Source organism: Muscardinus avellanarius, assembly GCF_963383645.1.
Source record: "Muscardinus avellanarius genome assembly, chromosome: 1".
NCBI classification, from domain to species: domain Eukaryota; kingdom Metazoa; phylum Chordata; class Mammalia; order Rodentia; family Gliridae; genus Muscardinus; species Muscardinus avellanarius.
This window is the reverse complement of record NC_137786.1, coordinates 58,359,763-58,482,215: the sequence shown is the minus strand read 5'-3', so window position 1 is coordinate 58,482,215 and position 122,453 is coordinate 58,359,763. Positions and strand designations below refer to the sequence as shown.

The 122,453-nt window shown below is 41.9% G+C and overlaps 2 protein-coding genes across 3 annotated transcripts; both read right to left on the bottom strand.

The window, feature by feature from the left end:
• Positions 1–20,570: 20,570 nt before the first annotated feature.
• Positions 20,571–47,471, bottom strand: GTF2H2 (general transcription factor IIH subunit 2; the record flags this gene model as incomplete). Its single annotated transcript, XM_080700584.1, has 15 exons — positions 20,571–20,690; positions 23,827–23,866; positions 28,821–28,923; positions 29,579–29,682; positions 33,433–33,496; positions 36,773–36,880; positions 37,386–37,473; positions 37,601–37,691; positions 39,589–39,694; positions 42,183–42,237; positions 44,280–44,330; positions 45,504–45,590; positions 45,800–45,836; positions 46,124–46,201; positions 47,416–47,471. 15 exons carry the CDS (start codon positions 47,469–47,471, stop codon positions 20,571–20,573), a joined length of 1,188 nt encoding a protein of 395 aa, XP_080556710.1.
• A 6,832-nt stretch (positions 47,472–54,303) lies between these two features.
• Positions 54,304–95,761, bottom strand: OCLN (occludin; the record flags this gene model as incomplete). 2 transcript variants are annotated; one of them, XM_080714423.1, is made up of 8 exons in its annotated part: positions 54,304–54,405; positions 56,498–56,539; positions 59,946–60,117; positions 62,900–63,115; positions 67,795–67,943; positions 85,505–85,666; positions 92,163–92,832; positions 95,712–95,761. In XM_080714423.1, the coding sequence occupies 8 exons, from the start codon at positions 95,759–95,761 to the stop codon at positions 54,304–54,306; spliced, it is 1,563 nt and encodes a 520-aa protein (XP_080570549.1). The 2 variants fall into 2 exon arrangements, with proteins under 2 accessions (XP_080570549.1, XP_080570550.1); XM_080714424.1 differs by lacking the exon at positions 85,505–85,666.
• Between the last annotated feature and the right edge of the window lie 26,692 nt (positions 95,762–122,453).

Here is a 122,453-nt window from a genome sequence, read left to right as displayed (position 1 = left end):
ACAAACCCACTGAGCAAGTCTGGCATTCCTGAAAGGAGACCCTTCAAAGGACTTGCAAATGCCCTATGCAAATTCTCCTTGGAATCCCAAAAGTCACCCTAACCAAAAACGGACTTGCAAGCGGTCAGGCATTGGCCAGTCAGATGGCAAAAGGGGGACTTTCCCGCTTGGGACCCCCTCCCCTTTTGGGGAGCTGTTCTCTCTCTCACAGGTCCTGTTGGGCCTGAGAGAAGGCAGAGTGCATCTGAGGGCACGCGGCTCCAGTGACTCGAGTAGTGACCTGAAGGCCTCTGCTGGGCATCATGGCTGGCCAGGCCCCTAGGGGTGACCTGTACCTCTTTTTTGGCAGATCGCGTGAACTCTGGGAGAAAGTAGTTTGCAACTGATGGGCACTTGGCTCGGGCGACACTTGGGTAGTGACCCTGAAGGCAGCTACTGGACATTCTTCGCTCTCCGTAAATGAGAGAGAAAAAAAACATAGGTAGACTCTGATTCCGCGAGTTTAGATAAAGTTACCTCCAGTTCTTGGAAGTGTAGGATTAACTAATTCTGTGCTTATATTGAAAAATTGCTCTGGTATTCATTTCCAATAAAAATATAAAAGGCAGTCAGAGTCTGGGTGCCATGTAGATACTTAGGCAAAAAGAAACACAGCTTGAGCTATTCCAGAAATCCTCCTCCCCTCTGCCCTTTGTCTTGATTATTAACCTATAGTAAGAATGTAGAGGCAATTGAAGCCTTTAGCCCTACAAAATAAATAAATAAATAAATAAATTAATTAATTAAAAGCCATAAGATCACTGTGACTTTGCCTGATACAGCAAAGGCCTTAGGCCTTGCTCTGAGAGATTACACATAGCTACACTGGCTGTAATTTGTGCTTCTGTCTATCTGTTATTCTTTAGGACCCAGCCTTGGTATGGGAAATGTACACTCCCTGTGTTGTTTCAAAGCACCCATAGTTGATGAGCAACCAATACAGTCCAGTAAAAACAAGGTAGATCATTAACCTCTGCATTTAGTAAGTACACTGCCTGGAAACAAGAAAGCACTACCTGCCTAGGAAATAAGTTACTAACTAGCCTGTTGTCTTGGTAACGTGGATAACAACATACCAAGCTGGGCCTGGTGGCAAACACTTGTAATCCCAGTACTTGGGAAGCTGAGACAGGAGGACCACGCAGGTTCAAAGCCAGCCTCAGCTACTTATTGAGGTGCTCAGCAACTAAATATTGCCCTGCTTGGTGCCTTTAGTGTGTGTGTTTTTAAAAATTTTGTTTTGTTTTTAGTACTGAGATGGAACCCAGGGGCATTGTACTTCAGAGCTACACCTCCAGCCTTTTTATTTTATTTTATTTTTCAGTACTGGGGATGGAGCCCAGGGGCATTCTACCTCCGAGCTGCACCCCAGCCTTAATTTTTTTTTTTTAATTTTTTTATGGTACTGGGGGGTAGAACCTGAAAGAATGAAAATAGAGTTAGGGAGTTTAGGAGGGAGGTAAAAAAACCAACTGGGTTATCAGAGACCGCTGCTTTATTTGGACCCAATCGGGCACCCTCCAAGGAGTCAGCCGGCCGTGGAGGAAGGGACCAATGGGCTATGCGTCTGGAGAGTTGCGCATGGTCCTGATCGGCCGGCTGAGTCATGTGGCAGATTGGAGGCATGGGCACCGATGTTTTTAGGCATGGTGATTCTCGCAACCTCTGGAGTCTGTCTTACGATGTTTGGAGTCTTGAGGCACCTGAAGTCTCCCAATATCTTCACTTCTGGCTTCCAGAGTTCTGCCTCCTGTCCCTGCCATGGTCACTTGGGGGAAGGAGGGACCTGACTTATCAGAAACCAGGGGCTTCCTACCTCTGGGCTGCACCCCCAGCTCTACTTTATAATTTATTTGGAAACAGAGTCTCGCTAAGTTGCTGAGAGCCTCACTAAGTAGCTGAGGCTGGCTTTGAACCTGTGAGATCCTCCTGTCACCGTCTCCCAAGCGCTGGGATTACAAGCATGCGCCACCACGCCTGCCCCTTATTATTTTGAAACCTGATCTCACAGAGTTGCAAAAGGCCTCACTAAGCAGCTGAAACTGTCCGTGAACCAAAATCCTCCGGTCTCAGCCTCCTGAATGCTGAGATTACAAATATGCCCCACCACACCCAGCTTTAAGTTTTATACTTTTATTGTACAATGCAATTATACATCATAATGAGATTCAGAGTGATACAAACATACGTGCACATATCCCCTGCCTTCATCCTTCTGCATATATGCTAGATTGGTATTGAAATCTTGTCTGTCATGGTGGAACTGTAATGGTGCTCCACGTTGGCATCAAAACTGTTATGGTGCCAGGTTTGGTAGCACACGCTTATAATCCCAGCATTAGGGAGGCTGACACTGGAGGATCACGGTTCACGGACAGCCTCAGCTACTAAGTGAGGCCCTCTGCAACTCAGTGAGACTCGGTTTCAAAATAAAGAATTTTTAAAAAGAGGGGGGGGGACGGGGGGTGTATCTCGGAGGTCAAATGCCCCTGGGTTCCATACCCAGACCCGCAAAAAAAAAAAAAAACAAAAACCCAAAAAACTGTCATGGTGGTGGAACTTTTCTGGGGACCCTGTTAGGTTCCCGAAACTGTTACAGTGAAATGTAGCCACGGGTTCTTGTTCTAAGCTACGTGTTGAAAACAATAGCCCAAACTCTGTAAACTTAAAGAATTTTATTATTACAAAGATAATAAATAAAATAAAATAAATATATATAAAATAAATAAATAAAATAAAAAATTTTATTATTATAAAGAAAGATAAGATAGAGTTAATAAAGCCCTCTACCAGAGGTAGTATGGGGGGGGTGGCTTGAAAAAAAATCACCGGAGGTTTCTGCACCCAGAACATTTTATATCCAGTCTTCTGACCAGACTAGATCCGCCCTTTTTCTGGGCAGGTCTTTTGATATGGGGATTCCTTTCTGTAGACCTGCCCTGTCTCTGGCACAGACCCTAAGTCATTCGTTACACCCCAAAATGTGTTAGTTGATTATCGGAGTCTGAGATCTCTTGTAGGCTCATGGCATCCCCTCATCCTCGAAGAAGTTCATTTATCTTTAAAATGTAAAAGCCCCTGGGCTTCCTCATGAGCCCTCCCCCCACACCCTTGGGGAAGTCTGCTTCTCTTAGAAATGTAGTATGCCCTGGGCTTCCTCTATTCTCTTGCTAATACCCCTTGGTGCCTGGAACCCTGCAGCCCTTTCCCTGAAGCTTCTAGCTTTCTAATACCGAAGTTATTTTCACATATATTTTGAAACCATTTCCCAATATTGGCACATTAATACATTTTAAAGCCCTTTTCCAATACTGGCACATTGATACATTTTGAAGCCCTTTTCCAATACTGGCATATTGATACATTTTGAAGCCCTTTTCCAATACTGGCACATTGATACATTTTGAAGCCCTTTTCCAATACTGGCACATTGATACATTTTGAAGCTCTTTCCCAATACTGGTACAGTATGGATGTAACCTTATTTACACTGTTACCTTCCTCAACCCTCATTATCACCCTCCTCAATCCCTTCCACTATGTTACTGTTTTCTCTCCTCATGCATACATATCTCATTGTAGTCTTAATGGTTTATTAGACCTTTTGAAACATTGACAATGGAGCTAGGAAGTCACAAAGGAGGTAAAATACCAGCCAGGTTATCAAAAGCTGCTGCTTTATTTGGACCTGGTACTGTTGGGGAGTCAGAAGGCCGTGGGTGAAGGGACCAATGAACCACGTGTTTGGAGAGTCGTGCGTAGTCCCAATCAGCTGGTGGAGCGGAAGCACCAATGATTTATAGGCATGCCGATTCTCTTGTGACATCTGTCGTCTCGCAACCTCTGGAGTCTGTCTCACAATGTTTGGAGTCTTGTGACACCTGGAGTCCATGATATCTCCACTTCTGGCTTCCAGAGTCTGCTTCCTGTCCCTGCTGAGAGGTCACATGACGGGAGGGGAAGGGGAACCCAAACTATCATCCTGGCCTTTTGGTGATAATGGGCAGAGACTGAGTCCAAACTACTTCCTGGTGTCAGGGGATATCATAGGGGGCCCCTTGACTGGGAGAGGTCGGGTCCTTTGGAAGTGAGCAGGTGGGAGTATGGCTGCAGAAGGAGTCGAAGGTTACCCTGGACAGCTTGGTAATGTGTGTTCAAATAGACTTTAACAGAGGAGGAGCAATTAAAAGAAAAGGCAAATTGTGAGAGCGGGTCCTGGGAAAGGCAGGAGCCCATCAACTATTGGCCCTTGCCCAGAAGGGAAGGAGTCCAGCAGTTACTGGCCCTTGGAGTCCTTCCAGATATGAGGTAGATTGTAGATGTTCTAGTTGAAGTGACATGAGGAGGACTTGATCCCTTGGCTTAAGGGCTTTGACTGACTGGTGTGGAGCTGCTTTTCCAGTCCCAGGTTGGGGAAGATATCAGTCAGCATGTTCCCTAAGGAGGTGCCTGAGAAAAGGCAAGTAAGGGAAATAGGAAGCCAAAGGAGGTAGGTCCAAAGGGAGAGTGTGATTAAGTAAAAAAGGGCGACTGTACAGCAGTTCAAAGGGGCTCATGAAGGCGGGGCTTCGAGGGGTGGTCCTTACACAGGCCAGAGCTAGTGGTAGGAGTTCAGGCCACAATGCCCACAGCTCCAGAGAGAGTTTTGTTAGATGGATTTTAAGGATCCCATTCATTTTTTCTACCTTTCCTGATGACTGCGGTAGATATGGGATGTGGAGCTTCCAAGAAATGCCAAGGGCTTGTGCCACCTGTTGAGTAACCTTAGAAATGAAAGCTGGTCCATTATCAGACTGTAAGGAATTGGGGAGTCCAAACCAAGGGATGATGTCCAAGCATAGCACATTGGCCACCGTGCTAGCTGTCTCGTCCTTTGAGGGGAAAGCCTCTACCCAACCTGTTAGGGTGTCTACCATGGTAAGAAGATATTTTAGTTTTTATGAGACAGCATATGGGTGCAGTCAACCTGCAGTCCTGTCCTGGCAAGTGTCCTCTCATTTGGTGGGTAGAAAAGGAGGGGTGAAGGCCTCCTTGGGGAGAAACAGAAGCGCAAGTAGAACAGGAATCACTGACTTTACTAATCAGCTGCTGTAGCAGAGGAGAATAAAACAAGGGGCTTCAGAAATGCTTAAACGCTGTAGGTCCCACATGTAGGGAATTATGTATTAGGCTAATGACTATCTCTGGCCTAAGCCTCAGGCGGAGTAATTTTGTCCTGTAAAAGAGGGCCTGTAGGCCCGGCGTGGTGGTACACGCTTGTAATCCCCGTGCTTGGGAGGCTGAGACAGGAGGATCGCGCAAGTTTGAAGTCAGCCTCTGCTGGCTTAAGAGACCCTGTTTCCAAATAAAATATAAAATAGGTCTGAGAGTGTAGCCCAGAGGTAGAAGGCCCCTGGGTTCCATCCTCAGTACCACCAAAAAAAAAAAAAAAAAGAGGGCCTGTAGTGTTGCAGACTGGCTCAATCGGAATGGCCGTGAGTCCACTCGAGATCGATTTATCTCAGAAAGATGGGCAAAGGATTCGGGTGCAGTTCTGCAGCCACTTATCTGCAGCGATTCTCTCCCTTTTATGAAATAAATTCCTTTTAAGTTCCTATTCACAGCGCTAAAGGTGAAAGAATCTGACGTGGACAAAAGCTTCTTGAGCAATTGACACTTTATTACAAGAACCCAGAAAATTTATATCCTTTACCAGTGAGATTGATAGTAAAAAAAAAGAAAGGAGTGTAATCACCATAAATCAATAGTGAAGGACATGTAATCAAAGTAAAAAACAAGCTAGTCCGGGAATCCAGCCCCATGCCCTTGAGCCCCCTGCTCTTGCAGACAGGCAGCTCCAAAGGGCAAATTCCAGAAGACACAGGCACGCCCAGGGCTTGGAGAAAACGGCCTCTCATAGAATCTTCTTTAACTTCTCGGAACTCTCCATTCCTAGGACATAGTCCATATGGCAGGCATGGGGAGATATGGCGATCCAGGGGGATGTGATGGAGGTCTTCCAGGTTTCATCTGCATTACCTTCTAAATTCTGAAAGCTTAAGCAAGCTCACAACACAGTTTAGCAAGTAAACACCAAAAAATAACATGAAGTTTTTAGATTTAGTTGTCAGATGTACTTCTCTAGCTGCTGAACACTTTTCCTCAAACTATAGGCTTATTAGAAGCCTATCACTGACCCTCTGCAACTTCCTTTTATTTTCTGATTACCCTGATTCTCTCTTTCCCATATGGGACAATCTTAGGATAAGCTCTTCTTCATACAAAAATCCTTTCTTATTCTCACCATATTTCCTTTCTTTCACACTTACACATTTATTATATCTGTCCTTTGTTCTGACATATTCGTTTCTTAGCCACGTGGCGCCACCTTGTTTCGGGAAGCACACATACTGGGTGTAAAGGTCAAGAATCTTCCTAGCCTTCAGCTCTATTGTATTGGGCAGTATTAGCTGCTCACAAAGTTTATTTTCTCTGTATCTAGGCAGGATCACAAGGAGAGGGGGTAAACAGAGTTACCAGCTGCCTCCCCTTTAGGGCTAATGGTTTCAGCTAACTCAATGCTTTTACTGTAAGTTAATGATTAGAATGAAGGTCAGAGATAGAGGGGAAATCTGCGTTTGTAATTGCTGTTACTGGAATGTTTTCCATAGCATCTGAATTCTGACTAGATTTTATTACCATTTGAACAAAGCCGAGGATGTTTAGAGGCTTAGACAAATTACCAGAAAGTTTATTTTCCACGGACTCAGTTTCTCTCACAGTCCTGATCTTACATCACCGGAACAATTCATGTGGAAAGTTAAAAGAATCATTACCAAAATAATAATAGTTATGAAAGAATATCTAAGAGTGGGGGAGTACTTTGGCCAGAGACAACGCTCTCTCTAGGGGCTTTGCTCATGTTGAGAATCAGCCAATTAGCTGCGTGGGAGACCATCACACAGATGCCGAGAAGAAGCAAGTGGTCTCGGCACTGTAGTATGTGGACAAGAGGGCTTGTTGTCAATCCCCTTTACCAAAATCGGAAAAGGAAAACTAGGACCTGAAAAGGATTGAAGGACTCAGTAGGCAACCAAAAAGGAGATTGGCTTACCTGCTACCTTGAGAGTTACCCTGGGCTGACAAGGATGCTTGAGGTTGAGGAGTCCAGGAGCCATCAGTGTTCAGCCAGTCTGAGGAGGGCTAGCAGCGGGGCCTGGTCTGGAAGGGTGGTTCCCCTGTGTTGAGGCACCTGGGGCTCACCGCTTTTCCAAGGACAATCATTTTTCAAGTGTCCCTCCTGGCCACACACCAGGCATGGTCTGGTTGGTGGATGTGGCTGAGGGCAGCTACGGGCCCAGTGACTACTGAGTCCACATTTACAACAGGCTCCTGGAGGTAGTTGTCATTGCTGTCCTCCACCCCTAGGTGTTGCTTGTTGTCCCAAGGGCTGAGCCTCCTCTGCTGGCTGCAGGGCAGCTACCAGGGCTCGGGCGTGCAAATCTGCCTTCTGGCAAAGTTGGAGTGTAGGCTCCACCTCCACCTGTTCCCCTCTGAAATTAAAAACTTTAAATTCCATGTTCACCAAATCTCAGATAGGAGTTTGAGGACCATCCTCAGCCTTTCTTAATTTTTTCTGAATATCAGGGGCTGACTGCCCAATAAAATGAGTTGCTAGTACCACAGATCCTGCCTCAGTAGATGGATCTAAGGGGGTATAGAGGGAAAAAGCCTCCTGGGTTGGTTCTTTAAGGGAGGATGGTGGAGGGAAAGGAGTAGGTTAGAGTGGGAGGCTTCCCTGAAATAGGATGGTGGCTGGGGTGGTGAGGAGAGATCCTGTGGATCAGGGTCCTCAGAAAGTGGTGACAGTAACCCAGCTGGGTCAGACTCCGGCACCCACGTGTCACCACAAAATGGCCACTGTGCCTGTGACTCAGCAAAATTGCAGGCTGGCGCGGGTGACCATGAGTTATCCTGTAACACAGAAAGACCACCAGGTGGCATCTGTATGCTGCCACATGACGGCCAAGATGGAGACTGCGATTGGTGGGAATCCCCAGCCAGCATGACTTGGGCAGTAGAGCGGTGGGAGGGGGAGTTGGGAACGCACACACAAAAAAGCTTGAACATAAAGGACTTCTGACCATTTACTAGACTGCTTACAAAAGTTGTTGAGATTGGTCAAGATCTTAAAATCTAAATTGTCACTCTCAGGCCACCGCAACCCATTAACCATTCTGGGCATAACTCTCCTGCCAAACCTAGTAGTGGGATTTTGGAGGTTTGGCTCCCCATAATTGGTCCACAGGCAAGAATGAACAACAGAATACAGGCTTCCCCGATAATCCTGCTAAACGTCCGGGAACGGGGGTTCTCAAACCGATGACCCAGTCGTCATTGGAGTCTCGGATGAGTGGTCCCAATGTGCCAGAAGACAAGGATCCCCAAGATTTGGTTCTGGGTCCCTGCGGACTGGTATTGAACCCAAGTCTGGAAGCAGAAAGCTGGAACCCACTGACCAAGGGAAGAGGGAGCTTACCTAGTGCCAAAGTGTGGAACGGAGCAGTGCCAACCCTGGGAGGGGATTGGGCGGCGACAAGAACACTGAGTCAGAATGGCGGTGACGGGCATGTGGCTACCGGTTGTGCAGCGGGGCCTGAACGGCTGTGGGGTGCATGTGGCAGCCAGTGGGCCGGGCCATGGGACCCAAATGGCTGGGGCGCTGGCACCGGTGGCAGCCAGGTAGGCAGAGATTTCAGCAGCGCCTGCTGGAGCCTGCACACTGTAGCAGCAGTGGTGGGCAGAGGTGTGCCTGCAAGCCGAGCTCTGGCACAGGACCTCGTGGGCAAGCGGCTGGCGGTTGGAGAGTCTGGTGGTCAAAAAGAGAAAAAGAGGAAAAAAAATACAAAAAATTCCTCCCGGGTTTTGTGCACCAAATGAAATGTTAAAAATGGAGCTAGGGAGTTGTGAAGGAGGTAAAATACTAGCCAGGTTATCAAAAGCTGCTGCTTTATTCAGACCCAGCACCTTTGGGAAGTCGGCAGGCCATGGGGGAAGGGACCAATGAACCACGCATTTGGAGAGCTGCGCGTAGTCCCAATTGGCTGGCTGAGTCAAGCGGGAGATGCACTGATGTTTTATAGGCATGCCGATTCTCTGATTCTCTTGTGACATCTGTAGTCTTGTGACCTCTGGAGTCTATCTCATGATGTTTGGAGTCTTGTGGCACCTGGAGTCTCATGATATCTCATGATATCTCTGCCTATCCCCACTGAGGGGTCACGTGGGGTAAGTGGAGGGGGGAACCCAACCTATCATCACCTTTCTGTGTATGTGTGTGTGGTACTGGCCTGGAACTCAGAGGCTTTCTACCTCCTGGCTAACCCCAGCCATATTTTCTTTTTATTTGGAAACAGGGTCTTACTAAGTTGCTGAAAGCCTTGATAAATTGCTGAAGCTGGCTTTGAATCTGCCATCCACTTCTCAACTCCCTCGTACTAGGATTACAAGTATGTACTACCACACCTGGCTTTATTAGACCTTTATAAATATTTTTAGTTATCAAACCATTTGCTCACTTTAAAATTAGGTTAATTACCTTTTTTTTAAATTATTCTTTTTTTTTTTTTTGTGGTACTGGGGGTAGAACCCAGGGGCTTTTCTACCTCCGGGCTATATTCCCAGACCTATTTTATACTTTATTTGGAAACAGTGTCTCACTAAGTTGCTGAGAGCCTCACTAAGTAACTGAGGCTGGCTTCGAACCTGTGCGATCCTCCTGTCTCAGCCTCCCAAGTGCTGGGATTACAAGTGTGTGCCACCACGCCCGACTCAATTACCTTTTTATTATAGAGTTGCAGGCATTAAAAAACACTGCATATGCCTCACTGGCTTAAGATACCCTGTTTCCAAATAAAAAAATATAAATATAGGTCTGGGAGTGTAGCCCGGAGGTAGAAGGGTTTCCAGGAATTCAGAACCACCAAAAAAACCAACCAAACAAAAAAACTACAAAAATAAACAAAAACCACATTGCATATGTGTGTGTGTGTTGCTAGGAACTGAACTTGGGGCCTCAAGCATGCAAGTGCTCTATTGCTGAGCTACATCCTCAACATCTTTTTGTTGTGGTGGTGGTATTGGAGATTGAACCCAGGGGATGAATACATCTCCAGGCCTATTTTGTTTTTTATTTGGAAGCAGTCTTGGGAAGTTGCTGAGGCTGGCTTTGAACCTGAAATCCTTCTGTTTTAGCCTCCCAAGTACTGGGATTACAGGGGTGTGCCACCATGCCTCGCTCCAGCACTTTTTTCTTTTGTGGTTCTAGAGATGGAACCTAGGGGCATTCTACCTCCGAACTACACTCCCAGCCCTAATTTTTATATTATCATCAAAATTATTTATTTTTTGTGGTACTGGGGATGGAACCCAGGGGCATTCTACCTTTGAGCTACACCCCCAGCCCTATTTTTTATATTTATTTATTTTTGCGGGTCTGGGGATGGAACCCAGGGGCATTTGACCTCTGAGCTGCATCCCCTGCCCTATTTTTTATTCTTTATTTTGAAACAGGGTCTCACTGAGTTGCAAAGTGCCTAAGTAGCTGAGGCTATCTGTGAACTGCAATCCTCCAGTCTCAGCCTCCTGAATGCTGGGATTACAAGTGTCTGCCACCACGCCTGGCTTTTTCTTTATTTTTTTTGAAACAGGGTCTGAATTGCAAAAGGCCTCACTAAGCAGCTAAGGCTGTCCACGAACTGGTATCCTCCTGTCTCAGCCTCCTAAATGCTGGGATTACAAGCCTGCGCTACCACATTGGCCCATCACTTTTTTTTTTTTGAGATAGTGTCTCATTAAATTGTCCAGGCTAACCTCAAACTTGCAACCCTCCTGCCTTAGCTTCCTAATGAACTGGGATCATAGGCAATGATCACCAGGAATAACTTGAATTATAAGAATTCTTTATTTTGTAATAATGGTCCATGGCTAGGTATTTACATTGCAAATATGTTGTTGGTCAATGACTTTTCATTTTCTCAATGTGTCTTAACAAGAATAAAAGTTTTATATTTTGGAAGTCCATTTTTAATATTTCTTTCCTTTCCAAATTACATCTCCAGCTCCCCCACTTTCTTTTTCTTTTTAGTTTTTTTTAAACTGGGTCTTACTAGGTTGCTGAGAGTCTATGTTGTTAAGGCTGTCTTTGAACCTACTGTAGGGAAACAGGGTCTTGCTAGGTTGATGAGTCTCACTAACTGAGATTGTTCTCAAACTTCAGATCTTCTAGTGTCAGTCTCCCAAGTATTAGGATTAGAGGCATGTGCCACCACACCCAGCTGCATACAGATTTATATAGGAATATTCACAGCAATGTTTTCAAAACAACCAAAAAATCTAGAAATAGTCCCAATGTCCATTAGGGGTACAAAGTACCCCTAAACAAATGGATTAACAAAGTATCCATACAACAGAATAGGGCAATACAAAATAATTATTGATATATACAACAATATTTTTTCCAAATATAATAACTTTGAGGTAGAATGCCCCTGCGTTCATTTCCCAGCACCTCCCAAAAAGGAAAAAAATCTGTTTTTTAGCTTCTACTTAAAATATTAATGGTACAAGTAGTCCTACAATGCCAGAGGAAAAAACAAGCTGAGGCTGAATAATGGTTATCTTGTTTTAAAAACTTTTATTTTTTAGAGTAGGTAACAAATGTATATAAACACATAAAACTCAAAAAGTACAAAAGGATATAACATGGAAACTCTACCTCCCTGTATCCCTATTCCCTGCTTCTCGGGGGCTGCCTTCTTTCCAAAGGGAACCTGCCCCTCACAAGTGCCTGGCCCTTCACACATTGTCTGGCCCTTCACACGTTGAGCTGCATCCAAACCCAGCCTGCGGCTCCTCCCTCCCATTCCAGTCATGCCTGGCATCGTGGCAACCAGCACTTCCGCAGGATTCCTTTATACGTCTGCTTCTTCTTAGACTGGCAGGTCCACAGATCCCAGAGGTTAGGGCTATGTCCTCTTCAGTGTCCTCACCCCTAATGCCTAGGATCTTGTCAGACTTAACAGATGATGTGTACTGTTTATTGAGTGAATCAATAAATATGAAGAGACTATATTGTTTTCAGGGGCTTGGCCTAAGGTGTAACTCAAATAGTAACTTACTCCGGTGAAATCAAGAATTTAAATCCCATCAGGATTACAGCAGGGTCCCCAGTATATCTTATCTTTCTCCAGAATTAGACGATATAGAAATAATGATCCTCTGACCTTACAGAACTGGACCCAAAAAGTTTACTAATGCCCTCATTACAGGTTTTGAGATTCTAATAACTCCCTTCCCAAGGGCTGGCTGTACTGCTATATTCTCACCATTCAAGAAATAATTTTATGTTATGAATTTACTCTTAGAGAGGGGAGGGGAAAGAGAGGGAAAGAGAGGGAGAGGGAGGGAGGGAGGAAGGGAGGGAGGGGGAGAAGGGGGGGAGAAAGAGAGCGATCATGTGTGTGCGTGGGCTGGACACACATTACCCATAAAGTATTGAGTAATCTTAGAAAACCCTGACAGATCTTTTCTACTTTTGTTCTAAGAAGCGGAAGTCCTACTGATTGGTTTTGACAAATGATAATATTTCTTAAAATTAACAAAAATTACCAGCTTTTTTTGTGTGTGATACTGGGGATTGAACCCAGGGGCTTTCTACCTCCAGGCTATACTCCCAGACCTATTTTATATTTTATTTTTGAAAGGGGTTCTTACCCAGAGCACCACACCTGCAAGGCAGGTGCTTTGCCACTGAACTACATCCCGGACCCCTATTTTATTTGGAAACAGGTCTCACCAAATTGCTGAGAGCCTCACTAAGTAGGTGAGGCTGACTTCGAACCTGTGAGATCCTCCTGTCTCTGCCTCCCAAGTACTGGGATTACAAGTATGCGCCAACATACCTGACGAAAAACCCAGCTTTATTGAGAGATAATTCATATAACTTACAAAACCAAAAAGGATTATAAGATAATAGTATGAACTAGGAGATGTAAAGAATAAATGCTAATAGGTATAAGGTTCCCATTTTCGGGATAAATACGTGAACTGTAAGGTTCAGAATGTGTCCTCATTATTATTATTATTATTATTATTATTAATTATTATTATTATTTTCGGTACTGGGGATAGAATCCAGGGGCATTCTACCTCTGAGTGACACCTGCAGCCCTAATTTTTATTCTTTATTTTTGAAACAGGGTCTGATTGATTTGCAGCCTCCTTTTTTTTTGTGTGTGTGGGTCTGGGGATGGAACCTGGGGGCATTTGAGCTACACCCTCTGCCCTCTTTTTTATTTTTATTTTTATTTTTATATTTTTGGTGGTACTGGGGGTAGAACCCAGGGGAGTTCTACCTCTGGGTCACACTCCCAGACCTATTTTCTATTTTATTTGGAAACAGGGTCTCGCTAAGTGGCTGACAGCCTCACTAAGTAGCTGAGGCTGGCTTCGAACCTATGCGATCCTCCTGTCTCAGCCTCCCAAGCGCGGGGATTACAAGCATGCGCCACCACGCCCGGCATCTTTTTTTTTTAATTCTCTTTATTTTGAAACAGGGTCTCACTAAGTTGCGGAGGGCCTCACTTAAGTAGCTAAGGCTGCCAGCCTCCTGAATGCTGGGATTACAAGTTTGTGCCACCACGCCTGGCTTCTTTCATTCTTTTTTCTTTCTTTTTTGTGGTAATAGGGGTGGAACCCAGGGGCTTTCTACCTCTGGGCTATACTCCCAGACCTATTTTATACTTTATTTGGAAACAGGGTCTCACTAAGTTGCTGGGAGCCTCACTCAGTAGCTGAGGCTGGTTTTGAACCTGTGTGATCCTCCTGTCCCAGCCTCCCAAGTGCAGGGATTACAAGCCTGCGCCACAACGCCTGGTATCTTTCATTCATGATAAGAGTAATTTGAAGGTTTTTTCTTGGTCAACCTACTTAAAGATTTATAAGTTTTCTTGAAACAATTTTTAATTTAATTTTTATTTTTGTATTTTTCCCAGTGTTTTTTTCTGCTCATACAATTATATACTCTTAGTGAGGCATGATGGCTCAGGCTTGCAATCCTAACACATAGGAGACTGAGACAGGAGAATCATAGGTTCGAGGACAGCCTCAGCAATTTAGGGAGGCTCTTAGCAACTTAGTGAGACCCCGTTTCAAAACAAAAAATATAAACATATATTTTCTTTCTCATTTTTCCTCTCTTTTAAAATAGGTAGCACATGCTATATACTGAATATTACTATAGGCTAAAGGATGTACTTCAGGTAAAAAAAAAAAATCCCAATATAGGCCTGAGATGCAGGAAATGAAGAGCCAATAAAGTGGTAAATATATGATTAAATAATAATAATAAACTGGCTCACTAAGACAAATAATAGGGCTGGGGATATTGCTCAGTGGTAGACTGTGTTTGTGCCAAGGAAATTTGAGACAAATAAAACAAAACAAAAAATGCATCCTATAAAACAAATGAAATTAACTATACAACTATACAATAGTAATACTATTTGAGAAAAAGGCTAAATAAGCTAAGGTACTTTCAGTCTTATACTGTCTGTAGGGAGGGTGAAGGCCACATCAACTTGAGAATAAATGCCACACACAGACTTCTAATGCCTCCCTGAGGTCCCTGGTTGCCTCTTTCCTTTTTATTTTTTGGTAGTAGGGATTGAGCCCAGAGGCATTCTACTGCCAAGCTACACCCGCCAGCCCTTTTTATTTTTATTTTTATTTTGAAGTGGGGTCTGACAAAGTTGCTGAGGCTGGCCTCAAACTTGCGATCGTGTCTCAGCCTTGATTGTGCACCATAGTACCTGGCTGCCTCTCTCTTTTCAAAGGTGTTGATGACCTCCTACTCTACACTGATGACTTTGGGCAAACTGAAGTCACCAAGCCTATCTGACTTGAGTGGCCCACAACTTCCCAGACCTGGTGCAATGACACTGCACGAAGCAAGAGGTCTGGTGGCCTGAGTATGACACAGCATTAGGGAGAACTGCAACCATGGTCACTGGGAGACCCAAGGTGTTAGGAGCAGAAGTTACCTCTTTTTTCTTTTCACGGTCTGCTCAGAGAAGATTCTCCTTACAAACCTCCTGGAGAAGGCCCACGTGCTAAGTGACGTTCTCGCTGGGAGACGCCTGTCTCTGACTCTTATCACGGAGCCGGCCATGGCGTCATGTCTTGCCTTGCTTTGCTTTTCCTTCTTTTCCTCATCCTCACCTCCCAGATAAAGCAGAAATACTTTCTTTCATCTTTGCCTTAGGCTTTACTTTCAGGAGGACTCAAATTAAGACATTCTGGGCAATTTCTAGGGAAACCACTGAAAGAATAAAAACAGTACACAATTTCCTAACTAGTAAGAAAAACCAGAGAAAGGGGAAATATGATCCAAAAGAAGGGAAGAAAGGAAAGAAAAGATGGAACAGTTGAAACCAATAGTACAAATATGTTAGATCTGACCCTAAATATATCAGTGGTTATATATATTTAATTATAAAAATTCTAAGCACATATATCTAAATATAAATATATTTAGGCATATTTACATTTGTTAAATATGATTTTTACATTTATATAACTTTTATATTTATTTACTTATTTCTATTATTTATTTATTTATTGTACTGGAAATTGAATTTAAGGGCATTTTACCTTTGAGCTACACCCCATCCTTATTTTATTTTGAAACAAGGTCTCACTTAAGTTGCTGTGGGCCTTGCTAAGTTGCTAAGGCTGGCTTGCCTCAGTTTTCCATATACTGAATTAACAGGTATGCACCACCACATCCAGCTAAATTCAGATTTATTAAATATAATTTAATTTACACATCTCATATAAATGGGCTAAAAGCTTTAATTAGAAGACAAAGATTAGCTAGCTAGGTGGTACACACCTACAATCATAGTGCTTGGGAGGCTGAGAGAGGAGGATGGCACGTTCAAGAACATCCTCAGCAAAGTAGTAAGACTCTCAGCAACCTAGCAAAACCATTTCAAAAACAGAAAAGAAAAAAAAGATTGGGTATAGCTTGGAGGTAGAATGTCCCTGAGTTCAATACTCACTACCACAAAAGAAGAAGAAAAAAAAAGATAAAGGTTGTCAGACTGACTAAAAAAGAATACAAGATAAAAATGTACACATTTGAAAGTATTTTTTTTTTTTTTTTTTTGTGGTACTGGGGTTCCTGGAAGCCCTTCTACCTCCGGGCTACACTCCCAGACCTATTTTTTATACTTTTTTATTTGGAAACAGGGTCTCATAAGCCAGCGCGCACGGCTGGCTTCGAACCTGCGCGATCCTCCTGTCTCTGCCTCCCAAGCGCGGGGATTACAAGCGTGCGCCACCACGCCCGGCCTGAAAGTATTTTAAATAATACATTGTAAAGTTCCAAAAAAATGAAATTAAAAGACTGAAACAAGTGCTCTACCACTGAGCTACACCCCCATTCCAAATTTCTGCAATCTTAAGCCAGTATTTTGTGTGTGTGTATGGTCCTGGGGATGGAACCCAGGAACCTCTACCTCTGGGCTATGCCCCCAACCTATCTTACATTTTATTTTGAAACAGGGCTGAGGCTGGCTTTGAACCTGTGCGATCCTCCTGTTTCAGCCTCCCAAGTACTGAGATTACAGGCATGCGCTACCATGCTCAGCATATTTTTTTTTTTTTTTGAAGGGGTGCTGGGGATTGAGCCCAGGGGCATTCTACCTCTGAGCTACATTCCCAGCCCTATTTTTTATTCTTTACTTTGAAGGAGGGTCTCACTAAATCGCGAAAGGCCTTACTAAGTAGCTGAGGCTGGCCATGAACCTGTGATCCTCCTGTCTCAGACTCCCAAGTACTGGGATTACAAGAATGCACCACCATGCCTGGCTAGTATTTTTTATTATTGTAAAAAAGGAAATTTCTTCTTAAGAGTAACTAAAATCTTAATCTTATCAAGCATACAATGAAACCCAAAACTGGGGAAAGTGTCAAAGCTATCAAACAGAAGTTGTATATACACAGGAGATCTACGATCTCTTGTAGTAAGGGAGTCTCTAATAGAGTTCTAGTAATTTTTCAAGAGGTGAGTATTCAAAGTCTTCCTTCTAAGCCAGGTAGAAATAGATAGAATGCTAAGATGTGTTAAAGCCTTCTCCTGTAAGTCACTGATACCTCTGCTGACTGAACAAAAAGAAGAGAGGTACCAGGTTACCTATAGCTGAAGTTGGTTTCCACTGAGAGCTGAAGTTGGAAGATCTACTGGGTCTAGACTCAAGGAATATGAATCCTGAGAGATACACCTTTTATTTTGGTTACATTATGTGTGTGTGTGTGTGTGTGTGTGTGTGTGTGTGTACACATGCGTGCACACATGTGTATGTACTGAATGCTTATTTCTGGGCTGTAGTCAAGATTTATTGAATAGATTCTCCAGAATAGAATTACCTTGTCTTCACTGTATGTGTGTGGTATTGGGGGTGGAACCCAAGGGCTTTTCTACCTCCGGGCTATACTTTATTTGGAAACAGGGTCTCACTAAATTGCTGAGAGCCTCACTAAGTAGCTGAGGCTGGCTTCGAACCTGTGGGATCCTCTTGTCTCAGCCTCCCAAGCGCGGGGATTACAAGCGTGCGCCACCACACCTGGCTTGAAAATGTTCTTCACTAAGAATTCTTCATAATGAAACTCAAAACTAGAGTGACTGAGTTTCTAGACATAAAATATACATACCTTAGCTATGGAAGCCTTGTTCACTCTCAACAAGGTATACCTGGAAAAGAGCTCTGCTAACAGTGATATTTGTAATGAACCTAATACATAGACTATCATACATTCTCACCTAAGTTTCTGTGGGAAAGGTGAAGAAGGCAAAATAAATAGTCCCTGGGTATGAAACTCAGTGAGACTAACCACAGCAAACACCACCACTTTGGCTTCATTAGCTTGAACTATACAGTCAACCAAATAACCAAAATGTTGGAATTAGACATGCTCCATTAAGTTAAAAAAAAAAAATTTTTTTTTTTTTTTTTTGCAGTACTGGGGATGGAAGCCAGGGGCAGTGTACCTCGGATCTATACCCCCAGCCTATTTTTTATTTTTATTTATTTATTTATTTATTTATTTATTTATTTATTTATTTATTTTTGTGGTACTGGGGTTCCTGGAAACTCTTCTACCTCTGGGCTACACTCCCAGACCTATTTTATATTTTTTACTTGAAAACAGGGTCTCTTAAGCCAGCACGGCTGATTTGAACCAGCGCGATCTTCCTGTCTCTGCCTCCCAAGCACGGGGATTACAAGCGTGCGCCACCATGCCCGGCTTATTCTTTATTTTGAAACAGGGTCTCATTGAGTTGCAGAGGGCCTCACTAAGTAGCTGAGGCTGGCCCTGACCCAAGCTTCTCCTGTCTCAGTCTCCCAAATGCTGGGATTACAAGCATGTGCCACCACGCCCTCGGCTTAAGTAAAATATTTTAAAGCCATCGATTTAACATAGAAGAATGAAAAGACAAACATGACTTTCTTACTTTATTTGTGTGTGTGTGTGTGTGTGTGTGTGTGTGTGTGTGTGTTTCTGAGGATTGAACCCAGGGGAATTCTACCTCCAAGCTCACCCCCCAGCCCCTTTTTTCATTCTTTATTTTGAAACGGGGTCTTACTAAGTTTGGGAGTGCCTAACTAAATAGCTGAAGCTGGCCTCAAACTCAGATCATTCTGTCTCAGCCTCCCAAGTACTGGGTATACAAGCATTGCCACCACACCCAGCTCTCTTACTGTATTTGAATCCCTTCACAGTTAAGCTTACGAGCATTTTTTTTTTTTTTTTTTTTTTTTGGTGGTACTGGGGATGGAACCCAGGGGCCTTCTACCTCCAGGCTACACTCCCAGACCTATTTTATATTTTTTATTTTTTATTTGGAAACAGGGTCTCTTAAGCCAGCTAAGGCTGGCTTCGAACCTGCAGGATCCTCCTGTCTCAGCCTCCCAAGTGCGGGGATTACAAGTGTGCGCCACCTTTTATCATGTAATTTTTAAAGGTTAAGAATGTCAACTACTGGTGGCACATGCTTGTAATCCCAGCATTTGGGAGGCAGCATAGTTTGCGGACAGCCTCAGCTACTTAGCAAGACCCTTCGCAAATCAGTGAGACCCTGTTTCAAAAAATAAAAATAGGACTGTGGGGTGTAGCTTAGAGGTGCAATGCCTCTGGATTCTATCCCCAGTACCAAAAAAAAAAAAAAAAAAAAAAAAAGAATGTCAACTACATTCCTAAATGACTCCCGACTGCTAAGCTGTATCATTACAACTAACAAGGACCCTGGATGCTCTCATGCGCCCAGGTGGTTGGTTTAATATTCTTTTGAGTAAACTCGTGTCAGCAGGGCGAGTGTAGCTCAGAGTTAGAATGTCCCTGGGTTCAATCCCCAGCATCAAAAACAATTAAAGAAAAACTGGTGCCAACTTGTTGCAATGGTAGCCTTATGAGTTCTAATGTTTAACCTAAAAAGAGATCTGTTGGTCATGGCCACAATAACTTCAAATGTATTAATTAATTTTATAATTATATTCCAAATATTTAGTTAGGACTAAAATCTCTCTGGTGGAGATAGCAATATATAATTTCATATATATTAACTTCATACTATTTTTTTTTGTGTGTGGTACTGGGGATGAAACCCAGGGGCATTCTACCTCTATGCTACACCTCCAGTTCTATTTTTTTATTCTTTATTTTGAAACAGGGTCTCATTGAGTTGCAAAGGGTCTCACTAAGTAGCTGAGGCTAGTCACAAACTGTGATTCTCCAGTCAGCCTCCAAAATGCTGGGATTACAAGCATGTGCCACCATACCTGGCTTAATTTCATTCTACTGACTAATTTTTATCTCACACTTAATTTCAATTGATACTTAATTTCTTCTCATACTAAATTAACTCAATCACAAAGATTCTGGATTTACTTCAATTATAAAATGGGATTATCACATCCATTTAGTCATTACAAGTATTTTACACATAATAATGCATAATGATTTTGAAAACATGACTCAATAAAAACAACTGAATAAAAAACAATTGAATTTTAAAAATTTCTGTGACAGGACAAAAACAAGTTTAATAAAATATATTTTCTTAGCAAAAAGTTTCTTACAGCACATTTTCCTCTCAAACTTCATATTTTATTTATTATTATTATTTTTTTTTTGTGGTACTGCAGGTGGAACCCAGGGGCTTTTCTACCTCTGGGCTATACTCCCAGACCTATTTTATATTTTATTGGAAACAGGGTCTCACTAAGTTGCGGAGAGCCTCACTCGGTAGCTGAGGCTGGCTTTGAACCTGCGCAATCCTCCTGTCTCAGCCTCCCAAGTGCGGGCATTACAAGCGTGCGCCACCACGCCTGGCCTATCAAACTTCATATTTTAATTGGAGCATCTTCTAAAGACCACTTTATTTAGTTTAAATTTCTTTTTAATATGCACACTGTGTACTACATGCTGGATCAAATACCTGGAGGAGTTGGAACCTTATGAATACAGCCAGGACAACAATGGAGAGAGTCATGAACAAAAACATCACAGTCCACACAGAAAACATTTTGGCACACGGTGCAAACGTAGACCTGCAGCAAAAAGAACAAACACGAATAAGCAAAAGTAGTTTCCAGAAGTTAAGCAGACCACAGCTAGACGGCATTCAGATTGCTCTGCTCTTTCATATCCCTAGCACTCTCCCCATCTCACCTACCTACCTGCTTTACGACCTCCAGTAAACTACACATGCTCAAATCTAAGGCAATTTAGCCCCACTCTCCCAATTATTTATTTATTTATTTATTTATTTATTTATTTATTTATTTTAGATTTTTGTGGTAATGAGAATTAGAACCCAGGGGCCTCTGGGCTAAACTCCCACCCTTATTTTACTTTTTTTCCCTGGGGGCACTGAGGATTGAACTCAAGGGCATACTACCTCCAAGTTACACTCCCAGGCTGTTTTTGTTTTTTATTTTGAAACAGGGTCTTACTAAGTAGCTGAGGCTGGCCACAAACTGTAATTCTCCTGTCTCAGTCTCCCAAATACTGGGATTACAAGTATGTGCCACCATGCTCAGCTCTATTTTACCTTTTATTTTGAAACAGGGTCTAAATTGAGGAGAGCCTCACTAAATTGCTAAGGCTGGCTGTAAATATGTGATCTTCCTCTCTCATCCCCTCAAGTACTGGGAATACAATTTTGTCATCATGCCTGGCTGACTTTGAGCCCTTAAAGTCTGTTCTATTACAGGACACTCTCTGTTACTCCCCCCACCCCTTTGGTGATAGTGGTGGTACTGGGGATTGAACCCAGGGGCATTCTATTTCTGAGCTACATGTATTCATTCATTCATTCATTTTTGCAGATCTGAGGATGGAACCCAGGGGCATTCTACCTCTGAGCTACACTCTACCCTGTTTTATATTCTTTATTCTTTATTTTTTGAAACTTAGTGAGACCCTGTTTCAAAATAAAGAATAAAAAATAGGGCTAGGGGTGTAGCTTGGAGGTAGAATGCCCCTGGGTTCAATCCCCAGCACCACACGCACAAAAAAAAAAAAATAGATTTCTCTAAGTTGCTGAAGCTGGTCTCAAACTTGCAATCTTCCTGTCTCAGCCTCACAACTACTAGGATTATAGACATGTGGCACCATGCCCAGCTGACATAACTTGTATTATTTGTATCCATATAAGTTTATATATTCAAATTGGCTGTCTTCAAAAAAGATTTTTGTTTAAACGTTCTTTTTTTTTTCCTTTGTGGTATTGGGGATTGAACCCAGGGGCATTGGCATTCTACTCCTAAGCTACACCCCCAGCCCTATTTTTATTTTATTTATTTACTTTTTTTTTTTTTTTTTTGGGCGGGTCTGGGGATGGAACCCAGGGGCATTTGACCTCCAAGCTACCTCCCCTACCCATTTTGAAACCGGATCTCACTGAGTTGCAGGGGGCCTCGCTAAGTAGCTGAGGCTGTCCGCGAACCACTATCCTAAGTCTCAGCCTCCCGAATGCTGGGATTATAAGCCTGTGCCACCACAACCGGCTATTTACTTTTTTTTTTTTTTTTTTTTTGTGGTATTGGGGATGGAACCCAGGGGCATTCTACCTCCAAGCTACAGCCCCAGCCCTATTTTATATTCTTTATTTTGAAATGGTCTCACTGACTTGCAAGGGCATCACGAAGTAGCTGAGGCTTTCCACGAACTGTGATCCTTCTGTCTCAGTTTCCCAAATGCTGGTATTACAAGTGTGCGCCACCACACCCGGCTGATCTACTTTTCTATTTTGAAACAGGATCTCACTAAATTGCTGAGGTTGGCTTAGAACCTGGGATCATCCTGTCTAAGCCTCCTAAGTACTGGGATTACAGGCATGTGTCACTACACCACGCTTTTTGCTGCTTTTTTTTTTTTTTTTTCGGTGGTACTGGGGATGGAACCGTTCTAACCTTCCGGCTATACTCCCAGACCTATTTTTTATATTTTGTTTGGAAACAGGGTCTCTTAAGCCAGCAAGGCTGGCTTCAAACCTGTGCGATTCTTCTGTCTCCGCCTCCCAAGCACGGGTTTTACAAGGTTTTACAAGTGTGTACCACCACGCCCGGCCTTTTTGCTGTTGGTTTTTTTTTTTTTTTTTTTTTTTTTGGTGGTACTAGGGTTCCTGGAAACCCTTCTACCTCCGGGCTACACTCCCAGACCTATTTTTATACTTTTTTATTTGGAAACAGGGTCTTTTAAGACAGCACACGCAGCTGGCTTCGAATCTGTGCAATCCTCCTGTCTCCGCCTGCCAAGCACGGGGATTACAAGCGTGCGCCACCACACCCGGCCTTGTTGCTGTTTTTTTATTTATTTTTATTTTTTTGGTGGTACTGGGGTTCCTGAAAGCCCTTCTACCTCCAGGCTACACTCCCAGACCTATTTTTACATTTTTATTTGGAAACAGGGTCTCCTAAGCCAGCGCGTGCGGCTGGCTTCGAAGCTGCGCGATCCTCCTGTCTCTGCCTCCCAAGCGCGGGGATTATAAGCGTGCGCCACCACACCCAGCTTGTTGCTGTTTTTTAAGAGGGGGTCTGGCTATCTAACACGGTGGACTCAATCTCCTAGGCTCCAGTGATTCTCTTGTCTCAGCCTCCTCAGTATCCACGAGAACAGACCTATATCACCATACTCAGTTGTCTTCAAACTTTAAAAAATTTTTCTCAGCAGGATATGGTGACACATACATGTAATCCTAAATCTTGTTGGGAGGCTGAGACAAGAGGATTGTAGATTCAGATCAGCCTCTGCAACTTAGCAAACCCTGTTTCAAAATAAAAAGGAACAATGATGTAGGTAGGAGGTAGGATGCTCCTAGGTTCAATTTCAAGTACCAAATAAACAAATTAAAATTCAAAAATAAATATTTCCTCATTGGCATAATGTTTCTTCTGTAGCCACCCTAAATAACTTTAAATGGGTTACAACATAACTTAAAGTATATGAAGGAACACTCAAAATACTTCCAAAGTAAATGCAGTTTACTTTGAAAACTGAAGACAAAGTACTAAAATAAAGCAAAATTAGAATTCAGAATAACAAAACTATTTGTTTTACCACTATTATATTTATAGCAACCTGACATAAACTTGTATTCAACAACCCACTGAAAACTTACTATAGTGACATTTTCTCAATGTTTCTTATATTACTTAAAATTTAGAAAGCCCATGAACTTACATGTTGGTCCTTCAATTCCCCCTGGCATCCATAACAAAATCTGAAAAAAAGTTTAAGAATAATTTTTTTCTTTGAATTAATTCATTAAAGCAATTCAGAAAAATCTCAATAATATTTTAATAAATAATTATCTTTAAGCATGACTTTTAGGAGAATGAGTTACGAATATCAACAGTTTATTTTAAATCCCATTGTATGTCCCAAGGCTATCAGAAAGCCCCACATTTAGTATTTATTTTCACAAAGATTAAATTTATACACATGCTTTCTGAACTACGAGTCTGTGAGGGAATTAAACCTCACAGAAAATGATTTAAGTTACTAATTCTCAATTCTCTCAAACATGTTAGCATGCTAGATAGTGATACAATTCTAGAGAAGTTAATTTCTTACATATAATGAATGCACAATGGCTTCATTTTCAAGGAGTGGTTTATAGAGTTAAAGTTCTCAGAAGTGGAGCTGGGAGTGTAGCTCAGTGGTAGAGTGCAAGATTAGCTGGTAAAGCACAAGGTTACCAGCTTAGCATGTGTGAGGCCTGGGGTCAATTTATTTTCTGGCATCCCCCCTCCAAAAAAGTGTCAGAGCTTATTACAAAACACAGCAGTCTCATATCTACTTATCCCCTGCTTCATTTCCAACTCCCTAGAAACACTTTTAAAACTTTTAACTGATAGTTACTTAAAAATGCTAACTCTTGCTTTTTTTCCCCTTTTTTGCACAGGGATTGAACCCAGGAGCATTCTACCTCTGAGCTACACCCCCAGCCCGTTTTTGCTTTGTTTTGTTTGTTTGTTTTGGTGGTACTGGGGTTCCTGGAAACCCTTCTACCTCCGGGCTACACTCCCAGACCTATTTTATATTTTATTTGGAAACAGGGTCTCTTAAGCCAGTGAGGCTGGCTTCGAACCTGAGCGATCCTTCTGTCTCCGTCTCTCAATCACGGGGATTACAAGTGTGCGCCACTCTGCCCCCAGCCTGTTTTGTTTTTTATTTTGAAGCAGAGTATTTTCACTAAGTTTCTGATACTGGCCTCAACTCTGCAATCCTTCTGTCTCAGCCTCTCCAGTACTGGGATTAAAGGCATGTACCACCATGCCTAGTTTAACTCTTGGCTCATTATAGGTACTAGCCATGAACTTTCAAAAATGGAAGATAAGAATTTATTTTTCTTTCACTCTCTCTTTTTTTTTTTTTTGGTGGTACTGGGGTTCCTGGAAGCCCTTCTTCCTCCGGGCTACACTCCCAGACCTATTTTATATTTTTGAAACAGGGTCTCTTACGCCAGAGCGGCTGGCTTCGAACCTGCGCAATCCTCCTGTCTCCGCCTCCCAAGCGCGGGGATTACAAGCCTGCGCCACCACGCCCGGCCTTCTTTCACTCTCTGTCTCTGTCTGTCTGTCTCTCTCTCTCTCTTTTTTTTTTTTTTCTTTGCGGTACTCCGGATGGAACCCAGGGGCATTCTACCTCTGAGCTACACTCCTAGCCCTATATTTTAGTCTTTATTTGAAAACAGGGTCTCACTGAGTTGGAAAGGGCCTCACTAAGTAGCTGAGGCTGTCCATGAACCGTGATTCTCCTATCTCAGCCTCCCAAATGCTGGGATTAAGCCAGGTGTGGTGGTACATGCTTGTAATCCCAGCGCTTAGGAGGCTGAGACAGGAGGATCCCACAGGTTCGAAGCCAGCCTCAGCAACTTAGTGAGACCTTGTTTCCAAATAAAGTATAAAATAGGTCTGGGACTATAGCCCGATGTAGAAAAAACCCCTGGGTTCCACTCTCAGTAACACACACACACACACACACACACACACACACACACACACACAGAGAAATTAAAGGCATGTACCACCACACCCAGACACAGATTCTTTTAACCCTCTTGAACTAACACTGCATACATGTATAATTCATGTCATTTCTTAATCTTTTTACATAATTAAATTATTTTGGATACAACAATATTAAGTGTTTAGTTTTTTATGCTATAGAATAAACATTTTTGGCTGTGAAATGTAATACATTGTTTCCTCACTTTAAAACTTTTTCCTAGCATTAACTGTGCCCCTATTTCCAAGCTTACTTTCCTACATAATACTAATTCAGCACCAAACCCTGAATGGTCTATATATCCTTTTAAAATAGTCAGCTCTCAGCTGGGCGTGGTGGCTCACGCTTGTAATTCCCAGCATTCAGGAGGCTGAGATAGGAGGACTGCAGTTTGAGGAGAGTCTCTGCTACTTAGTGAGGTCCTTTGCAACTCAGTGAGACCCTGTTTCAAACATAAAGAATAAAAAGTAGGGTTAGGGGTGTAGCTCAGAGGTAGAATGCCCCTAGGTTCCATCCCTAGTAACACACACACACACACACACACACACACACACACACACACACACACACGACAGCTCTCAACAAGTCATTATTTTTACCCCCTCAGTGACCTCTCTCACGGATTATCTGATTTTCTCAAACAGGACTGACTCTTCTCCATACTTGACACATGAGGGGCTTTCTATATCTCTTCTTACCATCATCCTAGGGCTTCCTTCAGATCTTTTCCTCAGTTCGTTGGAAACATTTATCTTTTCCAGTGCTTTCCCAGAAATTCTCTAAGACCCTACCAAAAAATGCCTTTATTCTGTCCACACATAACTGACAGCTTGTCTGGGTATATGATGAGAAGCTGAACCAATTCAATTTCAGGCATGTGACCTAATTTTTCTTTTCTGAAAATATATATAGTTAGTATTTTGTTACTTTAAAATTTCACAATTAGGTATTTTAGTGTGGGTCTGTTTTCTTTCAATATATAAGGCACCTAACAGTTCCTTTCAATCTAGATTATTATTTTTCAATACTAGCAAATTTCATTGAGCTACTTTTTTTTGCGGTATTGGAACCCAGGGGCATTCTACCTGAGCTACACGCCCTGCCTATTTTTTATTCTTTATTTTGAAACAGGGTCTCACTGATTCCAGGCGTAGTGGCGCACACTTGTAATCCCTACGCTTGGGAGGCGGAGACAGGAGGATCGTGCTGGTTCGAAGCCAGCCTTGCTGGCTTAAGAGACCCTGTTTCCAAAAGGTTAAAAAATAGGTCTGGGAGTGTAGCCCGTGGGAGTGTATCCCGGAGGTGGAAGGGCTTCCAGGAACCCCAGTACCACCACAAAAAAAAAGAAACAGGGTCTCACTGAGTTGCAAAGGACCTAAGTAGCTGAGGCTGGCCTCAAACCTGTGATCCTCCTGTCTCAGTCTCCCAAGTACTGGATTACAAGCATGGGTTACCATGCCTGTCTGAACTACTTCTTTATATTTTTTAATCTACATTTTATCTTGTTTTCATTCTCACCTTATTCTGATAATGGCCTTCGGAATTAATCCATCAGTTTTCTTATCTTAATTTTCCTATATTATATACACACACACATATAGATACATATATATATATAATTTACTTTGTGGATTTTTTCTTCAACTCTATTGTCTAATCTGTCTACTGGGTTTTTTTTCATTACTTAATCTCAATCATAAATAAACAAATGTAAGCTAAAACAATTAGACATTTTTTACATGTCAATTGGGCCAATATATAAAACTTTCATGATATAATCTTCCTGTCTCGGCCTCCCAAATACTAAGATTACAAAGATGTGCACCACCCCACCCAGCTACTCCAAGCTGTCTTGAGATTTCATAGGAATAGCACTAATGAAATACTAGTAAGTTTGAGGCTAATTATGTTTGACAGCCTCTTGTTTTCAGTGGTATGCTAGAGTTCAAGGGTCAAATGTTATATAGTCTGGAATTTTGAGACGTGGTTGTTAAACTGTTGGTAGCTAGAAATTGTCCATGGTGGGGGCATTTTACTAAAGAAATCAGCAAATAATACCAATTAGGGCTTTTCCTTTTTCTTTCCTTTTTTTTTTTTTTTTTGCGGTACTGGGTATTGAACCCAGAGGCATTCTACCTCCAAGTTATACTCTCAGCCTGATTTTATTTCTTATTTGGAAACATGATCTCATTAAATTGTCAGGCTGGCTTTGAGCCTGCAATCCTCCTGTCTCAGCCTCCCAAGTACTGGGATTACAAGCATGTGCCACCATGCTGGCTTCAAGGGCCTTTTCTTTTTGGAGAGGTGATTTACCAGTACATCATCACTCTTACTACAAACAGGTCAGGTTAGGGAAATGAATAAATTTCTGGAGATTTAGATCAGTTAATGATCAGTCATTTAGTCATAACCAAAGCATTCTACATATCATTTTCTATGTTAGTTTTTTTTTTTTTTTTGTGTGTGGTACTGGTAAATCAGTACCTCTGAGCTACATCCAGCCCTATTTTATTCTTTTTTATTTTGAAATAGCGTCTCACAAGGTGTAGAGGGCCTCAATAAGTTGCTGAGGCTGGCCACCAACCTCTGCTCCTCCTGTTTCAGCCTCCCAAGTCATTTTCTATATTAGAAGTAATCTAGCCAAGGCATGGTGGCACATGCCCATAATCCTAGCACTTGGGAAGCTGAGATGGGAAGATCATAGCTTCTCAACCAGTCTCAATGATTTAGCAAGGCCCTCTGCAACTCAGAGAAACTCTGTTTCCAAATAAAAATAATGAAATAAGGCTGAGAGTGTAACTCAAAGGTAGAATACCCCTGGGTTCAACTCCTAGTAACACACACACACACACACACACACACACACACACACACACACCTCTCTTTAATTTGGGTAAGATTACTTCCGTGTGTGTGTGTGTGTGTGTGTGTGTGTGTGTGTGTGCGCGCGCGCGCAAGAGTCTTGATGTAAGCCTGACTTGTTGAGGTTTGCTTTGAAACTAAGATCCTACTGTTGGCCTCCCAAGTACTGGGATTATAAGTGTGCGCCACCACACCTGGCTATCTAACTCAAATTAATATGACTTTTTGAAAGAAGTAACAATCTATTCAGACATTAGTTTACTTACCACTGAAACAGATAAAGATTAATCAAATTTATATACCTTTCTCCTTTATATTCTTCTAAGGAAATTTCTTGAAAAGCATCCAAAGGAAATAAATGATGATAAGACCGTGCCAAATGGGGAGCAGACACCAATGTAAGACCTAACACATACAGAAAAGACAAAGATACACTTAGCAACTTACACTCATGAAGACAATGGCTGAAAAGCCAAATGATGTACATTAGGCTAAATGTTCTCAAGTGTTTTTATTGTTGTTTTTGTGGTGCTAGGGATGGAACTCGGGACCTCATGCACACTAGGCAGCATTCTACCAATGAGCTACATCCCCAGCCCTAAGGTGTTTTTAGGATTCCAAGTATTCATTTCTCTGTTCACCTATGGCCATAAACGGAGATTCTATAATAGTCTGAGTTTTATCACTAAGTATGTGACCTTTCTTGACTCCTTTCCTTACTTATAAATGAAATATAATTTTATCATTTTATTACTTTTTCATTCTACTTGTATATATTTATTTTGTTAAGGTAAGAGCCAGATAAATGATACTGAATCTAGTACTATACCTCTAAAGAATATACCTTTTTTTTTTTCAGAAGGAGAATCATGAAACTCTCCTATAATGTGGTTTATTCTTGGAAGTGGAATATTGCACTCAATGATAAAAGTAATTTATTTCTCTTTACACACATTAAAGCCATAACTATAGGCAGAAGCCAAGCTTTACATTTAAGAGCAATATAGATAGTAAAATTATTTAAAATTAATTTACTAACAAGGAATAATTGGTTTCTTACCACATATTTTACATTCAACAGGAAGCTCACAGTACTTTGCCCGACACTGTGGACAGAAGTAGCCTCCTAAGGTTAGCCCTGGCTCAGCGTTGCTATCCAAATGCCTGTGAGGGAGAAAAGTTGAAAATGTAACACATATATAAAGCTGGAAAAGCTAGCACTAAAGAAAATATATATATTTACCTCTACATTTACCTCAAATTGTGTGTTCTATTTTATAGACTACTTAAAAGTTTAAGCTGAGCTTGGTGGTGCATGTTTGTAATCCCAGTACTTGGGAGGCTGAGACAGGAGTATTTCAGGTTCAAGGACAGTGTCAGTAAGCAGTGAGACTACCTAGTGAGACCTTCTTTCAAAATAAAAATAAAATAGGGCTGGGAGAGTAGATCAGAGGCATAATGCCTCTGGGTTCAATCTCCAGTGCCATTAAAAACAAAATATAACAAAAAAAGCTTTTTTTTTTTTTTGCAGGTTTGGGGATGGAACCCAGGGGCATTCTACCTCCGAGCTACAACCCCTGCCCTATTTTTTAATTCTTTATTTTGAAACAGCATCTCACTAAGTTGCAAAGGGCATTACTAAGTAGCTGAGGCTGTCTTCGAACTGCGATCCTGCGGTCTCAGCCTCCTGAATGCTGGGATTACAAGCGTACGCCACCACGCCCAGCTTAAAAGTTTATTTGAAAATATGTATACCTTTTCTTTTTCCTGTCATTCTGGTGACTGAACCCAGGGGCATTCTACCTTTGAGCTATACTCCCAGCCCAATTTTATTTATTTGGAAACAGGGTCTTGCTAAGTTGTGGCAACGTCATTAAGTGCCAATCCTGGCTTCAAACAGGCAATCCTCCTGCTTGAAGGAGGATTCAGCCTCCCAACTACTGGGATTACAAGCATGGGCCTATCATATAATATAATGCCTGGCTGAAAATATTTATATCTTATAGTTCACTTTTTTGGGGCCTATTTTAACTCTGAAGTTTCTCTTACTACCTTTGAATTCACTTTTATCTTTTGCAGTGACTAATCTTTATTAATCCTCTTTTACCTCCCTTCCTTCCTCTTTCTTTGCTTCCATTCCACCTCAATCCTGCGATACTTCGGGGACCGTGGATGCTTCTGGGAGTGTGCTGCTGTGCTTGGCATTCAATGTATTTTCATCTTAGACATTATAATCTTCATCACTTGAGGTTTGATTTGGGTCTTTTATATCGTCCATTTCTCTTTCTTGAGTCCTTCTCTACTCTCCTGAATGTACAGAGTGTATTTGCAATTGCTCTATTAATACTTTCGTGTACTCATTCTATCAATGTACTTTTTCTGGCTGTGTTACCATTCTATAATTTGCCTCCTTGTTATTATGGGTTATATTTTCCTTTGCTTGTCTCATCATTTCCGATTGGCTGTCAAACATTGTGAATTTTACTTTGCTTTGAGTGCTAGATTATTTTTATATTCCCTTAAATATTTGGGGCCTTGTTGCAGACTATAATTAGGTAGCTTGGAAGTAGTTTGATCTGTTTGAAACTTATTCTTAAGCATTGTTTTGCTAGTCCAGAACACCTATCAACCTAGGGTTAATATGGTTCAATTACTGTGGACTCTTATGGCTGTCATGGTAAGAGGTCTTTCCACAGACTGGTGAGAACTTCAACTCCCTGTCTGACCTCTGAGGTTTTCTGGTTCCTGCTTTCCAGTAATTCTTTCCATGGCTTCCAGTAGTTTCCTCTCACAGACTAACTCTACTCAGTTGAAGACTCATGAGCAAGTCTCTGTAGATCTCTGGAGAGTTTTCTGTGCAGCTCTTTGCTCTCTAGTCTTCTGCCCTGCAGAATTACAGCCATCTCGGCCTCCCAAACGCAGAACGTTGTTTCTTCAACTTGACCAGACCTCCAGGCTCTGCACTGTGGCCTGGAAATTTGGTCCAGGCCATAAGCTGAGCAGGCTTTTGGCCCACCTCATGTGTTTCCCTTCTTTCAGTGATCCTTATCTGTACTGCCCCTGGACCAATGTCTGGAAACCATTGTTTTGTATATTTTGTCTGGTTTTTTTCAGCAGGGCAGTAAATCTAGCCACTGTTATACCTTTATGGCTGAAGGCAAAAGTTTTGTTTGAGATTATGAAAAAATCACTTATCTTAAATTTAATTTTGTTTCATGATTATGTAAATATAAATATGAAACTCTCAGGTTAAAACAAGGTATACTCAAAAAGTCTAGGTTCTGTCATTTTGCCGTTCTCCACATACCTACTGAGGAGGTAGAAAGGAAGTAGGCAGATAGGGAAGAGGCCTCGGTAGAAAAACTTAATTTCCTGAGGGGTGACGAATACTAATTAACTTCCAAGGCTCCTAAAAGAGACCATATCTTCCAAGGTTCAGAGATAAGAATGACCAAAGCTTCACAAAACCATCTGTTTACTAATCAACAAACCAGGGGACATCACTGGAGCAAGTCTGACACCCCTACTGAAAGGAGACCCTCAAAGGACATGCAAATACCCTATGCAGATTTTAAGAACTGCCTTCCAGACTCCAACCAACAGAAGACATGCAGAAATATATAAACCACTAGACCAGTCACCAAGACGGTTACCCACTCTAGGAACCCCTCCCCGTTGGGGAGCTTTTCTATCTCTCGCAGGTCGCGTTAGCTTTGAGAGAAGGTGGGGTGCAATTGAAGGCACTTGGCCCGGGCAACACTCGGGTAGTGACCTGAAGGCCTCTGCTGGACATCAAGGCTGACCAGAGCCCTTAGGGGTAACCTGCACTTCTTTTCTGCAGATCATGTGGACTTTGGGAGAAAGCAGCTTGCAACTGAAGGCACTTGGCCCAGGCTACACTCGGGTAGTGACCTGAAGGCAGTGGCTGAACACCAGAGCCCCGATAGCCCTTAGGGGTGTTTGGCCACTTTTTCCTATTCCCTGTTGCTTCCTGCAGTCTGCGGGTGTCATTCTTCGCTCACCGCAGACAAGAATCCGGTAAGGAAACGCTGAGTTTCTTCTCAAGAAACTCCCTTTCATCTTAAGGAAATGCTGTGTTTCTTCTCAACAAAACCCATTTCACTACCAAGGTAGACTTCTTTTACTTTTTACTTTCTACTTCTATTACTACAGCATTTACTACTGACATAAGCTCGTGTGTACACCTACTCCCGTCTCTGCTTCTTTTTAGATGACCTGCACCATACTTCTTAATGTTTCCCTTAGTAATACATCATGAAGATCAATCCACAGAGGTACATAGAGAATCATGCCATTTTGAGTATGTAGCAGGCAATCTTTTATAAATAGCCATTATACTAGCTGGGCATGGTGGTGCACACTTGAAATCCCAGCACTTGGGAAACTGAGACAGGAGGATCACAGACTTGCAGCCAGCCTCAGCTACTTGGTGATACTGTCTACAACTTAGTGAGACCTTGTTTCAAAATTAAAGAAAAAAAAATAGGGCTAGGGGTATAGCTTTGAGGTAGAATGCCCCTGGGTTCCACCCCTAGTACTGAAAAAAAAAAAAAAAGAAAGAAAAAAAAAAAGCCATTACACTTTAAACCATCTTTTCTTTTCTTTTTTTTTTTTTTGGTGGTACTAGGGGTGGAACCCAGAGGCTTTCTACCTCCGGGCTATACTCACAGACCTATTTTATATTTTATTTGGAAACAGGGTCTCGCTAAGTTGCTGAGAGCCTCACTAAGTAGCCGAGGCTGGCTTCGAACCTGTGCAATCTTCCTGTCTCAGCCTCCCAAACACGGGGATTACAAGTGTGTGCCACCACGCACGGCCTTAAACCATCTTTTCAACTTATAACTTAGAGGAAGGAACTTAAAATATTATCATTGACAATTGGGCTTTACTTACGCCATGCTGAAAGAGGGTTTTGCATCTTGATCAGACAAGGAAGCAATAGTGTGCTGAGGAAAACCTTCACCAAAAAAAAAAGTATTAATTTCTTCTAAGCAGAGAACAGAATTCTAGGTTTAGAAACTATTTTTTTACTTCTTGTGGTACTGGGGAATTAAACAAGGACCCAGGGCTATAACTCCAGTCCTGTTTTATTTTTCAGTTCGAAATGTGGTATTACAAAGTTTCCAAACATCTTGCTGAGTTGATGAAGCTGGCCTTTATCTTGTGATCCTCCTGTCTCAGCCTCCCAAATACTGGGATTACAGGAATCTGCACTAGGATTAGGAACTAAAAATATTCCTATCAGAAAGCCAACAAAGTTGTACAAAAGTTCTATTTTCTGTTTCTTAGATATATACACTTATTATAATATAAAGACTAGAAAAAGTAGAAGATATAGGGGAAAATCTCTCTCTCCATAAAACCTCATATTCTAAAGTTCACTTCTATATATTCTAATTTAATAATATTTAACACTGCTTTTAAAAAGAAAATAAATTCATAATTTTTATATAGCCTTTGATACAACTGAAACTAACACAGGCTGTATTCACTTTACCTAGCCACATGCTTCTATGTTTAAAATTTTGGAGTCGAGCCAGGAGTGGTGGTTCTCCCAAGCCAGTACTTGGGAGGTTGAGACAGCAGAATCGCAGGTTCAAGGATAGCCTCAGCAAATAATGAGACTCTCATCAATCTTGCAAGACCCTGTTTCATAATAAAAATAAAATAGGGCTCAGATGTGTAGTTCAGAGGTAGAATATCTCTGAGTTCAAACTTCAGTTAAAAAAAAAAAGGGCATCGCCGGGCGTGGTGGCACACGCTTGTAATCCCCGCGCTTGGGAGGCAGAGACAGGAGGATCGCGCAGGTTCGAAGCCAGCCGCGCGCGCTGGCTGAGGAGACCCTGTTTCCAAATATAAAATGTAAAAAGAGGTCTGGGAGTGTAGCCCAGAGGTAGAAGGGCTTCCAGGAACCCCCGTACCACCACACACAAAAAAAAAGGGCATCTACAAATTTTTCATATAGTTTGCTTTATATATAATTCCAAATTCTGAAAACATGTTCAGGAAAAGCAGAAACCTCAGCAACTTAATGAGACCCTGTTTCAAAATAAAAAATAAAAAGGGTTGAAGTGTATCTCAGTGGTAGTACACCCCTGGGTTCAATCCTCAGTCCACCAAAACAAAAGGGAGAGAGATTTCATTACATAAAACTTAAGTATATGTCAAAACAAATAAATAGGCTAGGGTGTAGCTCAGTGGGAGAGTGCCATGCTTAGTAAGTACAAGGATGTGGGTTGCAACTCTACCAAAAATAAACAAGGGTAGCATGTGGTGCATGTCATTAGTCTCAGGTACTTGGAAGGCTAATGTGGATACCTTGAGTTTACAAATTTGAGGCCAGCCTAGGCAACAGAGTGATACTCTATCTCTTAAAAAAAACCAAAAGGCTGGGGTGTGATGGTGCACAAGTACTTGTAACCCCAGTACTTGGAAGGCTCAAACAGGAGGATCACAGGTTTTCTGTCAGCCTCAGCAACCTCATGAGGCCCTCTGCAACTTAGTGAGACCGTTTCAAAATAAAAAATAAAATAGGCCTAGGGGTGTAGCTCAGAGGCTGAGTGACCCTTTAATCAATCCTGTTTTATACACACACACACACACACACGGACAGACAGGGAGAAGGTCAACAGCCAACAGGAAAAATATGTGTCAAATGACTCAGAAAGGTCTGGTGATTCCTAAAGGACTCTTAACAAATTGGTTTGAATAATAAATTTTAAGTTCAGATAATAACTTTAAAATAGGGTAAGGAAAGATATTAGCAAACCCAAAAAGATTAGCTAACATATTTCCTAAATATACTAAATGTTTACATTAGCATTATTCTAAATGTTTCATCTGTTCTAACTCATTTGTTGCAACACACAGTGACACAGATACTAATATTATGGACAAAAGAGAAAAAAAGAGTAATATAAATGGCCCAAAATCATGTAGAAACATTTCATCTCTCTTTTTTTTTTGTGTGTGTGTGTGTTACTGGGGATGGAACCCAGGGGTATTCTACCTTGGAACTAAACCCCTAGTTCTATTTTTTATTCTTTATTTTGAAACAGAGTCTCACTAAATTGCAGAGGACCTCACTAAGTAGCTGAGGCTGGCCATGAACCTGCGATCCTCCTGTCCCAGCCATTCACGGCCAGTCACAGCTACTTAGTGAGGCCCTCCACAAATTAGTGAGACCTAATACAGGATACAGCCCTTGGGTTCAATCTCCATTTCTGCCAAAAAAAAAAAAAAAAGTCATTTTATATTTAAAGAGTTGCAACTTTTTTCAATATAAATGTAATCGATGACTATCCTTATACCTTTTTCTCAATATAAATGTTCTAAATGGAGCTGGGTGTGGTAGCGAATGCTTGTAATCTTAGCATTTGGGAGGCTGAGACAGAAGGATTGCAGTTGGAAGTAGAATGCCTCTGGGTTAAATCCCCAGTACCAAAAAACAAAACAAAACAAAACAAACAGACAAAAAAAAACACCAAACAAAACAAAAAAGCCCAAAACCAATTACTTTTGCTCCCTTAAAAAAAAATGGTTTTGAGCAATTTGGTGTACATCCCTGTAAGCTTTTTTTTTTTTTTTTTTTTTGGTAGTACTGGGGGTAGAACCCAGGGGCTTTCTAGCTCCAAGCTATACTCCCAGACCTATTTTATATTTTATTTGGAAACAGGGTCTTACTAAGTTGCTGAGAGCCTCCCAAGTACTGGTATTACAAGCATGCGCCATCATGCCCAGACACAGTTGGTTTTAATTCTTTCTGCTTCTCTGTATTTTCCAAAACTTCTAAACAAGCACATTCTCTTTTAATTTTTTCTTGGGGGGCATGGTGGCGCCTGTTTGTAATCCCAGCATTCAAGAGGCTGAGACAGGAGGATCGTGGTTTGCGGACAGCCTGAGCTTCTATAGTGAGGCCCTCTACAACTTAGTGAGACCCTGTTTCAAAAAAAAAAAAAAAAAAAAATTACATAAAATAGCCAGGTGTGGTGGAGCATGCTTATAATCCCAGTACTTGGGAAGCTGAGACAGGAGGATCGCATAGGTTCGAAGCCAGCCTCAGCAGCTTAGTGAGGCTCTCAGTAACTTAGTGAGACTGTTTCCAGATAAATATAAAACAGGTCTAGTACTGTAGCTCGAAGGTAGAAAGCCCCTGGGTTCCATCCCCAATACTACACACACACACACACACACACACACACACACACACACACTACATAAAATAAACACATACCCATACGAATAAGTGAGCATTCAGAATTGGAGCTGGCAGGCGGAGGACTAACGTGATGTGTCAGCAATTCTTTGTAATGGCTTTCATCTAAAATAACATGGTATGAGCCTAACAAGATGAAAAGAAAAGAAAAAAAATACCAGCTGTGTAGACATAATGAATTATAATTTCTATATAATTCTGTAAAAATTTTTATCATCCGAAAATATAAGTTTTCAAAATACCACTTTTGGCTAAATTTTCATTTTTTAAAAGCTGTATTTAAATACCTCTAAATCAATTTCTCTATGAATAACAGTAATTATATTTTAATAAAAGCCAATTCATGGAATCTTTACAAAGTATTACATATAATGAAATTTGTAGCTTTTCAAGAGTTATAATACTTCCTCTAAACATTGACATAGCTATGTCAATGAAAATTCATTGTTTCTTGAAATGATTTCTTATAGACTTAATGATATATTTAAGATAACCATGCACATTTTAGAGTATGGGATAGGAAATTATTTAAGTTTAGTGGTGTAAAACAGATTAAAACATCCTAATTCAATTCACAAGTTATTTCTTACACAGTAATTATAAAGAATTATTGAAGATAGTAGATACATACCACCAGTTTCACGAGCAAGTACAGTGCAAACCCGAACTTCTGCAGACAATCCAATAACAGACACTCTAATTTTAGCTGCCTTTAGGGTCTTCATAAAATCCAAGAAAATGAAATATTTTAAGGGAAGAAGAAAAATATTTGAGAATTAATGTATTTGAAAAATAACGGTCTGAAAACGAGTGATGATAACTTCAGTTCTGACATATTAGTTTTACCTTGATTAGATCATAAATATTAGATGGATCACAAGTTGTAAGGCTGCTAAAGATGACGAGGACTTCTCTACTTGTATGTCCAGGCATGTGTCTAAAGAAAGATAAAATATACTTCAATTAGGTGCAACAAATAACATTAGCAAAAATATGTCCAGAAACAACAATATACATGATTTACACATTTAGGCTATAAAATACTTCATTTGTTTCAATGCTGCAAAGGAATGAATTCTGAGTATATTTCAAACACTTTAATGTGAATTTTCTCCCCCCATCCCCACACCAGTGTTGGGATGGAACCCAGAGCCTCTTGCAAGACAGGAAAGTGCTCCTCTATTACTAAACTACATTCTAAGCCCCAAAATAAATTTTTATTTATTTATTTATTTGCATGGCACTGGTGATGGAATCCAGGGGGATTGTATCTTAGAGCTACACCTCTAGCCCTATTTTTTAGTCTTTTTATTTTTATTTATTTATTTTTGTTTTTGTTTTTATTTTTGCTGGTCTGGGGATGAAACCCAGGGACATTAGACCTCCAAGTTACCCCTCTGCCCTATTTTTTATTCTTTATTTTGAAACAGGGTCGCAGGTTCACAGCCAGCCTCAGTTACTTAGTGAAGCCTTCCACAACTTAGTGAGATCCTGTTTCAAAATAAAGAATAAAACCTGGGTGTGGTGGCACACGCTTGTAATCCCAGTGCTTGGGAGGCTGAGACAAGAGGATTGTGCAGGTTCAAAGCCAGCCTCAGCTACTTAGTGAGGCTCTCAGCAACTTAGTGAGACCCTGTTTCCAAATAAAATATAAAATAAGTCTGGGAGGATAGCCCGGAGGTAGAAAGCTCCTGGGTTCCACCCCCAGTACCACCCCCCCCAAAAAAAAAAAAAAAAAAAGACACTATCATAAGGCTCAATTTTAGGTGCATATTTGTGGCTTAAAAATAGTAACACACATCTTTCTTAAAGATCATAATCTCCTGATAATTCAGACTAATACTAATCAGAAATGTAAAAATCTTGTGTGTCACTTAATTAAATGATGAGTTATGGGATTTTAAGATATGGTGAGATACCTGGTTGTGGCACATGCTTGTAATCCCAGTACTTAGAAGGCTGAGACAAAAGGACCACAGGTTTGAGGGCAGTCTTAGCAAGTAGTGAGACTCATCAACCTAGCAAAATCTTGTTTCCAAATTAAAAAAAAAAAAAATAGTGCTGGGGTGTAGCTCAGAAGTAGAATGCCCCCAGGTTCATTCTCCAGTGCCTCCCCCCACAAAGATGTAGTGATCTGTTTTCTCCTATACTAAGTAGGAACTTCTATACTTTTTGGAGCAAGCTTATCAGTTAGCGATAGGTTTCTTGCTTGTATTCTCATTGTGAGGTTCTCCACTCCCACTTTAATAGATACTACTAACTTGCTTACCATTGTCATTTGTGTTATGGCCTTCTCCTTAAAACTAGAAATATATCTATTATATGATATAAAGTCTAAAGACAGGGCAGACTATTCAGAGATCAAATACATGAGCTTTAACTAGACTGAATATTTTCTTTGGGGGTCTTGGCTAAATTCCACATAGCCAGGACTTCCTAAAAGAGTGCTATTAATTTATAGACATATTACAAAGAGTTAATAAATGTCAGCAAAGATACAACCAACTCACAATTACAGCATACAAAATTTTACATAACAGTCCATCTTCAACAAAAGATTTATTTTTCACGAACATATTTCTTTTGTACTACTGATAATGTGACAAGTTTATTATCCTAAAACGTACAAGGATGTAATTCACCCATGAAAATATAAGATGAAAATTACTAATCAACACCAAAATAAATATCACACATGACATTATATATTTTTCATACTTAACAATTTTACTATAATGAGCCTTATGAAGACTCATGTTAAATTATTATCATTTCAACTTAACTCACTAAAATTATTTTAAATCAATTACAAATACAAAATACAAAATACTGACTTTAGAGTTTGCATAGCCATGCTTAAGGAATTATAAAGAGATGGTTCTCCATGACAGGTCATATCTGCAGCTTTCTTCAAAGATGTTATGTGTTTTCTTGGGTTTCCTAAAATAAAAATGCAGTAATTTATTTTTTAAATTTTTAAAATATTTTTGCAGTACTGGGGATGGAACCCAGGGACATTCAACATCCGAGCTATACCCCCAGCCCTATTTTTTTATCCTTTATTTTAAAACAGGGTCTTACTAAGTTGTGGAAGGTCTCACTAAGTAGCTGAGGCTGTCCACGAACCACGATCCTCCTGTCTCTGCCTCCCAAATGCTGGGATTACAATTGTACCACCACACCTGGCTCCTAGCTATGTTAGGCAAGTAGAAAAGTTGATTCATTAACAATAGCTGAGGTAGTACATGCATATAATCCCAGTACTTGGGAGACTGAGACAGGATCAAGATCAGCCTTAGCAATTAAGTGAGACCTTGTTTCAAAAAAAAAAAAAAAAAAAAATAGGGGATCGGGTGTAGCTCAGAGGTAGAATGCCCCTGGGTTCCATCCCCAGAACCACAAAATAAATAAATAAATGAATGTTTAACATTTTTTCCCCTTTATGACAACGAGGACTGAAATGAGGAACATTTAACTCTGAGCCACACCCCCATCCTTTTTATTTTGAAACAGGGTCTCACTAAGTTGCAAAGGCTGGCCTCAAATCGGCAATTCTCTTCTCTTAGCTACCCAAGTACTGGGATTATAGGCATGTGCCACTTTGCTCAGCTCGATATTTAACTCTTTTTTTGTGGTACTGAGGATGTAACCCAAGTTTATAGTTAGTCTCAGCTACTTAGTGAGACCCTGTTTCAAAGTAAAGAATAAAAAGTAGGGTTGGAGTATAGCTTGAAGGTATTATGCCTGTGGTTTATTATTATTATTTGGTTGAAGATGAAGTGAATTTTAGGAATTTTGAAACAGGGTCTTGCTAAGGCTGACCTCAAACCTGTGATTCTCCTGCCTCAGCCTCCCAAGTATTGGTATTATAGGTGTACACCACCATCTTCATGGGGTATCTTAATATTTTCAGTATAAAAATGCATACATCAGCCAGGTGTGCTGGCACATGCTTGTATCCCAGTACTTGGGAGGATGAGACAGGAACATTGCTACTTAGTAAGATCAGATCATGTTTCAAAATAAAAAATAAAAAGCCGGGCATGGTGGAGCACACTTGTAATCCCAGCATTTGGGAGGCTGAGACAGAAGGATCATGGTTCATGGACAACTTCAGCTACTTAGTGAGGTCCTCAGTAAGACCCTGTTTCAAAATAAAAAATAAAAATAGGGTTGGGGGTGTAGCTCGGAGGTAGAATGCTCCTGGGTTTCATCCTCAGTACCATACACACACACACACACACACAAAGAAGAATAAAAAATAGGGTTGGGGATGACAGCCTCAGCTACTACTTAGTGAGGCTCTTTGCAATTCAGTGAGACCCTGTTTCAAAATAAAGAATAAACAAAAAGGTTGGGGGTGTATTTTGAAGGTACAATGCCCCTGGGTTCAATCTCCAGTAGCGCCAAAAAAAAAAAAAAAAAAAAAAAACCAAGGTTGAATAGCATGGAGGTAGAATGCCCCTAGTACTACTTTTTCTTTTTTGCAATCTGGAGATGGAACCCAGGGGCATTCAACCACCAAGCTACACCCTCTGCCCTGTTTTATTTTTTATTCTTTTTTTTTTTTTTTAGTGATACTAGGGTTCCTGGAAACCCTTCTACTTCTGGGCTACACTCCCAGACCTATTTTATATTTTTATTTGGAAACAGGGTCTCTTAAGCTAGCAAGGGTGGCTTCGAACCTGCGCGATCCTCCTGTCTCCGCCTCCCAAGTGCAGGGATTACAAGCATGAGCCACACGCCTGGCTTTTATTCTTTATTTTGAAACAGGGTCTCACTAAGTTGCTGAGGCCCTACTGAGCAGCAGAGGATGGCAGTGAACTGAGATCCTCTGGTCTCAGCCTCCCGAATGCTGGGATTACAAGCATGTGGCACCATGCCCAGCTGTCCCCTAGTACTACTTTCATACTGGGTTCAATTTCTAGTACACACACACACACGAAGCAAAACCACATTTTTTTTAAATGGGTCTGGGGATGGAACCCAGGAGCATTCTATCTCCAAGCTACACCCTCTGCCCTATTTTTTATTCTTTATTTTGAAACAAGGTCTCACTAAGTTGCAGAGGGCCTCACTAAGTAGCTGAGGCTCTCTGCAAATGGCCATCTTCTAGTCTCATCCTCCCAAATGCTGGGATTACAAGCATGTGGCGCCATGCTCAGCTGTCCCCTAGTACTACTTTTGTACTGGGTTCAATCCCTAGTACAACACACACACTCACAAACTCTCTCTCTCCCTCCCCCCACCCCTCTCTCTCTTTCTCTCTCTCCATCTGAGATCCCAAGTGTTTAATGGATGGGACATTATGTTGTTTTACCTAAAAAGCAAAGCTTCGTGTTACTTATTAGTAGTCATATGGACAGAATTACAGGTTGAGTAATTAAAGCAAAGTCCTTGAGTCCTATGAAGGTAATTTTATGCATACCTGAGAGTTCAGTCAGTTTTTCAGCTCTTTTGCTCTTAGTTACAATTAATCCAATCTCAAAATAAAAACAAACATGATTATTAATTTCATATAACAAATCATTTCCTCTTATTAAGAATTTATATAAATAAAATGAATGAATACCTACAAAAGAAATAAGCAGCCCTGGTGCTTTTTTTTTTTTTTGGTAGTACTAAGCATGAATCCAGGGACAGAATCTCTGCCTCTGAGCTATACCGCCAGCTCTATTTATTATCCTTTTTTCTTTCTTTCTTTCTTTTTTTTTTTTTTTTTTTTTGCGGTACTGGGGATTGAACCCAGGGGAATTCTACTTCCAAGCAATACTTGCAGCCCTATTTTTAACTCTTTATTTTGAAACAGGGCCTACATAGCTGAGGCTGGGTGTGAACTCGCAATTCTCCTGTTTCAGCCTTCCAAGTACTGGGAGTAGAAGTGTGTGCCAGCTGGGCGTGGTGGCGCACACTTGTAATCCCCGCGCTTGGGAAGTGGAGACAGGAGGATCACGCAGGTTCGAATCCAGCCGTGCTGGCTTAAGATACCCTGTTTCCAAAAATAAAATAGGTCTGGGATGCAGCACGGAGGTAGAAGGGCTTCCAGGAACCCCCGTACCACCAAAAAATGAAAGTGTGTGCCACCACGCAGGATTATTATTTATTTTTGTGGTACTGAGAATGAAACCCAAGGGCATTCCACCTCCGAGCCACACCCTTAGCCCTATTTTTTATTCTTTATTTTAAAACAGGGTCTCATTGAGTCGCAAAGAGGCCCACTCTAAGTAGCTGAGGCGGTCTGCAAACTGTGATCCTCAGGTTTCAGCCTCCTGAATGCTGGTATTACAAGCGTGTGCCACCACACCCAGCTCTATCTATCTATCTATCTATCTATCTATCTATCTATCTATCTATCATCTATCTTAGGTGGTACTAGGGTTCCTGGAAGCCCTTCTACCTCAGGGCTACACTCCCAGACCTATTTTACACTTTTTATTTAGAAACAGGGTCTCTTAAGCCAGGGAGGCTGGCTTTGAACCTGTGCAATCCTCTTGTCTCCGCCTCCCAAGCGTGGGGATTACAAGGGTGTGCCACCCCCACCACGCCCGGGTATTTATTTATTTTTTGCAGTACAGGGAAAGGAACCCAGGTGCATTGTGCCTCTGAACTACATCCCCAGTCCCATTTTTTTTAAAGTCTTTCTATTGTTTGAAACGGGGTCTCACTGAGTTGTGACAGGCCTTGCTAAGTTACTGAGGCTGGCTGCAAACCTGTAAACATCCTGTCTCAGCCTCACAAATACTAGGATTACATGCCATGGCTTGTATATACCACCATGCCTGGCTTCTCATGGTTGGTTGGTTGGTTGGTTGGTTGATTTATTTATTTATAGCGGTACTGGGAATGTAACCCAGGGGCATTCTACCTCCGAACCATACCCAGCCCTATTTTTTATTCTTTATTTTGAAACAGAGTCTCACCGAGTTGCAAAGGGCCTCACTAAATAGCTGAGGTTGTCTGCAAACCGTGATCCTCCTGTCTCAGCCTCACAAATGCTAGGATTACAGGCATGCGCCACCATGCTAACCAACCTTCCTTCCTTCCTTCCTTCCTTCCTTCCTTCCTTCCTTCCTTCCTTCCTTCCTTCCTGTTTGTTTTTGTGGAACTGGGCATTGAACCCAGAGGCATTCTACTTCCAAGGTACTACCCCAGCCCTATTTTATTTTTATTTTGAAATAGGGTTTTGCTAGGTTGATGAGTATCTTACTACTTGTTGAGGCTGTCTTTGAAACTGTGTGATTCTCCGGTCTCAGCCTCCCAAGTACTGTGATTACAGGTGTACATCACCACACCTGGTTTCTTATGGCCCTTTTTTTTGTTGGTACTTTAAATAATACATTTAGCTTTGAGTTCATTGTACAATGTTGAAACTTTTTATTATTTTGCTTTCCACTGATAAGTGTACCAGAAATGTGTATATAATCTGGAACAATATATTAATTCATAGAATATGTTCTATTTTTAAAAGCTGTATTTGGCTACACAACAGGAATCTAATTATAAATTCTATCACTTATCTACATACCTGACTGATAGGATTTTGATCAAAATATTCTTCTATGAAGTATTCCAACAACTGTTTAAAGAAAACACAAAGGAAATACTATATAAAGGCAAATAATAACCAGTGAAAAGAAGTCCCACTAGTGTTTTGTAACACCTACATATCAAGCATCACATCTCATATTTTTATTTATTTTTCTTTTTTGTGGTGCTTGGGATGAAACTCAGGGTCTTGCACATGCTAGGCAAGCACTCTACCAATATGCTACAGCCCAGCCCACATCTCATGATTTTAAAACTTGTAGATTTTCAGCAAATGTTCAGTTGTAAAAATATTAACTGATAAAACAGCAATGAGATGGGTTTTAAAAAGACAAATCCATGTCAGTTGTGGTGATGAGCACCTGTAGTCCAAGCTATTGGGAAGGCTATCTCTTGAAAAGGAAGGAGGATCTCTGGAGGCCAGGCATTTGAGATCCCATCTCAAAAAAAAAAAAAAAAAAAAAGGATCCATTTGGATGTGTCAAAAACAATGGGGGAAAGATCCATCAAAGACAGAGACAGAGATGGGGGACAATCAAAATTAAAGATGGGATTTTATAAATGTTTGTAAACTGAGAAGCCAGACATAACTGACAAAGCAGAATAATGACTTGAGGTAGGAGGGTAGAAATTAAAAAACACAAATAATTAGCTGTTTTGCTTCACTTCTACTTAGTTGTTTGTTTTTGTTTTTGTTTTTGTTTTGCGGGTCTGGGATGGAACCCAGAGGCATTTGACCTCTGAGCTACACCCCCTGCCCAATTTTTTTTATTTTTATTTTTTAAATAGGGTCTCACTGAGTTGTGGAGGGCCTCGCTAAGTAACTGAGGCTGTCCACGAACTGCGATCCTCTGGTCTCAGCCTCCCAAATGTTGGAATTACGAGCGTGCGCCGCCATACCCGGCTAGTTACTTTTATAGTAACAACAACAAAAATATAGTCTTTTTTTGGGGGGTACTAGGGATTGAACCCAGGGACATTCTACATTTCAGTTATACCCCCATCCCTTTCTATTTTTATTTTGAAACAGTCTCACTAAGTTGCTGAAGCTGGCCTTAAGCCTACAATCCTTTTGCCTCAGCCTCCTAAGCACTGGAATTACAGATGTGTACAACCATGTCCAGCTCTATCACATTCTTAAATTCTTTTAATAATTTAGTGTCCTTCTCTACATTTAATAGAAATTTAAATGACTTTACTACACCTTTAAAGTACACGTCAGTCTATTAGGCTTTAAATCTTGGTCTTCCATTGTTCTTGATCCATCTACTACCACATAAAGGTGGCGCATCTATCGAAAAACAGGAAGGGGGGAGATAATCTTTCAGTATATTTTGATTAACAAGTACAAATGGATTTTAATATTCACATATTCTGTGCACACATTTTTAGCATATTCTTTAAAAATATTTGTTATTTCGCTATTATCTATTCTATCAAGACAGAATGTTCTCCAATCCAAACTAGTTCTGTACAAGTAAAAAAAAATTTGTAACGTACCATTCCAAGTCGCACTTGCCCATGGTGCTCAAATACTCTGTTAAAAGTATACAAACATTTTAATAGAATACCACATACTATACAAAAACTCAATAAAATTTTCCAAATAATTTGCCTTTTTCAGTGAAAATAAATTGTTAACTTTTGGAATACACATAATTATTGGCATTGTAAATAGTTCCTGCAAACCATTTCCCTAGACAACTAAGTTAATTTCCCTGAATTGCAGATGAAATGAAGTACTAGTGAAGGTCACAGACAAACAGAAAGGCTTAAAGGAATGCACTTTTCCTTTTGTAACACACTTAGGCAGAGTTTATTTACCTTTTTCTCTTAGCCTTGAAGAGAATGTCTTCTATTGTAGCTTTAAGTGAGCCAGATTCATCTTCCTTAAGAATTTCCCTGTAAGCAATAATTGTTTGTTTGAAAAGATATGCTAAAAATATTAACTCAAGCAAAAGGAAAGCAAATATGCAAAAATCCACACATTCATGTTCATAATAGCATTATTCATAGTTGCCAAAAATTACGAACAACCTAAATGTTCACTGATTGGTAAGGATTTTAAAAAAGGGTAGGTAAACCTTGTAATCCCAGCATTTGGGAGGCTGAAACAGGATTGTGGTTCACTGACAGCCTCAGCTACTTAGTGAGGCCCTCCGTAACTTAGTAATACCCTGTTTCAAAATAAAGAATAAAAAATAGGGCAGGGTGTGTAGCTCTGAGGTTAAATGCTCCTGGGTTACATCTCCAGACTCACAAAAAAAAAAAAAAAAAAAAAAAAAAAAAGCCAGGCGTGGTGGCGCATGCTTGTAATCCCTGCACTTGGGAGGTGGAGACAGGAGGATTGTGCAACTCTCTGGCTTAAGGGACCCTGTTTCCAAATAAATATAAAATAGGTCTGGGAGTATAGCCCTGAGGTAGAAGGGTTCCATCCCCAGTACCACCAAATAAATAAATGAATAAATAAATAAATAAATAGCTGGGCGTGGTGGCGCACGCTTGTAAACCCAGCATTTGGGAGGCTGAGACCGGAGGATCATGGTTCACAGACAGCCTCAGCTACTTAGTGAGGCTCTCCGCAACTTAGTGAGACCCTGTTTCAAAATAAAGAATAAAATAGCCGCGTGTAGTGGCGCACGCTTGTAATCCCAGCATTTGGGAGGCTGAGATTGGAGGATCGCGGTTCGCAGACAGCCTCAGCTACTTAGTGAGGCCTTTTGCAACTCTGTGAGACCCTGTTTCAAAATAAAGAATAAAAACAATAGGGCTGGAGGTGTCCCTCACTCTGAGATAGAATGCCCCTGGGTTCCATCCCCAGTACTGAAAAAAAAAAAAAAAAAAAGAGTAAGTAGGCATGCCTATAATCCTAGTCCTTGGGAGGCTGAGACAGGAGAATCCCAGGTTCATGGATGGCCCAGCAAGTAGTGATACTCTCAACTTAGCGAGACTTTGTTTCAAAAAAAGAAAAAAAAAGTAAAAACAAACTAAAGCTGGGGGTGTAGCTCAGAGGTAGAATGCCCCTGGGTTCAATCACCAGTACCACAGGAAAAAAAAAAAGAAAAGAAAAGAAAAACAATGTTTAAAAGAAGAAAAGGCAATGATGCCCTACTTACCATGTTCTCTCATAGCCTCCTTCCCATCGCTTAGTTCTTTCAGGTTCTTCATCCATATTTTTAAATATGTATATTATTCAGCACTCTGTAAAAGCCATCAAATCACAAATTTTCTAAAGATGTCTGTTACAAAATACTCCACTTATTTGAAAGTTAAAGAGAAACATAAAAAGTGAAAAATCAGCTGGGCATGGTGGCACGCTTGTAATCCCAGCATTCTGATAGGCTGAGACTAGAGGATCACGGTTCACGGACAGCCTCAGTTACTTAGTGAGGCCCTCTGCAACTTGGTGAGACGCTGTTTCAAAATAAAGAATAAAAAATAGGGCAGGGAGCCGGGCATCGTGGCCCACGCTTGTAATCCCAGCATTTGGGAGGCTGAGACAGGAGGATCTCGGTTTGTGGACAGCCTCAGCTACTTAGTGAGGCCCTCTGGAACTTAGTGAGACCCTGTTTCAAAATAAAGAATAAAAAAAAAAGTGGGCAGGGGGTGTAGCTCGGAGGTTAAATGCCCCTGGGTTCCATTCCCAGACCTGCAAAAACAAAAACAAAACAAAAACAAAACTGAAAAGCTCAAATAATCTTCTTAAAACGCGCTTGTAATCCCCGCGCTTGCGAGGCGGAGACAGGAGGATCTCGCAGGTTCGAAGCCAGCCATGCTGGTTTAAGAGACCCTGTTTCCAAATTTTAAAAAAAGTATAAAAATAGGTCTGTAGTGTAGCCCGGAGGTAGAAGGGCTTCCAGAAACCCCAGTACCCCCCCACACACACACAAAGAAAGAAAGAAAGAAAGAAAGAAAGAAAGAAAAAAAGAAAAAGAAAAAATGTAGCTTCTTCCATCCATCACATTGATATTTAAATTGCATTTATTTGGGGGTTACTATTATTCATTCTTTGAAGTCTAGAAACAAAGTGAGAACCAATGAGTTAGAAACTGGAGGCTGGGACATTTTTGACTCATTGTATAGAAGGTCATGAAAATTAGAACTGCCTGCAATGCGAAATCACAGATCAAGAAGCATTAAGCTCCGCAAAACTGAGATGTTCAAAGAGAAGTTTGATATTTAAAATTCATTATGTTGATAGAGAAGGAATTTATGCATGTTGGGGGAAAAATCTACTTTGGAAGTACATGGCCTGTGAATTCCCAATATTCCATGGTCTTAAAAATATCGTTGATCCATTCCCTGGAATCCGACCCCAGAAAAGCCATATTCCCCAAAGTAGCAAATACTTGTGGTTTCTGTAACATGAACTTGCTATGCTATCTGCAAACAATGGAAGGCTAGCTGCACCAGTCATCGCGTCTGCAGCTTCTCACACATTTCCCTGCCTTGCACGGGGACCAGACAGGCCAGGGAGATCTCTGTCCTTGTTTGGCAGATGTGGAACCCAATGCCGAGGGGCTGCGACTTTCTCGAGGAACACAGAGGTGCAGGTGGGTCCCAAACTCGAACCCAGAGCCACAAAGCCCGAGCTGGCGCTCCCCGTGGGCCGGGCGCGTCCCCTAGACCGCGGCCGCCGCCCTCCGCGGCTCCCTGGAGGAAGCGGCCGTCCTCCCGTCGCACGCTCCCTCCAGCCCTCCGACCCCGCGGCCGGCCGGGACCCAGCCGCGGCCCCCGCGCGAGGCCCCTCCCAGCCGCGGCCCGGGACGGCGCTGCGCTCCACCCGCCGACTCACCGCTCCCGCCGCGACCTGCCCCGCCGGAAGCGCCGCTGGGCTCCGGGAGCGCCGCCCCGGCTCTTCCGCAGCGCGCTGCAGCCGCGCAGAAACGTTCCGGCTGCTGCGGGCCACCGCGCCAGAGCGGGGCGCTGCGGAGCCGGCTCCCGCCGTCCGTCGGTCTTCGCAGGGAAGGGGGAGAGCGGTCGCCGATCAGAGTCCAGAGGCTCAGCAGCCGTCGTTCTGGACTCTGATTTTGTTGATTTCCCAAAGGTTGAGTGAAGGCCCCAGACCAGGGCGGCAAGGCCAGGACCTTGCTGTGCAACAGGCTCTGGCACGCCTGTGCTGCGCCCGCCGCCACTCTTCATTTATTACAGCGCCTACGTTGGGTCCCCTACAGTTCTAAGCTCTGAGGAAATTGCACTGAAAAGTAGCAAAAGTTTTTGCCCTCATGGAGTGTCCCTCCAATTAGGGAGACAGCTATATATATATAATACGAATCACAGGTTCAAGGCAAGCCTCAGGAATTTAGGGTTTTTTTCAAAATAAAAGAATAAAACAGGGCTGTGGAGCTCAGAGGTAGAATGCCCCTGGGTTCCATCTCCAGTACCCCCCCCCCACACACACACACACTGGAAAAAGACAAGACAAAGAAAGAAAAGAAAAAAGAAAGCTGAGCATGGTAGAACACACCCTTCTAATCTCAGTGCCTGGGGGGCTGAGGCAGGAGGATCACAGGTTCGCGGCCAGCTTCAGCAACTTGTGAGGCCCTCTGCAGCTTAGTGAGACCCTGTTTCAAAATAAAGAATAAAATAGAGCTGGGGATATAGCTCGGAAGTAGAATGCCCCTGGGTTCCATACACACACACACACACACACACACACACACACACACACACACACACTGGAAAGGACAAGACAAAAAATGGGGGGAAAAAAGGGAAAGATAAACCTATCAGCCAGGTATAGTAGCACACAGTGGCACTTGCTAGTAATCCTAGAGACTTGGGAAGCTGAGGCAGGAGTATTGCAAATTCGAGGCCAGCCTGGGAAATTTATTGAGGACAAGCCTCAACAGAAATTTAAAAGGCTGGGGAAAGCCAGGCATAATGGCACAAGGCTATAATCCCAGTACTTAGGAAGCCGAGACAGGTGGATTGTAGGTTCAAAGCCAGCCTCAGCAACTTAACAAGGCTAACAGCAACTGAGACCCTGTGGCTGGAGATATAACTCAGAGGTAGAATGCCCCTGAGTTGAACCTCCAACACCACACACACACACACACACACACACACACACACACACACACACACATGACTTTAAAGATTTTAACTAAGCAGTAGCTTAGTTTTTAAAAAGGCATAGTTCTGCCGGGTGTGGTGGTGCACGCTTGTAATCCCTGCGCTTGGGAGGCAGAGACAGGAGGATCGCGCAGGGTATGCTGGTTTAGGAGACCCTGTTTCAAAATAAAAATGTAAAAATAGGTCTGGGAGTGTAGCCCGAAGGTAGAAGGGCTTCCAGGAACCCCAGTACCACCAAAAAAAAAAAAAAAAAAAAAAAAAAAGAATAAAAAATAGGGCTGGGGGTATTGCTCAAAGGTAGAATGCCCCTGGATTCCATCCCCAGTACTGAAAAAAAAAAAAAAAAAAAAAAAAAGAATAAAAAGCCAGGTTGGAGGTATAGCTCGGAGGTAGAATGCTCCTGGGTTCAATCCTCAGCAACACACACACACACGAAAGAAAAAGAAAAAGAAAAAGAGGTAGATGGGTGTGTAGCTCAGAGGTATAGTGCCCCTGGGTTTAATCCTCAGTACCCGTGCCCCCCCTCCCGGAAAAAAAATAACCTAGCCATATTTTTTAAAAAAGCAAAAATCAATTTGTAATTCAGTGTGGTAGCGCACACTTGTAATCCAAGCATTTGGGAGGCTGAGACGGGAGGATCCGGGTTCACAGATAGCCTTAGCTACTCAGTGAGGCCCTTTGCAACTCAGTGAGACCCTGTTTCAAAATAAAGAATGAAAATAGGGCTGGGGTGTAGCTCGGAGGTAGAATGCCCTGGGTTCTATGTGGCTGGACACAATTCAGAGTTAGGAAACTCAAAAACAACTCAGCCAGTGGACTCTTAACTGAAATACAAACATATGCAACTTGTCTATTCCAATAGCTTTAAATGGAAACTAATTTCCAAAAAAAAAAATTCTTTTACTATATTTTATTGTATTTATTTACTTATTTATTGCTACTGTTTTCCCCATTTATGTAGGAGATAGTTTGGTGTAGTGTAATAGAATCATGAATGACCAGGAGATCAACTATGGATCTGATTCACCCAGCTAAGCCTTTGAAAATGCCCAGAGTGGAGAGGCCATCCTGAGGCTGAAGCAGGGAGACGCCCTGGGGAGGGGCTGCTGTGGCCCCAGCTAAACCCAGAGCTCCCGGACCCACCACTAGCACTCTTCTGTCCCAACCCTTCTTCACCCAAGTACACCCATTTGAGTCTTTACAGATACTTCAGATATTTCAAGTGAAACACTTTATATTAGCTGGATGTGGAGGCACACACTTGTAATCCCAGCATTTGGGAGCCTAAGACAGGAGGATCGCGGTTAGAGGACAGCCTCGGCTACTGAGTGAGGCCCTTTGCAACTCAGTGAGACCCTGTTTCAAAATAAAGACTAAAAAATAGGGCTGTGGGTGTACCGCGAAGGTAGAATGCCCATGGATTTCATCCCTACTACTACATAAAAAACAAACAACAACAACACAAAAACAAAAAAAAAAGCCCCACTTTGTTAAAAGTATTTCAAATACATTGGAAAGTAAAACTGGATACTTTATTAATGTCAGACAGAACAATCCCACAATTATCCAATCAATTAATTAACAGAGTCAACCTACATAGAACCTAACAGTCCAACAGACCAAGATTTCAGTCTTTAGTTTTGCCACTTGCTCATGCGAATATGAACCAATTCATTTAATAAATCATTAGTTTCCTAATCTGTTCTTAGGAAAATAAGAACTGATTACCTGTCAAGAGACTGCTGTGAGGACTAAATGAGATTTTTTGTGTGTAAGTCTATAGTATTAGCCACAAATACTAGGCTAGTATTTACTATAAATACTGGACTTTATTTTAAAAAATACAAAGCACATATGACAAAACATTATCACCTCTGTTACTTCAGGGTGGTGGGTACATGGATGTTTATACCTTTTTCTTTCTTTCTTTTTTTTGTGGGTCTGGGGATGGAACCCAGGGGCATTTGACCTCCGAGCTACACCCTCTGCCCTATTTTTTTATTCTTTATTTTGAAACAAGGTCTCACTAAGTTGTGGAGGGCCTCACTAAGTAGCTGAGGCTGTCTGTGAACCGTGATCCTCTGGTCTCAGCCTCCTGAAAGCTGGGATTACAAGTGTGCACCACCACGCCACCACGCCCGGCTTTATACCTTTCTATACGTATTTAAATTTTTCAAAACGAAACGGAAGGCACTGAGCCTATTGTTTTCTTTTCATCTAAATCTCTTATTTTTCCAGATTAGGAAACGAAGTGGCTTCCTCAAAGCCACAACCAGCTAGTTAATGCCAAGACCAACAGAAGCACCCTGATCCAGCTTCTGAAGTGAGTCTTTAGTGGTAAGGACCATACTGAACAATTATTTTCTTATTTTACAGTCCAATTTTATGGCACAACTTTGCTCTTTCATCACTGGCATTCAGTGGAATAGTGCTTTATAAGAACACTAGCAAACTTGCCTTCATAAATTAAGCACAATAACGTCCAAGAAAAAGAGCTAAATAATTAATTAGTAAAAATTAGTGAAGGTGCTCAGGAGTCCTTTCCATTTATATGAATCCAAAAGCAATGGAAATACCTTTTATATTAAGAAGTTCTTCAATAGGAAGAAATGAATCAGTGATAAATAGAAGCCATTATTTAAAAGTTTATATCTGGAAAATAACTCTAAACTGTATATAGAAAAATGTTATATTTTAATGTCTCAATTTCATATAAAAGACTAAAGATTATTCTTCAAAAGATTTTCAGAAAAATACTCTAAGCTGGGATGGATGAACACAATCAACGGCTATTAGCACTATATTCATCAGCTAATTTAGCTTTGTTAGAATTTGAAGTTTTTCAGGAAGTGATGAGATTTAAGGCACCATGTGAAGTCATTTGATGTTTTATGGGGCGAAATTCAGTTTGCAGACGTTTAGTCTTCTAGCAAAAGGACTGAGAATTTACCAAACAGCACAGCACCCAAAATAGCTTAAAACAACAACAGAGACAACTGAGTGTAGTTTTCTACAGCTTAATATTAACAGTACTAATGACACAGAACAGGTATATTACAGATAGAGAATATCGGGGTTTAATACCATATGAAATATGTATAGAACTTGAACATTCCTGGAAGGTAAAATTCAAGTCATACTTCAATTATAAACGTAGTGAGATATTCTGCTAAAAGATCAAGCTGATTACCCCAAAAAAGCATGTAAACCATAAAAGATAAAAAGTATTTAAAAATATATATAAAATTCTAACCACTAGGTTTAAACTTCCATTTTTTAAAAGTAAATATTTACAATCTTTAAATTTCACACATTTGTTAAGTTTACATGAGCTTAATTATCAGGATGACATAAAACAACAAAAACCTCTTTTATCATTTATATAACAGAAAAAAATCAATAGGGAGGCTGGTAAAATATAGTATACACAGTAGCTAAAATATGAAAAGCTGGGACTTTATTAATTATTGGAGTCATACAACAGACTTAACCCAAACTGCATGCTAGGAAAGAAGCAGTTTCATTTCAGAAACATCACTGCAGGGATGGTTTCCTTATCTGAAAAAATTAAAATGATTATAAATAACAACCATTTCAAGGGTCGCTGTGAAGTTTAAATAATGTCTGGGATGTGAAAGTTCACAGCACAGTTCACACCCAGACCTTCCTTTAAGACTTATATCTCATTCTTAATACAAGAACCAATGTTTAAACTATAAAATCATTTACTGGAGTGTTGGGTCCAGTCGATTATCAATGCTTCAATACTGATGATATGAAACTGACGATATTAAAGCTACCAAAACTTTGTAATGGTCACAAGGATTTGGATTCCCAGGTTAGAGTCCAAAGTCATTTGCTTTCTGAGAACCTTACAGAGACATCAGGCAGATACTCCTTAATTTCCCCAGCATCAGAGCAACTGCCTTCTATGTTTTCCGTCTGTCATAGTCTCCAACCATCTTCTTGATGTGAGACAACTTGCTCTTCAACTCCTTACAGTAATTTCTCTTATGTTTATAATCTGCAGACTAAAAGAAGGAAAAATAAATCACACACATTCCACACAATAAAGGGAGGTCTGCCAAGAAGGCAGAGGTAACAAAACGGGCGCATTGGTCATCTGGAACTGCCAAGTGTTGACTATAGTTAAGTGTCTGGCAGTATCACGAACCACAGGTAAAACTAATCTTCTTTACTCAGTCCTACCTCCTAACCTCGATTTTTACAAAGGATACATACATTTCTAAAAATCTGTTAAATAATCAAGAAAACTTAATGGCCTTTTTGCTAGCACATCATCTACAATCAGAGAAACAAGAAACTGGTGGTATGGTTCAATTAAGGAAAGGGAAAAGGAATTGGGGACAAGAGACAAAAGTTTTACTACACACCTTTTTATTTTTTTATTTTATTTTATTTTTTTGGTGGTACTGAGGATGGGACCCAGAGGCTTTCTACCTCTGGGCTATACTCCCAGACCTATTTTTTATATTTTATTTGGAAACAGGGTCTCACTAAGTTGCTGAGAGCCTCACTAAGTAGCTGAGGCTGGCTTCGAACCTTTCTGATCCTCCTGTCTCAGCCTCCCAAGCGCGGGGATTACAAGCGTGCGCCACCACGCCCGGCTACTATACACCTTTTTAAAGTATGTTCAAAATCATGATGCCCTGTAAATTACAAAAACTTTGACATAAAATCTTTTAAAAACAGAAGATGTTTTAATAGTGGCTGATAATGCCTAGAGTTAGCAAGGAGGCCGGGCAACAACACTGCTCAGTGGGAATTTAAACTGACACAGCCACCTTGGAAAGCTCACCAGGATCCACTAAGGCTGGTTGCAAATGTGCACGTCCAGCGACCCCCTCCAAGTATGTGCCTATCGACTGTGTGTACGTTTACGAAAATGTTTAATGCAGCATTATTCGTAAGAGCCAAAATTGAGAACGCAAACTTTCATTAGCAACAGAATTGATTAATAAAGTGTGTGTGTGTGTGTGTGTGTGTGTGTGTGTGTGTTTGTGTCCGTTTTGCTTGTTTTTCTTTTTGCCAGGCTGGGGAACAGAAACCAGGACCCTACACATGCTATGCGGGCGCGCACTCCACCACCACCCGTTACACTCCCAGCCCAAGTTGTGCTGTAATCATAAAACATAATACTATATAGCAGTAAAATAAATGAATAACAACTACATGCCAAAACAAGAAACAACACAAATATAATACCGAGGGGGGAAAATCCACACACAAAATATATACTGTAGATTCCCTTTTTTTTTTTTTTTTTTTTGCAAGTCTGGGGATGGAACCCAGGGGCATTTGACCTCCAAGCTACACCCCCTGCCTTATTTTTTATTCTTTATTTTGAAACAGGATCTCACTGAGTTGCAAAGGGCCTCACTAAGTAGCTGAGGCTGGCCGTGAACCGTGATCCTCTGGTCTCAGCCTCACGAATGCTGGGATTACAAGCGTGCACCACCAGGCCCGGCTGTAGATTCCATTTATATGAACAACAGAGCACCACTGATCTGTGATGTTAGGGGAAGAGTTTAAAAATAGGAAAGGAATAAAGGTGGAGATAAGGGCTGCCAGGGGCATGAGGAAATGTTTTTTTGGGGTTTTTTTTTGCAGGTCTGGGGATGGAACCCAAGGGCCTTTGACCTTCGATCTACACCCTTTGCCCTATTTTTAATTATTTATTTTGAAACAGGGTCTCACTAAGTTGTGGAGAGTCACACTAAGTAGCTGAAGCTGTCCGTGAACTGCAATCCTCCGGTCTCAGACTCCCAAATGGTGGGATTACAAACGTGCGCCACCACGCCCTGCTGGAAATGTATTTCTTGATCTGGATGCTAGGTACACAGGTGTGTGGTAACTGTAAAAATTTACCAAGCTGTACACTTTGAGTACTTTTCTATATGTACATCAGCTTAAAAAAATGTACAGAATCAATATAGGCTGTAGCAGTAAACAACTAAAACAAAAGCCCTAACCCTCAGTGTTTGTATCAGAATTAACCAGTGCATGTGTGTAAGGGATCAAGAGTCATCCTAAAGGTTAAATGAAAAGCACAGAAAAGAAAAGGGTTTTTTAAAAAACAACCTTACAACTTAGGATACTTACTGCCTTAACTTGCTTCAGTCGATTGTACTCATCAGCAGCAGCCTATTAACAAGAAACACAAAAGATAACGGATCAATGTTACTTACGGTGAGAAAAGTCTATGGCAATACCCTAGAGAATCCATAAAGCAATAGGTAAGCCAAGCTATAAAAGCAGCAAGTACTTAGAAACTGAAAGGCAGATCATCTCGACTGAAAGACTGCAAAGAATATGTAATAAAACGAATATGAAGTGTTGGGTGTGGTGGCACACACCTCTAATCCCAGTACTTTGGAGGCTGAGACAGGAGGATCATAGGTTCATGGCCAACCTCAGCAATTTAGTGAGGCCCTCCGCAACTTAATGAGATCCTTTTTCAAAATCAAATAATAAAATAGGGTTGGGGTATAACTCAAAGGTAGAATGCCCCTGGGTTAATACTCAGGAATACACACACACACACACCCATGAAGATTTAATAAACATATGAAGTGATGAAAACATGGAGGTTTTTTGGGTGGGGGGATTAAACCCAAGGTTTTTCAACTTTCTAGTTCCAACCCACCACTTTTTATTTTTATTTGAAACACGGTCTCCCTAAGTTGCTGAGGATATCACTAAATTGCTAGGTTGGCCCAGAACCTGTGATCGTCCTCTCTCAGTGTGCCAAGTACTGAGATTACAGGCAGTGTTTCACCATGCCTGGCTTAGGGGAAAAAAAATCATTACTAATAATAGTTAGGACACAATGCAGTTAATTTTTCAGGCACTAATGAAATATGGGTCAAATGAGCCCTCTAAGCTGGGCATGGTGGTGCACACTTGTAATCCTAGCACTTGGGAGGCCAAGACAGAAAGATTGAAGGCTCATGGCCAGACTCAGCATTACTAAGGTGGAAGAGATACACTTGAAAGTCTATCCCCAAATGGGATACTTGAAAGTCTATCCCTCTTTGGAGGTGTGGGGGAGGGCTGAGGATTGAACTCAGCAGCGTTCTACCTCTGAGTTATACCTCCAGCCCTATCTTATTTTATTGTTTTTTTATTTGAAAACATGGTCTCATTAAGTTGTGGAGGGCCCAAGATGCTGAGGCTGGCTGTGAAGCTGCAATCCTTCTATTTCAGCCTCCCAAGTACTGGGATTACAACCATATGCCACTATGTCCAGTTTGTATTTCTGTTTTTTTTTTTTTTTGTGTGTGTGTGTGGGTCTGGGGATGGAACCCAGGGGCATTTGACCTCCGAGCGACACCCCCTGCCCTATTTTTTCTTTATTTTGAAACCGGGTCTCACTGACTTGGAGAGGGCCTCACTAAGTAGCTGAGGCTGTCCGCGAACCGCGATCCTCCAGGTCTCAGCCTCCCGAATGCTGGGATTACAAGCGTGCACCACCACGCCCGGCTCAGTTTGTATTTGTTTTGAAATGGGGCCTCACTAGTTGCTGAAAGTCTCACTAAATAAATTGCTGAGATGTTCTCAAACCCAAGGTTCTCCTTTCTAACCCTCCCAAGTACCAAGATTACAGGTGTGTGCCACCATAAACAGCTCCCAACAGATTAATAACCTTAATTATTATACATTCATGAAACTGAAAATTGTGCAGCTATTTTATTTATTATTGATGGTACTGAGGTTCCTGGAAACCTTCTACCTCCAGGCTACACTCTCAGACCTATTTTATATTTTTATTTGGAATCAGGGTCTCTTAAGCCAGTGAGGCTGGCTTCGAACCTGCGAGATCCTCCTGTCTCCACCTCCCAAGCTCAGGGATTACACGCCCAGCTGCAGCTATTTTTTTATTTGCAGAAAATTTTAAAGTAGATCATTATTAATGCTATGAAACAGTAACCACAAACTATGGCTGAGTAAAAGAGCAGGAAATATGCCAGAAGTGGTGGCACACACTTGTAATCCCTGCGCTTGGGAGGCGAAGCACAGGTTCGAAGCCAGCCTTGCTGGCTTAAGAGACCGTGTTTCCAAATAAAAATATTAAAAAATAGGTCTGGGAGTGTAGCCTGGAGATAGAAGGGTTCCATCCCCAGTACCACACACACAAAAAAATAATAATAATAATAATAATAATAATTTTGATTTAAAATAACGCTGGAACAAACCAGGCATGATGGTACACACCTGTAATTCTAATACTTGGGAGGCTGAGACAGGAGGATTGCAGGTTCATGACCAATCTCAGCAACTTAGTGAGGCTCTCAGTCACTTAAAGATACCCTGTTTCCAAATAAAAATTAAAAAGGGCTGCATAGAGGTAAAAGCCTCTGGGTTCAATCCCTAGTATCACACTGTGTGTGCTCACACGCGCACACTAACACACACACACAAATAGTAGTGGTAGTAACAATAATATTGGATATATTTAATATATTTATTTCCTTTTCTCTGTCACTTTTTTTTTTCTTTTCTTGATTATAGGGATTACAGGTGTGTGCCACAGCTCCTGGTTCTAATGTTATTTTGAGACAGGGTCTAAGTTATCCAGTCTGGACTCAAAGTTTTAATCCTCCTGCCTCATCTTCCCAGGTAGGTAGGATTGTAGCCATGTGCTACCATACCTAGCTCTGTACTTAAATTTTTACAGAAATAATGAATTGTGTTTAAAAGTAGAAAAAAAGAGCTAGGCGAGGTAGTGTACACTTGTAATCCCAGCATTTAGGAGGCTGGCACAGGAGGATCATGGTTTGTGGACAGCCTTGGCTACTACTTAGTGAGGCCATTTGCAACTCAGTGAGACCCTATTTCCAAATAAAGAAAGAAGAAAAAAAAAGGAGTGGGGGTGTAGCTTGGAGGTAGAATGCCCCTGGGTTTCATTCCCAGTACCACAAAAAAAAAAAAAAAAAGAAAAAGTAGAAAATAAGCTGGGTGTGGTGGCCCACACTTGCAATCCCAGTACTTGGGAGGCCAGCTACAACTTAGCTAGACCCTGTTTCAAAATAAAGAATAAGAGCCTGGCATGGTGGCACACACTTGTAATCCCAGCATCTGGGAGACTGACTGAGACAGGAGGATCGCGGTTTGTGGACAACCTCAGATACTTAGTGAGACCCTTTGGGGCTCAGCTTTAGAACTGTTTCAAAATAAAGAAAAACTAGGACTGACAGTATAGTTTAAAGGCAGAATGCCCCTGGGCTGCATCCCCAGTGACACACACACACACACACACACACACACACACACACACACACACAAATAAATAATAGGGCTGGGGGTATGGGGGTATGCTCAGAGGTAGAATGCTCCTGTGTTCTTTTAAATAGAAATACATACACTGTTGCTTTTTAGTTCTTAACATTAGTACAGTCTGCAATTTGGTTAGAAGGACCTTCATTCAAAATTCATGAAATTACAATTTAGTAATTACTGAAGTTTTACCACCATTTCTATAAAGAATGCTGTATCTCCACAAATCAGAAATAAAATTCTATGCATATATAAACACCAAATCTGAATTTACCATGTACTCTTCACTTTCTTCTCTGTAGTCATCCAATTCTTTATCTAGACGAGAGAGTTCTTTATTGACCTCATCGAGTTCTGCTTGTAAACTCTTGTATTCCTGCAAGCCAGTGTCAAAATTTCTCTTGTAGAGTTGTCTCTGTTGATCTGAGGTGATGGGTGGATATTCCCTAACAATCAAGAAGGAAAATAACTGTTATGTAGCTTTAGCAGACACAGAAGCTCGCATTCTTCCTCAAAGATAACACAGCAGTGGGGTGTGGAGGATATTCCGTTGTTTGTTCTTTTTATGGGGAGAGGGATGTTGAGATAAAATAACTTCTATTAAGAATGAATATACTTTTCATATTACTGGGCTGATGGTTTAAAAAAACCAAGTACCCCTTATAAGTTTTAGAAACTATATTGAAAATAATTTATAAAATTTAAGGTTGGTCATAGAAACACATATTTCACATTGATGGAATATTTGTGCTTAAAATCTTAACATGAGCTCTGGAACACAAAGCATGTTTTGATCACCACAGGGGCAGAGTTGCTGACAGGGAGGGGCTGTTTCCTGTTACCACCTGTAGTCTTCAAAATGGTCTATTTAATTAGTTTTGGTCTTGTTTTTCCTAAGTAGAAATAGCTTATTTTGAGCTGGGTGTGGTGACACATGCCTGTAATCCCAGAACTTGGGGAGACTGAGATAGGACGATCACAGATTCACAGCCAGCCTCAGCAACCTAGTGAGACCCTATTTCAAAATAAAGAATAGAATAGATAATAGAGCTGGGATGGAGCTCAGAGGTAGAACACCCTTGAGTTCAATCTCCAGCACCACATACAAAAAGAATGAATGAATGAATGAATGAATGAATGAATGAAAGAAAAGGAAGGAAGGTCGGTCAGTCTTATTTTGTTCTTTCATTATAAAAGCAGATATTTAAGCCGGGTGTGATACCGCATGCTTATAATCTGTGTACTTGGGAGGCAGAGACAGGAGGATCATAGTTCTCGGACAGCCTCAGCAACTTAGTGAGGCCCTCTATGACTTAGAGAGACTCTGTTTCAAAATTAAGAAAGAAAGAAAAAAAAAAACAGGGCTGAAGGACATGTAGTTCAGAGGTAGACTGCCCATGGGTTCCACCACCAGACCAAAATAAATAAATAATCTGGCAATTCATTAAATTATGAAGAAAAACTAGAATCCTGTATTTGTGTCTCTGAATATACCAGCTATTCCTCACAAATGAAGACAATGCTATTAACTACAACTCACTGAGAAAATACTCTGAGTCGTTCATAGCAATATATAATTTCTTTCTTTCTTTTTTTTTTTTTTGGTAGTACTGGGGTTCTTGGAAGCCCTTCTACCTCCGGGCTACACTCCCACGGGCTACACTCCCAGACCTAATTTTTAACTTTTTTATTTGGAAACAGAGACTCTTAAGCCAGCGAGGCTGGCTTCGAACCAGGGCGATCCTCCTGTCTCCGCCTCCCAAGCGCGGGGATTACAAGCGTGCGCCACCACGCCCAGCGCAATATATAATTTCAAATTTAGATTTAATGGTCAGTTCAATATCTTCATTTTACAGAGGGGAGAAATTAAATGATATGATTAAAAGGGAAACAAAAGCCCAGGTATGGTGACTGACCTGTAATCCCAGTACTTGGGAGGATGGCACAAGAGGATTACAGGTTCAAGGCCAGTCTCAGAAAGTTAGTGAGGCCCTGTCTCAAAACAAGAAATAAAATAGAACTTGAGTATACCTCAGAGGAACAATGCCCCTGGGTTCAATCCCCAATACAAGAAGAAGAAAAAGAAGAACAATAAAAACATTATTTAGAATTTTTCAGTTTTTGGTTCAACCTTTATGATAAAGTCAGAAAAATATTTTTACAGAAAAATGGTTGAAGCAGACCAAAAATCTCTTGAGAATAAGGTAAGAAGAGGTGTGACAATCATGTGTGAGGAGGGGACTTCAATCTCTTTCTGTCCCACCCACCCTCCTATCCAGAGCCCCGAGAAGCAATGCTTTGATTAACCACCACACATGTTTCTGACGTGAGTTCTGGTCTTCAGAACCCTTAGGCAGGAAAAGGCTACACCTCATGTTTGTGTATAGTGGTGATGGTGGACAAGAACCAACCACTGATGCCAGGGAAATTAATCACAACCTTGGCCCAGCATGAAAATGTTACTTCAAGTTGTTTACAAAACTGTTTGCCAAAGTTCTTTGGATTAAACTTTCAAAGAAATGCTGGTTCTTATCATGAAAGTTTAATTTGAAGGTGAAAAGCCATAGTACACAGGGAAAACAAAATTCCTCTGTACATTTTTTTGGTAGTAGTGGGGATTGAACCAGGGGCATTTTGAAACAGTTTCTCACTAAGTTGTGGAGAGCCTCACTAAGTAGCTGAGGATGGCTGTGAACCTGTGATCCTCCTGTCTCAGCCTCCCAAGAAGTGGCATTACAAGCATGCACCACCATGCCCAGCTATGCTTGTACTTTTATTTGGAAAACCTTCCTTGAGCTGGGTGTGGTGGCACACGCTTGTAATCCCAGCATTTTGGAGGCTGAGACCAAAGGATCGCGGTTCGTGGACAGCCTCAGCTACTCAGTGAGGCCCTCCGCAACTTAGTGAGACCCTGTTTTAAAATAAAGAATGAAAAACCTTCCTTGGGTGATTTTTGGTAGAAGAGCAATGATGGAATCCATCAGCCATTTCATGGGGAAGTTGAAAGTGTTTTAGGCATGATTACAGCCAAACAGATTCCCTGTTTCCAGTTTTATTATGACAAAGCCTTAGGGAAAAATACAACGCAACACAAAAATTTCTTCAGTCCTGGTTGGCATAGAATTGAACACCAGCACTGACTTCAGTTTCAGAAGCAACAGCTCCAAACCTGGCTGTCTGTATTAGGAATGAGGACATCAAGTGGCTTCAGAAAGAGAAGGGCTCTACCTGATCCAGTCCTCCTCCAGTTCATCACAGGACTCGCCGCCCGTCGTGTAGTCCGTCTCATAATGGTCCTGCTCTGTTCTCTTTGACTTCCCCGCCCGACCCTTTGTGGGGGCCTTCTTGGAAGGTGTCTCTATGTTCCCGCTGCTGCCGTAAGGAGTCTGCCTGAAGTCGTTCACAGGTGAAGACAGGGGAAGCTCCTGAGCCACTTCTGGCACCCTAATGAAAACACAGGTCATCTTTCAGTGGCCACCAAACCCACTGCCACTCTGCCAGCACACTGGAACCACAAAGGGCGGCAGTAACAAGCACCCTGAGACACCTCCCAGCAGGAAGCTGCTCGAGGAGTTCAGACGCTCAACGCTGAGCTGAGGCATTCAATTCGGCACCAGCTCAGAATTCTCAAGTGCACACACGTAGCTTTAAAGGTCTGAGTGGGGGGCTCATTTTTAAACACCTGAGTAAGATAGATCTCAGATTCCATTTCCGGAACTCGAGGCTGAGCTACAAGAGGTGTTTACATGCCCTGTGCCAAGCACTTATTCTACAACAGCTTTCAGGAAAATAATGATGACTGATTCTTCTCTACAGGTTCTTCCAGTTCCATGGAATGCTGTGTGGGGAAGAGGATGTAGCTTATCTGACTCTCAACAGATAAGCTCTTTGTAATACTAATTTTATACTACCCTACATCAATTCTCTTTTTTGAGACAAAATTTTGAAAAAACAAAATCTGAACTTACAAAGATTTATATTGTAATCAATTAAAGAATTAAGTGTTCTTTCAAAAACTGATATGCTAATCTAGGTGTGTTGTGTAGAATGAATGGAAGGGTTTCCATTACACTTATTTTTTCCAATGTAAATATATGATGTTGCATCAGATTTTAAATTGCATATAATATTCCTGTCACAAACATGAAAATAAAGCCTAACACAGGAATAAAATACCAAGAGCTGGGGACAGTGCAAACTACTTCTACTGAACAACAGAAAAACAGCTGCTTCTTTTCCTCTGAAGTATAAGGACTAGACAAAAACGAAAAGACCAAAGAAGGGAGCTGAGACTTTCAGCATGTTTGACTGCTATTCAAATAAACTATTAAAAGTGTCCCAAGGCCGGGCGTGGTGGCGCAGGCTTGTAATCCCCGCGCTTGGGAGGCGGAGACAGGAGGATCGCGCTGGTTCGAGGCCAGCCTCGCTGGCTTAAGAGACTCTGTTTCCACATAAAAATGTTAAAAAAAAAAATAGGTCTGGGAGTGTAGCCCGTGGGAGTGTATCCCGGAGGTAGAAGGGCTTCCAGGAACCCCAGTACCACCAAAAAAAAAAAAGTGTCCCAAGCGCCGGCTGTGGTGGCCCACGCTTGTAATCCCCATGCTTGGGAGGCGGAGACAGGAGGATCGTGCAGGTAAGAGACCCTGTTTCCAAAAATAAAATAAGTCTGGGAGTGTAGCCCGGAGATAGAAGGGCTTCCAGGAACCCTAGTACTACCAAAAAAAAAAAAAAAGTGTCCCAAGCTTAGCATGGTGGTGCATGCTTGTAGTACCAGCATTTGGGAGGCTGAGACAGGAGGATCACGGTTCGCTGACAGCCTCAGCTACTTAGCAAGGCCCTCCACAACTTAGCAAAACCCTGTTTCAAAATAAAGAATAAAAAATAGGACTGGGGGGTGTAGCCCAGAGGTAGAATGCCCCAAGCTCTGGTTTTCTTTTCTATTGCTTTCAACTTATACTTTTAGGTTTTAGGTTATGTGAAGACACCTGATTCTCACTGTTGTCAGAATCTTAGTTTTTTGTCTTTTGTTTTTGTGCTACTGGGTGTAGAACCCAGGGGCTTTTCTACCTCCAGGCTATACTCCCAGACCTATTTTCTTATACTTTATATGAAACAGGGTCTCACTAAGTTGCTGAGAGCCTCGCCTTGTCTCAACCTCCCGGGCGCTGGAATTACAAGCATGTGCCACCACGCCCGGCAGAATCTTAGGAGTTCTAATCACAATTAATTTCTTGCAGACCCCTAAAGCTTTGGGGAGTGTGCATTGGGTGGTGGTATTTATTTTTCTTTCTAAATTTATTCAGGCAATGTGGTCTTGTGTCCTACGCTGATGCTATTTCTAGTAGAGGAAAAATGTGACTTTCTCTAGGAGTCAATGATTAACAAGTTCCTGGACAATTTGCCAAAACTGTGCTCCTTGCTTTGAGCTAAAGACAAAAAAAAAAAAAAAAAACCCAAAACAACTTTGCAGTGAATCTATTTGAGGGGTGGGGAGCAGAGAGGGTAGAAGCTAAGGCAAATGAAATTTAGAAAAGAAAAACATATTAAAGCAAGCTTTCTGCCATAATTTTGAGATATTTGATATTGGTGTTATAAATCTTTCCCTGGAAGTTTTATAAATAAAACTTATGTGTAGTCTCAATAACCAACCTTCAAACCTATTTTTAGATATAAATGCTATTAAGTCATTATACATACAACCCAGGAGAATGGCCAGCCTGGCACTTCCCAGCTCCCTCCCCGCAGGCTTCCCAGGTCTGGAGGTTGACTCTGTGGTAGGTTTGGAGCTCAGCCTTATGTTCACACACACTCCTCCACAAGTCTTTGCTGCTCCTGTCTTGGCCTGACTCTCAGCGTAGCTCTGCACTCTCTTCCACCTTTATTTTGCAATCTCTATGAGAGCATGGACTTGGCATTCCCAAGAGCTCTTGGCTCGGTATTACACAGGTGTTCAAGATAATTACTGAAATAAAAATAGATTCACGAGAATCCTTTTCTGATGACACACAGAATTGTTGAAGGAAGAGAAACCATACATGATCCACATCACTATGAGACATACTGTTAGAGTGATGCTCATGATGGATGTGCTATTGTAGAGTTGCCACCATTTTAATGGAGCACATCTATATGAAAGACCTAGCACTGTCTGAGAGACCAGATGCTACACTTAGATACAGTCTGAGTGTGTCCTCCAGGCCTTCAGTGTGATGTTGGGTGGTGGTGGAACCTTTACAAGGTTAGGCCTACGGCAAAGTCTTTAGATCACTGAGGGGTATCGCACCAGTGCCAAGCTGAGGCCATTGCCACGATTCCCTTGAAACTCCAAAAATTGTGAGTTAAGCTAGACGAGGTGGCTCACGCTTGTAATCCCAGCATTCCAGAGGCTGAGACGGGAGGATTGCAGTTCGCTGACAGCCTTAGTTACCTAAGTGAGGCCCTCTGCAACTTAGTGAGACCCTGTTTCAAAATAAAGAATAAGAAATAGGGCAGGGGGTGTAGCTCAGGGGTCGAATGCCCCTGGGTTCCATCCCCAGGCCCACACACACAAAAAATGTGATTTAATAAACATCTTTTCTTCCAGGCATGGTAGCGCTGAGGTAGAAAAGACCCTGGGTTCCACCCCCAGTACTGCCAAAAATTAAAAAATGAAAATAGCCAGGCATGGTGGCCCTGGCTTTTAATCCCCGCGCTTGGGAGGCAGAGACAGGAGGATCGTGCAGGTTCGAAGTCAGCCTCACTGACTTAAGAGACCCTGTTTCCAAATAAAAAGTATAAAATATGTCTGGGAGAAAGAAAGAAAGAAAGAAAGAAAGAAAGAAAGAAAGAAAGAAAGAAAGAAAGAAAGAAAGAGAAACCTCTTTTCTTTATAAAGTTATCCTGCCTCAGGCATTTTGATAGGACAATATAAAATGAACTAACATACCAGAATTCTGCACTTTAAATGAAGTTTTCTAGTTAAAAATATATACATGTATAAAGTTAATCAACATGTTTTCTTTTTTTCTAGTCATAAGATCTAATCATTATAGGCAAAAAGAGAGACTGAGAACCATATTTACCTGTCTACTCAGTATGTTTCTTCTAACCAGCCAGGTGTGGTGGCGCACGCTTGTAATCCCAGCGCTTGGGAGGCTGAGACAGGAGGATTGCACAGGTTTGAAGCCAGCCTCAGCTACTTAGTGAGGCTCTCAGCAACTTAGTGAGATAATAAGATATAAAAATAAAATAGGTCTGGGAGTATAGACCAGAGGTAGAAAAGCCCCTGGGTTCCACCCTCAGTACCACACACACACAAAAAAAAGTTTCTTCTAACCTCACCTGACTACAAAACTAGAAATAGCAGAGCATACAGAATCACACTCCTAGATTAAAAAAAAAAAAAACAACCTAGTTTTACAGCTAAATTGGCAAGTGAAAACTGTGTGTGCGTGTGCGTGTGCGTGTGCGTGTGTGTGTGTGTGTGTGTGTGTGTGTAGTAATGGAGATTGAACCCAGAAGCATTCTACCTCTGAGCTATACCCCCTATTTTCTTTTTCTTTGTTTTTCTTTTTCTGGTGGTACTGGGGTTCATGGAAACCCTTTTACCTCTAGGCTATACTCCCAGACCTATTTATATTTTTATTTGGAAACAGAGTCTCTTAAGCCAGTGAGGCTGGCTTCGAACCTGTGCGATCCTCCTGTCTCTGCCTCCCAAGTGCGGGGATTACAAGCGTGAGTCACCACGCCCGGCCTTTATTTTTCATTTTGAAAGAGGGTCTAGGTTTCGGAGGTCCTCACTAAGTTCCTGAGGCTGGCCGGGAACCTATGATCCTCCTGTCTCTGCTTCCCAAGTACTAGAATTACAAGTATGTACCACCACACCTGGCTAGAAACACCAATTTTGAATTTAGAAAGGGGAAAGGATCCCACCCTCCTCATCCATGTCTTCCAAAGTAGCCCTCAGGCCTCTACAGACATCAAAGAAAAGATCATTGTAATACAAAAGAAAGATCAGTATGTACCTTTTGTGTCCTCTGTTGAATATTTTTTTAAAGGAGAAGGGTACAAAACAATTAGGTTTCAACATATACAAATATTCATTTATAGACTTACTCTATCAAACTAAGGGAGATGCTACTCACAGTGCTGGAGATTTATAAGAAACCTCTGAGTACAACCGCTTTCCGTTCACTCTGCCATTGGAAGAGTACGCCAGGGAGCTGTCTACTCTGTCCACATAGTCAGAGGGAGGGGGAGGCATGTCTTGGGTGCCTGCAGAAACGTTTTTAACCTAAAACAAACAAAATAAAGCCCCAAGAAATATAGTTATTTGCCCTGTAATTTAAAGAAGAAATAAAAACAAAACTAAGCCGGGCGTGGTGGCACACGCTTGTAATCCCCGCGCTTGGGAGGCTGAGACAGGAGGATCATACAGGTTCGAAGCCAGCCTCAGCTACTTAGTGAGGCTCTCAGCAACTTAGTGAGACCCTGTTTCCAAATAAAAGTAGAAAATAGGTCTGGGAGTATAGCCCAGAGGTAGAAGGCCTCTGGATTCCACCCCCAGTACCACCAAAAAAAAAAAAAAAAGAAAAAAACAAAACTGTCATATATAAAATGGCTAATGTTTATTTGTCTCATTAAATACTACTAACTTGCAAAGATTGCCTTCTTGTTAGTAGTGTTAATAAACAAATCAGTATTTTTCATAAACACATGAACAGTGCAACTGCTAGTTTAGTTAGACCAGAATGTATTACTGAGTAGACAAATTCCTGCCTGATTTTCATTGTAATTTTTTTTCATGTGGTATTTGAAATTGAACCCAGAGGCATTCTACCTCCAAGTTACATCCCCAGACTGATTTTATTTCTTATTTGGAAACAGAGTCCTATTTGGAAACTAGATTGCTGAGAGCTTCACTAAATTTCTGTGGCTGTCCTCAAACTTCTGATGCAAATTAAACAGAATTGTCTAGGGTCATTGTCCCAACTCTACCGCATTTCCACATTAGGAAGGCCAAGCCCATCTATCTAGAGTAAGTCAGGAGAGAGAAGAATCTTTATTTCTAAAAAGCCACTGTCTGGCCACCATACTTGAAATCCCTGGTCTAGGCCACACATACAAGTTCTTAATCCATTCATCCTTAAAAACATAAAATATTAAAACGGAGGAAATTACGATACTAAAACTAAAACTGATATCTGCTCTAGCTTTTTTATATTTTGTTTTGTTTGGTTTGGTGGTAGTAGAAATTGAACCCAGAAGTGTTTTACCGCTGAGCTACAGCCCCAGCCCTATTCCATTTTTTATTTTGAAATAGGGTCTTGCTAAGTTCCTGAGGCTGGTTTCAAACCTGCAATCATCCATCCTGTCTCATGTTAATGTGGCTTGAATGTTATAGATACTAGTAATTAAGATTGGCATACAAGGGGCCAGGCGTGGTGGCGCATGCCTGTAATCCCAGTACTTGGGAGGCTGAGGCAAGAGGATTGCAGGTTCGAGGCCAGTCTCAGCAACTTAGTGAGGCGCTCGGCAACTTAGCGAGACCCTGTTTCAAAATAAAAAATAAATAGGGCTGGGGATATAGCTTGAATGCCCCTGGGTTCAATCCCCATTCTGTCTGTTTGTCTGTCTGTCTCTCTCTCTCTTACTCACTCACACACGTAAAATGAATTGTGATGCCCAGCTTATGATTAACAGGTGACCCACAAGTCCCCAGTGAATAGCAAGCAACAAATATAGTACAGCTTATAAACTGATTATTATTCCATCAATTCTGACAATGTGTACTTTAGTCAACTTTTTTGTCACTTTGACCAAAAATACCTGATATAAACAACTTAGAGGAAAGGCTCACAGCTTCCGAGGTTCAGTTCATGGCAGGCCAGCTCCAGGCCAAAAACATGGTGGCAGGACACGGGGAGAAAAGCTGCTCAAAGCGGGCAGGAAGCAGTAAGATGGAGACAGGCAGGGGCCAGGAACAGGCTTTGTTCTCAAAGCCTATCCTAGAGGCCCACCTCTGCCAGCCAGGACCACCTCTGCATCTTGCTACATTGGGAACCAAGATTTCAACACATGGATATTTTGGGAGGACATTCCAGACCCAAACCAAAACATTGTAAAAAGCCACAAATGTGTTTGATCGCTGAGTTATTTGTTTGTGGAGATTGAAGCCAGGGGCATTTTACCTTTGAGCTATACCTCCAGCCATTTCACTTTTTATTTGGAAATGGAGTCCCGCCAAGTTGATGAGGGCCTAGCTAAGTTGCTGAGGCTGGTCTTGAACCTGCAATCTTCCGGTCTCGGCCTCCCAAGTACTAGGAACATAGGCGTGCACCACCACATTGGCTTGGTGTACAGTACTGGCATATCTCACTCATGAACATGGGATCACTTCAGCTTGGTGATAAGAACAATCACATGCTTGGGCTCACCCTGATTTGCCATTTACAAGTTCTATAAAGCTTCATTTCCCTTTATTTGCATAAATGGAAGAAACTACCTGCTTCATAAAGTTGTTCTGATAAACATTGTGGTATCTCACCACAATGCCCCTCCTTTTTTTCCTAGTACTGGGGATGGAACCCAGGGGCATTCTGCCTCCAAGCTACACCCCCAGGACTATTTTTTAATCCTTACTTTGAAACAGGGATCTCACTAAGTGGAGGAGGGCCACACTAAGTAGCTAAGGCTGGCCGAGAACGGGCAATCTTCTGTTTCAGCCTCCCAAATGCTGGGATTACAAGTGTGTGCCAACATGCCCAAGCACCACAATGCCTTTGGAACACAGTAAAAGCTCCTAAAATGTTGGATTCTGGAATTAAGAGCACTGGATCTGATCAAAGAACTTAAAAAAAAAAAATAAAAGCAACTTGCAGGTAACAGCAGATTTTATAACTGAGCTATTCTGCTACTGTAAGCTTTTCAGTTAGGTTCAGCATAAATACAGTGTATTTCCCTGCAACATGCATACCTTACATCTTAAGGTTTCATTCTCCACAGCACTGAAACAGGGAAAGCACCTCTCTGATTACTGCAACATCAAATGCCCAAAGATATTTACCCATTCCTCAAACTACACAAAGTTATTCTAGACTGTTTAATACTCAAGAGTCAGAAAGGAATGGGGTCATTTCCCTCTGAAAGTGGAATGTGGCAGCAAAAGCCAAACCAGTGGGTGGGTTTCCAGGGAGTGCACTTAGATCCCACAACAGGGGGCCGGGTGGGAACCACTGTTGGCTCCCACTGAATTCCTTACAACAGAACCTAGCACAACAAGAAGCTCCAAGCCAAAGGCCAATTCTTCTCCAAGACTCCATCAGAATTTGAAAAGACTTCCTTTTCTCAAAAGCTCATTTTACACTTCCCCCTCCCCCTCCCCCTCCAGCAGCAAATTTAGCAGAGCGTAGGGGTCTGTGAGAGACTTCTTTCTGCCTGGAATGCTCTTCCCATTTGCAGTGTAAGTGCCACCAAGTTTCAGTCAAGTCACTCTGGGTGAGGCTCTAACCTGTCCTCTTATCGTTCCACACCTATGCCTACAAACCTCCTACCAGAGCAGGTGCCAAGCAACTGCCTGCTTACAGAAAGGGCTTACTCACTTACCACTAATAATAGATAATGGGCTTTTTAAAAAATTTTTTTTTTGGCCGGGCACAGTGGCACATGCTTATAATCCCAGCATTCAGGAGGCTGAGACCAGAGGATGGTCGTTCACAGAGAGCTTCAGCTACTTAGTGAGGCCCTCCTCAACTTAGTGAGATCTTGTTTCAAAATAAACAGCCAGGCCAGGTGTGGTGGCACACACGCTTGTAATCTCGCACTTGGGAGGCTGAGACAGGAGGATTGCGCAGGTTCGAAGCCAGCCTCAGCTACTTAGTGAGGCTCTCAGCAATTTAGTGAGACCCCGTTTCCAAGTAAAATATAAAAAATGGGTCTGGGAGTATAGCCCAGAGGTAGAAAGCCTCTGGGTTCCACCCCCAGTACCACCAAAAATAAATAAAAATAAAGAGTCAAGCGTGCTGGCGCAAGTTTATAATCCCAGCATTCAGGAGGCTGAGACCAGAGGATTGTGGTTTGCGGACAGCCTCAGCTACTTAGTGAGGCCCTCTGCAACTCAGTGAGAACCGGTTTCAAAATAAAGAATAAAATATAGGGCAGGGGCTGTAGCTCTGGAGGTCAAATGCCCTGGTTTCCATCCCCAGACCCGCAAAAAAAAAAAAAAAACAAAAAAAACTGCTTTGCTTCGTGTGTGTGTGTGTGTGTGTGTGTGTGTGTGTGTGTGAGAGAGAGAGAGAGAGAGAGAGAGAGAGAGAGAGAGAGAGAGATGGAGATGAATATTGGAGAATTAAACCCAGGAGCATTCTACCTCTGAACAACACCCCAGCTCTTTTTATATTTTATTTTGAAACAAGGTCTTGCTAAATTGCCAAGGCTGGCCTTGAACCTGTATCCTCCATTTTCTGCATTCCAAGTACTGGGATTACAAGCATGCACTACCATGTCTGGTTTTCTTTTTTATTTTGTAACAATCTCATGAAGTTTGGCGTCAAATCTGGGATCCTCCTATCTAAGCCTCTCAAGTATTAGGCATGCACCACCATGCCCAACATAGACTGTTCTTAAGCCACCACCATGACTGCTTACAATACTGACCTGACATGTCATTTACTAGGCAAGCTATACAGGTAAGTAGTATTCCTTTTTCAGAAATGAGGAGTTTGTGACTCAGGGAGTTGGCAACTTCCCCAGGGATCTAGACCTAGTAAAAATTGTAGTGAAATGGGCAATCTCCATTTTTCTCTTTGAGTCTCCCAAACTTTGCACAATGCCTGGCAAGAATCAGGAGACCTGAGTCAGCTGCAGAGATGTTTCTTCAGTGATTACAGTTCTGTGTCTACACTGCATATATAAGCATCTCATCCATGGGCTGCTCTGAGCTGCCTCTGTGTGTGTGTGTGTGTGTGTGTGTGTGTGTGTGTGTGACTCCACCCTCCCATTTTCTTCATGTGCATTAAAAAATCCCACAGCAGTGCTTGCTTCAGCAGCACATGTAACTGGAAAAATACAAAGAGGATGAGCAGGGCCCATGTGAGAATGATACCCAGACTCATGAAGCATCCCAAATTTTAAAAATCCACCCAGCGATGATGGCCAGCTCAAGGACAACTAAGCAGCAGGTTCTGTTCTCAAAAGAAGCTTTAGAGTCTCGAGGCAGAGGTAAGGTGTATTTGTTAAACAGAGAAAGGTAATTTATCTTCCTTTTTAATGCTTTGCTCACCTTCTGCAAGCTAAAATATTACTTTTTCCCCTCTAACTCACTTCATAGATTCAATGCAGAGAGAATAAAAACCCTGTTGCTTTGGGAGACGGTAGAAGCCGGGGGGGGGGGGGGGGGGGGGGGACGGACCTGGGGAGTGACTGGATATTAGGAATGCCCAACCTGCATTTTCCATTAGGAGAAGAAGCACTGGAGTTTTCAAACACTCCATGGTGCAGCTAAAGTTTGTTCTTTTTCTTTTCGTTGTTACTTGTGATTGGACCAAGCAATACCCTCAGGCCTTTCTTATTTCTCACTAAGTTGCTGAGGCTGGCCTTGAACCTGCAATTCTCCTGGCTCCGCCTCCCAATACTGCAACTATAGGTGTCAGCCACCACATCCAGCACTAAAGTTCTTTTAAGAGAAAAAAGAAATACCGCTCTAATTATTGTACCAGTATTGGACATCATGAATTCTTAAAGATTTAGAAACTGAGAACAACTAGGCTTCATTCTAAACAGCAAATGGTGTGCTCTTTTCCCTTAGGTTACTAGAATAGCCTTAAGAAGCCAGAAGCAGCCAGGTATGTCGGCTTATACTTATAATTCCAGTACTTGGGAGGCTGAGACAAAAGGATGGAGGTTCCTGGCCAGCCTCAGCAACTTAGCAAGGCCCTACACAACTTAGCAAGACCCTGTTTCAAAATAAAGAATAAAAATTAGGGCTGGGGTGTAGCTCAGAGGTAGAATGTCCCTGGATTCGATCACTAATAGTGAGAGAAAAAAAAAGGAAAAGAAAAAAAAAAAGGAGGAGGAGGAGGATGAAGAGGAGAAAAAACACAAGCTTGAGAGCCAGCCATTCCCAAGGCCATATGCTATACTGAAGAGATTCCGGAAGCAGGCTGATCCCAGGCTCCTTCCCTTCTGGGAGTTCAGGTGGAAGAGACTGCAGTAAGGGGTTCTAAAGGCAAGGGGAACACACAGCAGAGCCCAGCTGGTTCCTCTTTACTGGGATCTGCTTTAGGAGTTGCTGGCCCCAGTGCCCCCCCCTCCACATTTAGATTTCACAAAGGCAGGGGAAAGACAGACATGTTGGGACTGCAGGGTAGGGGTAGGGGTTGGGGATACACCAAGTTAATCAAGAGTGCTTCAGATTCACTTTGAAAATTAAATTCAGAAAGGACAAGCATTCATAAATGCCACAGTTAAGAAATATTAAGCCGGGCGTGGTGGCGCACGCTTGTAATCCCCGCACTTGGGAGGCAGAGACAGGAGGATCGCACAGGTTTGAAGCCAGCCACGCGCGCTGGCTTAGGAGACCCTGTTTCCAAATAAAAATGTAAAAATAGGTCTGGGAGTGTAGCCCGGAGGTAGAAGGGCTTCCAGGAACCCCAGTACCACCAAAAAAAAAAAAAAAAAAGAAAAAGAAAAGAAAAGAAAAAAAAAAGAAAAAGAAATATTAAGAACTAATTTAAAGGGATACACATATTCCAATCAAAAACAGAGCCAGGTGTAGTGACACATGCCTATAATCCCAGTACTTGGGAGACTGAGACAGGAGGATCACAGGAGGATTGCTGAGGCTGTCTCAGCCTGTGATCCTCCTGTCTCAGTCTCAAAAGTACTGAGCCTACAGACCTGCACCACCACACCCTGCTATAATTTCTTTCTTAAATATTCATCTTTCCCTAATATGTGAGAGTTAGGGAGAAAAGAGGAGCAAACAAGATAACATAAAGGAAGAGAAAGGAGGGGGAAGAGAAAAATCTCAAAAGCACACAATGTACTTAAACATATCGAAGTCAATCACTAAGCCAAGCAAGGAAGGGAGGGACGGGGAGGGAATGGGGTGGTATTTGGGTAGGGGTTAAATCAGCGATGAGTACATGTTTGTACACACAAGTTTTTTACCCCAATAAGTTGTATGAATATAATGCACCAATAAAAAAAAAATTAAAAAAAAATTAAAAAAATAAATAAATATTCATCAGCAGGAAAATAATATATTTTCTCAAGTTGTATTCAAAATCTCAACAAATTTTAATAATTCCTTGGCTTTGTTCTCAATAATCTTTCCCTTCCTTATTTCAAAGGTAAATCATTCTGTTAGTTTTTACTCCTCTAGATTATTATCCACTAATCTGCTACAACACATATCCTCAGAGGAATATAATTATTTCTGTATGTCTTCCCCACCCGTGGGCTAGACGAATTGGGCTATTGTCTTCATTGATTCATTAATGCATTTATCCAATAAACATCTTGTTGCACTGCTCTAGGTCCCATTTACCAGCTTATCCCAAGTGACATTAAAGGACTGGTTTTTGCCTAAGCAACAAGGAAGAAAAAGAGTTTAAGAAATAAGTAAGCCGGGCGTGGTGGCACATGCTTGTAATCCCAGCACCGGGGAGGCTGAGACCAGAGGATCATGGTTCGCGGACAGCCTCAGCTACTTAGTGAGGCCCTCTGCAACTCAGTGAGACCCGGTTTCAAAATAAAGAATAAAAAATAGGGCAGGGGGTGTAGCTTGGAGGTATTTCAAATGCCCCTGGGTTCCATCCCCAGACCCGCAGAAAGAAAGAAAGAAAGAAAGAAAGAAAGAAAGAAAGAAAGAAAGAAAAAAAGAAAGAAAGAAAGAAGTAATGTCCTGGAGCTCCCTCTCCAAAAATGCAGTCTTCCATTCTTCAGTTGCTTCTCCTAGTACTTCTTCCATAGCTTATCAAACCATCCTCCTGCTCTATTCTGCTCCTCACCTCTCCTTAAAGTAAAGAACTTCTTACAACACCCCGTATGTGAAGGCCAACTGGACCTGGTAACTCCAAGTCTGGTTCCCTGAGATGTGCAGTCACAAGAGGCTCTTCCTATCAGTACCCCCAATGATCTCAGGGATCCCTCTCTCCTCTCGACTGAACCCCCCAAATTGGCATAAATTCTTCCCTCAATTCTCCATAAATCTCCATGTTTCATGTAGTAAAAACATTACCAAAAATAAGGGGCAGGACAAAAGAAATAATGTTCCTGGATACGACAATACTTGAAGCCCAGGTTCTCACTTATCCCCTTCAGATCACCTCAACTATATCTGTCCTAACACAAGGGACACCCCAAGGCACAAGACAGCAACACTCCCAAACATTCCTGTGCTATTCATCCAAGTCCAGGCCCAGGCAATCAAGAACCTAGGAAAGGAATGAGCTCCAAATCCTTCCACTTAGCTACACCCGGCATCCCCGCCCCGCCTGCCTAGACATCCTGTCCTGCCTGCTCAGCCCAGCCTGAGGCCCTGCTCCTTCCCCTGGCACTCTTTACACCCAGCACTCCTGAGAGACCTTCTTTGCTCAGCTCCACCTCGAACTTCCTCCCCTTCCGCCTTGACATCCTCTCTTTCCTGCTCACCTTGAGTTCTCTCAATTAAGAGCTTCTGAAAGATCAAAATGAAATAAATATGATTTCAAAAGGCCTACCCTAGAGGTAATTTTGATGAGGAAACATTTTATTCAAGCTGGGAGTGGTGACGCACGCTTGTAATCCCAGCATTCAGGAGGTGGAGACCAGAGAATCTGGTTCACGGACAGCTTCAGCTACTTAGTAGGCCCTCCACACTTAGTGAGACCCTGTTTCAAAATAAAGAATAAAAAATAGGGCAGGGGGTGTAGTTCGGCGATCGAATGCCCCTGGGTTCCTTTCCCAGACCCGCAAAAAAACAAAAAACAAAAAGCATTTTTATTCAGAATTAATTATACGCATTAGAAGGGTTCTGATGTCATATGCAGAAAAAAAATCATGTACCAACATCTGATACCCCTCAAACCTCCTCAGAGAGTTACCAAAAGCATCCTGAAACCCTGTGGGATGCCGAAAGGAAACCCTGTGGGAAGGGAAAGAGGCCAGCTTTGATGCTCCCAGCTACTTGCAGGTCTTCCTCCTTCACCAGAACCCAGATGGAGGTGCAGAATCCTGCCAGTCCCACCCAGCCTGACTCCCTGAAGTGGCAAGAAAATGTAAAAAGGCTAAGAATGTTTTAGGTAAGAAAGAAAGAAAGAAAGAAAGAAAGAAAGAAAGAAAGAAAGAAAGAAAGAAAGAAAGAAAGAAAGAAAGGCAAGCTTGGGGAAAACACATTTCCCGTCACCATTCCCCATTTTTCTGTCCCCTCCAGCTTTAGTGGCAGGGTCACTAGTGGGAGAAGGTATCAGGCTGGAGCTGCACCCAGCAGTCCAGCAATGGGCCAAGTCCTCTACCACCAAGAAGGGAAGTACTTGCAGTACTTCTACGAGTATCTATTGTGTACCAGGCAAAGCCTAACCTTTTATTCCATCACCACTAGCCCAGTGAGATAGGATTATCAGTTTTGCTGATGGCAAACTGAGCCAGTAATGTTAAATTAACTTGCTCGAGGTCACAGAAGGTAATAGGGTGGAGGGGAATTTTAACTTTGGTCTACCTAGCTCTGGAGATTGGCTGTTTCTGTCCTAACAAACTGCCAACTCAAGATTTTTTTTTTTTTTTTGGTAGGACTGGGGATTAAACCCAGGGGCATTCTACCTCTGAACTATACCCTTAACCCTATTTTGTTTTGAAATAAGGTCTCACAAAGTTGTGGAGGGCCTCAGTTACTGAGGCTGGCCATGAACCCGTGATCCTCCTGTCTCAGTGTCCCAAGTATTGGGATTACAGGTGTGCACCACCACCACGCCCGGCTCACCTCAGGATTTAAACATGACTTGGGGTACTCATCATGGAGGGGCAATTCTGACTATTTCTGTAAAAAAGAGAATCATTTTCATTGCTTTAAATTCCTCGACACACCCTAATGAGAGAGAATGTGAAACCCCTATTTGTCCAACTAGGAAAAAACAGCTTTCAACACAAAATTACTATAAATAGAGAGGCATCTGATTCTGTTACCAGGCCTTTGTTGAAGAATAGCACCCTTGGAAGGTAAGCAGAAGGGCTTGTCCTGCCTTGTAAATGGAGAAATACCTCTGGCACGAGGGAGGAGCAGGTTAATTTCCAGGCATCATCTCCAGCTTTACAACCAGCCCATCCCTCTCCTCAGTCACAGGCCCTTGTGCTACAGTTCTCAGCAGCAAGTGACCCAACAAGTTTTTCCAGTTTTCTGGTATTTTACCTGCAGACGACAAAAGCCTCAAAATCACCTCTGGAAAGTTCTCTTGGTTTTTACTCCACCTTTGGTCACTAGAAAGTGAATACTCCCACATGTATTAGTCCCACAAGTAAAAAGATCATTTGAACAAGTGTAACGAAGGTAGGCTGCTCAGATGGCCATGAGGATCTTGAGACCGCGCTGCATCCTAACCAACCGCGTGCTGACCAAAGAAAGAGAAATATATGCAGGCCAAGATGAATTCTGAAACTCCCTAAGAGCGATGGGTTTTAGAGCCCTGGGAGTGGGTGGGGTGGAGAAACCTTATACTCCAAGCAAACCAAGCTCCTTGCTAGAGACATGGAAATCCTAGAGAAGACTGTATCCTAGCTTATCACACAGGTATCTCAGGCCATGGCTCAACAGGTGTGCAGGAAGGCATGAAATGCCTTAGTCCAAAGTATGCCATAATATAAAAAGGCTCCATATGTTCAAGAACTCACACATTAACTGGGCTTGCAGCACAAGGGCTACAGTTCAACTCCATGGAGCAGTGGTCTCCAATTCTGCTTCCCTGACCAGCAACCTCAACACCACCTGCTCTGGCCCCACCCAGACCTACTGGAATCAGAAACTCTGGGAAGGGGCCTATCCAGCTATTGTAACCAGCCGTCAGGGAATGCTGCTGCTGGCAAAAGATTGAGAGCCACTGATATAGACACAATTCTCCATTTTGCAGACAACTGAGCCATGTCTAGATTGTTATACCTATACACAGAGTTGAGTTGAGAGACATTAACTGTTAGTGCTGGAAATCTAGGCATTCCTGCTTTCAGAGGGCCACAAAGACACTCATCAGCTCCAGCAAAGCTTGACCTCCCTCACCAGAACCCTATGCTGGCTCCCAGGAGGCCTTGGCCTGTCCTCAGGCCTCTCTCCATTCACAGTGGTGCTGGAACAGCCAGGACCTACTGTCCTCCACTTGGGTGGTTCCGAAAATCAGATAGGAGGCTTCCCTTAAGTTCCATCTGAAGCCACAGATAACAGTGTAATCTTTCCCAAGGTGAAAGACCACTCTACCAATAGCCTACAGCCCACAGAACTATGTATACATTAAAGAAAGCCTGTACAGGTTGAAAACAAATATCTGTTCAAGTTTCATCAGATATCTGATTGAAAATTACCAATACTGCACTGCCCAAGCAGCACGGATCATGCACATATATCTCCCATTGTGTACATGTATAAGCAGGTGGAGAAAACAGCACAGCCTGCCCATACTCTTGAGGAAAATATCTGTTCTTAATGTAAGCTTGTAGCAGAATGGGTAAGAGTAAGTTAAGGTGCAACTAATGGGGTGTGTGTGTAGTTACATTTTGGATACTTTTACCCAAGCTCTCAATTCAAGATCATTACTACAAATACTAAAAATTGTTATTCTAACTAAAATGTATTAAGCATGAATATATTAAGTGCTGGCCCTTTACCACTGGCATCTCTGTGGATGGAACTTTTATTTTTCCACTTTACAGAAAAGTAATCTATTGAGTAAACAGCCAAAACTGGCTTGGGGCAGAGTGAAACCTTCAACAGAAGTCAAGGAACCCAACGCTACCCTCAGCTGACCACTAAGTGACAAGGTCCAAGGTACATAGCAGGGATCCTGTGCCACTGGCACACTTTCATTGTGATTTGTTAAATTGTGATTTTCATTTATTTATTAGCATTGCCACCAAAATTAATATGTTGCAAAGCTCAAACCTAGGTCAAGCTGATGTCCTATACTGGAAAGAACACTGAGTGAGCAGTCTAAGCCCGCCTGTGCCCACGGGCGAGCTGCTGTCTTCCTCTCACACCTTCAGCTTCCTTCACATGAGTCCAGAGAGGCAAATCAACCAACCTCGCTCTCCTGTCTCTGTTGGGCTCTTTCTTCTGATTCACCCAAACAGAGTCAGGAGCACCTGAAGCCGAACCTCTTAACTTGCAGTTGCTACTTCACAAGAACACTGTAGGCAGCAGTAAAAACTAACCTCAAGCGCACACATTGTCCTTAATATTGACTAGAGAAGTGTATGCTTTTCCAAAGTCAGGCTCCAGTTATGAATATTTACTCAAGAGAAAGTAAGCTGGGCATGATGGTGCACATTTGTAATCCCAGTACTTGGGAGGCTGAGACAGGAGGATTACAGGTTCACAGCCACCCTCCGTTACTTAATGAGGCCCTGTTTCAAAATAAAAAATAACAAGCCGGGCGTGGTGGCACACGCTTGTAATCCCAGCATTTGGGAGGCTGAGACCTGAGGATCGCGGTTCGGGGACAGTCTCAGCTACTTAGTGAGGCCCTCTACAACTCAGGGCAGGGGCTGTAGCTCGGATTTTGAATGCCCCTGGGTTCCATCCCCAGACCCACACACACAAAAAAAAAGAATAACAAATAGGGCTGGGGTTGTAGCTTGGAGGTAGGATACCCCTGAGCTAAAAAAAAAAAAAAAAAAAAAAAGGTTTCTATACATTTATAACTCTAAAAACTGCAGATGTGGTAAAGAGATTTGAACCGACTGATTAACATGAATAATTCTTCTTCATGGACTCACAGGTGCTGGTCCCTCCCAACTCACCTCCAGTACCCACAGCTGAATACTGAATAGTTCCACCTCTTGCAGTTACATTTTATTTTGAAACAGAGTCTAAGTTGCCCAGGCTGGCTTCCTGCCTCAGCCTCCAGTGTCTGGGGTTACGGGCATGCTTCAGGATGCCTGACTCAGTGTTCCTCTAGAGAAGCTGAAGCCTGCCCAGGAAGACTACACATCACAGAGAGGAAGCAAGTCCCAAGGACCTGAAGGTCCTTGATTTTAGTTGTTCATGATACACAGCTACCCACCTGCCCTCTGAGGCTAAGCTGTTCCAACTCTTCCTAGGATTTCATGAGTTACTACCCAAAATCTTGCAAATAAATTCCTCTTTTTATCTAAGCAAAGTCAAGATGATGGCAAAGGGAAGGAACAGATCTTTCCTAATGAAAGAGAGAAGGCACTTTGCATTGTCATATTGTCATATTTACAATGGCTAGTCCTTTGTAAAAAGGATGCTAATATTATGCAAGGCTATACTACCTCAGAATGATGTCTCATAAAAGTTGACCTTCGTTCCATTAAATCTCTTGTAAAAATCAAGATAGAGAAACTGGTTGAGTTTTGCCATCTCAGCAATTGCCAAGAGTAGAAAAAGTATAGAATAAGCCAATGAACATGTCATGCTCAGAAAAAAAAAATACAAAGACAACTGTGAGACCCTGTTGCAATGTGAAAAATAAAAAGGGCTGGGGTGTAACTCATTGGTAGAGAATCCCTGTTTTTAATACCAAGCACTGGGGGAGAACAAAAATAAATAAATAACCAAATAAATAAATAACCATAATGGGAAATCGAAAAAGAGGAGACATTACGGATATTTCTATAATTTCCCCTTGTTATTTACATTTTGTTATAGTAAATTTGTATTACTTTTGGGGGGAAGATTGAACCCAGGGCATTCTACCTTCAAGCTACACTCCCAGACCTTTTATTTTTATTTTAAAACAGGGTCTAAGTTGCTGAGGGTCTCGCTAAATTATTGAGGCTGGTTCTGAACCTGAGATCTTCCTTTCTTAGCCTTCCACATACTAGGATTACAAATGTGTGCCACCATACCTGGCTACAAGTCACTTATTCAAATAGCCTTTCTTTAGGGAAACTGAACGGAGGAAGGAAAAGATGAGTCTGAACATGGTCAGGTATCACATAAGTTGTTAGCACAGGAAGTCATAGGTCTGCTTTACAACAGATGATTCTTTAAGTTTCAAGTAATGAAAACATTTGTTACTAGAAAGAAACACTGATGTTCACATGAAACAACCCAGGGGCTATCAAATCCCCAAGAATTCAGGAGGTTTATAAAAACCATGACCTGCCAGGTGTGGTTGGTGCGTGCTTGTAATCCCAGTACTTGGGAGGCTGGGACAGGAGGATCACAGAGGCTTGGCCAGCCTCAGCAAATTAGCAAGGCTTTCTGTAACTTAGTGAGACCCTGTTTCAAAATTAAAAAAAGTAGAGCTGGAGGTCTAGCTCAGAAGTAGAATGCTGTTGGGTCCAATTCCCAAGGCCACAAAAACAAAAATCATGCCTCTTTTTCAAAATTGTAATTTCTTTTTCAACTGAAACATAAAAACATAAAAATCATACACATGTATAGGATACTCTTTGTGATGTTTTAATACATGTACACTGTGCAATGTTAAGTCAAGTTAAACACACTCAACTCCTCAGAAATGATGCCTTTTTGAGAGTGAGGCTGCTCTTTCAGCCTTTACTCACCACACCTCACGGGTTATCTTTTGCCAACTTATCAAAAGCATCTAGAATTGACTAAACCTTCCTGACAGAAAGACCAGATGAGAGGCCAAAGTTCACTGGGACTCCAGTGTGACTGGCCCTGGTCTACCATGAGTTTTTATTATAAGTCTCTCGAAACCTAAAGTAAATAAATCCAACAGCCAGTGAAAACAGACACACCCAGAAACTCTCAGCGAAACACTGACTTCACAGTTCACAGTAGGCTGTCCTAGTCCGTAGATAATGGCCTGGTCTGGAGCTAAAGGTCAAAAGAAAACTCCTTCACACCTTCACTCTTGAAAGGGGGAACAAAGGAGGGTCTCCAGGGACAGGCCAGAACACAGACACAGCAGCTGTCATATTGGTGGCAAATATATGCCACACTCTTTCCAAAGACAGCTGCATTTTTGCTCTTTAACTAAAAATAATTTCATCTATGCTATTAAATTTCCTAAAAAAAAAAAAAAAAAAAAGGCAGGCATATAACTAAAGCTAGAGGAACCTTCAGGATACAATGGACAGCAGCTTCCCTGGAGAGGTCTCCCCAAACCTCACTCCCTCCCACTGGGCAAAACGAACCTCTGGAACCAGTGTCCAGTACACAACTGCCCTTCATGGGAAATAATCAATATTGAAAAAAAACCCATGATTGGTAGTCTCTAAGGTTTCTTCCAATATTCTAACAGAAACAAAGTCTCACCAAACATCTTCTAAGGGCAGTTTAGTTACACTTAATTGGGTTTATTTACTTATTTTTTTGTGTGTGAGTAGTAGTAAGGATTGAACCCAGGGGCATTCTACCTCTGAGCTACCTTCCCAAGTCAGATTTTACTTTTAATATTAAAACAGGTTCTTGTTAAGTTGCCAAGGCTGGTCTCAAATCTACAATCCTCCTGTCTCAGTCTCCCAAATACTGGGATTACAAGCGTGTGCCACCACACCCAGCTTTGGGAGTATTTTTGCTAAGAGAGACTTCCTAGGTTTTCATAGCAAATCACATTATATAGGAAGCCTGGCAAGAGTAATAGTATATACCAAAGCTAAAAGTAAAATACCTGTAGCACATGCCTGTAATCCCAGTTACTTGGGAGGCTGAGACAGGAGGACGGAAAGTTCAAGGTCATCCTGGACAACTCAGTGAAATCTGGTCTTTAAATAATTTTTTCCCCTTTTTGATGGTACTGGAGACTGAACACAGGACCATTCTACCTCTGAGTTATATCCCCAGTGTGTTTTAATTTTTGTTTTGTTTTGAAACAGGTTGTAAGACTAATATATCAAGAGTCTTAATACATTGCTGAGGATGTCTTTGAACCTGCCATCCTGTCTCAGCCTCGTTAGTACTGGAATTACAGGTGACTACACACACCTGGCTCAAAACAAAATTTTTAAAAAGGGATGGGGTTGTAGCTCAGTGGTATAACAATTGCCTAGCATGCTCAAAGTCTTGTCTGTGTTCAATCTCATTTGCCATATTAAAGTATTTCATTGGTAATGGTTAGTGCAGAATGTCCCTTTGGTTTGCCCATGTTGCCATCCATGTAAAAAGTTTAAAAGGCCGCCAACTGGATTGGGGATGGAGCTCAGTGGTAAAGCACTTGCCTTGCAAGGTAATAAGTACTACAAAAGGGAAGGGGGGAGATTCCAACTGCTACCATTCCAAAAGTACCCTTGCCAATCAAATCTTGATCCAAACAGTACCATGGGTAATACTATATCCTCCAAAATAATACGCAGATGATAAAATGGATAAGAGGAATGAGTTGTATTTAATTTATAAAGGCTAAGCTTTAGCCAGCGTGGTGGCAGACACCAGTCATTCTCATACTTGGGATGCTAAAACAGGAGGATTGCAGATTCAAAACCAGCCTCAGCAATTTAAAGAAACCCTGTTTCAAAAATAGAGAATAAAAAGCCGGGCATGGTGGCACACTCTTGTAATCCCAGTACTTTGGGAGGCTGAGGCAGGAGGACCTCACAGGTTCAAAGCCAGCCTCAGCTACTTAGTAGGGCCTTCTGCAACTTAGTGAGACCCGGTTTCCAAATAAAATAGGTCTAGGAGTGTAGCCTAGAGGTGGAAAGCCCCTGGGTTCCATCCCCAGCACCACACACAAAATAAACAAATAAATAAATAATAAAAAGGGCTGGGGGTGTAGCTTGAAGGTACAATGTTCCTGGGTTTAATCCCTAACACCAAAAAATTTAAAAAAGGTCAAGCAGCTCTTTCTGCATGATATTTATTTATTTACTTGGGTACTAGGGACTGAACCCAACAGCACTCTACCACTTAACTGTAATCCTATAACTGGGACTATAGGCATATTCCAGATGGACCCAGCTCTTTTCTTCTCTTTTATTTGGGGGGGTGGTCTTAAGTTACATCTTCAGCTTTTCTTGCTTTCTTCCCTTGTACACACGTGTGTGTGTGTGTGTGTGTGTGTGTGTGTGTGTGTGTGTGTGTTACTGGAGGTTGGACTCAGGGGCATTATACTTCTGAGCTACATTCCAACCCAATTTTTTTTTTTTTGGTGGTACTGGGGTTCCTGGAAGCCCTTCTACCTCTGGGCTACACTCCCAGACCTATTTTTACATTTTTATTTGGAAACAGGGTCTCTTAAGCCTGTGTGCGCAGCTAGCTTCGAACCTGCGCGATCCTCCTGTCTCCGCCTCCCAAGTGCGGGGATTATAAGCGTGTGCCACCACGCCCGGCCCAACCCAATTTTTTAAATTAAGTTTCTAAGGGCCTTTCTAAGTTGCTGAGAGCCCTTTTTTCTTTTCTGAGACTAGCTCTCTTCTTAAATTGCTCAAGCTAACCTCAAACTTGTAATCCTCCTGCTTCAGCCTCCTGAGAGTCTGGGGTTTGAGATGTGTGCCACCATGTGGGACTCTTTCTGCATGATTTTTTGAAAGCCAATTCTTTTCAAAGTCTAGATCTGTTCCTTCAAAGTGGAAACCTGGTTTTTACCTTCTAGTAAAACAATTTCTATTCATTCTACCCTCAAAATTCTGAGTAAAAATAAAAGCAACAATGCTAAGACATAATTCTAAGAACAAAGTACCAAAAACTTAGGGTCAGAAATCGAGGAGATTAATAAAAGACTGAAAGCATTTTTTAACACTTACCCATTCTTCAACATTGGGTGGCTGCTCCTCATAAATGTGTTCCTTGTCCCACAGAATGTTGGACTTGTCATACCGGTCTATCTTTCTCCGAGTTTTCACGGCAAAGAAAATTATTAAAGCAAAAGCCACAATAATCATGAAGCCCAGGACAATGGCAATAGCCTAAAAAGGGATTAAAGATATTGGCATAATTAAAATTTTGTGTGTGTGTGTGTGTGTGTGTGGTACTGGGGTTCCTGGAAGCCCTTCTACCTCCGGGCTACACTCCCAGACCTATTTTTTATATTTTTATTTGGAAACAGGGTCTCTTAAGCCAGCGCGGCTGGCTTCGAACCTGCGCAATCCTCCTGTCTCCACCTCCCAAGCGCAGGGATTACAAGCATGCGCCACCATGCCTGGCGGCATAATTAATTTCAATTGCTTACTTAGTTGCAATCTATCCTCTATAAGTTAAAACTCTTACCTACCTAAGGATCTACTAAATATCTGTGGTTTAACTGACATAAAACCAAAGCAAGCTGGGTGTGGTGGTACATGACTATCATCCCAGTTCTTGGGAGATTGAGACAGGAGGGATTGCAGGTTGAAGACAGTCTCAGGAAGTGGTAAGACTCTCAATCTAGCAAGAGACCCTGTTCCAAATAAAGATAAAATAGGGGTGGGGGTACAGCTAAGAGGTAGAATGCCCTTGGGGTTCAATCCTTAGCACCACAAACAAACAACAACAAAAAAGCAAATAGTTACATTTTAGACATTATCATTAAACCTAACCCACATCAACTAGCCTAAGGCTAGCAAAGCAAACACACACACTTTCACACTTGAAAGTACACATACACACTAAAATCCTCATAATAAGCTTAACCCATTAAGTACCAAGTTTTCAATTCTGTATTGCAACAAAATGATACAAGTGCTTTTTAAAAGAAGTTGCTGCCAGGCGTGGTGGCGCAAATTTGTAATCCCCGCGCTTGGGAGGCGGAGACAGGAGGATTGCACTGGTTAGAAGCCAGCCAGCCGTGCTGCCTTAAGAGACCCTGTATCCAAATAAAAAAGTATAAAAATAGGTCTGGGAGTGTAGCCCCGAGGTAGAAGGGTTTCCAGGAACCCCAGTACCACCGAAAAAAAACCCCACAAAAATCAAAACAAAAAAAAGAAGTTGCAAATCATAATCTAGAGCTTACATATATATATTACTTGGCATTAATATAATTATACTAGAACTATAATATATTCTTCTGATCATAATACATAATTATATATATAAGTTTTTATAGGTGTTCCAAATCTTGGACAATGAAACAATATTCTGATCATATTACATACTTATATATTTAAGTGTTTTTAAGTGTTCCAAATCTTGGACAATATGGGTTAAATATGAAACAATATGGGTTAAAGCTAGGTACTACCATCATCTCATTTTAGAGCTATACAAAGTTCAGTCTATAACTTGCCCATGTAGAGCTCTTTATTATTACTTTTTTTCTTTTCTTGTGGTACTGGGGATTGAACCTGAGGGCATTCTACCAAACGCAGGGTCTCTAACATGATGAGAGCCTCACTTTCTTTTCTTTCTTTTCTTTCTTTCTCTTTTTTTTGATTCAGTACTAGGGATGGTAAGCCAGGCGTGGTGGCGCACGCTTGTAATCCCCGCACTTGAGAGGCTGAGACAGGAGGATCACGCAGGTTCGAAGCCAGCCTCAGCTACTTAGTGAGGCTCTCAGCAACTTAGTGAGACCCTGTTTCCAAATAAAATATATATTAAAAAAATAGGTCTGGGAGTATAGCCCGGAGGTAGAAAGCCTCTGGGTTCCACCCCCAGTGCCACCAAAAAAAAAAAAAAAAAAAAAAACAGCACTAGGGATGGAACCCTGGAGCATTTTACCTCCGAGCAACACCCCCAGACCTATTTTTTATTCTTTTGTATTTGTGAAACTGGGTCTCACTGAGTTGCAAAGGGCTTCCCTAAGTAGCTGAGGTTGTCCACGAACCGCGATCCTCCGGTCTCAGCTTCCCAAATGCTAGGATTACAAGCCTGCACCACCACGCCCGGCTACTACTTTCTGAGGCTGTCCTCAAACGTGTGATCCTCCTGTCTCAGCCTCCCAAGTACTGGGATTACAAACATGTGTCACCATGCCTGCTCCATAGTTTTATAAACAGATGAGAATAGCCCATAAACTAACTTAATCAATGGTATGCTTCTAAAGGGCTGGAACAGTGCTAGAAGTATCCAACCATGCAGACAGTCTTGTTCATAATAAATGCCTGGCAATTCTTCTAATACTGAAAAATTTCAGCCCATAGAGAATTTGTGTTGTAATTATAAGTGATGAAGAAATGGATCTAGTGAAGCTATAAATAAGAGTAAATGAATTGCAGATTCCTTTGTTCTATTTCAGTGCTGTATGTCTATGAGGAAGGACCTTTTAACAAGGGAGCATCCAATTTGTGGGAAGAGGGTTCAAGGGATTAAATGGGGGGGGTGTCTACCTTTCAGCTATACCCCCAGCCTTTTTTGTTTTTTATTTTGAAGTAGGGTCTTGCTAAGTTGCTGAGGGCCTCCCTAAATTGCTAAGGCTGGCCTCAAACCTGTGATCCTCCTGCCTCGGCTCCCAAGTACTGGGATTACAGCTATGGGCCACCACACTGGGCTAAAAAAAAATCCATCACCCCCCCTCCCGTGGCACTAGAGATGAAACCCCAGGGCATTTTACCCAAAGCCCAATTTTATTTATTGAAAACAGAGTCTTATTAAGTTGCAGAGGGCCTTGCTAAATCACCAAGGCTAGCTTCAAACTTGCTATCCTCCTGTCTCAGCCTCCTAAGTACTGGGATTACAAACATGCACCACCACACCCAGCTAAAATATTCTATTCTTGACAATATTTCCAGTGTCTGATAAGTATATTGAATGATCACTGGCCTGAGAGACACTTGAAGATGAGGCAGGTACCAAGCCTCTGTACTGAATATCTGCTAATAGGTAACAGAACGCTCTCCTTCCAGCTGTCTATCTGACAGGGACACCCTTTTTCAAAGAGTAAGGAGGATTACTTTCAGGAGGTAGTCAGAGGATAAAGAAGGATGGGAGTGTAGTAAGATAGAGTACCAATTCTTAGTCCCTATTTACCACAGATACCTTGGAATGACAACAAACATTCAGAAAACCTATACCTGCAGGGAAAACATTCAGTCTTCAAAATACAGACAGACAATTACTGGAGAATGTCTAAATCCAAAGACTGACTCATTCAGGAAAAGAATGGGAATTCCTGAGTCATGGTAAGGAGAAAAAAAGAAAGAAGGAAGGAAAGAAAACAGAAAGATGAGTAACTCAAAAGTTTCTAGTGTTAATATAATTAGAATGACTCATGGTTAGTGAAGGCAGGGTTCTCAACTCCACCTGCACTTTGAATCACCTGGATAGCTGTTTAAAATAGTCACTCTTAGCTGGGCATGGTGGCACACACTTGTAATCCCAGCATTTGTGAGGCCGAATAGGAGGATGGTTCACGGCCAGCCCAAGCTACTTAGTGAGGCCCCTTACAACTCAATGAGACCCTGTTTTAAAATAAAGAATTAAAAATAGGGCTGAGGGTGTAGCTTGGAGGTAAAATGCCCCTGGGTTCCATCCCTAGTACTGAAAAAAAAAAAAAAAAAAAGTATCTTGATGAGTGTGATGGCACATGCCTTTAATCCTAGTACTTGGAAAGCTTAGACAGGAGGACTGCAGGTTCCAAGGCCAGCTTCATCAATTTAGCAAGACTTTCAAAATTAAAAATAAGCTGAGCATGGTGGCACATGCTTGTAATCCCAGTACTTGGGAGGCTGAGACAGGAGAATCACAGGTTTGAGGTGAGCCTCAGCTCACCATAGTGAGGCCCACCATAACTTAGTGAGACCCTGTTTCAAAATAAAGAATAAAAAATGGGGTTGGGGTGTAGTTCGAAGGTAGAATGCCCCTGGGTTCCATCCCTAGTACTGAAAAAAATTTAAAAAATAGGGCAGGGGGTGTAGCTGGGAGGTCAAATGCCCCTGGGTTCCATCCCCAGACCAGCAAGAAAAAAAAAAAAAAAAAAGATAAAAAAGATAAAATGAGATATTTACAAATCATATCTGAAAAGCAACTTGTATCCTGAAACAGTCCAATTTAATTTAGCCGGGTGTGGTGGTGCACACTTGTAATCCCAGCATTTGGGAGGCTGAGACAGGAGGATTACGGTTAGAGGACAGCTTCAGCTACTTAGTGAGGCTCTTTGCAACCCAATGAGGCCCTGTTTCAAAATAAACAATAAAAAATAGGGCTGGAGATGTAGCTCAGAGGCAGAATGTCCCTGGGTTCCATTCCCAGTACAGCAAAACAAAACAAAACAAAACAAAACAAAGAAAAGTCCAATTTAGCCGGGCATGGTAGCACACACTTGTAATCCCAGCATTCGGGAGGCTGAGGCCAGAGGATCGTGGTTCGTGGACAGCTTCAGCTACTTAATGAGACCCTGTTTCAAAATAAAAAATAAAAAATAGGGCAGGGGGTGTAGCTCAGAGGTTGAATGCCCCTGGGTTCCATCCCCAGACCTGTAAAAAACAAAAACAAAAAAAAGTCCAATATAAAAATAAGTAAGCCAGGTGTGGTGGTACTTGCTTGTAATCCCAGTACTTGGGAGGCTGAAGGAAGATCACACAGGTTCAAAGCCAGCCTCAGCTACTTAGTGAAGCTCTCAGCAATTTAGTGAGACCCTGTTTCTAAATAAAATAGGTCTGAGAGTGTAGCCCAAAGGTAGAAGGCCCCTGGGTTCTATCCCCAGTACCACAAAACAAAAAATAAATAAAATAAAATAAAAATGGGTAAAGATTCTGAATGGCCATTTCTCCAATGCTGATAAAGTAATTGGCAACAAGCATATGAGAAGATGCCCAACAACATTAGCTATTAAGGAAATGCAAATTGAAACCTCAATTAAGTACCGCTTCACACCCATCAACATGGCTAGAATCCAACAGCCCGACAATAAGTATTGGTGAGGAAGTGAAGAAATAGGAAGAAACCCTCATACCCTTCAGGTGACAGTGTAAAATGGTGCAACCTTTTTGGAAGTCTGGCACTTCCTCAAAAGGTTAACAGAATTACATGACTTGCCTGTTCTACACATAGGCCTATAACCAATACAGAGATATTACAACATAGGTCACAGCCAGGTGTGGTGGTACACACCAGTAATCCCAGTATGGGTAGACTGAGACAGGAGTATCACAGGTTGGTAGCCAGCCTCAGCAACTTAGTGAGACCCTGTTTCCAAATTAAAAAAAATAATAGGGCTGATGGTGTAGCTCAGAAATAAGATGCTCCTGGGTTTACTCCCCAGTTCACACACACACACACACACACACACACACAGAACAATCACACTAAAACTTGAACATCAATGTTTACAACATCACTCATAATGGCCAATGTGAAACTGCCTTGACATTCACCAACTGGTGGATAGAATGTGCTGTATACATACACTGGAATAGAGTCGGCAATAAAAGAGAAAGACAAACTCACACATGCTCAAAGCAGGGAAATCCTTAAAGACACCATCCCAGGTGAAAGAAGCCAATCACAATTGCCTAGGGAGGGCAGAAGTTTCTTTTAGGTATAAAGAAAATGTTCTAAAACTGATCTGTGATGGTTATACAATTCTGTGAAAATACTACAAACCACTAAACTATTCAATTTGGGGGTGAGAGGTACTGGGGATGGAACCCAGAGGCATTCTACCTCCAAGCTACTTTTTTGCAGAACTGGGGATAGAACCCAGGGGCATTCTATCTCTGAGCTACACCCCAGGCCCTATTTTTTATTCTTTATTTTGAAACAGGGTCTCACTGAATTGCAAAGGGCCTCACTAAGTATTAACTGAAGCTATCTGCAAACAGCAATCCTCCTGTCTCACCTCCCAAATACTGGGATTACAAGTGTGCACCATTGTGGTACTGGGGATGGAACCAGGGCCTTCTACTCTAGGCTACACTCCCAGACCTATTTTATATTTTATTTGGAAACAGGGTGTTACAAAGTTGCTGAGAGCCTCACTAAGTAGCTGAGGCTGGCTTCGAACCTGCGCAATCCTGTCTCAGCCTCCAAGTACTGGGATTACAAGCATACGCCACCACGCCTGGCTTTCTTTTTCTTATTTTAAAACAGGGTCTCACTAAGTTGCAGAGGGCCTAACTTGCCAAGGCTGACTTTGAACCTGTGATCCTCCTGTCTCAGCCTCCCAAGTACTGGGATTACAAGCAGGTACCATCATGCCCAGCTTGAACTATTCCTTATATGAGTGAAATTAGGAATTGCACGTGTTTAGTGAGAGCCTGTTTCAAAATAAAGAACAAAAAACAGGGCTGGGGATGGAGCTTCTGGGTTTAATCTTCAGTATTTCACATACATACATACATACATACATACGTACATACATACATAGGTGAAATTACAAGGTATATTAATTCTATCTTAATAATAATACAGCCCCTCTCCACAACTGATATAACTAAAAATGAAACTCTGTCATCAATATTTTCAAAACATTCCCAGAGTGGCTCTCTTATGTGTCCTAAGCGAAGAGCCTCTGATCTATGGAGTAAAGAGGAAACCCAACACCATTCCTACCTCCTGGGGGTCCACCACACAGTAGTGATACAAGTACTGATCCACGTAGAGTCCAGAAGTTCCAGGCATATAGAACTGGTTGCAGAGGGCATTTATTTGTGAGCCATATATAGATCCAGAAGACTGGGCAGTTGGATTGACTCCCATTATGTAGACGATTGTGGCAATAAACACCAGGATACCCAGGATAGCACTCACTATGATCACAGTCAAATAGTATGTTCTTGTTCTGGATATTCCAGATCTTATAACGCTGGTAATGAAGATCACCAAAGCAGCAATGAAACAGAAGGCAGCCATGGCCAACAGGAAGCCCTTCGCTGCTCTTGGATCCGTATAGCTCCCATAGCCGTAACCGTAGCCATAACCAAAGCCGTAGCTACTTCCGTAGCCACCATAGCTACTTCCGTAAGGATAGTTTATACCACTTAGGCCAGTTCCATAGCCTCTGTCCCAGGCAAGTGTGGAGGCAACACAGGCAAATATAGCAATGCACATCACAATAATGATCATAGCCAGAATCCGAATCACTCCTGGAGGAGAGGTCCATTTGTAGAAGTGAAGAATTTCATCTTCTGGGTAAAAAGAATACGCTGGCTGCGAGAGCATGGGTCGACCATGCATTTCTCCACCATATATATCATTGCTTGGTGCATAATGATTTGGTCTGCTGAAATTCACATGAAAAGAACTCGAAGTTAGCCCTTTTTGGTGTTAAGCAGAAAGAATATACAGAGTACTTGGAATAACTTAAACCACTGGTAAATGAAACTATTATTACTGCCTCATGAACAGTAAAGGCATCTAGGCACTGGAATTGCATGAAGGGCTTTTATGGAGGGGTGCTGGGGATTGAACCCAGGGCAATACTACCTATAACTAGACCCCCCCACTCACCCCCAATCCCTTTTAATTTTCTACTTTGAAACAGGGTCTTGCTAAGTTGCTAAGGGTCTTGCTAAATTGCTGAGGATGGCCACAAACCTGCAATCTTCCTGTCTCAGCTTCCTAAGTACTGAGGGCCTTATTAAAAGATAGAGTATAGCCAGGTGTGGTGGCGCACACTTGTAATCCCCCTGCTTGGGAGGCAGAGACAGGAGGATCGCGCAGGTTCAAAGCCAGCCTCGCTGGCTTAAGAGACCCTGTTTTTAAATAAAAATATAAAAAATAGGTCTGAGAGTGTAGCCTGGAGGTAGAAGGGTTTCCAGGAACTCCAGTACCACAAAAAAAAAGAAAAAAAGATGATTGGCCCCCAGTCCGAGTTGCTGATTTTACAAGTCCAAGGTGGAACAAGTTTTCAGCTGATGCAGATGCTGCCGCTCTTGCTTCACCCTCCTTCCTAAGAGAGCATGTTCATTTACTTATCTACCTCACAACTGTTTACTGGAATTTTCAGGCTGGCTTGTGCTTGGCACTGTGCTGTGTAAAGGAGACACCAAAGTCAACAGAATAATCTTACTATGGAGTTTAGACTGCCAAGGGAGTAAGAGAGTAAGAAATTACTATATGATCTAGAGTTACAGCAAGAGCTGTAAAGTAACCCAACTGTGCACGAGAGCTCAGTGGGGTAATGCGTAACCGAATCTTTGTGTGTGTGGGGGTGTGCTGGGGGTAGAACCCAGGGCCATTCTACCTCCAAGGTATCTCTACCCCTATTTTATTTTTATTTTGAAACAGGGTCTCACTAAGTTGATGAGAGTCAACCGACTTGTTGAGGCTGTCCTTGAACCTGAGATCTCACTAAGCCTCCCAAGTACTGGGATTACTAGTGTGCTCCACCACGCCCAACTCTAATAGGATCTTGACTCTCCTTTATACAAAATACTTTTCACATTAAATTATGGCCATGCCGAATTAAAGAATTATGGGTCCTGGAAGACAAAACTCACTTCTAAGCTGCCCTTAGCCTCATTTGGTTTTGAATTTTCCCACAGACCACCACCTTCCTCTTCCCTCAAAAAAGACACCTTCCTACCAGCTGCTGGGATCATTAAGATCCAAAGAAATTATCTTAGCAAATAAAAACAAGAAGAAAATATCAAAGCTAGAGAGGGAACAAAAAGAAAACATCAAAGCTAAAGAAACCACTTATAAGATGATTTTTGAAAAATGTCAAGATAAAAATTCCATAATCTAGCTGGGCGTGGTGGCGCACGCTTGCGCTTGGGAGGCTGAGACAGGAGGATCGTACAGGTTCAAAGCCAGCCTCACCTACTGAGTGAGGCTCTCAGCAACATGAGACCCTGTTTCCAGATAAAGTGTAAAATAGGTCTGGGAGTATGGCCCGGAGGTAGAAAAGCCCCTGAGGCCCACCTCCAGAACAACAACAAAAATCCACAATCTATTCTACTCAAACATTTGGGTTGTTTCTATGTGGGGTATTGTATACAGGACACCTCTGAACATCTTTGTGTATTCTGGTGAAAAAAAGCACTTATTTTTCTCTGGTATATATCTTTAGAAATAGATTTGTGGGTCACATATTTGTATATCTTCAGCTCTACTACACAATGTCAAACTGTTTTCCAAAATGACTGTACTTATTATATTCCCATGAACTGTGTAAAAGTTCACAGAAGCTTTGCTTATGATAACTCAAAACAGGAAAAAATACAAGTCCTCCTACAGTGGAATGAGCAGCTGTGATAAAAACCTACAGAGCTATGCTGCCCAAAAGGGTAGCCATGAGCCACGTGGTCTGGCTAGTGGATGGAATGGTGCTAATCCACACTGAGATGTGGTCTTAAACATGTAAAATACAACATGGACTGCAAAGACATAATATGGCCAGGTATGGTGGCCCAGGCCTGTCATCCCAGTAATTGGTGATCACAGGTTTGAGGACAGCCTCAGTAAATAGTGAAACTTTCAACCTACTAAGATCCTGTTTCAAAATCAAAACAGCCGGGCGTGGTGGCGCATGCTTGTAATCCCAGCACTTGGGAGGATGAGACAGGAGGATCAAACAGGTTCGAAGCCAGCCTCAGCTACTTAGTGAGGCTCTCAGTAACTTAGTGAGACCCTGTTTCCAAAAATAGGTCTGGGAGTATAGCCCGGAGGTAGAAAGCCTCTGGGTTCCACCCCCAGTACCACAAAAAAAAAACAAAAAAAAAAAGAAAACAAAAATCCCAGTACCTGGGAGGCTGAAACAGGAGGATCACAAGTTCATGGCCAGCCTCACTTAGTGAGGCCTTCATCAACTTAGTGAGACCCTGTTTCAAAATAAAGAATGAAAAAAAGAGCTGGAGGTGTAGTTCAGAGGTGAAACACCCCTGGGTTCAATCCCCAGTATGGCGATAAATAAATAAGTAAAATAAAATAAAATAAAATAAGGAAGGAAGGAAGGAAGGAAAATTTATCATTCTGGTTAAAAGTAAGAGGGAAATCCACTTTTCACTGGATATCCTGTGGAATCATTTAAATTTAAAAGTGCACATGTTCTTTAATTTTAAAAAAACATTTAATAGAGGAAAGTTTCAACCACACACTTTTTTTTTTAAATGTGATAGACCTTATTGGAAAAAGAAAAATAAAGAGTCATTTACTTACAATTCATCAGGTCTATAAGGAGGAGGACTTTCAAAAGGCCTGGACGACATGGCTGATGTCACTGGTCACCTGATCCTTAGGATGAGCAACACCTGTAGTTCCCAAGATCAGCCAGTCTACGCAACAAAAGTAGGGCAAAGGCATTACAACAGAGGTCAGTTTCCCTACATCACAAAGAAAACTAAAGGCTCCAATCTCCAAGTAATCACACACCCAGAAGTTTTTTCCCTTCTCCTTTCCACCACCATTTTTACATGAAGGACCATTTACTCCGTGAGCATAGGAATCTGAGCTTGAGAACCACTTAGCCTGGTATTCCTCCAGCACCTACCATCATGTTCTACACCATGGAACACAAGTATCTTTAAGCTTCAGTAATGAAAACTTCATGAGCTATTGTATAGCATGAGTAAAAATATGTTTAAAGTAGAAATGTCAAAGCCAGGTGTGGTAGCACACTCTAATCCCAGTTCTTGGAAAGCTGAGACAGGGATATTACAGGTTCAAGAACTGCCTCAGCAAGTAGTGAGACTCAGCAATCTAGCAAGACCCTGTTTCAAAATAAAAATAAAACAGGGCTAGAGATGTCACTGGAGGTAGAATATCCCTGGGTTAAATTCCCAATACCTCCCCAAAAAAAGTACTTATATAAAAGAAGCAAAGTGTATAAAGAAAACAAAAAACTTCTTATAAGTATATTGTTTGTATTTCTTTTAAAAGTTCATATAAAACAAGATGCATATTAAAGTGCTACAACAGTGTCTAGCATATACTAGCCTCTCAGTGTTAACTAAAGCATTATCTATTGATTAAAAAGTATTCCCTTGTTGGGCATGATGGCACATGCTTGTAATCCCAGTATTTGGGAGGTTGAGACAAGAAGACCTCAGGTTTGAGGTCAGCCTCTGAACATGAGGCCCTCTGCCATTTAGTGAGACCCTGTTTCAAAATAAACAATAAAACAGGACCGGGGATGTAGCTCAGAGGTAGAATACCCTTGAGTTCAATCCCCAGGACAATAAATAAATAAATAAATAAATAAGTAAGTAAGTAAGTACGTACATATGTACGTATAGACATAAATAAATGTATTCCCTTGTAGGGCATAGTGGTATATACTTGAATCCCATTACTTGTGAGGCTGAGGCAGGAGGATCACAGGTTTGAGGTCAGTCTCAGCAACTTAGCGAGACTCTCAGTAACTTAGCAAGACCCTGTTTCAAGATTAAAAAATAGGGCTGGGGAGTAAAAAAAATAGCTCTGGGGAGCTCAGAGGTAGAATGCCCTTGGGTTCAATCCCCAGTAACTCCCCCCAAAAATATTCCTTTAGCTACGCATGGTGGCATGCACCTATAATCCCAGATACTCAGGAGGTAGCCAAGGCCAGTCTAGGCAATTTACTGAGACTTCAAACCCCCCAAAAATAAAAAGTATGCTTCTATTATAAAAATGATTACAAATGTATTGGTGGTAGGAATGTGAGTATTTTTCCCTTTTTTCTTTTTCCAAGTATTCAAAATCGAACAGTTTCACAAAAAAAGGAAGAACACTGAACACAAATTAGAGTCCTTTTCTGGCCAGGTGCAATGGCATATTTCTATAATCCCAGCTACTCAGGAGACTGAGCCAGGAGTATCACAATTTTGGCAACGTGGCAAGATCCTGTCTCAAATATATACATAGGCTGGGGATGTGTAGGGGGTGTACCTCAGTAGTAGCGTGTCCTTGTGTTCAATCCTAAGTCCCCCCAAAAAATCATTTTTAAGAAAAAAGCAGAATTATTTTCCCTCAGAACACAAACCCCTAAATATGTGAGAGGCAATTTCACTCAATCAACAAGTGTTTATTAAATGCCTAACTAGACAGAGTGGCCTGTGGAAGTATGTGCAGGAAGGTCGCACAGAGTGGCAACCTCTCTGGCATGGCTTACGGCTGAACTATTTGATAAAGCACAGTATGGGGAAAACTATATGATAAAGACTGAGAGAAGGGCCAGACACTGGGGTCCTGGAGGAGGGAAAAGGCTGATATGCATGCAGCTGGGTTCTGGGACATGTTGGAATGGCTACTCTCTTAAAATGAGGCTATGGTGGAAATAAGGAATGCACAGCACACCTACCCAGGTGCCAGGTGCTTTATGTAAATTCTCATTCCATCTGCAAACCAACCCTGGTTAACTACTCTACATATGCAGAGCGAGGTCAGAAAGAGATGAGAAGGAATATGCTTCTAGCCTTAGAGAGGCCAGTGAGCCGCTGGGATGTAACTTGAACCCACACAACGTCATGTGCTTTCCACCATCCCAGCTTCTAAGAATGAGTTGCACTTGTGATCTATGGGCTCAAGAGAGTGGACAGTCAATGTTAATATTCAAGAGGTAGTAAAGCTGGACGTCTTTTGCCCTAGGTCCATAAGTAGACCCACGGGCACTAAGAGCTCTAGCCAGATAAAAAAACTTATCTCAGTGAAACATGGTAACACACAATCCTCAGACCTAAACAGCTTGAGGTTCATCTTAGAAAATCCGGTACTGCGAGCCAGACATGGTGGCGCATACTTGTAATCCCAGCATTTATGAGGCTGAGACAGGACTGTGGTTCCTGGCCAGCCTCAGCTACTTAGTGAGGCCCTCTGCAACTCAATGAGACCCTGTTTCAAAGAAATAAAGAATAAAAAGTAGGGCTGGGGGTGTAGCCCGGAGGTAGAAGGCTCCTGGGTCCCATCCCCAGTTCTGAAAAAAAAAAAAAAAAAAAAAGAAGAAAAGAAAACCCAGTATTGAGCTGAGAGTGGTGGCACACACTTGTAATTCCAGTTTTTGGGAGGCCAAGACAAGATTACAGGTTCTTGGCCAGCCTCAGCTACTTAGTGAGGCCTTCCACAACTTAGTGAGACCATGTTTCAAAATAAAGAATAAAAAAATAGGGCTGGGGTAGAGCTCAGAAGTAAAATGCCCCTGGGTTCAATCTCCAGTATAAAATTATTTTTTTTAATTTTTTTTGGTGGTACTGGGGTTCCTGGAAGCCCTTCTACCTCCGGGCTCCACTCCCAGACCTATTTTATATTTTTGAAACAGGGTCTCTTACGCCAGCGCGGCTGGCTTTGAACCTGCGCGATCCTCCTGTCTCTGCCTCCCAAGTGCAGGGATTACAAGCGTGCGCCACCACGCCCAGCCCTCCAGTATAAAATTTAAAAAAAGAAAAAAAGAAAATCCAGTACTGGAAACACTGGCAAAGTACAAAGCATGTTAGCTACCACTTCATGCCTCTGAGTTATATTGAAATAGCAATGAGTTATGTCTAGGGGAAACCAGTGATTAGGGAAGAATGGAACTATGAGGCTCAATACAAGGTAAATTCCATGTGAGAAGGAATTTTTGCCTGTTTTATTCATTGATTAAAGTGCCTGGCACATGGTAGTTGTGCAAATATTTGTTGAACAATTAACATAAATCAGATTGGACTCTGAATATTTTTGCCTGCAAAATGTCTTGAACTTTAAGGTAGAGGTAATGAAAAAGTATCAGAGGAACTTATAAGGCATTAGCCTCAAATGACAGCTGAGCACAATCTACCACCTGAACATAGAGTACTATTTTTCCTTTTTCAAATAAAGTTTGTGCAATTGTATATCCAATGTTAGAAATGGTAAAGCAATTCAAACTCTTTAAACATTGTTCTTTAAAATTAATAGCAACACTCTTTCCCATCCTTAAGTACAATCAATTACAAATCTCTCAGAATAAAACCCTCTCCAACCAGATAAAACTTCCAGCTAGGCATAGTGGCACACATGTAATCCCAGTATTGTTGGAGGCTGAGACAAGAGAACTGCAGATCTGTAGCCAGTCTCAGTAACTTAGTATGGCCCTCTGCAACTTAGACCTTGTTTCAATATAAAGAATAAAAAAATAGCCTGGGGAGGTGGTGCAGGGTTGTAATCTCAGCATTTGGGAGGCTGAGACAAGAGGATCATGGTTTGCCAACAGCCTAAGCTACTTAATGAGGCCCTTTACAACACAGTGAGACCCTGTTTCAAAAATAAAGAATAAAAATATAGGGCTGGGGGTGTAGCTTAAGAGGTAGAATGCCCCTGGGTTCAATTCCCAGTACCACAAAAATTAATTAATTTTAAAAAGGGCTGGGGTGTAACTCAGACATAGAATGTCCCTGGGCTCAATCCCTAGTAACACACACACACACACACACACACACACACACACACACACACACACAACTAAATTTAAACATTCTTAAGAGCTAAGCCGGGTGGTACATGCCTGTAATCCTAGCAACTGGGAAGGTTGAAACATGAGGATCATAAGTTCAAGGCCAGCCTTGACAATTTAGTGAGACCATGCTTCAAAATAAAAACTAAAAAGGACTAAGAGGTAGCTCAGTGGTAGAATTCCTGGGTTCAGAGCGGTGGTGCGTCGCCCCGGCGAGGGCGGAGAGCGGAACTTTCGGGCTCGGCACGAAGATGACAGGATTTTCATAGTTTATCTACTATGAGTCCCACATCTCGGCCTCTGATCCAGCTTCAGCAGTCTCAGTTCCACTGGCTGAAGAATAAATGGGATTTGCACAGATTCCAAAAGGAACTGAAATACAAACTACAGTGTTAATATCACTTTCTTCAGGTTATTAACAGAAAAGTAAATGTCGTCAGAAGACCAAGAAGCTCAGGAGGATGAACTGCTGGCCCTGGCGAGTATTTACGATGGCGATGAATTCAGAAAAGCAGGTTCTGTCCAAGGTGGAAAAACCAGGATCTATTTGGATTTGCCACAAAATTTCAAGATATTTGTGAGCGGTTAGTTAATAATATATTCTTAAACAGACTTTTCTGAATAAAGATTATTTTCAGTTATTTAGTATACCCTAAAAAAAAAAAAAAGAATTCCTGGGTTCAATCACAGTAAATGAATACTATTAATATGGGAATCCATTCTAAGGCTGTCAAATAGTGATATTTTTAATCCTAGAAGAATCGTACCCCATCTATTCCTACAATTTAGTCATTCAAGACCATCTTTCAAATTCCAGGCTCAGTGGTAGTTTTTGAAAACTAATCCAGATTAGGCTGCACTTGTCAGAATTTCAAACAAAATTCCTTTTTAAACTCCTATTTCCTGGATTCAGAGTTGAGTTGTCATGTCTTCTCTAATAGCAAAGATTTTTAAATTGTGAAATAAATGATTTTAGAAAGCTCATTAAGAAAAGGCATGCCACACCTTTGTTTCTTTTATGAAGGTTACCAGAGTGGTAGAGGAAGGGAACACAGAGAGAAAGAATCCTGGGAATCCTGAGTACATGCTGTGAGACTGGGCAGAGGCCCAGAGGCTAAATAAGAGCATCTAATTAGCACAAAAGAATGAACTCTTTATGCCTACCTGGAGGGAGTTCTCTAGTGGTGACCACAGACAAGGTGGGCCAGACAAGCTTATCCAGATCTGCAGCTGATTAAACACGGGGAAGGATAACTAACTCACTGGTTTGGAACCAGCAACACCGAGCCAGATCTCTCTCTAAGGTCAGAGTGGAAAAAAAACTATTAGTTTTTTGCTTTTATTTTTTGAGGTACTAGAAATAGCATACATTCTACTTCTGAGCTACACCCCAGCCCTACTTCATTTTTTATTTGGAAATAGGGTCTCACTAAGTTGCTGAGGTCCTACTAAATTGCTGAGGCTGTTCTGGAACCTGAGATCTCCTGACTCAGTCTCCCAAGTACTAGGATTACTGACATGTGCCACCACACCCGGCAAGCCTAATTTTGAAAGCCTCATTCACAACAAGTTCTGCATTTCCTCAGAGCCTCACTGGACTTCCTCCTCTAAGTCCAGTACTTGGCAGGTTAAGAGAAAAGGATCTCAGGTTCAAGGCCAGCCTCAGCAAGTTAGCAAGGCTCTGTTTCAACATAAAAAATAAAAAGGGCTGGGGGTAAGCCCAAGGGTAGAATGCCTCTGGGTTCAATCTCTAGTTAAAAAAAAAAAAAAAAAAAAAAAATCTGACCTCTGAGTAAATGCATTCACAGTGAGGTGGTTATCTAGAATGTGAGAAAATTAAGCACTTAGGTATTTGGAGATATGAATGCTGATCACCTAAAAATGTAAACTCGGGGCTGGCTGGAGATATAGCTCAACAACAGGGTGCTCACCTAGCATGTCAGGGAGAGGGCAGGAAGAGAAGAGGAGGAAGAGGAGGAGAAGACTAAAATTAGGGTTGGGAGTATAGCTCAGTGATAGAGTACTAGCCTAGGACATGTAAGCCCTTGAGTTCCATCCTCAGCGTCAACAAAATAAACTCAATTGACAAAAATCAATACTACAGGTACAGCTAGGTCCCCTAGCTTAATAGATGTTAATTTGGTGTGTGTGTATGATAATGGAGACTGAATCCAGGGGCACTTCATCTCTTTCCTACATCTCCAGACTCTTTTATTTTTGAAGCAGGGTCTTGATAAATTGCTGAGGCTAGCCTTGAACCTGTCATCCTCTGGTCTTGGCCATCCAAATACTGAGATTATAAGCAAATGCCACTATACCCAGCTTAATAGATATTCGTTTTTTAAAAGCCCATCTCTAAGCCAGGCGTGGTGGCTCACACTTGTAATCCCAGCATTTGGGAGGCTGAGACAGGAGGATCTGGGTTCACAGCTCACCTCAGCTACTTTGGGAGGCCCTTTGCAACTCAGTGAGACCCTGTTTCAAAATAATAAATAAAAAAAATAGGGCTGGGGGTGTAGCTTGGAGGTAGAATGCCCTTGGGTTCCATCCCCGGTACTGCAAAAATAAATAAATAAATAAATAAATAAATAAATAAATAAATAAATAAATAAATGTCAATCTCTAAAGAGAAAAAGAAATGCATTTTTTGGGAAAAATTTCAACAAAAGCTACGAACTATCCCAAACTTAATACTCAGATCTAGGAATGCTACATTTATTAAAAGAAACAAGCAAAACCTAGAATCTTTTTTTTTTCCCCCAATACTGGAATGGAACCCAGGGGCTATACCCCCAGCTCTATTTTTTATTCTTTATTTTGAAACAGGGTCTCACTGAGTTGCAAAGGGCCTCACTAAGTAGCGGAGGCTGGCCTCAAACCGTGATCCTGTCTCAGCCTCCGAAATGCTGGGATTACAAGCATGTACCAACACACCCAGCCAAAACCTAGAATCTGAACATCAAGTTCCATACTACGTGTCTCTCCACGAGGGGACTGAGACTGTAAAATATTTTTTAAAATATTTTTTAAGATGAATGATTGGAAAGACAAAAAATGCTTAGCCTGGAGAACTTGATGTCAGAAGAGTCACTCCAGCAGCCCTGAAATATCTGAAGAGCTGTCTTTTGTAGCCCTAGAAATGGTTAAAAACAAAAACAACCCCAAACCAGAAGGGCGGATTTCATCTCAATGTTAGGAAGTCTCTCCTTCCCCCTTACTCTATCCCTCTTCCAAAAATAACAAACAACCATTTGCATTTGCGCCACTTGTGCAAAACATAAGTTATTCAGTATTTTTTGTAGACTGAACTAGAGGGCCTATTTATTTATTTATTTAGTGATACTGGGGGTGGAACCCAGGAGCATTCTACCTCCAAGCTACACCCCCAGCCCAATTTATTTATTTATTATTTTGAAACAGGGTCTCACTGAGTTGCAAAGGGCCTCCCTAAGTAGCTGAGGTGAGCTGTGAACCCAGATCCTCCTGTCTCAGCCTCCCAAATGCTGGGATTACAAGCATGTGCCACCACGCCAGACTTGGAGGGTCTCTTTCAAGGCAAAATCTATGTCTGTGTTTAATGACCAACAGCTACTGGAAAAAGAGAACTGATGCCCAGCACCACAGAGGCAGGAGCTGAGTGAGGGAAAGAACAAGATAAGGAATGACAAGGCCACTGGATTTGGCCTAAGGGACCCACTGGTCACTTTCAAACATGTCAACATGTGACAGGAAGGAAAGTCAGATGACTATCTCAGAGGCAGGGCAAAAGGGAACTGCACCCACAGTGATGCACCTGTAATACCGGCTACTCAGGTGGCTAAAGCAGGACGATACAAGTTAGAGGCCACCCTGAGCAAATTAGAGGGCCCCTTTCTCAAAACAAAATTTTTATAAAGGACTGGGGATGTACCCAGCATGCTTGAGGCCCTGGGTTCAATCATCCCTCACTACTCCCCAGTCTTAAAATGCTTTGCCCTCAAATTATTCTTTAAAGCTGGATGTGGTGGCGCACACCTGTAATCCCAGTACATGAGAGGCAGAGACAAGAGGATCACAGACCCATGGCCAGCTTAGGCAACTTAGTAAGGCCTTCTGCTACTTACTGAGACTTTGTCAACCTAAACAAATAAAAGAGCACAGCAGGTATAGCTCAGGGGTAGAAGGCCTCTGGATTCGACCACCAGTACCACAAAAGAAGAAAAAAATACTGTCAATAAACAAAAAACCAAACTTCATTATATTTAAGGGGAATTTGTTCCCCTAGCAATGAATCTGCCTTTTAATGGTTTAAGTTGTACCTAGACGTGGAGATTACGCCTGTAATACCAGACACTTAGGAGGCAGAAGCAGGAGGATCGCAAAGTTGAGGACAGCTTGGGCAACTTAACAAGACCCTGACTCAAAATAAAAAATAAAAAGGGATAGGACTGCCTGGGGTGGGGGTGCATGCTTGTAATCCCCGGGTTTGAGAGGCTGAGACAGGAGGACTGCGCAGGTTCAAAGCCAGCCGTGCTGGCTTAAGAGACCCTGTTCCCAAACAAAAAGTATATATATATATATATATATATATATATATATATATATATATATATATATATATATATATCTGGGAGTATAGCCCGGAGTTAGAAGGGCTTCCAGGAACCCCACTACCACCAAAAAAAAAAAAAAAGGCTGGGGCTGGGCATGGTGGGGCACACTTGTAATCCCAGTATTTGGGAGGCTGAGACAGGAGGATCCCGGTTCACAGACAGCCTCAACTACTACTTAGTGAGGCTCTTTGCAACTCAGTGAGACTCTCTTTCAAAAAAAGAATAGGGAGGCTAAGCAGAAGGATTACTGTTGGCGGACAGCCTCAGCTACTTAGAGCGTTTGCAACTCAGTGAGACCCTGTTTCAAAATAAAGAATAAAAAATTGGGCTGGGGGTGTAGCTCAGAGGTAAAATGTCCCTGGGTTAAATCCCCAGTACCACCACACACACACACACACACACACACACACACACACACACACACACCGTACCTAGTGATGAAATAAATGCAAAACTAGAGGCTAGGGTGTAGCTAGGTGGTAGAGTGCCTGCCTAGCATGTTCCAGACCCTGGGTTCTATCCCCAGTACCACCACACACACAGAGAGACACACACACCAGTAAACAAATGTGAAACAAAACAATGTTGCTTTCCTGAGGAAATATCTATTCCTGTGGCTTCATTATCTATAAAGTCTATTTTTAAACTTCAACAAAATACTTGGCATGGTGGCTTTTGCCTGTAATCTTATAATCCCAGAATTTGGGAGGCTGAGACAGAAGCATCAGTTTAAGGCTAGTGTCAGCAACTTGGTGAGAGCCTGCTTCAAAATAAAAATAAAAAGGAGCTAGTCATGGTGGCATAGGCCTGTAGTCCCAATACTTGGGAGGCTGAAACAGAAGGATAAAAGGTTAGAGACCAGTCTCAGAAAGCCTAATGAGACTGTTTCCAAAAAAAAAAAAAAAAAAAAAAAGGGTTGGGGGGTTGAGGGTGTAGCTCGGGGATAGAATACCTGGATGCCCTTGGGTTCAATCCCAGTATCAAAAACAAGCAAGCAAGACGGTCGTGGTGGTGCACGCTTGTAATCCCAGCATTTGGGAAACTGGCACAGAAGGATCGCGGTTCTGGCCGGCTTCAGCTACTAAGTTAGTGAGGCCCTTTGCAACACTGTTTCAAAATAAATAAAAAATAGGGCTGGGCCCTGGGTTCCATCCCCAGTACCGAAAAAAAGAAAAAAAAAAAAAAAAATACGAGCCGGGTGGTGGCGAATGCTTGTAATCCCAGCATTCAGAAGGCTGCGATCGCGGTTCGCCAGGAGGGTATGGGGTTCGCCGGCAGCCTCAGCTATTTAGTGAGGCCCTCCGCAACTTAGTGAGACCTTGTTTCAAAATAAATTATAAAAAATACGGGGTGTAGCTCGTACGTCAAATGCTCCTGGGTTCCATCCCCAGTAATGCAAAACAAAACAAAAAACGCAAGCAAGCAAGCAAAACAAAACAAACACAAAAATAATACACAGATGAACTATGGTCGACTTGAAACCGCACAGGTTAAACCCACCTCTGTCTAGAAAAAGTTTTCAGCCACAGCAAGAATCGCCAGAAGTCCTTACTGAGAGGCACACTCTTCCAGGGATCCCAATAATACACCTGTTGTGCGTGAGGGCCACACGCCTCCCTGCCTGGAAGGCTGCCTCCTCCCGCCCCAGGCGACTCCCCACGCGGGCAGGGTGCCCCGAGCCCCGGCCGGCGAGGATGCGCGGCTTCTCCGGCGTCTCATCCTTCGCTGGGGTCGCGGGGGCTGAGAGCCGCGCCGGGCTCCGAGGCGCAGAGGCCATTTTGGCCCCAGACGTCCCGGGCCGCCCCTACCTGCCCGGCGGAGCCTGCAGGTCGGCGGCGCGCGGGGCAGGGCTGCCCACCCCGCCGGGGCGCAGAAGCCCGCGCGGCTTCCTCGAAGGCGGCCTCGCTCGGGATGGCTGCGCGCCCCGGGCTGAACCCCCGCGGGTGCTCACGGCTCCCACCAAGCGATCCCCGAGCAGCCGGCGTGCCCACGCCGAGCGCCCGGGCGGGACCCCGCGCCGCGCCCCTCTACCTGCAGCGGCGCCGCCGCGCGCAGCCGGGGCTCCGGGCTCCGCAGAGACGCCCAGCGGGACGCGCAGGCCGGCGGCTCCCAGGCGCCCCCGCCGGGCAGGCGGCCCCACACCCCCGCGCCCCCGGCCCGCCGCGCCCCAGCCGCCCGGCCCGACGCACCTGCGGCCGCCGCAGCCCCGCGGCGCTCACCTGGCGCGCACCTGACGCCGCGCGCGCACGCCGGACGCACGCGCCCCGCGCGGGCCGCCGACCGGGCATGCGCGGAGCCCGGCCCACCTGCGGCGCCGCCTCGGCCGGGCGGGGGGCGGGCGCGGGGCGGAGGTCCGACCCCGCCGTCTTCCTCCTGAAGGAGGGGCCGGGCGCGCCCTGCACTGGGAAGAAGAAAGGCAGTCCTCGCGCGGCTCTCGGCCGCTCCCACATGCGGCGGAGAAGTTTGTTGGAAAGCACAATCCACAAGGGTCGCTCTAACCAAAGACCAGAACTTTTCAAAGGCCCGTGCGCTGAAGCCGGGCGGGGGGGCGCACGCTTGTTATCCCAGCTTTTGGGGGGCTGGGACAGGAGGGTCGCGCCTCAGACCCTGTTTCAAAATAAAGAATAAAAATAGGACTGGGACGGGGCGTGTAGCTCGGAGGTAGAACGCCCCTGGTTCAATCCCCAGTACCGAGAAAAAAAAAAAAGACATTCGCTAACTTAGAGGTGATGTTTTAATCTGTGGATTCAGAAAAAGACCATTATTCTGAGTGATAGTGAGTTTTAATGAAGGTGGGCCACTGTAGATATTGAAGTCAGTGGATGTTTTATTAAAGAGATAACTTGTACGCTACAGTTCACAAATCTCTGCAGCAGGGTCCTCTCCCCACCGCAACTATACCGTATGACCGCAAGTCTGCTCTTAGATTCGACCCTTTAAAACTATGTCAACATTCTCTTTTGGCTTATATAATAATAATAAAAGCCGGGCATAATGGGTCACTCTAATCCCAGCACTTGTGAAGCTGAGACAGAAGGATTGCAGGTTCAAGACCAGCTTTGGCAATTTAGTGACACTCGGTTTCAAAATAAAAAAATTTAAAAACCAGGCTTTTGGTTTTTAAAAAATGTAGCTGAGAGATAGAATGTCCCTGGGTACAATACACAAAACCTTAGCTTTGTCTCAGCTATCCAAGTACTGGAATTATTTTATTTTTTTGGTGGTACTGGGGTTCCTGGAAACCCATCTACCTTCGGGTTACACTCCCAGACCTATTTCATACTTTTTTATTTGGAAACAGGGTCTCTTAAGCCAGCAGGGCTGGTTTGGAACCTGTGGTATCCTCCTGTTTCCCCATCCAAGCGCGGGGATTACAAGCGTGTGCCACCCCGACAGGCCTGTGTTCTTTTTTAAAAATTTGTGCTCTAGGGTGTAGTCATCTTAGTTCTTTCAACCTGCATTGAAGACTAAAATTTAGGTTTCTTTCTTTCTTTTTAAAACAAGTTGGCTAAATTGCTGAGGTTGACTTCTTCCTCTCTCAGCCTCCTAAGAACTGGGATTACAGGTGACACCTAGACAAATTTAAATTTCTTAAATCTGCTTCCTTTTATGTTTCAAACTGGAGCATCAGCACTGCTAATAGATTTCTGTCCAATCCCACCCAGTTCTCTGCCTTGAACTAGGGGGTTAGAGGTGTGACTCTCCCATACTTAGATCTTAAGAGACAAGTCAGTATGTCGGGAAGTAAAAGCATTATATAAATACAAGGTGCTTTAAATGATGACAGCCTTAAAAGATAATTGATCTACATGGTATTTTTTTATGAAGTGATTGCTACAATTATTTCAGTGTGACTATGTAGTATTTGAATGATGCAGTTTAACTTGCTATTAACACTGGGGAAAGTCAGGTTAATCCTCTTATTATTTGCTGTCAGATTACTGAAATCTCCAAACATTCCAATTCAGTTTATAATTAAACAAGGGAACATTTCCCAATACTCTCAGGTTTGTAAACACATGTCTTTCATAATTTTTGTTGTTGCAGTGCTGGGGATAAAAGCCGGACCTGGTGTATGCTAGGCCAGTCCTTTACCACTGAGTTCAAAACAAAGCAAAATTTGTTGGCTGGTTAAATGCCATGATCAATTTAATCACATTACATAATCACAAATTATAGAAAAAATATTTTAACCAAATATTCCTTCTTAGGAACTCTCAGTAGTATTATCCACTCTTATACACGATTTGATCAAAATACACACTACTCGGAAACAAAATATATATCATTCTCAGAGAACCCACGATTAGAAATGTCACGATTTTACTTTCAGACAAATGAAAGATAAGATTAAAAAACAGTATTTTTCTTTTTATGTAAAGAAGACAGTAAAGAGCTTAGATATGGTGTCAGAAATCTGTGTTCCGCCGAGCATGGTGGTGCACACTTGTAAACCCCGCGCTTGGGTGCAGAGACAGGAGGATCGCGCTGGTTTGGAGCCAGTCTCGCTGGCTTAAGAGACCCTGTTTCCAAATAAAAAGTATAAAATAGGTCTGGGAGTGTATCCCGGAGGTAGAAGGTCTTCCAGGAACCCCAGTACCACCACCAAAAAAAAAAAAAAAGAAAGAAATCTGTGTTCAAATCTCAGTGTTGACACTTAGCAGCTAGATAGGATTAAAGGAAAGTAAATTATATAAATCTAGTTTTTCTCCATTAAATTTGAGATGATAATAAATAGTATCTTCTTTATAAGATTGTTATTCCCCCAAACAAACTATGTGTTGGGCCATGAAACAAAACTCACTAAATTTAACAAGTCGTTGCTTTATCCGATCTACCTAAAATAGTCGCTGTCACACAAGCATTACAAAACTATTTGTTGAGTGAATAAATGATTATGGCCCTGGTTCCCAAATCCAGGTTCCCAGATCCCATCCGGTCTGTAGCCTCATCCATCTCTCAGCCAGCCTCCCTCCACTGTGAAACCAGCACATTCCTTAATTGCATTTTAGGGCTTACTTGCTGGCCCCAAGGTTTAGAGGAGAAAAGAAGGAAGATTAAATTATTTCCACTTTACCGCACCAGCTTAGTATATAGCAGCTGGCATTTGCTTAAGGGCAATTCCATTTGGAGTGGCTGAGAGCCTGCCCTGAAAGACCTTCCTGTTCCCCAGCCAATTTTGAGGAAAGAGGCTCTTGGTCCACGTAGGACAATTGCCTCAAACACATTTATGGAAGAACTTATGGGGAAGATATCAGGAAGGCAATTTCTAGGAGATGATTACACTAGGTGAGTAAACCTCACACTCCTCAATCCTGTGTATTAAGCAAGAGCCTCCTGGGAGGAATCAGGGTTGAACATAGAGCATCAGCACCTGAGCAGTAACGTCCACCAGTGGGAATGTGGCAGCCGCCGCCATCAGCAACACAGGATAAATGCGTGCCAAGCTCTGTGCTGTGTGTTCTACAGGCTTCTGAATTCTTTTTGTCTTTGCAGCAACGTTATGATGATGAGCTATTTTTTTCTCCACTAGAAAACTAAAGCTGAGCAAGGATTGATAATTTACCTAAGTTATCAGCAAAGTCAGAGAGAGTCAGGACTCAAATGCAGGTCATATAATTCCTGAGTTAAGGTTCTTAGTAATTTTACTGTATTTTGGGATGACTAATTGTCCATAGGCAATATTCCATGGTTGCGAAGTATTTTGTTTCTTGACCTGGGCGTAGTTTATATGGTTGTTAGACTTGGAATAACTTATTAAAATGTACATAAGCCAGGTGTGGTGACGCATACTTGTAATCCCAATACTTGGGAGGCTGAGACAAGGATGGTAGGCTGAAGGCCAGCCTTAGCATTTTAGCAGGACCCTCAGCAACTTAGTGAGACCTTGTTTCAAAATAATAAACAAAATAGGGCTGGGGGTATAGCTCAGAGGTAGAGTACCCACCTACTGAAAGGCCTTGCTGTTCCTCAGCCAATCTTGAAGGAAGGAGGCTTCTGGTCCATGTAGGACAATTGCCTCAAGCACATTTATGGAAGAATTAATAGGCCTTTCAACTCCCAGTACTGTGGGGAAAAACCTTCCATGGTGCCGGGTGTGGTGGCGCACGCTTGTAATCCCTGTGCTTGGGAGGCAGAGGCAGGAGGATCGAGGCCAGCCGCGCTGGTTTAAGAGACCCTGTTTCAAAAAAATACAGAAAATAGGTCTGGGAGTGTAGCCCAGAGGTAGAAGGGCTTCCAGGAACCCCAGTACCACCAAAAAAAAAAAAAAAAAAAAAACAAAACAAAACAAAAAAAACCTTCCATGGTTGTTTTATACATTATTTTGTAGATTTCGGGGTACTGGGGATTAAACCCAGGAGCATTCTACTTCTGAGATATACCCCTATTTATTTTATTTATTTTTTTATTAGGGTTTTGTTTTTGTTGTGTGTGTGTGTGTGTGTATGCATGTGTGTGTGTGTGTGCATGCACGCGCGCGTGTGTGTGTGTGGTACTGGGGATTAAACCCAGGGGCATTCTACCTCCAGGCTACACCTTCAGCCCTATTTTTTATTCTATATTTGAAACAGGGTTTCACTAAGTTGCAGAGGGCCTCACTAAGTAGCTGAGGCTGGCCACAAACCTACCCTCCTCCTGTTTCAGCCTCCCAAGTACTGGGATTACAAGCGTGTGCCACCATACCCAGCTTATTTATTAGTTTATGTATTTATTTATTACATGTTTATTTTGGTATAAGGGATTGCACCTAGAGGCAATCTACCTGGAAAGTATACCCCCAGCCATTTTTAATTTTTATCTTTTTTTAAAATTTTTTTTATTGGTACACTATATTCATACATCATAATGGGATAAAAACTTGTGTAGAGATGGCGACCGAGAAAAGCGGGGCTTAAGAGCCCCGCTAACAACCAATCTCCATTACCACAAAATCAGTGCCTTTCATAGCCAGAAAACACCATCACCAGAGACACAAAAAAATCACCAGGCTCCAGAGAGAAAGCGGACTGAGAACAGAGCTCAGAGCCACAGAGGAGATCCACTGGCCTCACGCCCAAGGACGCGGCAGCAGCACCATACTGCCGGCGGCAGCGGCGAATTCACCTGATGGCCACAGCAAGCCGAGGTAAGCAGCTGCGGAACAGCCAGATGGGATTTTTCAGCACGGGGAGCATCTAAAGCTCCCAGTGGCTGAGCTCAGCACACTGCAGGGACTCAGAGTGGAACTCAAAATCAAGAAGAAATAAGTCAGCCTCACGGCCAAGGGCGTAGCAGCGGCACCATATTGCACCGGCGGCAGCAGCAGCGAATCCACCGAGTCCAGTACAGCTACATCTGCGAACTCAAGAACAGTGAGTCAAATTGTGGGCCACAGAGGAGAAATCCCAGTACTGTACTCCCTGGGACTTGACCCAGTGGGGGAGTGGCGGTGGCAGAGATATCACACCATAGGAGAACGTGCAACCTGGCACCCCCCCATAGTTTAAAGCAGCCTCTATCGACTCCCTGGGTCGGAGACTCTGTGATACAACCCAGTAAAGGAGTAGTGGGGTCTGAGATACTACAGACTCGAGATCCAGAGCACCTTAAGCGAAGTCATAGTGACCCAAGGGAAGAACCCAGAGAAGGCACAAACATCCGAAATCATGGGAAAGAGGAATAACACTGGAGCAATGAATGCCCACAACCCCACAACATCAGAACCCAATAAAACAGAAAATCAGAGATTTCTAGAAGATCAAATCAGGAATATAACTGTAGAAATAATAGAGGTGCTTCGAAAAGAACTCAGAGAGAGCCAAAAAGAGATAAAGGATGCAATTAATGAAGTAAAGGCCTCAATTCAAAGCACAAACAACCGATTAGAACACATGGAGAACAGAATCTCGCTCCTAGAAGATGATCACTCCAAAAACGAACGCATAGTTTCTAATCTAGAAAAAAATATCCAACAGCAGGAATCTGACATTGAAGAAATATGGGCCCATTTTAAGAGAGCTAACCTAAGAATAATTGGAATAGAGGAGGGAAAAGAAAGTGAAACCAAAGGGATCAACAATCTCTTCAAGGAAGTAATAGCAGAAAATTTTCCAAACATAGAGCAAGAGGTTGATACACAGATCCAGGAAACTTATAGAACTCCCTTTAGACAGGATCGGAGAAGAGGATCTCCATGCCACATAATTGTCAAAATGACCAATGTGGAAGCCAAGCAGAGAATCTTAAAGGCAACAAAAACAAAGGGCCAAGTGACATTCAGAGGCAAACCAATTAGAATCACTCCAGACTTTCCAAACCAAGTCATGAGAGCCAGAAGGGCTTGGAGTAACATATTCCAAACTCTGAAAGAAAACAACTTCCAGCCAAAAATTTTCTACCCAGCAAAACTTTCTATCAAATTAGATGGAAAAATAAGAAGCTTCCATGACAAACAGAAACTGAAGGAATTTATGTCTTCAAAACCAGCGCTAGAGAAAATATTCAAAGAGATTAACTACAAAGAAGAAATAGGTAACACACACCAGAACCAGAGAAACAAGATTTTCCATCCAACAGACAACTAAGATTGGTTATCTGTGGAGATTCATTATTTATGTTAGTCTTTTACCTATATATAAATTGTATTGTTTGCCTTTATTGTTGTTAATTTTTAGGATTTCTAGTTGGAATATTAATATACCTTCAGATATAGCATTTGGAAATATTTTATCCAATTCTATTAGTAACTTTTAACTCTGTTCACATTGTCTTTGGATATACAATATTTTTTTATTTTTTAGGGAGTTTGTATTCTCTTCTGTTGCCTGTGCCATTGAAATCATATCCAAGAAATCACTGCCAATTTCAATGTTGTGAGGTTTTATGACCCAGATTTTCTTCTAAAAGTTTATAGTCTTAAGATTTATATTTAGGTCTTTTATCTATTTTGAGTTAATACTTGTATATGGGATTAGGTAAGGGTCCAATTTTATTCTTTTCCATGTAATTATTATTTTTCAACAATATTTAGTTAAAAGATTATTATTTCCACCACCAAAGATTCGTGGAAACCTTGTCAAAAATAACTTGATAATATAGGGAAGAATTTAGCTCTAGGCTTGTATTTAACTCCAATGGTTTATATATCTGCCTTTAGAACAGTACTATACTGTTTCAATTATTGTAGCTTTATATGGTTTGAAATCAGAAAATGTACATCTTCTAGCTTTGTTCTTTTTCAAGATCGTTTTGGGTATCTAACATCCATATTCCATATTAGAATAGATTTTTTTCTGAAAAATAAATATATAAATATATGATAGTTTCACCTAAAAAAATAGAAAAAAATATTCTCTGGTAAGAAAGAAAGCAAAAAGAAATATTGAAATGTTATCTTTAAGTCATCAAAAGCTTGGTATCAGACAAATGAAACTACAAAATGTTTGTATCCCACTATGATGTATGAATACAGTGCACCAATAAAAAATAAAAAAGATTAAAAAAAAACTTGTGTAGATATACATGCACACATCGCCCAGTTAGCCCCTACTAAGTCCTCACCCCATTCCCTCCCCATCCCTCCTTCCCATGCTTGGCTTAGTGGTTGACATCTAATATTATAGCAATTTATCCAAAATTAACAATGATAATCTCACATAACAGATTCATCTGTCTGATATCAAACTTTTGATCACTTAGAGATAACATTTCAGTATTTCTTTTTGCTTTCTTTCTTAACAGAGGATATCTTTTTCTTTTTTTTTTTTTAGGTAAAACTATTATACATTTATTTTTGTTTTTCAGAAAAAGTCTATCCTAACATGAAATATGAACTCTAAATACCCAAAATAATCTCAAAAAAAGAACAAAGCTAGAAGATGTACATTTTCTGATTTCAAACCTTATAGAGCTACAATAATTGAAACAGTGTAGTACTGCTATAAAGGCAGATATATAAACCAGTGGAGTAAAATAAGCCTAGAAATAAATTCTTCCATATATGGTCAAGTTATTTTTGACAAAGTTTCCAAGAACATTTGGTGAAGGAAATAATAATCTTTTCACTAAATATTGTTGAAAAATAATAATTACATGAAAAATAATAAGATTGGACCCTTACCTAACACCATATACAAATATTAACTCAAAATAGATAAAAGACCTAAATGTAAATATTAAGACTATAAACTTTTAGAAGAAAACCTGGGTCATAACACTTCACAACATTGAAATTGGCAATGATTTCTTGGATATGATTTCAAAGGCACAGGCAACAAAAGAATAAACAAACTTCCTAAAAAAAATATTGTACATCCAAAGACAATGTAAAAAGAGTTAAAAGTTACTGATAGACGGCCATGGTGGCGCACGCTTGTAATCCCCACGCTTGGGAGGCTGAGACAGGAGGATCACATGGGTTCGAAGACAGCCTCAGCTACTCAGTGAGGCTTCCAGCAACTAAGTGAGACCCTGTTTCCAAATAAAATATTAAAAAGGTCTGGGAGTATAGCCCAGAGGTAGAAAGCCTCTGGGTTCCACCCCCAATACCCCCCCACACACACAAAGTTACTGATAGAATAGGATAAAATATTTCCAAATGCTATATCTGAAGGTATATTAATATTCCAAATAGAAATCCTAAAAATTACCAACAATAAAATCAAACAATACAATTTAGAAATAGGTAAAAGACTGAAATAAATAATGAGTCTCCAAAGATTTTAACCTATAAACACATGAATATATTCTTCTTTGCTTAGTTGTGTGCTGGATGGAAAATCTTGCTCCTCTGGTTTTGGTGTGTATTACCTATTTCTTCTTTGTAGTTAATCTCTTTGAGTATTTGCTCTAGCGCTGGTTTTGAAGACATAAATTCCTTGAATTTCTGTTTGTTATGGAAGCTTCTTATTTCCCCATCTAATTTGATAGATAGTTTTGCTGGGTAGAAAATTTTTGGCTGGAAGTTGTTTTCTTTCAGAGTTTGGAATATGTTACTCCAAGCCCTTCTGGCTCTCATGACTTGGTTTGAGAAGTCTGGAGTGATTCTAATTGGTTTGCCTCTGAATGTCACTTGGCCCTTTGTTTTTGTTGCCTTTAAGATTCTCTGTTTGGCTTCCATATTGGTCATTTTGACAATTATGTGGCGTGGGGATCCTCTTCTCCGATCCTGTCTAAAAGGAGTTCTATAAATTTTCTGGACCTGTGTATCAGCCTCTTGCTCTATGTTTGGAAAATTTTCTGCTATTATTTATTTGAAGAGATTGTTGATCCCTTTGGTTTCACTTTCTTTTCCCTCCTCTATTCCAATTATTCTTAGGTTAGCTCTCTTAAAATGGGCCCATATTTCTTCAATGTCAGATTCCTGGTGTCTGATTTTTTTTTCTAAGTTAGAAATTATGCGTTCGTTTTTGGAGTGATCATCTTCTAGGAGCAAGATTCTATTCTCCATGTGGTCCAATTAATTGCTTATACTGTGAATTGAGGCCTTTATCTCAATGATTGCATCCTTTAAATCTTTTAGACTCTCTCTAAATTTTTTTTGAAAGTCCTGTATTATTTCTACAATTATAGTCCTGATTTGATCTTCTGGAGATCTCTGAATTTCTGTGTTATCAGGTTCTGATAATATGGGGTTTGGGCATTCATTGCTCTATTGTTGTTCCTCTTTCCCATGATTTCAGAATTTTGTGCCTTCCCTGGGTCACTATGACTTCACTTAGGGTGCTCTGTATCTCGAGACTGTGGTAATCTCAGCTGCCACTACTCCTTTACTGACTTGTATCTTAAAGTCTCATACCCAGGAAGTTAATTGAGGCTGTGCAAAACCGTGGGGGTGCCAGGCTGGGCGTTTTCCCACTGGGAGCTCCGACTAGGATGTGGTATCTCTGCCACTGCTACTCCTTCACTGGGTTGGACTGCAAAATATTCGACCCAAGGAGATTATCAAAGTTACGCAAGTCTCTGGGAGTGCAGTACAGAGATTTCTCCTTTAGGGGCTACAATTACACTCACAGTTATTGTGTGTGCAGATCTAAAGCTGTGGCAGGGCGCGGTGAACTCACTGTTGATGCTGGCAATATGGCGCCACTGTCTCGCCCTCAGCCATGAGGCTGGCGTATTTCTTTTCTGGTTTTGAGTTCCGTTCTGACTCCCTGGACGGCATGATGAGCTTGGCCACTGGGAGTTTTAGACGTTCATTGAGCTGAAAGAACTGCTGAATTACACCTGAATGATCCGCAGCTGCTCACTTCAGCGCCTTGTTTACCTTTCATCTCTGGAGCCTGGTGCTGTGAGGGAAGATGGCGCCGGCCCGGCTCCGCTGTCACATTGCAGGCTTGATTTCTGGTCTCTGGTTGTCCTTCTGGTCATTTTTTTCTCTGTCCCTTGTGTTTACATTTTTTATTTCTCTGCTGATGGTGTTTTCTGGCTATGAAAAGTGCTGATTTTGTGGCAACAGAGATAGAGTTTTAGCAGGACTCGTAAACGCTGCTTTTCTCGGTCGCCATCTTCCTGGAAGTTCTAATTTTTATCTTGAAAGAGTGTCCCACTAATTTGCTGAGGTTGTCCTTAAACTTGCAACCCTCCTGTCTCAGTCTCTCAAATATTGAGATTATAAGCATGTATCACCACACTGAGTTTTTGTCAAAAAAAAAATTTTTTTTTTTTTTTGGTGGTACTGGGGTTCCTGGAAGCCCTTCTACCTCTGGGCTACACTCCCTGACCTATTTTTACATTTTTATTTGGAAACAGGGTCTCCTAAGCCAGCGCGCACGGCTGGCTTCGAACCTGCGTGATCCTCCTGTCTCTGCCTCCCAAGCACGGGGATTACAAGCATGCGCCACCATGCCCGGCCAAAATTTTATATTTTATAATAAGGAATGTTTAGAGAATAGGGTTTAGAGACATGCTTCAAAGATGGTTGGTGGCTTGTGTACAGCTATGTTGTTTTGTTAATAACATTCCTCAAATATCCACAGAAAATAACTTCATAGTCAGGTGTGGTGGAGCAGATTTGTAATCCCAGTACTTGAGAGACTGAGACAGTAGGATTGAAAATTTGCAGCCAACCTCAGCAACTTATTGATGCTCTCAGCAACTTAGTGTGACTCTGTTTTCAAATAAGAAATAAAATAGGTCTAGGAGTGTAGCCCACAGGTAGAAGACTCCTGGGTTCCATCCCCAGTAACACACACACACACACACACACACACACACACACACACACACACTAACTTCATAGGCTCAGAGTAAGTTGAGACCATGATCTGAGAGGAAACAGGGGCATTTGAGGTGGGACATAATATTGTCACAATTGCAAGAAAGAGATTTGGGGCTGATTTGTTGTTGTTGTTGTATTGTTGATTTGGGGGTTTTGGTAGTGTTTTTTGTCTTTGTTTTGATACAGGGGATGGAACTGAGGAGCATTCTACCTGGGTTACACCCACAGGCCTTTTTTTTTTTTTCAAACAGGCTCTCACTAAGTGTTGGAGGGCCTTGCTAAATTGCTGAGGCTGGCCTCTAACCTATAATCCTGCTCTCTCAGCCTCTCAAATTCTGGGATTACAGCCACACCTGGCTCTAGGCTAGAATTTTTTTTTTTTTTACTTGTATCAGTCATTCATTGCAGTGGAAAATTGGCCTTCCGGGCTTTTTTAGGACCCAGCCTTCCTGAACCTTTTAAGCTCAAGAAAGGAAAGAGGAAAAAGTAAACATTAACCAAATACTGTGTTCTTAAATCTAATTATAACTTCATAGAGCTCTATTTTAAAGTTTGTCTCCAAACTTTAAAAAGTAATATTAATAATCTTACAATATACCATTAGGAATCCAAACTCTAGAAAAACAACTTGAACTGTGTGAGTATGAAACTGATATATTTTAAGCAGATTGCAACTTTCTTTTGTCATTCCATTGGTCATGAGATATAATTCTCCTTTTATTCATTACAAAGGTTGCCAAATGTTAGCGTTCCAGTTTTAGGTTCTCTTCTCTCCTCCTAACCCTCTTCTTTTTTTCCTTTTTTTTCTTTTTCTTTGCTGAGGATTGAACCCAGGGTCTTGAGAATCTAGGCAAGAGCTCTATCACTGAGCCATACTCTCCAATCCCATGTTTGGAGATTTTGTGTTTGTGTGTGCATTATACTGCAGGTTGAATCAATGGGGTTCTACCGCTGAGCTGCACCCCTAGCCCCCCCTTTTTTTAAAATTTGAAGCAGAGTTTCTCTAAATTGCTGAGGCTGTCATCAAACATGCGATCCTCCTGCTTTAGCCTCCAAGTGCTAGGATTACAGGTATGTGCCCCCATACTGATCCTATTTGGAGATTTTTTTTTTAATTTTATTTTATTGGTGCAGTCTTCATACATCATAGTGGGATACAAACTTTTGTAGACATACATGCACACATCGCCCAGTCAGCCCCCACCCGATCCCCACCCCATTCTCTCGCCATCCCTCCCTCCCATGCTTGGCTTAGTGGTTGACATCTAGTATTATAGCAATTTATCCAAAATTAAAAATGATAATCTCACATAACAGTTTCATTTGTCTGATACCAAGCTTTTGATGTCTTAAAGATAACATTTCAATATTTCTTTTTGCTTTCTTTCTTACCAGAGAATATTTTTTTCTTTTTTTTAGGTGAAACTATCATATATTTATTTTTCAGAAAAAAATCTATCCTGATATGGAATATGGACTCTAGATACCCAAAACAATCTCGAAGCAAAAACAAAGCTAGAAGATGTATATTTTCTGATTTCAAACCATATAAAGCTACAATAATTGAAACAGTGTAGTACTGTTCTAAAGGCAGATATATAGACCATTGGAGTTAAACACAAGCCTAGAGCTAACTTCTTCCCTATATTGTCAAGTTATTTTTGACAAGGTTTCCACAAAGATTTGGTGGTGGAAATAATAATCTTTTAACTAAATATTGTTGAAAAATAACAATTACATGGAAAAGAATAAAATTGGACCCTTACCTAATCCCACATACAAGTATTAACTCAAACTAGATAAAAGACCTAAATATAAATCTTAAGACTATAAACTTTTAGGAGAAAATCTGGGTCATAAAACCTCACAACATTGAAATTGGCAGTGATTTCTTGGATATGATTTCAATGGCACAGGCAACAGAAGAATATACAAACTCCCTAAAAAATAAAAGAAAATATTGTATATCCAAAGACAATGTAAACAGAGTTAAAAGTTACTAATAGAATTGGATAAAATATTTACAAATGCTATATCTGAAGGTATATTAATATTCCAACTAGAAATCCTAAAAATTAACAACAATAAAGGCAAACAATACAATTTAGAGATAGGTAAAAGACTAACATAAATAATGAATCTCCACAGATAACCAATCTTAGTTGTTGGAGATTTTTTTTTTAAGGAAAGACTTTAGAAGCCAAAAAAAAGAGAAACTCACTACAGCTCCTGAAATGTTGCTGCTGACTTACTAGGGTTGTTCTAAGTGGCCCATTTAGAAATTCTATATGAAAAGGAATATTTATTCAGACAAGCTATCTACTCAAGGGCTTGGAGATGTGTCTCCATGATAGAACGTTTGCTTGGCATACCCAAGACCCTGGGCTCAATATCCAGTGCAGTAAATAAATATACATACATACTTGGTGCCTACTATGTATTCTAAGCCCTAAAGACACAGTGGGTCCCTTATGGAAGTTTCAACTTAACTTGGGAAAAGATACCTAACAAAGATGTTTATATTGAAAATGAACAAAATAGCCAGGCATGGTGGCACATGCTTGTAATCCCAGTACTCTGGAGGCTGAGACAGGAGGATTGCAGGTTCAAGGACAGCCGCAGCCATTTAGTAAGGCCCACTGCAATTCAGTTAGACCCTGTTTCAAAATAAAGAATAAAAAATAGGGCTAGGGGTGTAGTTTGGAGGTTGAATGCCCTGGATTCCATTCCCAATACCACACACAGTCTACTTTATTTTGCTTAACCATTTGCAATTTAACATTTATGCTTTTTTATGCCAGGCGTGGTGGCGCACGCTTGTAATCCCTGAGCTTGGGAGGCGGACACAGGAGGATCGCGCAGGTTCGAAGCCAGCCGTGCTGGCTTAAAAGACTCTGTTTCCAAATAAAAAAGTATAAAAATTGGTCTGGCAGTGTAGCCTGGAGGTGGAAGGGTTTCCAGGAACCCTAGTACCAAAAAATAAAAATAAAAATAAAAATAAAATAAAGAACAAAAAATAGGCCTGGGGGTGTAGCTCGGGGTAGAATGCTCCTGGGTTCAATCACCAGTACCTCAGTGAACTAGGTAATTCAGATAATGATGAGTGATATGCAGCTGCTGTGGATAGGGTGGTCACAGGCAGCTGCTCCAAAGAGGTAACACTGGAACTGAGGCTTTAATGATGAGGAGCCAGCTGTGAGAATAGCAGGGGCAAGAATCCCTAAGGCTGGACCTAAGATGCTCTGGAGGTTCACAGTTCTATACAGGATGCCAGAAGGGAGGAGAGAGTGAGGGAGGTGACGCCAGGAAGGCAGAGGGCAGATCCTCCATGAGGTGCTCCCAAGTATGTCTTGTCTTATCTTCCCTCCTCTCTCTCTCTCTCTCGCTCTCTCGCTCTCTCTCTTCTCTCTTCTCCTCTCTCTTCTCTCTCGCTCTCTCGCTCTCTCTCTTCTCTCTTCTCCTCTCTCTTCTCTCTCTCTCTCTTCTGTCTCTCTCTCTCTCTCCCTCTCTCTCTCTTTCTCTCTCTCTCTCACTCTCACTCTCTCTCTTTCTTCCTTTTCTTTCTTTCTATGTAGTACTGAGGATTGAACCCCACAGCATTGTACCTCTGGGCTATACCCACAGCCCTACTTTTTTTAATTTTGAAACAGGGTCTCATTAAGTTGTAGAGAGCATTACATAATGACAGGTGTCTATTATTTCTGACAACTACGAAAAATATATTGTTTTGATTATTTTCCTAGCTTACCATGTTGAAAATTTCAAACTTACAGCCAGGCGTGGTGGCGCACGCTTGTAATCCCCATGCTTGGGAGGCTGAGACAGGAGGATCGCACAGGTTCAGAGCCAGCCTCAGCTACTTAGTGAGACCCTGTTTTCAAATAAAGTATAAAATAGGTCTGTAGGCCAGAAGTAGAAGAGCCCTTGGGTTTCACCCCCAGTACCACCAAAAAAAAAAAAAAAAAAATCAAACTTATGGAAAATTTGAGAGAATAGTACAATGAATCTTCACCTAAATTCACCAATTATTGTTGCCACATCTACTTTCTCTCTCACATACACATATATATGAAATGTATGAACAGTCTGCTTTTTTTGCTTAAACATTTGCACTTTAACGTTTACACTTTTCTTTTTCTTGTGGTACTGGGGATGGAACCCAGGGGCATTCTACCTCCGAGCTACACCTCCAGCCCTATTTTTATTCTTTATTTTGAAATAGGCTCTCACTGAGTTACAAAAGGCCTCACTAAGTAGCTGGGGCTGGCCGTGAACAATCTTGCAGTGTGACCACCATGAATAAATAATGTTGGTGGCCATCTTCTGCATTTTCTGGGTATCGTTCCTCTCCAATTTTATTTAAATCCCAGACATTGGATGATCAGTACCACTGGACGCCCAAAGAGTCTCATTGTGAGGCGACCACTGAACCTGGAGGATTTCATCCTATTTCATCTTATGTGAGTCAAAGGATGCGACTTAAGTTTCGGGTTTCTCAGATCCCATAAGGAAACAAGCAATAATGATCACTGGGAGTGGTGTTATACACCTATAATCCTAATATTTGGGAGACTGAGACAGTAGGATTGCGGGTTCAAGGCCAGCCTCAGCAACTTGGTGAGAACCTGTTTCAAAATAAATAAAACAGGACTAGGGGGTCTAGCTCAGATATAGAATGCCCCTGTGTTCAATACTCAGCCTCAAAAGAAAAAAAAAATCAAAGCAGT